Source organism: Somniosus microcephalus, chromosome 5, assembly GCF_052327205.1.
Source record: "Somniosus microcephalus isolate GS21.2 chromosome 5, FLI_Smic_1.0, whole genome shotgun sequence".
Taxonomy (NCBI): Eukaryota; Metazoa; Chordata; class Chondrichthyes; order Squaliformes; family Somniosidae; genus Somniosus; species Somniosus microcephalus.
Window position 1 is genome coordinate 274,866,440 of NC_140991.1, and position 137,926 is coordinate 275,004,365.

General features: G+C 47.5%; 1 protein-coding gene across 1 annotated transcript; it reads right to left on the reverse strand.

The window, feature by feature from the left end:
* Positions 1-2,791: 2,791 nt before the first annotated feature.
* Positions 2,792-120,171, reverse strand: tgfbr2b (transforming growth factor beta receptor 2b). Its single transcript, XM_085988985.1, has 7 exons — positions 119,772-120,171; positions 92,347-92,506; positions 87,055-87,254; positions 65,739-66,541; positions 23,545-23,686; positions 10,121-10,248; positions 2,792-7,361 (listed from the first exon to the last, which is right to left on the reverse strand). The coding sequence occupies exons 1-7, from the start codon at positions 119,836-119,838 to the stop codon at positions 7,155-7,157; spliced, it is 1,707 nt and encodes a 568-aa protein (XP_085845111.1). The 5' UTR covers positions 119,839-120,171; the 3' UTR covers positions 2,792-7,154.
* Positions 120,172-137,926: the final 17,755 nt, after the last annotated feature.

Genomic DNA, 137,926 nt, shown 5'->3' on the forward strand with positions numbered 1-137,926 from the left:
GAAGATTTTTACTTACCGTCAATTGACAGTCACATTCTATTTTTTACAACAGGGAATTTGCATGGATTTTCAAGGGAGTCTGTAATTTCTGAATGGGAAACAACCTAAGCTAAATTATGTGTGAGGCATTGTTGTGTTAAAATATTATTGTTGGAAGGGGCTGCAGAAATTATAAGGTACATAGGAGATGAAGTCCTTCTGCCTAATGGCCCATGTGCAGCTGGCTCCATGATAAGCAGAGAAAACCGAAGTGCAGATCAGTAACCCAAAGTCTCCGCCCACTTTGTACTTGATATTTAAATTTAATGTAAATGAGAATGATGTCACAATGCCTCCTATATCTTTTTTTGGGGATGCCTGAGAAGAGGATCGCCCAGAGGTTAAAGTTCAGAGGATCGGAGAAAGGGGCTGCCAACAACCCCTTCAAACCTCCACAAGGATGAGTTTCAATGTTTTATTGGCCAGTGAGGAAAGTGCTGCTTTTTTGACAGGAGCCAGCAGAGAAGGCCTAGAACCCAGTGGGCATTTGCACTGCTGCAGCTCTTTCAGGCTCGCTCAACTTCCGACAACAAACATTTTTAAAAACACTAGTTCTAGAAGCAGTATCTTTAGCTGCTAAAAAGGTCATGGAATGTCCAGGTCAAGGGTTGCTGCAGGTTGAATAAACTTGTCAATAGTCCTGACAGTCTGTGACTGGACAAGTAAATTCATTTGCCTGTAGTAGAGAACGGGTTTTAGAAGAAATAGGCACACCACCTGAATTAACCAAAAATCTTTGAGGTAACTGAAGTATCAAATTAAGTAGGTGGATTGAAAGCTTGGTAATAGAATGCAAGTGACGAGTCCACCACCACCTCCAAGTTCCCCTGCAAGTTGCACACCATCCTGACTTGGAAATATATCACCGTTTCTTCATCATCACTGGGTCAAAATCCTGGAACTTCCTCCCTAAGAGCACTGTGGGAGTACCTTCACCACACAGACTGCAGCGGTTCAAGAAGGCGGCTCACCACCACCTTCTCAGGGGCAACTAGGGATGGGCAATAAATGCTGGCCTTGCCAGCAACGCCCACATCCCATGAATGAAATAAGAATTGGAAAAAGTTGTGATGGGTGTGGGAGGAGTGTGCAATGTTAGGTGGACAACCATCAAAAGGATATTGATGCATTGAAGAAGTTTCTGAGAACAATCCCAGTATCTCAAGTTTCTCCTCATTACTCTAGTTTCCCATCCCTGGCACCAACCTGGTAAATCTACACTGTACAGTTTATGTGGCTTTAATGTCCTTTCTATAATGGCGTGGCTAAAACTGCACACCATTAACTGTGGCCTAACTCTTGTCATATACACACCTTTACCGAAGGTCAATCCTAACTAATAAAGACAGGAACGACCCACCACTTAAAGCAGGTGGGATTGCTGGAGTATTCTAACTTCTCGCTCCTTTTTTTAGTATAATGAATATTCTTTCAGATGGCGAAGTGTAGAAAAACCATTCCCACAGTGACTATTGAGAAATCTGCTGACCAGGCCAAGCCATTGGGCTAGATTTTCGTAGAGCCATCAGGCGGGGTTTCAGGCGTGTGGGGGGAAATCCCGAATGTGGGGGTCCCGACACCATCCCGCCCAAAACCCCGCCCCACGTACGTTTCAGGGGCGGCGGGTACCCGCCCCGCACTGGGACCTGCCGAAACCAGGCAGGAAGGGATTAGTGCCAATTAACTGCCTGTTAACAGGCAGTTTTTAGCCTAATCCCTATTTTGAGGGGTTTCGTGTGGGATTCCAGACGGCTCCAAACCACGCCAGGTTAGAGCAGGCGGGCCGTCGGGTTGAAGGACTTGGAGGGGTCGCGATGTCGGTGTTCAGGTGAGTGATGGGTGCATGAGTGCAAAGGTAAGTGTGTTTGGTGTGTCTAAAGTGTGTAAAGAACTTTTACTTACCTGTACTTACCTTAACAGCCTTTCTTCCTGTAGCCGTCGGGAGCGCATCACTCAGCCGGAACTGAAAGCTGAACAGCTGCGATATGTCAAAAGTGACAGCCTTCAGCTTTGAGTGCCGGTGAGAGTTCTGAGTCTGTGCAGAAGGACTCATGTTAGAAGACTGTCAGTGTTTGACAGCTTCAAACAGCTGTGAAACACTGATATTTCATCTGTCAAGAACTCTTGACAGATGAAATTGCAGTCTGTGACGTCACTTGTTGCTGGGTGGCCCTTAATTGGCCTGCTGAGCCCGCTGGGCGGGCTCAACAAGGTCAATCAAGGGAAAATCGCACGGATTGGCCGGACGTCGAAGTAGGCGGGTCAAAAACCCGAAAGTGGAAGTCCCGCCTTCTTCCCGACAGCTTCGGGAAAATCTACCCCATTGTCTCAGTTAAGGAGAGAGGGAGATAGAAACAGATGAACATAGGAATTGCTAGACGAAGATATACCAGGGTCCATCTAGTTTGTCTTCTACCATCCCGGTAGTCCCATGGTGCAATGATAATGGAGTTGTTGATTAATTATAGCAATCAATCTTTATCAATTAGTCTAAAACTCAAGAGGAAAACCCCAGTGGTGGAGAGCTTTGAGAAGCATAGGTCCAAAGTCACCTGTTCCTCCCAAGGATGCTACACTTACCACATGCCATGTCTGAAATTATTCACTGTATCCCAAAATGTTATTTTCTGAAAGAAATCAAACTAATTTGCATTTGAATGAATAATTACTAACTGCTACCACCATCTCCCTGGTGATGCCAGGTGGCAGCAAGCAACATTAGAAAGGGATGAAAAGCAACCTACACAAAGGGGAATTTAGACTTTTTCTTTATTTATACACAGAGGTGAAAATAATACTTTTTATAATTTCTTTATTAAATATATACAATACACTTTACATTGCAAAGATAGTTATTTTTGTATGTGTGTATTAACACACACGTACATATAAGATTGAATATTGCTTTAAACGGAGTAAAATATGTTAAATCATTCAGATAAAGGTTTCTATTTCCCTGCTGTGCATCAGTTTACATTCATTTCTATTTAATGGACTGAAGTCCCAAGTCATCGATTCTGTAACAATTTGTTACATAATAGTTTGTATTTATTACAACATCCAAAAACTATTAAAAGTTATTTTTGTAAATAAATACAGTAAGATGTGGTTTTATTCTGAACAGAGTTCCTATTTGAGAAAAGGAGATTAAAAATGATTGACTTCAGGTTGGCCCAAGATTGATGAGGCAAAGTTACTGGGTCAAGAGTTTCACGTTGGCTCATGCACAAAACCGAGGCTTAAAAGTGGAAAGACACAGATTTTGTTAGATTAATGAAGTTGCTGGATCAAAGTAGCAGCCAATGTGTGCACTCCAAAAAAAAATCACTGTGCATGTTCATTCAATCCATTTCTGCCTCACTTGTGAGGTGCTTGGATTGTTAAACAATGGATTCATGAGACACCTGCACCAATGAAAACTTTAGTACAGAATCCTATATGGACAACTTTAGAGATTTAAAAAAATTGTATAATACATCAGGCAATGTATGGAGAGCGTGCCCGTTAGGGGTCACAGGTCACCAATGGCTTTTGTCCTGAGATTGCCTGAAAGTCCCTTTAATATCATCTCTATATAAAGCTCTTTCAAAAGAACTGTCAGATACATTAATCCTATGATAAATCACCGTACATCTTTTTTACATAAATGTCAAACACTTGTATTAAAACAATTACATAGGCACTTAATATAAGTTGAGTACTTCAGCATTTACAAAAAAATAGAAAAGGAGGATTATATAGAGTAACAATTTCATAAAAATACATTCAAGCAGCTTATAGTCCTGAAGCTTGATGGAGTAATCTCCAAGGCCCACAAAACCAAATATAAAGGCGCCAGTTTATATAATCAGTTTTATGTGTGTGTGTGCAGCTTAAATTTTGCAATATTTAAAAAATTAATCACAGTCTGTAGAAGAACTCACAATACACTGTTTCAGTTCCAAGCAACGTTAACATGATACAAGGGTGTGCAAATCCCTGGACAATGGGTTAGGCAACCTGGTTTCATCAAATTCTGAATTGAGCCTTAGGAACATAGGAATAGGTCATTCAGCCCTTCGAGCCTGTTGTGCCATTCCGTTAGATCATGGCTGATCTGTATTTTAACTCCATTTACCCGCCTTGGTTCCATAACCCTGGATACCCTTACCTAACAAAAATCTATCAATCTCAGTTTTGAAATTTTCAATTGACCGAGCCTCAACAGCTTTTTGGGGGGGAGAGTTCCCGATTTCCACTACCCTTTGTGTGAAGAAATGCTTCCTGATATCATCCCATAACAGCCTAGCTCTAATTTTAAGGTTGTGCCCCCAGAAATAGTTTCTCTCTATCTACCTGATCAAATCCTTCAATGATCTTAAACAGCTCAATTCGATCACCCCAGAAGTTTCTATACTCAAGGGAATATAAGCCTAGTCTATGCAACCTGTCCTCATAAATTTAACCCTTTTAGCCATGGTTTCATTCCCTAACCCTAAGCTATGATGTAGTTTTGGCACCACATGGCAAGGTCTGAGAATGTCGTTCCTACTTTTGATTCGGTGTTCGAGTAACACAATGTTTTCTTCTGTGCCTTAAGTTTTAGCAAGTACATGTTGTTTGTACACCATTACCGACTGAGAGGAAAATGTTGGAAAAGCTTTAAGCTTGTTCCGTTATTTTGTGGGGATAAATCAGGGGCACCCCCCGAAACCTTGGAGCGAATCACACTTCCTCCTTGAGACTCATGTATTGTTAGTTGAGGTGGCTTTCTCCTTTTAAATGCACCGAGTTGCACCACTAACTAATGCCTTGACTGGACTGGTTATGACAACTGTTAACAATGCTGTAGTGATCCCTTGACCAATTCACATCAGAGCACCGTTGCAGTAAGTAGAGAGGGGACTAGCACACGGTCACCGAGTGGCTTTGACTTAGAATTGACTGGGGGACGTACTTTAGTGAGTTGGGACAAAGTCAGACACCTTCAACAGAAAAAAATAAAATTGGTGCTCTAGTTTGCTCACCTCAGCCATTTACATGTGGATTCCAAGTCACACGCACCGTTTGGTCCAACAGAATTACTGCACTGAGAGATTTGGGCTCTGCAACTTTTTTTTATACCAGCTGAAAAAAATGTTTGCTGTCTTGGAGATGCGATTGACTATAGTTAATACAGCAAATCATTACTTAAACCACGTCCTAACTTACTCACCACAGATCGGGACTAACACAGACCTTGGTACAGACCAGAAAGAAGTCAGATGAACCATCGCACCTCATAGAGGCCACTAAAACCAAGCCTAGTGTCCTCAGAAACTCTCAATCATTTGAAGTCAGGGTGCATCCGCTATGCTGAGTATCACTTTTAAAAACCTGTGATTCTGTATGGCCACTGCCCAGTCAATAGAAGCCTCACCAGACTAGATGCAAAAGGCTGTATGTACGTGAGTGTATGATATTACACAATTTTTAGCTTTCTCCTCTGCCCCCCCCTTCCTGAATGCTCTGGTGTAGTTCCATGGCCACCAGCAGTCCTCCTGCACTTCCCATTATTGGCGACCTTCATCTGTGAGCCAATATAAAAAGGAGTATTGTTGGGGTTATTTGGGCAGTTAATGGGATCATGAAGCTGTCAGATTGTCGTAAAAACCCAACTGGTTCACTAATGCCCTTTAAGGAAGGAAACCTGCCGTCCTTACCCGGTCTGGCCCTATACGTGACTCCAGTCCCACACTAATGCGGTTGACTCTTAACTGCCCTCCGAAGTGGCCCAGGGAGACTAGGGATGGACAATAAATGCCGGCCTTGCCCATAGCTCAAGAGTGATTACAAAAAAATATTGAATCAAGCCTAGTCCTGTCCAATAGTGGAATTCCGACTGCCTTTCCCCTCCCTAGCACAAGGACGCCGAGGTCATTTGGAGCACAGCAACTGCTGCCGGTCTGAGGTCACCTGCCTCAGGGAATCAAGCCTGCCCACTGCCGGATTGTAGGTCTTAGGTGCTATAATTACCCACTATGCCACTGGGGGGGCTGATTTATTGCTGCATATTCTTGTTGAAAGTCGGCATAACTTAGATGCTGATTAGCGATAAAGCAGGCTGAATGCTGATGATTTTATTGGATATGATTATGATAATGTGGATTTCAGACAGACAAAGCATTAAGTCCACCATCTCCTGCCTGAGCTCTGCCCGATGACCGCTTCACAGACGCCAGATCAGTTGTCCTACCTACAAAAGCTGTCAGGGTACGTGTGCACACAGGGCAGGAGTAGGCCAACCAAAGGATTGCTGTCATCACGATCAACTGAACACTCATTCTCCTGTCACTTATGTAAATCAATCATCCCTGGTACACTTCAGGCCAGCATATCAGCAGAACCCACTTTTCCAACAGGATGAATAGATTTGGTTTTTCTGCACATTGGTACAGTTTCACGCTCCAGTGAGAGGACAATGGTGTCCGTTGGATCAACAACAGGCAGCGACCACCAGCTTTAATGCGGCAGATCTGGGCCAGGTTCCTCAAGCCCCCTGCCCTCCTCCCCAATCTTTACCTCTCGCTTGAACCCATGCATCTGGTAGCCTTCAATTTTTCAACATTTTGTTCTCATTTCACAAGGGCAGCGGGATGTGCTGAGGGCACACCAGGTGGGTTTGCTCCTATATCATACCAAACAAATTAACAAATGAGTAAAAATGTAAATTTTGGGGGAGTGGGGAATCTTAGAGTTGTATGCAGCGACAAGCCGCTTAATCATTAAACAAGCACACTTGTCCATATGACTGTTTCTTTTCTATATTCAAAGAAGGGTATTGAAAGTTCCTTGACGTATATACCTATATATATATATATTAATAAAGTGCAAGGATGAGGGTTACATGATGGAATCTTTGGTTTCCTGAGCAGTTGCTGTTCAGAATTTGCAATCCTATGACAAAAATGAAACATCCCAGTCTTCCTTCGAGTTCCCAGAATTCCACTCTCTATGAAGAATGGCCCATCCCTCGGTAAGTGAAGAGAGAGTTTCTTCTGCGGGAGTGAAGCGGGACTTCCGTCAAACTGCCCCCTCCTGCCAACAAGTTGACTGCTTCTTCCTATTTGTTTGTTTTATTGTCCACTTGCTATTCTTTACACCATGGTGACTGCCCGCAGGTTTTGTTTGGTCTCGCTGACGGAGCAATCTTCCGGAATCTTCTCCTCGGAGCAGCTCCGGCCAGAGAGTTTGTCCATCTGTTCCAGATCATTGAAGCGTTCCACTACGCACTGTGCGGTGAGACGTGCTTCCGGATCATGGTCCCAGCATTCCACAATGATTTCACATAACTGCTGTACAAGCTGGAAAACAGAGGGAGAGAACAATGTTTACATGAAGTTCAGATTAAAAATATGCTGACTCCAGTAAAGGAACATGTGGGTGTAGTGTCAATACAAAATCAATGGTGACTTGCTTCAAACAACTTATCAAATCTGCCTGCAATGGTATATTTTGCATTCCTCTAGGCGATCACGCAAGGCACGGTGTTACGTTGAAGCATCTAACAGCTGATTTAGGTATAGACCCCCACAACAATGTCATCTGTACCCTATTGTACATATGAGTACAAAGCACCAGCCATTATGGAGGTCAGAGCAGTGACTGAATCAGCCTCAGCGATATGGTAAGTAATGTGTTCCATTTTGGAAAAAGGGCCCGATTCACCTCAAACAACTAGAGGGGGTAAAACTGACAGGTACTTCCTGTTGCAGGCACTTCCTGCCAACCAGGAACATACTCCAGTGCTAAATTATATCACATCTTACAACCTTTGTTTATTAGTTTCATATTCCAATGGGTGCACGCTGATCGTGCCTTATTAACCAGTGTTGCAAACGGTCTAAAATTGTTGTATCTTTTTTGCCAAGTATATTCAAATTAGGACTAAATTTCTCATTAAGACTACTCAAATTTGACGTAAATTAAAATTATTTCCAGGTGATGGCGAGGGGGTCTGGCTGGATACTGGGGGACGGGGGAAGGCTCCATTACAAAAAAAATATTTGACTGCCAACCCTCCCCTCCCTGGTGCCCTCTGTTCCCCTCCCATATTACAACAGTGACTCCACTTCAAAAAGTACTTCATTGGCTGTAAAGCACTTTGAGACATCTGGTGGTCATGAAAGGCGCTATATAAATGCAAGTCTTTCTTTTTCTTTTTTTCCCAAATCAGCCAGTCTTAAACATTTGGAATTGCTGTTGGAAACTGGAGCTAATAGGGGGCGATTTTCATCTCATTATTGCCTCATTGGCGCTCAAAAACAGGGCGGGTGCGGCCTGAAAATAAGCGACTATATATTCATATATATGCAAGTGTGGGCAAATGCCCAGCCATTTGGAACGATAGTTAAAGGAATCATCAGCTGCTCCCAGGTAACCCTGTTTGTGCCTTTGGTGTCACGTTTCTTGCAGTACATTATGTTTTTTTCCTCCCCAACCTTAAAAGGATTTGAATGTGCTTGTAATTGTTACTGTAGGCTCCAAACTTATGTTGTCGGCTGCTCCACAGAGTTGCTTTTCTCTGCGACACACAGAATTTTTTTTACCTCCCCTTTAAGCTGCCACACCGCCTGATTTCCTGCCGAAAATCAACAAGCGGCCTACTGGGAGTGCGTAAATGGACTACCACATGGCGCACTACAACAGTGACTGCACTTCAAAAACAACTTCATTGGCTGTGACGTTTTTGGGGAGGTCCTGAGGATATGAAAGACGCTATGTAAATGTAAGCGCGTTCCTTCAAATAAGCTCACCTCACGTTATCTGGTGAGATCAGCTCATTTTTGCACCTGGACAGTGCACGCAGTGGGTGGGGTTCCCATCATCAGCTCCATAATGAAGCGACAGTAATAATAGAGCTGGAGAGCGATAACAGGAATAGATAGAACATACATACCTGCACTACATAAGCAAATGGCCAGAACAGCAAGCGACCCTGGTCTTTCCCAGATTGTTAAATGGGGTTTAGCTCCACTTTAGAAGGCCTTATCTCATCATACCAGCTATTCTTGGGGAGGTGTAATAACATACAATCTCTGTAATAATCCAGGACAAAGCAATGGGTTCTAGCCTCTAACATCCAAATAGCTTGCACCACCTATAGGATAAGCATGCTGCTTGTAAAATGAACTATATGTCAAGAGTGCCTACTGTTGTTCATATTGTAATGTTCAAATATGTAGAGCAAAAAAGAACTTGCATTTACATAATGGCTTTCACATCCTAAAGATCTTCTAAAGCACTTCCCAACCTTCTGACTCAGAGGCGAGAGTGCCATCACTGGATAAAAAGGAAAGGACTTGCATTCATATAGCGCCTTTCATGACTTTGGGACATTCCAAAGCACTTTACAGCCAAGGAAGTACTTTTGAAGTGTACTCACTTTTGTAATGTAGTCAATGTGGCAGCCAATGCGTGCACCGCAAGGTCCCACAAACAGCAATGAGATGAATGACCGGATAATTCGTTTTAGTGATGTTGGTTGCGGGATAAATATTGACCAGGACACTGGGGATAACTCCCCTGCTCTTCTTCGAATAGTGCCACGGGGTCTTTTACGCCCACCTGAGAGGGCAAATGGGGACTTGGTTTAACGGGTCATTCGAAAGATGGCATCTCCGACAATGCAGCACTCCCTCAGTACTGCGCTGAAGCATCAGCCGAGATTTTGTGCTCAAGTCTCTGGAGTGTGACTTGAGCCCACATCCTTCTGACTCCGAGGAGAGAGTGCTACAACTGAGCCACTGCTGACACCAGTACTGAGGGTGTGTGGCTGGTTGGATGGATTTTTGCTAGGTCTGCGGAAGGACCAAGCCTGATGGGGTTGAGTGGGCTCTTGGTGCTGCCTGCTTTACTGAAATCCTTTGTAATTGCTGGGTGCTATTACTACAAAAGCAAATCCCTGAGAGAGTCTATCTCTGGTGTCTGTACCAAGGCTGAGGGAGGAAGTCCTGGTTCATGAACCGGAGCACAGATGCACTTCTTCATAGGCAAAAATAATAAGTGACAGTCAACTCCTGAATGACGCAAAATTATTTAATGGTAACAATAGTTACAGTACCTGGTGATTAAGCCAGCTGTTGGGGATCTCAGGCCTTCCCCGATCTCTCAGAACAACATCCTTCATGCTTTCTACACAGGGATGCTCCCGGACCTTGGAACCAAAGGCAGGCTCATAGTCTTTCACTTCTGTGGAGAGAGGTTAATAACAAATTAGGGTAGATATGGATAAACTATTTCCTCTGATGGGGAATCAAGAACAAGGGCACATCATTTTAAATTTAGAGCTAGGCCATTCAATAGAGGAATCAGGAAAGGGTGGTAGCAATTTGGAACTCTCTCCCCTAAAAGGCTGTGAATACTGGGGACAATTGGAGCTTACAAGACTGAGATAGAAAGGTATCAACAGATATAGAGCATAGGCGGGAAAATTAAGTGGAGGTGCAGATCAGCCATCATCTAATTGAATGGTAGAGCAGGCCCGTGGGGCTGAATGGCCTACTCCGGTTCTCAATGCTCTTATATTTCTAGGGCCAGGAGCTGAAAGGAGTCACAGTGAATCACGGTATGGGCACACATATACATCTTGTTGAAATCACTTCCCCGCTGGCAATTCCAGTAGTTATGCTACTTTATAAATACGTTCTTTTTAAAACACATTTACAATTTCAGTAGAAATAGCGCTCATAGGAAATCATCCCGCTAGGTTTACAATATTTTTTCAATTAGCGACTGGTGGAAATCGTCCTGCTAGGGTTGCAATACCGTTGCAGTTAGTGACGCTATGTTTATGATACCCAAGAAGCTGAGGAAACCTTCTCTGCAATTCCCAGCTAGAGGAAACAGCTGGTGCAAATTTGCCCAGGCTGCAGTAACTTCCAGTACATTCCCTCACAGCTAGCCCAGTTTCCACACCACTTTCCAAAGACACTGCTGTCATCCCATATGAATACATAGGAAACATTTGTTGTGTGATTTTTGAGATATAACTCATCAGTAACTTGGCAGTCTCATACAGCATGACTACAAGATTGGATAATATGAGAAATGGAAATATCTTTGAGGTATTATACTACTGGGGGGGGGGGTGGGGGGTGTTACACTGGACACAGCAATAGTATTCTCCTCTTGCGAGGTTGCTCTTAAAGTACGGTCAAAGAGCAAGTACTATAGAAGGTCAGTACTTGAGAGCTTATTAAAGGTGCAGGGTGTCAGTGCTGGAGAGTAGAGCACCATTTCATTTTTGACAATCAGTGCTGACAATGTAGAGCACTCCCAGGTCAGGTGGAGAATAAAGTTCCTCTACTCCATCCGAACGACATCTTAAGCCCAGTCTCAAAGGATACTTCCCAAAGCACAAGTGTGACACTTTCTTTCTCCCATAGAATCATACAGCACAAAAGGAATCCACTTGGCCCATCGTGCCTGTGCTGTCTCTTTGACAGAGCTATCCAATTCGTCCCACTCCCTTGCTCTTTCCCCACAGCCCTGCAAATGTTTCCTTTTCAATTATATATCAAATTCCCAAACATCCTTTGACCTAGGATAGTTAATTTAGTAAAGGTTTGCCCTGAACCGTGGGCAGATTTAGTGATTCGCATTTGCAGGAAACTGGATTGAGACTGCTGAAACCCAAAGCAAGAGACTTATCTCATGAGTCTAGGCTGGATTGCAACCCAGTTCCCATGGAAGGGCCGTGTGCTAACACCCTGCATCACTCAATTCCTCTGGGAGGGTAGTTGCTAAGAGCTTGTCCTTCTGCAGAGAGAGTTTTATTAGCATGATATCTTCTCATTAATCATCCATTCCATAGCAGCAGAGAGAGAGGGTTGATACGAAACACAAGGTTCCCATGCAGTGTCTGGTCCACAGTGTTAGTCAGTGACAGATGTTTATAGACCAACTATGAGCTGGTATCTTGGTGTTTGCTAAATAGTTGGGCCAAAAAAAACCTCCAGAAAAACATGTTAGTCGCAGTCCCGGTGGAGGCTCCAAATCTTCTAGAAGAACAGAAGTGAGTTTGGTTGATGATGAGTGTTAACACAATGTGGTGGCCTCCCATCTCTAGTTGGGTAGAAAATCAATTCATCCTGTGCACCAACTTATAATAAAAACTTCATTTTACAGTTCAACCAAAAGCAGTTGAGCACGTGAAGATCACAGCTCTCCTTTTCTGTGGGAAAGCAAAATGACAGAACCTAGAAGTCTTCCCCAATCCCCTCCCTCCCTCCCTCCCATCTCCCCCATTTACGAAATGCTGTCTTGTGAGCAAATAAAACTTGCAGTTTGCTTCCTGAACACCAATGTCACACATTTGTTGTACATCGGTATGATACCAGGCCAAATAACCGAGCAATTGAAATTAAACCTATTTCGCTGTTGGCTAGTTCATCGGTGAGATTGGATTGCAGAGCTTCTGCATCTGGTGAACATCTGTTTTGGAGTGGATAGATAGCAAACTCCACAAGGAGTAGACTTTGTAGTTATTTTAGCTTTGCCACAAAAATGCTTTTAACCAGCTGTCAGTAGGGAACAGACTATTCCTCCATGGTTTTAAGAGTATACTAAAGTGCCTAATGAAGCCACATTTTGCAACACCAGATATAGGTTTTGTTCTGCCTACTTTTCCTTGTGCACAAGGTGGCAAAACAAACATGGCACTACCGGAGGCAACTGTCACAAGGGCAGATCTCCCACCACATGTGAACTTGATGGACACCGGGAGATTTGGCGACGTTCTTCTGGAATTTCAACAGACAAGTCATAGGTTAACCACACGCTCCAGCAACCTTGGTTCAGCAAGCGAGTTAATGATGCCATTTGAACTTCTGCAGTACAAGGGACAGAGGTCCAAGTATCCACACATGGTCAGGAGAAGCATGATGTTTAGCTGTACAGTTGTTGAAGTGCAGCAGTTGCAGCTCCCCAAGGTCTTGCTTAAGCAATCTACCACACAGGACATGATGCTCTCCAAAACTCTGCTACCTGTATCCTAATCCACACCAAATCCTGCTCACCCATCATCCCTGTGCTTGCTGACCTACATTCGTTCCCGTTCTCAAACGCCTAGATTTTAAAATTCTCATCCTCATGTTCAAATCCCTTGATGGACTGCCCCATCCCATCTCTGTAGCCTCACCAGCCCTACAAACCTCAGAACTACGTTCCTACAACTCTGGCCTCTTGTGCATCCCCCACTCTTTTTTTAAAATTTGTTCATGAGATGTAGGCGTTGCTGGCAAGGCCAGCATTTATTTCCCATCCCTAATTGCCTTTGAGAAGGTGGTGAGAAGCCGCCTTCTTGAACCACTGCAGTCAGTGTGGTGAAAGTACTCCCACAGTGCTGTTAGTTAGGGAGTTCCAGGATTTTGACCCAGCGACGATGAAGGAACGGTGATATATTTCCAAGTCAGGATGGTGTGTGACTTGGAGGGAAACTTGGAGGTGATGGTGTTCCCATGCTCCTGCTGCCCTTGTCCTTCTAGGTGGAAGAGGTCATGGGCTTGGGAGGTGCTGTCAAAGAAGCCTTGGCGAGTTGCTGCAGTGCATCTTATAGATGGTACACACTGCAGCTACGGTACGCCAGTGGTGGAGGGAGTGAATGTTCGCCCCACCACTGGCGGCTGTGCCTTCAGCCATCTCTGCGCCAAGCTCTGGAATTCACTTCCTAAACCTCTCTGCTTTTCTCCCATCCTATAAGACCCTCCTTAAAACCTACCTCTTTGACCAAACTTTTGGTCACCTGCGCTAATATCTCCTTCTTTGGCTCCGTGTCCATTTTTGTCTGATTAAGCTCCGGTGAAGTGCCTTGGGGCGTTTTACTACGTTAAACGCACTAGATAAATACAGGTAGTTATTGTCTAATTGCCAGACCTTATCTTTCTGACATTGCAGAGAATGGGCTGTGGAGTGGAGTAGACCAACTTCATTCAGCCCACTGTCCTGCATTGTTTTGAACGGTGCAAGAGTCCAGGAACAAGAGGCTGTTTTCTTTCTGCAAACACCACACAGCAAGATCCAAAGGCTCTTCTATTTGATGACACATCTGGGCAGGATTTTCATTGGGCCGTGGAGGCGGGATTGGAGGCGTGTGGGGGGTTAAAATCTCGAAATCGGGGGGCACGAACCCATCCCGCCCCCATGTCCATTTCACAGGAGCCGGGTTCCCGACCCACACTGGGAGCCGCCTCCCCGAGGCGGGAAGGGGATTAGTGCCAATTAACTGCCTGTTAACAGGCAGTTTTTAGCCTAATCCCTATTTTTATTCATGAAGTGTGGGATTCCCAACAGCTCCAAACCACGCCAAGTTAGCAAGGCGGACCGTCGGGCTGAAGGGCTCGAGATGTCAGTGTTCAGGTGAGTAATGGGTGCATGAGTGCAGAGGTAAGTGTGTTTGGTGTGTGTAAAGTGTTTAAAGAAGTTTTACTTACCTTTAAAGCCTTCCTTCCTTCAGGTCTCGGGAGTCCCTCATCTCACCGGCACAGAAAGCAGGATGGCCGCGAGCTGTCAAAAGTTGCAGCATTCGGCTTTCTGTTCTGGAGAGATCTCTAAATCAGCCTGAGAGGAGGGAAATAACTTGGAGTACAGATCGTCAGTGTTTGACAGCTTCAAAGAGCTGTCAAACGCTGATATTGCATCTGTCAAAAGCTTTTGACAGATGAGATGTCAATCTGTGATGTCACCTGTTGCCGGGTGGCCCTTAAATGGCCTGCTGAGCCCGCTGGATGGGCTCAACAAGGTCAATCAAGTGAAAATCACATGAGTTGGCCACAACTCGATGGAGGCGGGACTACAACCCCGAAAGTTGTAGTCCCGCCTCCTACACGCCTCCAGTATCAAAATCCAGCCCACAGTCTTTGTTGTGAAAAATTTGGTTGGTTAGCACCTCCCATTAGTGCCTCTGGGAGGCGCTAATGGAGCACTAGTAACTTTGCGCCCGAGCGCGGCGATTTTAGCGCCACTCGCGAAATTGACCAGTCGTTTTGCAGCGGCGCTAAACACTACCGCCACGATCTCCTGCGCCTGCAGATCGTGACGTCAGTCGAGCGTGCAATGCCCCGGTAGCGCCCAGGACTGGAAATTGAGTGGCGCCCCCTGCCTTAGCGCCTGCCGCTAGGAACGACAGGTAGAGGGGAACATTTTCAAGTCAGGAAGGGGCTGGGGGAGCACTATTTAAAGGTAGGCACTTCCTGGTATACGCAGGTTGAGAGGGAGAGTCCATTATAAAAGATGTAATAGCAGAGCACTTGGAAAACAGTGACAGGATCGGACAAAGTCAACACGGATTTACAAAAGGTAAATTTTTTGAGGGTGTAACTGGTAGAATAGATAAGGGAGAACCAGTGGATGTGGTGTATTTGGACTTTCAGAAGGCTTTCGATAAGGTCCCGCATAAGAGATTAGCGTGTAAAGTTAAAGCACATGGGATTGGGGGTAAGGTACTGACTTGGATAAAGTATTGGTTAGCAGACAGGAAGCAAAGAGTTGGAATAAACGGGTCTTTTTCCGAGTGGCAGGCAGTGACAAGTGGGGTACCGCAGGGATCACTGCTGGGACCCCAGCTATTCCAAATGGCCCAGAACTTTGGGTCCCCTGCATGCACTGCGCATGCACGGGAAACCGGCACTTCCGTTCCCCTGAAAAAAGGGGTTCAGAGTTTTCCCGGGAGAGTAAGTCTCCGGAAGTTACACATATAAAAAGCAGTCATAAGGCTTGCTTTTACAAGGTAAGTGGTGAATTAATTAAAATTAAAACATTTTTTCCACAGGTTTATTATTTTTAAATACTTTAAAGAAAGGTAAGTTTATTTTTAGCCCCGTTAGAAAATAAAATTATTTTTTTCAAAAATTTAAATTGTTTAAAATAGTTATTTCATGTAATTTATAGTTTATTTAAAAAATGTGATTTAAAAAAAAATTTCTTTGCAGATTTAGTGATGTTTTGGGGCCCATAGTATTTATAAGTTGACAGCTCTTCCTGTCAAACTTATGAACGAAGCATTCCTTGCTCCGATTGGCTCCCCATGGCCCACGTGATCCCAGGGGACGCATCGAACTAACTGCGCCCCTGGGATACGCAAGCACTGTGCGCCGGCAGTTGGAGCAGGCCCAGGATCGGAATTCCACGGGGACCCACAGCACAACGGCCGGCGCGCAAGGTAAGTGCAGGTCGGGGGCTTACACCCACAGGAAGCCCCCGACCCGAATTTCTGGGCCAATATATATTAATGATGATCTAGACGAGAGAACTAGATGTAATATCTCCAAATTTGCAGACGACACAAAGCTGGGTGGGCGTGTGTGCGGTGAGGAGGTTGCCGAGAAACTCCAGTGTGATTTGGACAGATTGGGCAGATGCATGGCAGATGCAGTATAATGTGGATAAATGCGAGGTTATCCACTTTGGTGGCAAAAACAGGAAGGCAGATTATTATCTGAACGGCAATGGATTGGGAAGTGCAACGAGACCTGGGTGTCCTTGTGCACCAGTCGCTGAAAGTAAGCATGCAGGTGCAGCAGGCGGTTAAGAAGGCAAATGGTATGTTGGCCTTCATAGCGAGAGGATTCGAATACAGGAGCAAGGATGTCTTGCTGCAGTTGTACAGGGCCTTGGTGAGACCACACCTTGAGTATTGTGTGTAGTTTTGGTCACTTTATCTGAGGAAGGATGTTCTTGCCATGGAGGGAGTGCAGCGAAGATTCACCAGACTGATACCTGGGATGGCAGGAATGACGTAGGAGGAGAGATTGGGTCGATTGGGCTTATATTCGCTGGAGTTTATTGCGGAGGAATTTCTTCACCCAGAGAGTGGTGAACCTGTGGAATTCACTACCACAAGAGGCAGTTGAGGCCAATTCATTAAATATATTCAAGAAGGAGTTAGATATATTTCTTAAGGCTAAAGGGATGTGGGAAGAAAACAGGGACAGGGTACTGAATTTGGATGATCAGCCATGATCTCATTAAATGGCGGAGCAGGCTCAAGGGGCCGAATGGCCTACTCCTGCTCCTATCTTCTATGTTTCTATGAGAGAGACGTCTAGAGAGATTTAATGCTGTCCTAAGGCATTTTGGCCCTTAGCACCACTTTTGAGGTTCCTAAGCGCCGAGCTCTTTCCCTGGGCCTATCTATTAGTGCTTCCAACACAATTGCTTTAGAGGTCTCTCCAGACCAAGATTCAAGGCTGCAATGAGCCGGGTGTGGCTGGCCAGCAAGATGGCCTCTCCCCTTTAAGAACTGGATGGCGCCAGTGTGTCTGGCTTCCATGGTAACTGACAGCGCCCGAGCTTCGCCAGTGCTCTGAGGTAGTGCCTCGCTCCCCGGTGTTTGCGCCTTATGAAAGGTGTGTAGCGCCTGATTTAGTGCTCAAATCACCTCCAGGAGCGAGAGGCGAATTTTGCAGTCGGAAGCGATAATTAGCGCTGGGCGCTAAACTTTGTACCCGGCCGATATTAGCGCCCCAAAATGGGCGATACCCAATTCTTCCCCCTTTGAAAATGAGAAAAACTATGGACCTAGTTTCCACAGTCCACCCTGTGAGCTAGTTCACAACTGAAGGGATTGCAGAACTCTTGCATCTGTTGTCATGGGTCGATCGTATTTTGTCTGCATGGAAGTCTGTCTTAAGCTATCGCTGATCTTAATTTCTTAAGAGATCTCAAAGCCCTGGTAATCTCTCTCCAATGTTGCAGAGGATGGACTCACGACTCAAACAGGCCCTTGTCATAGGAACAGGAGTCGGACATTCAGCCCCTTGAGCCTGTTCCACCATTCAATTAGCTCATGGCTGATCTGCATCTTAACTGGTTTATCTTAACATCCACTGGTCTGCCCACATTGTATTGGATTGAGGAGCAAGGCATAGGCTTTCTCTGCAGCCAGTCAAATAGCTGTGGCATTCCACCAGTAGATTCAGATTTGGAATTTTTTTTGTGGGTTCGGTTTTATCCTCACCTTGATGAGCACATCAGTACTGGGAACATACGTTTGACAGACTCGGCATCAAGCAGTCCAAGTCAGGTATATGATGAGTTAGATAAAAAGAGTAATGATCCCTCTACTCCAACAATGCTCCTTAACTCTAACCTGAGTACAGCAGATCCTAATGTCCCAAAGTTGACATCTCTATTTCTCAGACGAACCACTCTTATGCCTACTCTGAGAATCAGCAGTTCAATAGCAGTATGTGCCGAGTTCCCAGTACTGGAACGGAACTCACTTAAGACCATTAATGTCCATCAGATGAGATAAGGCTAATTGTGCTAACTGTTCGGGCTGGATTTGAATTCATGTCCCAGAGGAGGAAGGACAGAGTTCTAATGTATTAGCTCACCGAGTCCCATAATGACAATCATAATTTTTAAACAGTGCCTTTTTAAAATCAGTAGACGCTTTAAACACGTCCTCCTTCTTGTGTATATGTAAGCATTGAAAGACGGGAAAAAAAAGACAGGTTTTTAGAAACAGGACATCACAGCCCAGACCATTAACAGCAGTAAGTGCAGAGAAGATCTGTCAGTCATAGTAGACCCCATTTTTAATGCAAGGCTGAAACTACCAGCTTGCTGCTGAGGAATCCAAGGGGTGTCAATACAGGAAACTTGCATTTCAAATTTTATTTTTAAGAGCAACTTTACAGTCACGTGGGACTGGTCAAAAAATGGTCTTTTTGTTTCTTGTGAAACAGCACAGCATGCTCAGCTAATCTTAACATTTCTACAAGCAACGCAAAGAAACAACGACAACAACTTGCATTTATATAGCGCCGGTAACATGTCCCAAGCTGCTTCACAGGAGCGTTATCAATCAAAATTTGACACTCAGCCAAAGAGATAGGTTTTAAAGAACGTCTTAAAGGAGGAGAGTGAAGCAGAGAGGTTTAGGGAGGAAATTGCAGAGCTTAGGGCCTAGGCAGCTGAAGGCACGGCCGCCAATGGTGAAGTGGTGAAAATCAGGGATGCGCAAGAGGCTAGAATTGAAGTAAGGCAGAGATCACGGAGGGTTGTAGGACTGCAGGCGGTTACAGAAGTAGAGAGGAGCGAGCCCATGGAAGAATTTGAACCCAAGGATGCGAATTTTTAAAATCGAGGTGTTGCTGGACCGGGAGCCAATGTAGGTCACCGAGCACAGGGTAAGTGAAAGAACTTTGTGACCAAAGTATAGCTGCAATTGCGAATCTTCAGCACTTAAAGCTGCGCAGCCAATTATTCTGTGATGCGTCATTCCTTGTCCCATTGCCAACTCCACCCGTTAATTGTTGGCACCAATGACGGCAGTTGTACATTTTTTTTATTTTTTTATAAAGTACGTGCCAAAAACATTTAACTAACAATTAAATTGCCTCACGCTCAAATGAATCGGTATTTGGGAAGCACAAAGAGCCAATGAAAGCGATCACAGAGAGAGACTTAAGTCTCAACACGTTTCAGTTCGCGTTTATTTGCAACTGGAGCTCGGCCGATGCAAGCAAGGCTGGAGCGGGGAGAAAAACCACAGCAGGAAAGGAAGTTTTCTTGTCCCAGTGCCAGAACTACAGGAAACAACCATTTTTGTGTTTTTTTGTTGTTGTGGGTGCAGCAACCCAGATTCAATTTTAATAACGTTTACCCTAGCTTTGCTTTTGTAACAGATCAGAATGTCCCATGTCTCTTCGAGGCCCTGGACACAGGCTTCAGCTAGAGTGCAGTGTAATCCAATAGTGGAAGTGGAGCACTCTTGGAACGTGAGCCCAGGCACATGTTTTGTTAGCTGATAACTACTCAGCAACCCGATTATAATGGAAATATTTGTTTTAAAAGGGAAAATGTCCTGAGGCAGATTCAGTCAATAAAGGTTGCTTAACAGGAACAAATGGATTAAGGGGAGATTTTAACTCTCGGGAGGTGGGTGGCCCCTGTTAAAGAGGTTAAAGATGTCAGAATAAAAAACAACCACAACTCCGTACCAGGCAGCGAGCTTCTGTCCAGTCACGGCTGGTCACTGAAGGGCTTCACAGAACAATGATGTCAGTCCTCACTCTCTGCAATGTCAATGACTATTTACAAGACGGTGCCAACTTACGACAAATCCACTGGTGACATTTGTTTTTCCAGATAGCTTTCATGAAATAGCAGCCTTCTTTCTAAATTTCATGACACAACAACAGCAGGTTTCTTTACTAGGTGCTGTTAAAGTTAGGTAACTCTAGTCAACACTGCGGTACATAGAATTTACAGCACAAAAATAGGCCATTCGGCCCAACTGGCCTGTGTCGGTGTTTATGCTCCACATGAGCCTCCTCCCTCCCCCCCCCCACTTCATCTAATCCTATCAGCATATCCTTCTATTCCTCGCTCCCTCATGAACTTATCTAGCATCCCCTTTTAGGCATCTATGTTATTCGCCTCAGTTACTCCATGTGGTAAAGAAGTTGCTCCTGACAGTGCAGCGCAATTAACGCTAAAACATTTTTGTTTCTGTTTAACGTCACAAACACTTTCCCCCCCAACAAACAGCATTCAATAAAAACAGAAAGTGTTTGGATATGTGCAGCACTCGGTGTCTGAGAGAGAAAGAAAGGTAAGATAATGGTTTGGTGAATCATTTCACCAGGGTTTTCTCGAGTGGTCCCACTCCAAACATTAACTGTGCTTCCTCTCTTCTGGTCACCACTGAGCTGCCTGCACATTTCCAACATTTGTGTTTTTCTAGACGGCACTTTATGCTTCATTTAGTGACAGACTGTAGAATCATATTGGCCGACTGTTGCACTAGAACTCTGGGCTTCACAGATATACCTGACGTTGGAAAGTTTGAGTTTTAGATTAACACTTACTGAGCCATGACCCTCAATACTTTTAATCAATATAATAAGGTGACACATGTAAACAGGCTGGACAACTGCAGAATACACGAATACAGAAGCAAAATACTGCAGATGCTGGAAATCTGAAATAAAAACAGAAAGTGCTGGAAATACTCAGCGGGTCAGGCAGCATCTGTGGAGAGAGAAAGAGAGTTTCAGGTCAATGACCTTTCATCAGAACTGGAAATAGTTAGAAATGTACCAGGTTTTAAGCAAATACAGAGGCAGGGAAAAGGGGGGGGGGGGGGAAAAGAGGAGGAAAGAACAAAAGGGAAGGTCTGTGATAGGGTGGAAAGCAGGAGTGATTAAATGATAAAAGGGATGATGGTGCAAGGCAAAAGGGGGTGGTAATGGGGTCCCCCAGACCTGTTGAGTATTTCCAGCATTTTCTGTTTTTATAACTGCAGAATGCATCCTGGGTGACAATGAAGATATCTTTCATGTCTCATCATAAATTTTCTGTTGGTGATCATGGTTTGTCTGTTATGGTGATCAGATGCTATTTATACTGATATTTATACCCCTTCTTTGGCAGCACCTCCCCAACCCGTGACCCCCACCACAAGAACAAGGGCAGCAGGCGCATGGAAACACCATCACCTCCAAGTTCCCGTCCAAGTCACACACCATACCAACTTGGACATATATCTGTCGTTTTTTCATGGTCGCTGGGTCAAAATCCATAAACTCCCAAACAAACAGCATTATGGGAGCACCTTCAGCACATGGACTGCAGCGGTTCAAGGTGGCAGCCCACCAAGGGCAACTCGGGACGGGTAGTAAATGCCGGCCTTGCTAGTGACGCCCATATCCAGAGAATGAATTTTAAAAATATATGCATTTCACCATGGAGTGGTGCAGCAGAGGGCTAAGTTTCTCTTGCCCCCATGCCACTTCTTACAAAGCATGTTCTGAATCTCAACTGAACTTTCAAGTGGGCACCAACTAAAGGTCACACATTTCTCCAGTAGTAGGACTTCAGACAATACTGAGAGGAAATTGCACCAACACTACATGACCATGCACTGGTAGTTGGTGCCTATGTTCGCTACAGCTAATCCAAGGACAAATCATTGTGTATCCTGAATACAAATATGACAATCATTGCTGTATTGTCCTGGCTTCTGTCTTTGTGTTGAATTTCCTTAATGCACATTTATACATATTGTAAAGAGACATGCAACACTTTGCCACAGAATGAAAGGAAATGGGTTTGTGTTCGATTTCCTCCCACAGTGAGCTCCAGTTCTTGGCCATGCTATTCTGATGAGACACTGAGCAAGGAGCCTCGAGATACTCGATCACAAGGAGTTGCCCATGGAGCCACTCTATCACACATATCTTGGTACTTTGCTCAAGAACGGAATCAACAGAGAGCTAGGAAAAGACCACCTGCCTATCTTCTGGGTCAGGCAATGATGCTGGGTACTGGAGAGAGGGGAAGGGAAAGGGAGAGGAGTTTACTTAACGTGATGGAAGGGGAGACAACGGATTGACTTTTGTTATGTGCATTTTGTGCTCATTATGATTAGTGGTATTAGTTCTGCAGATTGGAACACATTCTATTTCAGACACACGGTGCCAATATCATGGATTCCCAGACCAAGTACAACACAGTTGTATGTCGAGTTGTATGTACTCTTACTCAACAACATACCTCATTCCCAAACACCAAAAACCACCTCCCCCTCCATTGCAACAATGTGACATTTTTGCCATTTCCCACAGCAGCCATCTTGTGTCCTTCGAGTGAGATTGCAAATTTAGTAGCATATTGGGGGCCAATTTTGTTGCCACTTTGCCCAATCGCAACGGCACGGAGTCTGCTCAAACTTATGTCACATAGGATCTTTAGAGCTAGCAGATAGAAGAGACTTTAATTCTGACTGTACTGGCTGGATTCAGGTCCTAGAGGTGAAAGGTCAGTCTTACAGGAAACTGAAGACATCAATAGGTTCAAGAAAATATGGATCTATGAATGCAAGGTTCAGAGTACATATGAGGAGCAAATCCCTGTGTTCACACACCATGAAGCAACTGAATCTTCGTACAAAGGAGTGGAGCCCAGCATGACTAGCAATCGACTGAAAATTAAAAAGGAAGAGAGAGTGGAAAAACTTTTTTTTAAATGCAACAAGTGGTTAGGATTTGGAATGCACTGCCTGATAGGGTGGTGGATCCTGATTCAATAGTAGCCTTCAAAAGGGAATTGGATAAATACTTGAAGGAGAAAAACTTGCAGGAGTATGGGGAAAGAGTGGAGGAGTGGGACTAACTGGATTGTTCTCGAGCCAGTGCAGACTCGATGGGCCGAATGGCCTCCTTCTGTGCTGTACTATTCTATGTTGGTTGATCGATAAATATTGGGCAAAACTCCTCTGCTCTTCTTTGCAATAGTACCAAAGTGGTTTTACATCCACCTGAGGGGGCAGACGGGGCCTCGATTTAACGTCTGATTCAGAGGCGAGAATGCTACCAAATGAGCTATGGCTGACACCTATGATCATTTTTGTTCAGTTCATCACTCCCCTCCTTGTTGAAATTTCCAGATACTGTACATGAACAGGACAAAATGTGGATCTTATTGTTAAACAATGTTAAAGTTTGTAGTTTTAAAATATAAAACTTTGATGTTACTCACCGCCAACAGCCGTACATCGCGATGCTATCTCCCACAGAACTAGTGCCATCGAATACACATCGGACTGTTTAAATGCCTCAATGTCCTCCAAGTTAATTCGTGACTCTAGCACCTCAGGCGCCATATACCTGGCTGTGCCGACCTACAAAGTACAAACAAAAAGGGTAAAACAAGTTAGGTGTTGTACAGCAAACAGCATCAGACGCGACTTGCAATCAAACCCAACATAACTGATGTAAAGCAGATCAAGAAGTCCTCAATTAACTTATTTGCAATTTAAAAAAAACCCACAATAACAACAGAAAATGCTGGAAAAACTCAGGTGGTCAGGCAACATCCGTGGAGAGAAATTTGAGTTGACGTTTCGGGTCGAACCCTTCTTCAAAACTGGAAAGAAAAGAAAACAGATCAAAGGCAGGGCTGCGATCGGACAAAAGAAGTGAAAGAAACAAAAGAAGTAAAAGAGCTAGACGACCACAGTTGTTTACCTTTAACTTCATCCACATTCTTTTCTCCCTGGTTTCTCCCCCCCCCCAGGCAGTGAAACTTTTGGCAGTCAGGCATCTCGAAAGACGGCTATTGAGAAGGTTGTGCAAAACCTGTGCAAGAGCATTCCATAGATGACTCTCCCACTTTCCATTCCTGTGGGTTGGGTATGGGTCCAAGGGAAGGATGACATCCAACCCCAGCAATGGTGTTTTTGAGACTGGAACTTCAGCAATGTTGGGTGTGGGGATTTGAACCTGCATCTAATTGCCCTGCAAGTACAAGCATTGGTGTTCCAACACCCTACTGACACTTTCATTTCAAAGGCCAGTTCTACTGCTTAATGGCTGCTTTAATCTCATTGCAACTGCTCCTAAGAGCACCAACCAAAGGTTTCAAAATGCACTGTGGCATTGAGCTTGTGTTAGGATTCTCCTGTTGAGCATTAAGCTCGGACTGACTCTAGAAACGGTCTCACTTCTATGGGTTGGGTCACTTTTCTGGGTCATGAACCTGGAACTTTCCTGTTTGCATCAAAGAATCCTCTGGTCTGGGTTAAGTCTGTGTGTTCTAGTTGTAATTACTAACAGACTACAAGATTAAAGTTCAACAGGTCTTTACTGGTTGGAGGTCAGGACTACGCTAAATACAATATTACTACACAGTGCTTATATACCGGTGGTCACCACCGGTATTACGTATACAGCAGCCAGAGAAAGTAGTACATCTCTTAAGGTGGAACAGGCTTAAGTTCTCTTAAGGTGGAACAGGTTACATACACCACAATCCTCCCTTTTTAGCTTAACAGTCATATCCCCATTTAACATAACATAATAACATATATAACTTCAGGTATAAACAGTTCAAAGGTTCAGTCTCTCAGGAGGCCTTCTGATTCGGTTTGGATAACGCCTTTCAGTGGTCTCTGATTCCTGTTGCTGAGGTGACTCCTCTAGTTGGTCTCCCATGCATTGGGTGTTATCATCATCAGGTACATTCCCTGCCGAGGTAGATGCTTCAGGTTCATTAACGTCTTCCACAGTTGTCTCTGTCGCAACCATGGGTTCGACCCTTGCTCTCGATTCTACCAGTTGATCCGCATGACGCCTTATCACATTGTTACCAATATCTACTGTGTACATCAGAGGTCCTTGTCTGGCCCGAATTGTTCCAGACTGCCATTTTTCGTTTCCATAGCCCCTTGCCAACACTGGTTGTCCTACGTCGAAACTTCGAGTGGTCTTGTTATTAATATGCCGGAACTGTTTGTTTTCCACTTCCCTCCGCACATTTGGTTTTAACAAGTCCAACCTGGACCGCAACCTCCTGTTATAAAACATCATGGCAGGACTTTGGTTAGTCACTGCATGAGCGGCGTTTCGATATGCCATTAGGAAATTCTCCACCTTGTGCTGTAGCGGAATCTGATCATCGTTCATGGCCTTTATTGCCTTTTTGAATGTTTGGACAAATCTCTCGGCCAACCCGTTTGTCGCCGGATGATATGGGGCAGAGGTATAATGTTTCACCCCATTCTTCTTTAAGAATTTTTGGAATTCTTCCGACACGAACTGTGGTCCGTTGTCTGAACAGATCTGTTCTGGCAGTCCGTTCCTTGCGAATATTGTTCTTAACACCGCAATTGTCTTTTCTGAAGTAGTGGTATTCATCTTGATCACTTCTGGCCATTTGGAATGTGCGCCCACCACAATTAGGAACATGGAGTCCATGAATGGACCAGCAAAGTCAATATGTACGCATTGCCATGGGGCTGAAGGCCATTCCCATGGGTGTAGTGGTGCGATCGGAGGTGCATTTTGCACTTTTTGGCACCCAGCGCAGCTTTTCGTCAACTCCTCTATCTGTTGGTCAATACCCGGCCACCATACATAAGCCCTAGCAAGACTTTTCATCTTAACTCCCCCCAGATGACCTTCATGCAGTTCTTTTAGAACTCTTTCCCTTAACTTGGGAGGAATAATCACTCTTGTCCCGTACATCAAAGTACCATGGCAGACGGACAGCTGGTCTCGCCTTGCCGAGAATGCCGGTAACAGAGGATCACCACGTGTTGGCCATCCTTTCACTGTCACCTCGTAGACTCTGGACAGTGTCAGGTCGTTCCTGGTTTCTCTTTCAATACTTGCATTGGTGACTGGTAAACACTCGATGATGGTCGAATGAAATAACTCAACAGGGTCAACTTTCGTCGTTTCTTCTTCTTCAGGTAGTGGCAGGCGCGACAGCCCATCAGCATTGCCATGCTGCTTCGTACCTTTGAATTCTATTTGATATTGATGTGCCCCTAGGAAAAGGGACCATCTCTGGAGACGCTGTGCTGTCATCACTGAAACACCCTTCTTAGGGTTAAAAGTGGATACCAACGGCTGATGGTCTGTCAGAAGTGTGAATTTTTGGCCCTGCAGGTAATGATTAAACTTCTTTACTCCCCATACAAGGCTGAGAGCCTCCCTATCGATCTGCGCATAGTTGCGCTCAGCGGAGGTCAATGATCTGGATGCAAACGCGACTGGCCTTTCCGTGCCACTTGGCAACTTGTGAGAGAGTACTGCCCCAATACCATATGGAGAAGCATCACAAGCCAACCGAATAGGCAGTGTCGGGTTGAAGTGAGCCAACACTTCCTGAGGTGATCAATTCTTTGCTTTTGCGAAATGCCTTCTTACAGTTTTCGCTCCATTCCCATGGTACCCCCTTCTGTAAAAGAGCGTTTAGTGGGTGAAGTACCGTGGATAGATTTGGTAGAAATTTATGGTAATAGTTAATCAATCCTAGAAACGACCTCAACTGAGAGACATTATCCGGAGCGGGAGCCTTTACAACTGCCTCTATCTTGTCAGGAGACTTATGAAGCCCCTCCCGGTCAATGACATGACCACGGTAAGAGATCCGCTTCTGGAAGAACTCACATTTCTGCCGATTAAGTCTAAGTCCATACTCTTTCAGTCTGTTGAGCACCAGTTCCAAGTTTGCGAGGTGTTCTTCATCACCATCACCTGTAATCAGAATATCGTCCAGGTAACATTGTGTGCCTGGAATTCCCTGTAATACCTGCTCCATGGCCCTCTGCCAAATTGCTGGAGCCGATGCCACTCCAAAAACCAGCCTATTGTACCGGTACAAACCTCGATGCGTGTTGATCGTGAGGTATTGGCGTGACTCTTCTTCAACCTCCATCTGCAAGTACACCTGCGCCAGGTCTATCTTGGTGAAGTGTTTCCCGCCAGACAACGAAGCAAAAATATCCTCAATCCGCGGAAGCGGATACTGCACCGTGTGAAGCACCGGATTAACGGTGATTTTGAAATCTCCACAGATGCGAACCTTCCCTGGTTCTCCTGGCTTGTTGCTCGAAGGACGTTTCATAACGGGAACAATGGGCGTAGCCCACTCACTCCAATCTACCTTAGACAGTACACCTGAACGTTCTAGCGCTTCCAGTTCCGCTTCTACAGTAGGTCGTATTGCATAGGGTACCGGTCTGGCTTTAAAAAATTTTGGGTGTGCATGTTCATCAATCTTGATGTTTGCCGTAATTCCTCTCAGTGTTCCCAGTCCCTGCTGGAACACCTCCTTAGCATCATCCAATATTTTGGACAATCGTTTAGGTTTGACATCCGTTTCCCCGGAATCTACCGTTCGTGCCTTCAAGGAGTGCCAGTCCATATTCATTTTCCTAATCCACTCCCGTCCCAGTAGTGGTGGACCTCCTTCAGGTAGCACATATAAGTCCATTACTTGGCTTTCTTCGCCCTTGTGGACCACTTTTACCTCTATCTTTCCGATGGGGTACACTCTTTGCCCCGTGTATGTTTTCAATATAATCTCCGTATCCCGTAGGGGAATATGTTGGAATAACCTTTTGTAATCTTTCTTATTCATGACCGTCAATGCCGATCCAGTGTCCAATTCCATCTTTACTTGGACTCCTGCTATCTGAAGGGTGACCCAAATTGTCTGGAGATCTGCATCCTTACCAACATTGTGTACTCTTAAGCTACCCAGTTCATTACTGCTAGCGTCTGAATCTGACTTCTGTTCGGTCGAACTGTTCTTTGTCACCTTGTGTACCTTTATGTATTTTCCTTGCGGTGACTTTTTGTTGCTGGTCTTCTTTCCTGACCGGCATACTTTAGCTATGTGGCCAAGCCTGCCACACGTTCTGCATTCTTGGTTTTTAAACCAACACTGGTTCTGATCGTGCGTTGTCTTTCCACAATGATAACATTTTACAGTACTCAAACTCAATTTATTTGTACTGAGTTCCGGTGACCGTAGCTGCATTACTGCCGTGCCTCTCGCTGCGGCTTCGTGTGCTGCTGCCATAGTGACCGCTTTCTCAAGCGTCAGCTCATTCTCCTCGAGCAGTCGCTTTTGTGTATCTTCTTTTAATAAACCACACACAAATTTATCGCGTAGCGCCTCTGTCAGTCTCGTTCCAAACTGACAGTACTTTGCTAGCTTACGCAATTCCATTAAATATTCAGCATTGCTTTCATCATTCGGCTGCCTTCTGCTGTAAAATTTAAATCGTTCCGCTAGCATCAGCGGCGTGGGGTTTAGATGATTTTTCAGGACAGTAACAATCTCCTCGAACGTCTTATCCGCCGGTTCATCTGGTGATAAAAGGTGTTTCAATTGCCCGTATGTCTTCGCACCCATTAAGTTTAATAATGTTAGTGCTTTCTCTTCATCTGGGATTTTATTTGCTTTACAATAATTTTGTATGCGTTCTACATACATGGCCCAATCTTCGATGTCGCTATCAAAGGTATTAATGTTCCCATGTTTAGGCATCGTTGCAATTTAATTTATTTAAATTTTTATCCAAGATGGCAGCTTCCCGCTCTTGTCTTCGTCCTCCGCCTACAAAATGGCGGTTTTCCCGCGCTTGGCGGTCTTCATCCGTCCCCCGACGCTGGCTCCGCTTCACCGCGGCTCTCGCGCCTTCAGTTGCCCCAGACGCTGCGCCTTTTTAGCCCGAATGCGGCCCGGCCCTTATCACCAGCCGTGATTGATGTCCCCGCGCTGCGCCTTTCGGCCCGAATGCGGCCCGGCCCTTATCTCCGGTCGCGATCGATCTCACCGCCCTTATTCCTCCGTCTTCCCTCCCCGTCTGTACAGCCAACGCGGCCGACTTTCTGGTCGCGTCGCTGCCCGGCTTACCCACCACTGAGGTAGAAAGAAGATAGCGGACAGCCGCTGATGGAGGCTTTGAGTTCAGGATGTCTTCTGCACTCTGGTTTCTCGATGTCTGCCGCGCGACGTGTCTTCCAGCAGGGTGATGAGGGTGGAAGCCTCTCTTTGACGTCTGTTCTGTGGACGAAGCCGCCGTGGATATAAACTGCCGCAGGGTAAGAATCGTCGTCGTCGCCACTGTTAAGTCTGTGTGTTCTAGTTGTAATTACTAACACAGACTACAAGATTAAAGTTCAACAGGTCTTTACTGGTTGGAGGTCAGGACTATACTAAATACAATATTACTACACAGTGCTTATATACCGGTGGTCACCACCGGTATTACATATACAGCAGCCAGAGAAAGTAGTACATCTCTTAAGGTGGAACAGGCTTAAGTTCTCTTAAGGTGGAACAGGTTACATACACCACAGTCTGGGCATCATTTGTGCAAATCTTAATCCTTCCACCTTATGGCACCAGAATGCAGGCCCTTTGATTTTTTTCAACCCATGATCAGTAACAACATACAGTGCCCATGCTTATATCTTTATATAATGGTGTTGGACAATCTGCAGCATCAATAGAATTACATGCAGAGAAAAAAAAAGGTAGCAAGTTCAAATAAATGGCCTTCAAGTCTTCATTCAGCTGATTCAAGGGCTCAGCTCTAATGAACGGTAAAGAGTGACTTGACTCTCAATGAGTAGATTATGGGATTGTCCAATAAGATTCCTGGGGGAAAAATTCAGTATCGCCCCGTTTGGGGCGCCATTATCGGCCGTGTGCAAAGTTTAGCGCCTGGCGCTAATTATCGCCTCCAACAGCAAACTTGACTTTTATCGCCCCTGGAGGTGATTGGAGCGCTAAATCAGGCGCTTCACATCTGTCTTAAGGTGCAAAGGCCGAGGAGCGAGGCGCTACCTCAGAGCGCTGGCAAAGCTCATGTGATGTCAGTCAGCAATGGAACAGACACACTGGCACCGGCCAATTCTTAAAGGGGAGCTCTGACGAATGGCCATCGATCTGAAACGTTAACTCTGTTTCTCTCTTCACAGATGCTGCTTGACCTGCTGAGTTTCTCCAGCATTTTCTGTTTTTATCTTAAAGGGGAGGGTTGATTTTGCTCTCCATCCACATCCTGCTCATTGCAGCCTTGAATCTCGGCCTGGAGAGACCTGTAAATCAAATCTGCTGGAAAGAACAATGGAGAGACCCAGGGAAAGAGCTCAGAATGCAGCCCCCACAGTCTCTTCTAAATAGATACAAGGAAGGGCAAATCAAAATGAACCTGCAAAGTGCTGCTCAGTATGCAAAACTCCTTCACACAGTGTAGCATCTCTCCAGAAGTCTCTCAGAATGCGTGCTGCAAAAATGTCACCAACAAAAAAAAAGGCAGGAAGCAGTCGCCTTTAAATAGCGCTCCCCCAGTCCCTTCCTGACTGCAAAACGCTCCCCTCAACCTGTCGTTGCTAGCGGCAGGCGGTAAGGCGGGGGCGCCACTCAATATCCAGTCCGGGGCGCTAGCGGGGCGTTGTACAATCGACTGACGTCACAATCTGCTGGCGCAGGAGATCGTGGTGGTAGTGTTTAGCGCCGCCACAAAATGTCTGGGAAATTTCGCGAGCGGTGCAAACATCGCTGCGCCTGGGCGCTAGTTGCTTTGCGCCCCATTAGCGCCCTCTTAAGGCACTAACGGGAGGCGCAAACAACTGAATTTTTCTCCCCTGTAGTCTTATTATTATTCCAACAGTGCACTTTGAAGCTCTCAGTTACATCGCAAAAGTAAAGTATCACTGATAATGGACCACAGGCTGAAGAAGAAATAATGCAATAATCAGCTTTCGATCTCCTTGACATTGGACCTGGTACCTCATGTGAAGTGCTCGCTCTGTGGGACAATTTTGACATCACTATGAAGCCAGGATATATTAAAAATTAAATTTCTTTCTCCCGTGAAGACTGTGGCCTTGAAACCAACAGTTCTCTGCAACAGTTCCCTGCAACAGTTCCCATACAGTTGGGCAAGGCCACTATATATGATGAATTGGAGAATGGCTCATATTCCTTTACATTTCAAAACCTATCTTCTTTAAACTCTATTCATTTAAAACCATGTCCTAGCTTCACTTCCAGTAGGTCAAGCAATCAGAAACTTAAGCAAAGCTCTGTGATAAAACCGTGAAAATAATGTTAGCCACAGGCACTTCTGAAGAGAGGGGAGACACACCTCATATGTATGAACAGGGAGTATTAAACAGCTCTTCAAACTTATTTAGTTCCCATCGTAGTCAGTTGTCCAAAAAAGATTCAAGTGACTATTATAAAGTTTAACTCATGACCACCCATTGAGTGGAAGGAATTCCTTTGTAAGGCAAGTCATAACTCCTTCATGACTTCTAGATTTTTGAGTCGTGCAAATCAGCTTTGAGAGTCACAACCTCACATGTAACTACCTCAGCTTAATGCCTTCTCCACATTAATAGCCACTTCACAACAGATGCCTTTTAGGTTGAAAAAGAACACACACAAAAATAAAGCAAAACACACCCAGGTGTGTAAGATGCTTCCATATAGCATTACCTCATCCCCAATTCAAGTCCTGGCAGCTATTAATCACCATTTAATGCAAACAATACCTTTTCTTTACCCAAAGTCTACAGTAAGTGACCTTGCACACCAACATTTTTGTAATAGTGTTGGGGCAAGTTGTTAAATCCAATTGAACCGACAGATTATTTCCTACAACAGAATTCTACCACAGATAAAAAAGGTCACACAACAAAAATCACAGAGATCACTAGTGTCCCTGTGCTCCATCTGAGGCAATGAATGGTAATGGGATAAACTGGAGTGCAGCTCATTGAACCAAAACCCGTCTTCTGGATGAGACGTTAAACCGAGGCTCCGTCTGCCCCCTCAGGTGGACGTCAAAGATCCCATGGCACTATTTTGAAGAGGAGCAGGGAAGTTCTCCCCAGTGTCCTGGTCAACATTTATCCTTCAACCACCATCACCAATAAACATATTATCTGGAAATTTATTTCATTGCTGTTTGTGGGACCTTGCAGTGTACATATTGGCTGCTGCGTTTCCTACATTACAATAGTGACCACACTTCAAAAGTACTTCACTGGCTGTAAAGTGCTTTGGGACATCCCGAGGATGTGAACGGCGCTATATAAATGCAAGCTCTTTTTCATTTTATTTTTGAACAACTGCAAAGCCCCCAGCTGTGGGAGTCCCTAATGCATGGGGACCCCATTCTGTCAGTAAACAAACACACACACACACAGATTGGGTGCCTTTCATGCCTAGTGTGATCGACACTTACTGCACATTCCCCACTACAAGCTTAGCTTAGCTCCTTTAATTCTGCCCTCTTGAGCATCCCTGATTATAATCGCTCAACCATTGGTGACCGTGCCTTCTGTTGCCAAGGCCCTAAGCTCTGGCATTCCCTGCTTAAACCTCTCCGCCTTGCTACCTCGCTTTCCTCCTTAAAACCTACCTCTTTGACCAAGCTTTTGGTCACCTGCCCTAATTTCTCTTTATGTGGCTTGGTGTCAAATTTTGTTTTAACGCTCCTGTGAAGCGCCTTGGGATGTTTTATTACATTAAAGGCGCTATATAAATACACGTTGCTGTTGTTGCTTTGGCTTCACACCAATGCTAAACTTGGAGTGTAAACTGGGTTTGAAGGCCCAAACTGACTTTGAAGCAAAGCAGAGTTAGACTATTTCCTTTAGGGAGGCTCGCTCTGCTTTGCTGTGGTATCAGGTTGGGCCCTGCCTCTGGATTCAGGCTCGATTTACACTATAACTACAATGTTGGTGTGAACTGAAACCTCTTCGCACCAATGCTACAGTAGCATGCTGAAAGCACCTTTAGTTGGCCGGATATAATGATATCCCTTTTCCCGGCCAGAATGGAGATGAGTGAGTTATTCCCCCATCAATCACTGGGACTGATTTTAACCACATAATTTGTATTATGTAACTATTCCCCACTCACTGCAGTTTACTGGTGAAATAACACGGCTTTCATTGGGAGACTTTGCTGTAGTTTCGGTCATGAGTTCTGTTTGCTGCAGTTCATAGAGACTCTTTTTAAATAGACTTTGTTTGCTACAGGTCCTGTTGTAAGTCCCACCCCACCTCCAACACATTGGCTGACACTTGCTACCATGATCATTTTTATCATCGCTGGGCATGCGTCACACTTAATGCAATTCCTACATTACAATGTGACCACACTTCAATAATACTTAATTGTCTGTAAAGTGCTTTGGAACGTCTGGAGGGTGTGAAAAGGTGCGTCACACGATATGTAATTCCATCCTCCCAGCAGTAGTGGCGCTGTGAATCCGATTGTCCCATTAACTCTACCCCATTTCTCAAACTGTTTGCTTTGCTACTTATCAATAAATATTAACATGAAATGAAAGTATTATATAAAAATAAGTATAAAATGGGGACTGAATTACATTTGCACGGTCTGTTTCAAGTATTCTCCATTCACTAACCCTGCTTCACCTAAATAAGACACTTCGGGGGGAAAAATTCGGTTGGTTAGCACCTCCCGTTACCGCCTCCGGGGGCGCTAACAGGGCGCTAGGAATTTACCGCCCGAGCGTGGCGAGTTTAGCACCGCCCGCGAAATTGACCAGTTGTTTTGCGTGGCGCTAAACACGCCCGCAGATTGTGACATCATTCGAGCGTGCAACGCCCCGGTACCCCCTGCCTTAGCACCTGCCGCTAGGAACGACAGGTAGAGGGGAACGTTTTCAAGTCGGGAAGGGGCTGAGGGAGCGCTATTTAAAGGCGGGTGCTTCCTGCCTTTTCTTGTCAGCAAAATTTTTGGTACACGCAGGTTGAGAGGAAGATACACATCTGGAAAGATTTAACGCTGTCCTAAGGAGCTTTGGCCTTCAGCACCACTTTTGAGGTTCCTAAGCGCCGAGCTCTTTCCCTGGGCCTATCCATTAGTGCTTCCACACAATTGCTTTCGAGGTCTCTCCAGGCCAAGATTCAAGGCAGCAATGATCAGGGTGTGGCTGGCCAGCAAGATGGCCCTCCCCCTTTAAGAACTGGACGACGCCAGTCTGTCCGGCTTCCATGGTAACCGACATCGCCTGAGCTTCGGTAGCGTTCTGAGGTAGTGCCTTGCTCCCCAACGTTTGCACCTTGAGAGGTGTGTAGTGCTTGAATTAGCGCTCAAATCACCTCCAGGGGCGATAGAGGCAAATTTTGCAGTTGAGGCAATAATTAGCGCTGGGCGCTAAACTTTGCACCCGGCCGATATTAGCACCCCAAAATGGGCGATACCCAATTTTTCCCCCTTGGTCTTGACTCGTTATGTGCAACACCACAGGAGATCGACTAATACGTATTACACATACAAACACAGGCATGCACACGCACACACAGACAAACACACACAGACACACAAACAATTCTTCTTCATTCAAAGTTGCTTAATTTAAATTTGAGTTTCAGCACAGAAAACAACTTTGAATTATCAGTAGACTATTTGGGGCCAAAATTCTGTGGGCCCTGGTAGTTATGCAAGGATCATTCTTGCCAGTGTCCTCCAATGCTGACCCCGCCAACTAGCCTGGGGTTGGAGGGGGAGGAGAAGGTCCACTGGAGACCCCAGTTAAGGCCCATTCACACCAATCTAAATTTTTCTTTAAAAGTTTGACAATCTTCAGGGTCTAGGCTGCTCCTCTCCACCGTTAGGACCCACTTGTGGCCTATTGAAGGCTGGCTCAGTACACCATCTGACTCAGAGTACTGGCCTCCAGAGAGACATCCCCTTTGACATGGCTGGCCTTGTCGGGGGCAGGCAGAGGGAATTCCCAGCTCAGGTCGGGACCTGGTGCATCTGGGTCCCAGCTCATCTCCGAGCTGTCCCGATGGACTCCCACCGGAGTTACAGCAGGAATCTGCCAGAGTGTGAAAGGCTTAGAGGGTGCAGAATTCTTAAAGTGCATCCAGGAGAGCTTTTTGAGCCAACATGTAGAAAGTCCTACAAGAGAGGGGGCGGTACTGGACCTAATTCTGGGGAATGTAGCCGGGCAAGTGGTGGAAGTGTCAGTAGGAGAGCATTTTGGCGACAGTGACCATAATTCGGTGAGATTTAAGGTGGTCATGGAAAAAGACAAAGGCGGCCCGGAAATAAGGGTTCTAAATTGGGGGAGGGCCGATTTTAATATGATAAGGCAGGATCTGGCCAAAGTGGACTGGGAGCAGCTACTTATAGGAAAATCCACATCAAAACAGTGGGAGACTTTCAGAAGGGAAATAGAGAGAGTACAACGCCAACATGTGTGGTAAACCACGTTCACTATCGTATCACTGTTAGTAGTTAGCACTGTTCACCACTGTTCGTTATAACTGTATCACTGACCACTATTGTATCACGGTACGAGGTCGCCTCTTGCCACACTGCTATACCTGGGATGACCACTGCCGACTCCGCCTTGGCTCCACCCACCAGGCCAGGTATAAAGGTGAGCGACTGGCTGGTATTCCTCCTGCTTGGATCGGATCACCCACGAGAGTGGGCTCTGTTATTTAGTCAATAAAAACCTTTAGTCACCTTCGTAACTCTTCGCCTTTTATTGGAGGAATTGATAGGTATATCAATTTTATTGACTAAATTTAATGATGTCCGACAACGAGTCACAACCGGCGGAGGAGCCACCAGCGCAGCTCCCAGGAGCACAGCCACACCAGCCAGCTTGGCTGCGAGCCCTCAGACCGCCGTACCTGGACCTGAACCCACGAGCAGCAAACTCAGCCGCAGACTTTAAACACTGGCTGGTCTGCTTCGAATCATACCTGAGAGAATCCAGCGTCCCTCAGGCATCCAAACTAAGTGTCCTGCAGGCACAACTGAGCCCGAGAGTATACACTCTCATCGAGGACATGACTACCTACGAGACCGCCATCAACCTGCTGAAACAGAAGTACCGGACCCCGGTAAACTACATGTACGCTAGGCACCTCCTAAGATCACGGCCGCAACAGCCAGGAGAATCAGTAGCCGAATTCTCACAGGCGCTATATGCACTCGCCAGGAACTGTGACTTTAAATCGGTGTCGGCAGCCGAAAATACTGAAGATAATATCCGTGACGCATTCCTGAAAGGCCTACGGTCCGAGTACTCACGGCAAAGACTGCTGGAAGCTAAAGACCTCAGCATGGAAAAAGCTGAAGCCCTCGCTATCTCCCTGGAAGTGGCCCACCAAGATCAGGAAGCATTCACCAGGTACTGCTCGCGACCCTGGGACTCGGGCCCGACCCCTACCACAGCACCCTTCCCAGCGCCGCCCCCGGGACCTACCTCTGCGTCGGCGTCCCGGACCCGACCGGCCCCGCCACCCCCGGCACCGGCCCCGACATCGGGCATCCGCGATCGGGCCGCCGGCTGTTTTTTTTGTGGCCAGGAGAAGCACCCGAGGTTGCGCTGCCCAGCCAAGAACTCCATATGTAAAACCTGCCTGAAGAAAGGCCACTTCTCCAAGGCCTGCAGGAGCGGATCCTCAGAGGCCAGCAGTGCCGCATGCAAACTATGGGGGCGGCCATCTTCGTTTAGGGCAACTGAGGCCAGCATCCCCACACATGAGTCATGGGGCGGCCATCTTTGTTTAGGGCAACTGAGGCCAGCATCCCCACACATGAGTCATGGGGCGGCCATCTTTGATTAAGGCAACCGACCCCAATAGTGCCTCATGGGGCCCTACCTCGTGGGAGACGCCATTTTACTCACCACGCCCGACCGCCTCGCCCGCAGATGACAACGACTCGCTCAGCTACACACTAGCTTCCGTCACCCTGGACCAAGCCCGCCCGCACCATCTGTCCAAGTCAATGATGGACATCAAAGTGAACGGCCACGCCACGACCTGCCTGTTCGACAGCGGAAGCACGGAGAGCTTCATCCACCCAGACACGGTGAGCCACTACTCCCTCTCTGTCCTACCAACGCGCAGCCGAATCTCGATGGCATCGAGGTCCCACGCCACGGACATCAGCGGCTACTGTGTCGTGACCCTGTCGGTTAAGGGCACGGAGTATAAAAACTTTAAACTCCTCGTCCTCCCCCATCTCTGCGCTGCCGTCCTACTAGGGCTGGACTTCCAATCCCACCTCCAAAGCGTAACCCTAGCATACGGTGGACCCCTCCCCCCACTCACAGTCAACAACCAGCAAACGTTAAACCGCCCACCGCGTAACACCTGCAGCCTCTCCACCCTCAAGGTCCCGCCACCCTCTCTGTTTGCTAACCTTACCCCTGACTGCAAACCCGTCGCTACCAAGAGCAGGCGGTATAGCGCCGGGGACAGAGCCTTCATTAGCTCTGAGGTGCGGCGCCTCCTGAAAGAGGGCATTATCGAGGGGAGCAGCAGCCCCTGGCGTGCCCAGGTCGTAGTCGTAAAGACCGGCGATAAAAACCGCCTGGTCATCGACTACAGCCAGACCATAAACAGATATACCCAGCTGGACGCATACCCCCTCCCCCGCATATCTGACATGGTCAATCAGATTGCACAGTATAAAGTATTCTCGACCATCGACCTGAAGTCGGCCTACCACCAACTCCCTATCCACCCTGAGGACCGCCAGTATACCGCCTTCGAGGCGAATGGGCGCCTATACCACTTCCTTAGGGTCCCCTTCGGTGTCACTAATGGGGTCTCGGTCTTCCAAAGGGAGATGGACCAGATGGTTGACCAGAACGAACTGCAGGCTACATTCCCCTACCTAGATAACGTCACTATCTGCGGCCGCGACCGGCAGGAACATGACGCGAATCTGGAGAAATTCCTCCGTACGGCCCAACGGCTGAACCTCACCTACAATAAGGAGAAATGCGTGTTTAACACCACGCGCCTTGCCATCCTCGGCTGCGTAGTGGAGAACGGAATCATCGGCCCCGACCCAGAAAGAATGCGCCCCCTCATGGAGCTACACCTCCCCCACTGCCCTAAAGCACTTCGGAGAACCCTGGGGCTTTTCGCCTACTATGCCCAATGGGTACCCAATTACGCGGACAAAGCCAGACCCCTCCTGAAAGCCACTTCCTTCCCCCTCACGGAGGAGGCGTGCGCGGCCTTCTCCCTCATTAAGGGAGACATAGCCAAGGCCACAATGCACGCAGTGGACGAGTCCATCCCCTTTCAGGTGGAGAGCGACGCATCCGACTTCGCCTTAGCCGCCACCCTAAACCAGGAGGGGAGGCCAGTGGCCTTCTTCTCAAGGACCCTACAGGGCCCCGAGATCCGACATTCGTCGGTCGAGAAAGAGGCCCAGGCGATCGTGGAGGCAGTACGGCGCTGGAGGCACTACCTGGCAGGCAAACGATTTACCCTCCTCACCGACCAGCGTTCGATGGCTTTCATGTTTAATAACAAGCTGAAGGGCAAAATCAAGAATGACAAGATTTTGAGATGGAGAATCGAGCTCTCCACCTACGATTATGAGATCTTGTACCGGCCAGGCAAGCTGAACGAATCCCCTGATGCCCTTTCACGAATGACATGCGCCAGCGCGCATATCGATAGGCTTCAGACCCTCCACGACCAGCTCTGCCACCCCGGAGTCACCAGACTCTACCATTTCATTAAGGCCCGCAACCTGACCTACTCCATCGAGGAGGTCAGGACCATGACCAGGAACTGCCAGACCTGTGCGGAGTGCAAACCGCACTTCTATAGGCCGGACCGAGCAAGCCTGATCAAGGCCACCCGCCCCTTCGAGCGCCTGAGCATCGACTTTAAGGGGCCCCTCCCGTCCTCTGACCGTAATGTGTACTTCCTCAACATCGTTGATGAGTACTCCCGTTTCCCCTTTGCCTTCCCCTGCCCCGACATGACCAGTAGCACGGTCATTAAGTGCCGGAATGCCCTCTTCGCCTTGTTCGGGTTCCCGAACTATATACACAGCAACCGGGGCTCCTCCTTCATGAGCGAGGAACTCCGGCAATTCCTCCTAGAGGTATTGCAGCAAGCAGGACCACCAGCTACAACCCCAGAGGTAACGGTCAGGTGGAAAGAGAGAACGCGACGGTATGGAAGGCCGTCCTCTTAGCCTTAAAGTCTAAGGGCCTCCCAACCTCCCGCTGGCAAGAAGTCCTCCTGACAGCGCTGCACTCCATCCGGTCATTACTTTGCACGGCCACTAACACCACCCCCCATGAACGAATGTTCGTTTTCCCCAGGAAGTCGACTACGGGAACCACTCTACCAACCTGGCTGACCGCCCCGGGGCCGGTCTGGCTGCGGAAACACGTGAGGACCCATAAAACGGACCCCCTGGTCGAGAGGGTGAACCTCCTGCACGCCAACCCCCAGTACGCCTACGTGGCGTACCCAGACGGGCGGGAGGACACTGTTTCCCTACGAGACCTCGCACCCTCAGCCGATCCGGAAACACCGCCACCACCCCCCCCAACCTCAGTCCAGGTAGACGGCATGCCGGAACCCCACGAGCCCTCGCCGACCACGCAAACACCAGCATCAACACCGGATAAGGCACCAGCACCGGATAAGGCAACACCACCGCTGCGGCGATCGGAGAGGCTTACGAAGCCTCCGGACAGACTGACCTACCAGAATTGGTAGTACACTTCACCCCGCCGGACTTAATTCTAAACAAGGGGTGAATGTGGTAAACCACGTTCACTATCGTATCACTGTTAGTAGTTAGCACTGTTCACCACTGTTCGTTATAACTGTATCACTGACCACTATTGTATCACGGTACGAGGTCGCCTCTTGCCACACTGCTATACCTGGGATGACCACTGCCGACTCCGCCTTGGCTCCACCCACCAGGCCAGGTATAAAGGTGAGCGACTGGCTGGTATTCCTCCTGCTTGGATCGGATCACCCACGAGAGTGGGCTCTGTTATTTAGTCAATAAAAACCTTTAGTCACCTTCGTAACTCTTCGCCTTTTATTGGAGGAATTGATAGGTATATCAACATGTTCCTGTAAAGGTCAAGGGTGGGACCAACAAGCAAAGGGAACCTTGGATGACGAGGGATATACAAAAATGCATTAGAAATAAAAGGGGGGCTTTTGGCAGTTACAAAAGACTAAAGACGGAAGAAGCCCTAGAGGAGTATAAAAAGTGCAGGGGCATACTTAAAAAAGAAATTAGGAGGGCGAGGAGGGGCCATGAAATAACACTGGCGAGCAAAATAAAGGAAAATCCTAAGATGTTTTATAAGTATATTAAGGGCAAGAGGATAACCAGGGAAAGGGTAGGGCCCATTAGGGACCAAAGTGGCAATCTGTGTGTAGAGCCAGATGATGTAGGCGGGGTTTTAAATGAATTTTTTGCATCTGTGTTCACTATGGAGAGAGACGATGCAGACATAGAAATCGGGCAAGGGGACTGTGACATACTTGAACATATTAGCATCGAGAGGGAGGAGGTGCTAGCGGTTTTAGCAGGCCAAAAAGTGGATAAATCCCCAGGCCCGGACGAGATGTATCCCAGGCTGCTGTGGGAGGCAAAGGAGGAGATTGCAGGGGCTCTGACACAAATTTTCAGAACCTCTCTGGCCACAGGGGATGTACCAGAGGACTGGAGAACAGCTAACGTAGTACCATTATTCAAGAAGGGTAGCAGGGATAAACCAGGGAATTACAGGCCAGTGAGCCTAACATCTGTGGTAGGGAAATTATTGGAAAAAATTCTGAGGGACAAAATTAGTCTCCACTTGGAGAGGCAAGGATTAATCGGGGATAGTCAGCATGGCTTTGTCAAGGGTAAATCATGTCTGACAAATCTGATTGAATTTTTCGAGGGGGTGACTAGGGGGGTGGATGAGGGAAATGCTGTGGATGTGGTTTACATGGACTTCAGTAAAGCTTTTGACAAAGTCCCGCATAGGAGACTGGTCAAGAAGGTAAGAGCCCATGGGATCCAGGGTGCCTTGGCGCGTTGGATCCTAAACTGGCTGAGTGGCAGGAGGCAGAGGGTGATGGTCGAAGGTTGCTTTTGTGACTGGAAGCCTGTGTCCAGTGGGGTACCTCAGGGATCGGTGCTGGGTCCCTTGTTGTTTGTGATCTACATAAATGACTTGGATGAGAATGTAAAAGGTATGATCAGTAAGTTCGCAGATGACACGAAAATTAGTGGGGTGGTAAATTGCGAGGAGGAAAGCCTCAGGCTACAGGACGATATAAACGGGTTGGTCAGATGGGCGGAAAAGTGGCAAATGGAATTTAACCCTGAAAAGTGCGAGGTGATGCATTTTGGACGGACAAATAAGGTAAGGGAATACACAATGAGTGGTAGGACCGTAGGAAGTACAGAGGGTCCTTGGTGTACATGTACATAGATCCCTGAAGGCAGCGGAACAGGTAGATAAGGTGGTTAAAAAGGCATATGGGATACTTGCCTTCATTAGCCGAGGCATGGAATATAAGAGCAGGGAGGTTATGATGGAGCTGTACAAAACGCTGGTGAGGCCACAGCTGGAGTACTGTGTGCAGTTCTGATCGCCTCACTATAGGAAGGATGTGATTGCTTTGGAGAGGGTGCAGAGAAGATTCACCAGGATGTTACCTGGGATGGAGCGCCTCAGCTATGAAGAGAGGCTGGACAGGCTGGGGTTGTTTTCCTTGGAGCAAAGAAGGCTGAGGGGGGACCTGATTGAGGTGTACAAAATGATGAGGGGCATAGATAGGGTAGATAAAGAGGAACTTTTCCCCTTAGTAGGGGGGTCAATAACAAGGGGGCATAGATTCAGGGTAAGGGGCAGGAGATTTAGAGGGGATTTGAGGAGGAACTTTTTCACCCAGAGGGTGGTTGGAATGTGGAACTCAATGCCTGAAAGGGTGGTAGAGGCAGGAACCCTCACAACATTCAAGAAGCATTTGGATGAGCACTTGAAATGCCATTGCATACAAGGCTATGGACCAAATGCTGGAAAATGGGATTAGACTGGACAGGGATGGATGGGCGGCGCGGACACGATGGGCCGAAGGGCCTCTTTCTGTGCTGTAAAACTCTATGACTCTAAATAGTCAAAGAAATCTGGCCCTTATATATAAGAACTATGTGTAGCACACACTCTCTGTGGGAGTCATGGGAGTCTGTAGCACTGTTCAGAATGACTCAGAGGGTGTTATCAATGAAGTGTCACAGGAAGTAAGTGTGACACAGCAACTGTGCTCGACTCAGTTTTACTGATATATATATATATTTCTGTCTTACTTTTCCCATCATACACTTCTGACAGATTCATTGTTCGCAGTGCTACTGGAGACCCGCTGGTAATGACAGTACAGGTAGGCGAACAATGGAACAGCAGGAATATACACTTCAACAATATTAACTATAGTTTTTAAATTTGATATGTATATATACACCCATACTATAGATCGTTTTACAGTTTTACACTTGCAATTATATAGCACCTATAACGCAGTAAAATGTCCCAAGGTGCTTCACAGGAGCGTTATCAAACAAAATTGGATACCGAGCCACATAAGGAGATATTCGAACAGATGACCAAAGGCTTGGGCAAACAGGTAGGTTTTAAGGAGCGTCTTAAAGAAGGAGAGAGGTGGAGAGGTTTAGGGGGGGAATTCTAGAGTTTAAAATCAAGACAGCGGAAGGCAGGGCTGTCATAATTCGCTATACCGGAATCCCGCCCCAACCGCGGTTTTGCCATACGCGGATTTCAAGTATACATGGTTTTCTCTCTGCGACAACTTTTGCCAAACGCGGCAGTGAATTTTGCGCATACACGGTTTTAAATTTAGGATTAAGGTAAATAACATGATTTTATTGCTTTTATATTCTTTTTTGTGTTATTTGAACAATTATACTGTGGCGGAGCCACTAAAGGACTCCGATCAAATGTATATAATTCCCTTTAACAATATGTTAACTACAGCCGGAGTCTGTATCTTTGTATATACTGTTTGCATGTACAGAGCGCGGTCCCTTTAAGAGCGCGGGCAAACGCGATGACGTTCATCACGTGATCCCCCACCGGCGGGAAAAACGTGATGCATCAGCCACGGGACTGCCCAAGCAGTCCTCGTGGAGCCTCCAAACTGACTAGACCTGTATTCATAGTTTTCTTGCATCTGTTTGTTAAACTCAATTAGTTTTACATTAAACATCGTTTGTTTGATCGCCTGAGTCGACCTCAGTCTCTTGATAGGAACTAGACATTCCTACAATACTGTATTTGCCAACCGCAGTTTTACTAACCACGGGGACGTATCCCCCACAGTTGGGGAGGGATTCCTGTATATACATAATGAAATACATATTCTATGCTTTTTAAATTAATTTTCAGGATACAAGTGTCACTAGCAAGGCCGGCATTTATTGCCCATCCCTAGTTGTCCTCGAGAAGGTGGTGGGCTGCCTTGTACTATGTATATCTCCCATTATTCTGTACCTTCCTGCACTATATATGCTATTCCTTTTGTAGCATGTAGTAAGACGACTCTCAGGTATCCTGGCTAAGGTCGTGAAATATGCTACATAAATGCAAGTCATTCCTTCTTTTACCGCAGCCAGTTTGAATTCAAAGCAACTTGCCCTTTTGCGGGGTTAGAAATTGCTCCGTTTTCATGCACCCGGGTGTTAAACTAGTAACTGACTCCAAAATTACATGATGTCAAAATGGGATCCCAGAACCCTGGGTAGTGGTGTTGGGGGGGGGGATGGGGAAGTCTTCACGGTGGAGGCCATCAGACTTCCATCCGTCTGTCATTAGATTTCTGTATTTGATTTACCAGCGTATTATTTCCTCTACTGTGTGTGTTAAATATACAAAACAATTATAGGACCAGTTTCTTTTGTGCAGATGACACATCTTTCAAAAATTAAGGTGTGGGGCCTTCGTGGGTGTGTCTATAACTTGCAGAGCATTCTTCAAAAAAAAAAGCTCGATAGGTTTGATGCAATTGAGCGGCACACTCGCCCAATTCAGAGAGCAGTTAAGAGTTAACCACATTGGTGTGGGACTGGAGTCACATAAGCCCAGACCAGATAAGGACGGGAGGGTTCCATCCCTCGAGGGACATGATGAACCATTGTTTTTTTGTTTTGTTTTTTTAAAAACAGTCCAACAGCTAAAACTGAAACCAAATTCTCAAACTGCCATGATGGGATTTGCACTCCTTTGTCTGATTCTTAGTCCAGACCTCTGGATTACTTAGCTAGTAACTGTACACTGCTGTTCTGTTTTTAAATGGCCTACTCCTGTTCCAAAGTTGCTAAAATGGCTGCTGTACATTAGTTGAAGTTTAATTTTATAATGGATAACATAACCTGACTTTTAATGGACAGGGCCTCGTGATGTGGTTCTGTACCGTTGAATCCCCTTAATGAGTACACACTTGCGCTGTACAAAACGTCCCCCTACATGTCCTACAACTTTGGCTAGAGGCGAATGCAGCGGTTTGGATCGTGTCAGGGGCTAGAGAGAGGCTGCGATCGGCAGAAGGGAAACTGAAGGGCACAAGGGTGTGCGCGCTCTGGCCCACAAGGAGTGCTATAAAAGGCACTTGCCTTCTGAAGCCGGCAGCTCCTGCCTTCATTTCGCTGCTGGGTTTCCCGAGCCCTGGGAAGGCACGCATCAGTTAAAGTGAAATGTCCTGCATCTCCGAGACGGGACACTCGCATGCCATGCTAACCGCTGCCGGTTTGGGGGGGGGGGGGGGGGGTTCGCGTTTTTAAGGGTTTAACCCCCGCCCCCCATGGGAGGGGGGGCCCAATATTGAGGCCTTAGTTTCCAAATATATCACTCAATGTTAAATGGATTCGATATGGTAGATACAGAGAAACAATTTCCTCTAGTGGGGGAATCAGGAACATGGGGGCAGGAGCTTAAAATTAGAACCTGGCCATTTAGGAGGGAAATCAGGAAGCACCTTTACACACAAAGGGTAGTGGAAATCAGGAACTCTTTCCCCTAAAAGGCTGTGAATGCTGGGACAATTGGAGCTTTCACAACTGAGATGTATAGATTTTTGTTGAGTAAGGATATCAAGGAATATGGAGCAAAGGCAGGAAAATGGAGTTGAGGCACAGATCAGTCATGATCTAATTTAATGGTGGAGCAGGCCCAAGGGGCTGAATGGCCTACAGCTGTTCCCATCTTCCTAGAATTCATCTAGCGATATCCTCAGCTTTGCAAACTTTGAGTCAACATTGCACAGTCCAATATCAAAATGATCATCCCGATCAGTCAACATCTTATTTTCCCTTCCACTTTTAGTCATTTTTTTCGTTCCCTCTTTAGTTCCCTGTCACCGCACACCTTTCTCCTAACTGAAAGGAGCTGGCAACTTCAGTTTAAGGTGGACCTAATTGGCGGCAGCATCGGAGGAGGCGGCAGTACTTAAACTGAGCGGGAGGCTGAGAACAGCATGGACCTAATTGGTGGCAGCAGTGAGGAGGTGGTACCTCCGACAATTTCAACAAGAAGAAGAAACAAGGAGTGACGTCACAAGACAGCAGGTAGATGATTGATGGGTGAGTATTAATGTTTCTTCTCTCTAAGCTAGGACAGTGGTTTAAACTAGGAGTGGGAAACTATAATGCATTTTATTAAATTTATAACTTAACGAGTTAAACTAATTAATATAACTATAAATAGTCGTTGAATAAAGGTTTTAACTAATTAAATAAATAAATCAAGGTTAGACTAAGGTATGCCAGAGCAGGTTGCGTGTCCGGACTGCAGTATGTGGGAGTTTGTGGACAGCGAGACTGTCCCGAGCGAACACGTCTGCAGGAGATGTCATAGAGTCATAGAGTTTTACAGCACAGAAAGAGGCCCTTCGGCCCATCGTGTCTGCACCGCCCATCCATCCCTGTCCTGTCTAATCCCATTTTCCAGCATTTGGTCCATAGCCTTGTATGCAATGGCATTTCAAGTGCTCATCCAAATGCTTCTTGAATGTTGTGAGGGTTCCTGCCTCTACCACCCTTTCAGGCAGTGAGTTCCAGATTCCAACCACCCTCTGGGTGAAAAAGTTCCTCCTCAAATCCCCTCTAAATCTCCTGCCCCTTACCCTGAATCTATGCCCCCTTGTTATTGACCCCCCTACTAAGGGGAAAAGTTCCTCTTTATCTACCCTATCTATGCCCCTCATCATTTTGTACACCTCAATCAGGTCCCCCCTCAGCCTTCTTTGCTCCAAGGAAAACAACCCCAGCCTGTTTAGTCTTTCTTCATAGCTGAGGCGCTCCATCCCAGGTAACATCCTGGTGAATCTTCTCTGCACCCTCTCCAAAGCAATCACATCCTTCCTATAGTGAGGCGACCAGAACTGCACACAGTACTCCAGCTGTGGCCTCACCAGCGTTTTGTACAGCTCCATCATAACCTCCCTGCTCTTATATTCTATGCCTCGGCTAATGAAGGCAAGTATCCCATATGCCTTTTTAACCACCTTATCTACCTGTTCCGCTGCCTTCAGAGATCTATGTACATGTACACCAAGGTCCCTCTGACCCTCTGTACTTCCTAGGGTCCTACCACTCATTGTGTATTCCCTTGCCTTATTTGTCCGTCCAAAATGCATCACCTCGCACTTTTCAGGGTTAAATTCCATTTGCCACTTTTCCGCCCATCTGACCAACCCGTTTATATCGTCCTGTAGCCTGAGGCTTTCCTCCTCGCAATTTACCACCCCACCAATTTTCGTGTCATCTGCGAACTTACTGATCATACCTTTTACATTCTCATCCAAATCATTTATGTAGATCACAAACAACAAGGGACCCAGCACCGATCCCTGAGGTACCCCACTGGACACAGGCTTCCAGTCACAAAAGCATCCTTCGACCATCACCCTCTGCCTCCTGCCACTCAGCCAGTTTAGGATCCAACGCGCCAAGGCACCCTGGATCCCATGGGCTCTTACCTTCTTGACCAGTCTCCTATGCGGGACTTTGTCAAAAGCTTTACTGAAGTCCATGTAAACCACATCCACAGCATTTCCCTCATCCACCCCCCTAGTCACCCCCTCGAAAAATTCAATCAGATTTGTCAGACATGATTTACCCTTGACAAAGCCATGCTGACTATCCCCGATTAATCCTTGCCTCTCCAAGTGGAGACTAATTTTGTCCCTCAGAATTTTTTCCAATAATTTCCTTACCACAGATGTTAGGCTCACTGGCCTGTAATTCCCTGGTTTATCCCTGCTACCCTTCTTGTATAGTGGTACTACATTAGCTGTTCTCCAGTCCTCTGGTACAACCCCTGTGGCCAGAGAGGTTCTGAAAATTTGTGTCAGAGCCCCTGCAATCTCCTCCTTTGCCTCCCACAGCAGCCTGGGATACATCTCGTCCGGGCCTGGGGATTTATCCACTTTTTGGCCTGCTAAAACCGCTAGCACCTCCTCCCTCTCGATGCTAATATGTTCAAGTATGTCACAGTCCCCTTGCCCGATTTCTATGTCTGCATCGTCTCTCTCCATAGTGAACACAGATGCAAAAAATTCATTTAAAACCCCGCCTACATCATCTGGCTCTACACACAGATTGCCACTTTGGTCCCTAATGGGCCCTACCCTTTCCCTGGTTATCCTCTTGCCCTTAATATACTTATAAAACATCTTAGGATTTTCCTTTATTTTGCTCACCAGTGTTATTTCATGGCCCCTCCTCGCCCTCCTAATTTCTTTTTTAAGTATGCCCCTGCACTTTTTATACTCCTCTAGGGCTTCTTCCATCTTTAGTCTTTTGTAACTGCCAAAAGCCCCCCTTTTATTTCTAATGCATTTTTGTATATCCCTTGTCAGCCAAGGTTCCCTTTGCTTGTTGGTCCCACCCTTGACCTTTACAGGAACATGTTGGCGTTGTACTCTCTCTATTTCCCTTCTGAAAGTCTCCCACTGTCTTGATGTGGATTTTCCAATAAGTAGCTGCTCCCAGTCCACTTTGGCCAGATCCTGCCTTAATCATATTAAAATCGGCCTTCCCCCAATTTAGAACCCTTATTTCCGGGCCGTCTTTTTGTCTTTTTCCATGACCACCTTAAATCTCACCGAATTATGGTCACTATCGCCAAAATGCTCTCCTACTGACACTTCCACCACTTGCCCGGCTACATTCCCCAGAATTAGGTCCAGTATCGCCCCCTCTCTTGTAGGACTTTCTACATGTTGGCTCAAAAAGCTCTCCTGGGTGCACTAAGAATTCTGCACCCTCTAAGCCTTTCACACTCTGACTATCCCAATTTATATTGGGGAAGTTGAAATCCCCCACTATTATTACCCTATTATTTTCGCACTTTTCTGAGATTTGCCTACATATCTGTTCCTCTATCTCCCGCTGACTGTTTGGGGGCCTATAGTACACTCCCAGCAAAGTGCTTGCCCCCTTTTTGTTTTTAAGTTCTACCCATATGGCCTCATTAGAGGAACCCGCTAATATATCATCCCTCCTTACTGCAGTAATTGACTCCTTAATTAATATTGCAACACCCCCTCCCCTTTTACACCCCCCTCTGTCTCGCCTGAAGATTCTATACCCCGGAATATTGAGCTGCCAGTCCTGACCCTCCCTCAACCATGTCTCCATGATTCATTGAGCTGGAGACACTCCGAGACATAAGGGAAGAGGAGCAGTATCTGAACAGTTTGCTCCAGACTTCGGTTACACCTCGTAGAGAGGTGCAGGATCAGAATGGGGTTGGTGTGACCGACAGTGTGCAGAGTAAGGAGAACCCAGGTATGAAAGGAAACGAGGATCTGCAGAAACTGATCCTAGCCAACAGGTATAATGTATTTGCTACCTGTGAGGATAAGGATAAAGACTGTCAGGTCGGAAGGACAACCAGAATGTGGACCATGGCACTTTGGAGCAGGAGGCTGTCCTAAGGGGGGGGGGGGGGGGGGGGGGAAGGAGGAGGAGGAGGAGAAGTGTAATGTGATAGTTGTACGGGATTCTATAATTAGAAGGACAGATAGCATCCTTTGTAAGCATGATCGAGAGTCCCACATGGTATGCTGCCTACCTGGTGTCAGGGTAAGGGACATCTCGAACCGGCTTGAAAGGATATTGGAGAGGGAGGGGAGGATCCAGTCGTTGTGGTCCATGTTGGGACCAACAACATAGGGAAGTGTAGGCAAGAGGTCCTGTTTGGGGAGTACCAGGAACTAAATTAAAGAATAGGACCTCAAGGGTTATAATCTCTGGATTATTACCTGAGCCACGTGCAAATTGGCGTAGAGATAATCTGATTAGCAAAGTAAACATGTGGCTAAAGGGCTGGTGTGGGAAAGAGGGGAGTTCCATTTCATGGGGCACTGGCACCAGTATTGGGACAGGAAGGAACTGTACCGTTGGGACGGGCTCCACCTGAGGACCAAGGTCCTAGCGGAAAGAATAAATAGGGTGGTCACAAGGTCTTTAAACTAGTAAATGGGTGGGGGGGGGGGGGGGAGGGCTATGGGGAAATGACAATACAAATAATAGTTCAAAAACAAACAAAAGGGAAGAGAGTAGAGTAACAGTCAGAAATTGTGCTTTAGGCACTACATGTAGAGGGAAAACTAAAAGATGTAAAGTGATTAAACCAGGTGAGAGAAATAAGAAACAAGTGAGAAAAACATTAGAGCTGAAGGACAGGCTAGGGTGTGTGGCCTAAATAAGCGTTCTTTATACAAACGCACGGAGCATAAGGAATAAATTGAATGAACTGCAGGCACAAATTCAAATTTGGAGGGTATGACATGGTAGCCATTACTGAGACATGGCTGCACTGGGAACGAAATATACCAGGTTATAAGGTTTACAGGACAGATAGGGAAAGTGGCAGAGGGGGAGGAGTAACCTTAGTGATTAAGGATGAAATCACTTCAATGATAAGAGAGGAATAAGAGAGGCTTTAAAGAGGGGTAAGCAGCTAGTGGAGACCTTTTGGGTTGAATTAAGAAATAGGAAAGGATCCAAGACTGTAGTGGGAGTTGTGTATAGGCCCCCTGGTAGCAGCTCTGGAATGCTAGATTGTATAAATGCAGAGATTAGACAAGCATGTAGCAAAGGCAGAGTGGTTTTAATGGGGGATTTTAACTTTCATATAAATTGGGACAAGCAGACTAGCACCTGTCACAAAGGTAGTGAATTCCTTGTGTCCGGGATAGTTTTCTACAACAATATGTCCTAGAGGCATCAAGGGGGCAAGCCATATTAGATTTAGTAATGAGTAAGGAACCAGATTTAGTTAACAGCCTAACTGTGCATGAACATTTATCCAATAGCGATCAAACGTAGCGTTTGAAAAGGGAGAAACGCGAAACAGCTACTAAGATTTTAGATTTAGGGAAGGCCGACTTCAACGGGATGAGGCAGAGACTGTCCAAAGTAAATTTGCAAATCTGTTAATGGGTAAAACGACAGATCATTGGGAGATGTTTAAAAAAGAATTTAACGGGAATAAGAACCAGTTCATACCCCTGAGGGGCAAGAGCGCTACTTGCCAAAAAGACCCACCATGGACAACTAAAGAGGTCGGGGACAGCATAAAACTAAAGGAAAGGGCGTACAAAAATACAAAAAATAGCACAGATCCTGGTGAATGGGAAAGATACAAAGAGCAGCAAAGGATCACAAAACAGATAGTAAGAGCTACACAAAGGGAATATGAAAAGAAACTTGCAAGGGATACTTGCAAAATCAATATGAAGAATTAAAAACTGAAAGTGGCGATATTGTCAATGACAATGGGGAAATGGCGGAATAATTACTTTGCGTCAGTATTTACAGTAGAAGAAGAGCATGCCGGAGATCCCAAAGAAACTAATATTGAATCGGGGACAGGGATTCAATAAAATTAACGTAAATAAAATAGCAGTAATGAAGAAATTAATGGCACTGAAGAGTGACAAATCCCCAGGGCCAGATGGTTTCCATCCAGAATTTTAAAAGGAATTAGGTGAGCACATTGCAGATGCCCTAACTATACTCTTCCAAAGTTCTCTAGTTTCAGGAACTGTCCTTTTAGATTGGAAAATTGCACATGTCACTCCACTTTTTAAGAATGGTGAGAGAGGGAAACCAGGGAATTATAGACCAGTTAGCCTAACATCTGTTGTGGGGAAATTAGGGTTGTATTCCTTAGAATTTAGAAGGTTAAGTGTTGATCTGATCGAAGTTTTCAGGATATTAAAGGGGAACAGAAAGGGTAGATAGAGAGAAACTATTTCAGCTGGTTGGGGATTCTAGGACTAGGGGGCATAGTCTAAAAATTAGAACCAGACCTTTCAGGAGTGAAATTAGGAAACATTTCTACACACAAAGGGTGGTAGAAGTTTGGAACTCTCTTCCGCAAACGACAATTGATGCTCGATCAATTGTTAATTTTAAATCGGAGATTGATAGCTTTCTGTTAACCAAAGGTATTAAGGGATATTGGTCAAAGGCAGGTACATGGAGTTAGGTCGCAGATCAGCCACGATCTCATTGAATGGCAGAACAGGCTCGAGGGGCTGAATGGCCTACTCCTGTTCCTATGTTCAGTTACATGGAGAGACTAGAGTAGCTGGGATTACTCTCCTTAGAGCAGAGATGGTTAAGGGGAGATTTAATAGAGTTGTTCAAAATTATGAGGGGTGTTGATAGGGAGAAACTGTTTCCACTGGCAGGAGAGTCTGTAATTAGAGGACACAGATTTAAGATAAATTGGCAAAAGAAACAGCAGGGAGAGGAGAATTTATTTTTAACTCAGCGAGTTACGATGATCAGGAATGCACTGCCTGAAAGGGCAGTGGAATCAGATTTAATAGCAACTTTCAAAAAGGGAATTGGATATATACCTGAAAAGGAAAACAAATGCAGGGCTATTGGGGAAAGAGCGGGGAAGTGGGACTAATTGGATAGATCTTTCAAAGAGCCGGCACAGGCACAATGGCCTCCTTCTGTGCATATGATGCTATGACCTCTTTCAATGTTACTTCGATTACTGAAGAGGTAAAACACATAATTAAAAAAAATATACACTATAACTAAAAATTGTGCATGTTTAACTACCATAGTCTGTAACAACTCTCAAAACACAGCTAACAAACCATTTGAAAGACCTCCTGCTTATTTACTTTTGGGCGGATGATTTAATTTTGAGCTTGTGGCAAGCTCCACGAGAATGACACCAGCGGCTCACTGTGCAGACGGCCAGCCTATTAAATGGAATTGATCTGCTGGCTGAATGCCCTTTTGCTTTCCTTTATTAGCGTGATACAGTAACATCAATTAGGTGTCAAATAACACATTCTCTGAATGACAAAGTCAGCTTATTAGCAAAGTCAATCTGACATGTTGCATGTATGGACTTTCAAAAGGCTTTTGACAAAGTACCACATAATGGACTTGTTAAAATTAAAGCTCATGCGATTAAAGGGAAAGGTGTGGCAGTGTGGATATGAAATTGGCTAAGGGACAGAAAGCAGAGAGGAGTAGTGAACATTTGTTTTTCAGACTGGAGGGAAGTATAGAGTGGTGTCCCCCAGGGGTCAGTATTCGGACCACTGTTCTTTTTGCTATATATTAATGACCTGGACTTGGGTATACAGGGCATAATTTCAAAGTGTGCAGATGACACGAAACTCAGAAATGTAGTAAATAGTGAGGAGGGTAGTAACAGACTTCAGGAGGACACAGACAGGCTGGTGAAATGAGCAGACACATAGCAGATGAAATTTAATGCAGAGAAGTGTGAAATTAAAACAGAAAATGCAGGAAACACTCAGCAGGTCAGGCAGCATCTGTGAAAAGAGAAACAGAGTTAACGTTTCAGGTTGATGACCTTTCGTCCGAACTAGAAAAAGTTAGAGATAGAACAGGTTTTAAGCAAGTGTAGGGGCAGGGAAAGGGGGGAGGGGAGGAAAGAGCAAAAGGGAAGGTCTGTGATAGGATGGAAGGCAGGTGAGATTAACAGACAAAAGGGATGATGGTGCAAGGCAAAAGGAGATGGTAATGGGACAAGTTAAGAAACAAAAGATGGGTTCAGAAGAGGTGTAAATGGGAACAGTTGTTGTCCGAAAAAATGGGAGCAGAGGTTACGATCTGAAATTGTTGAACTCCATGTTAAGTCCGAAAGGCTGTAAAGTGCCTAATTGAAAGATGAGGTGCTGTTCCTCGAGCTTACGTTAAGCTTAATTGGAACAATGTAGGAGGCCAAGGACAGAGAGGTCAGAGTGGGAGTGGAGTGGAGAATTAAAAGTACAATAGCAAAATACTGCGGAAGCTGGAAATCTGAAATAACAACAGAAAATGCTGGAAACACTTAGCAGGCCAGGCTGCATCCGTCACGGATGCTGCCTGACTTGCTGAGAATTAAAGTGACAGTGTGAAATTATACATTTTGGTAAGAAGAATGAGGAGAGGCAATATAAACTAAATGATACAATTTTGTAGGGAATGCAGGAACAGAGAGACCTGGGGGTGTATGTACACAAATGTTTGAAGGTGGCAGGACAAGTTGAGAAGGCTGTTAAAAAAAAAATCATATGGGATCTTTGGCTTTATTAACAGAGGCACAGAGTACAAAAGCAAGGCAGTTATGCTAAACCTTTATAAAACACTGGAGTATTGTGTTCAATTCTGGGTACCCCACTATAGGAAATAATGTCAAGGCCTTAGACAGGGTGCAGAAGAGATTCACTAGAATGTGACCAGGGATGAGGAACTTAAGTTATGTGGAGAGACTGGAGAAGTTGGGGCTGTTCTCCTTACAGCAGAGAAGATTTGATAGAGGTGTTCAAAATCTTGAACGGTTTTGGTAGAGTAAATAAGGAGAAACGGTTTCCAGTGGCAGAAGGGTCGGTAACCAGACGACACAGATCTAAGGTGATTGGCAAGAGAAGTAGAGGTGACATGGGGAAACTTTTTAAAAAAAAAAAATTTTTTTACACACCGTGTTGTTGTGATCTGGAATGCACTGCCTGAAAGGATAGTGAAAGCAGATTCAATGGTAACTTTCAAAAAGAGAATTGGATAAATACTTGAAGGGAAAGCATTTACAGGGCTGTGGGGAAAAGAGCAGGATAATGGGACTAGTTGGATAGCTCTACCAAAGAGCCGGCACAAGCTCGATGGGCCAAATGGCCTCCTTCTGTGCAGTATCATTCTATGATTCTACCATTACTCACTGCTAGTTATATTAGTAATTCTATTTAGTAATGAAGCTATATTAGCAACATTGAGTAACACTTTTGAGTAATGCTTTTAGTTTTGTACACCTCCGTTGCATTCCTGCAAATTCTGCATGTGGATATCCCTTTAAACTATTTCCTATTGAATAATGCAGCGATGAGCAGGGGTTTGCCTCGGACTGTTTCCAGGTATGGACTCCGTGCCGAGCAGGCCCGGAATTGGGCCTCAGGCTTCATTAACCTTTTATACGCAAATGTCAGGCCACTTCCCTCGCTGGCAGTGACCTGAAGGCAAGTCCCGGGAGGGAGTAGTAGTGGATTCGGGGAGGGGGAAAATTGTTGCTCCGACACCTCCCATCTCCACTGGAAGGATTTTCTTTTAATTTAATTTATTTATCTTTAAAACTTACCTGTCATTGGAGGCTGCGGGCAGGGCTGCTGAAGAATCCTAAGCAGGGGCAGGCCCGACACCCGCTTTGCTGATCAGAAACAGGTGATAGGCCCCTAATTAACACATGCAGGGGGCTTGATGCCTGTTTTAGGGGGCTACTGGGGATGCCTAAAAAAATGGGCTCGCGAATGTAACAGTAGCAGATTGGGCACAGGCCATACCATTGCTAAATTGGTCAGCGTTACACCCATTTTATGCCCGGAAAGCTGGCGCAACGCATACCAATTTCTACGCCGAGGTGTCGCGAGCACCAAGATATACTGATAGCAGAGCCTGGGCGGCGGCAAATGTGAACTTCCAGTCTGGCTCAGACTGAGCAGAGGTGAGACAACCTCCCACAGCGATCTGAAAATGAAATGTCAATCGAAATCATTCCCACGCTGCTGCCATGCAGCTCCTGGTAGCTGGATTCAGAGATGCCACTACAGCAGCCCTGGGAACAAATCCCATGATCCCAGCAGGAGGCTGGGAATAAAGCAGATCCCCACAAAAATAAATAAGACATTCCTTTAACACTGGGAAGCACTATTTGTTTCTCCCATCTCTTGTGGCGTTTTCATTTGTAGTCATCTGAATATACGATCAATACAAGATAGAGACGTGCAGAAATGTCTCCTACCTTTCTCCGTCTCAATCTTTATCTATTTTCTCCATGCTATTTGTTGTGTATGTACCTTTAAGAGAACTGTTTTACAGCTCCTGTATACTGTAGTACCGGCAGTGACCACACCTGTATATAAAGCCGGAGCAGGTTTCTGTACTTCAGTCGTGAGACTACTCTACTCTAGTAAACACCTGTTGATTGTTAAGTTACAGCCTCCGTGTAGTTCTTGGGGAAACATCCTATTTAAAGAATCACGGATCTAACACTATTAGGGTGAGGGCTCCTCGAAACTGTCCCCTCTTCCTCCTAAGCTGCAGGAACACCATCCTACATACTCTTTTCCCTCTCTGCATCCTCATTATATTGAACTCAAATTTCAACAGTCTGGTACTCCTGCTCATTGTATTCCCAGAGCCTATAACCACAGGACTCTTTAGCTCCTTGGGCCCTTTTCTTCCAGCCATGATCTTCAGGCTTTTAAAACTCAAGTTTGGCACAACTCAATCACTACTTCCCCGATCTACCTCAGCTTCCCTTTCAACGCTGGACCATGGGTCTGTCCCCTTCACCTTGGCTTCTCAATAAAGAAAACTCATTAGGGCCGAGTATGCGATTTAATCGTTGCTGGAGCTGTGCAGGAGTACCACTGACTCACCTGCTCAGCGTACTGCAAAAAAAAAACACAGGCACTAGCCACTTCCAAGAGGTTAACTGTAATGTATGTATCTTTAAGGGGGAGAACTACTTTTACAGCTCCTGTATCCTGTAGTACCGGCAGTGACCACACCTGTATATAAACCCCGAGTAGTGATCTGTACAGTCAGTTGCAGTTTGAACCCTCATTCAGTAAACACCTGTTGATCGTTCCCTGCAGTCTTTTGTCTGATTATTGAAGGACAAACATTAAGATACACGGATCTAACATTGGCGACGACGCAGATTCAAACCTACCTGCAACTCTGCATCACCTCCCAGGGATTCGCTCCTGGAGAACAGTGGAAGGAGGTCGAGTCCAGAAGCACGGGCGTCGATCACGGGCAACCGCCCAGTCATCCAGCGGAGATTTGAGCATCGCAGGGGAGGCTGTCGAGAGCCAGGCTTGGCTTTCCAGTCACGGTGGTCCAGCGAAACGGGCTGGCAACAGGTACTGCGCAGACCCTTCCCGGACAGCGGCGGCTAGAGCCGACCGAGCGGCACAGAAAAAGGCCGAGCAGCGTCGACGGGGGAGAGAGGGAGGGCAGAGCGCACAGGGCGCAGCCGGTGTTCAGGACCGAGCAGCGTCAACAGGGAGAGAGATGAGAGAGAGCAGAGCGCAGCCGGTGTTCAAGGGCCGAGCAGCATCAACGGGGGAGAGAGGCGCGCAGGAAAACGCGAGGCGCTGCCATTGCAATGAGGACCGCAGAGAGCGGCATTGGCAGCAGCGCAGGAGCAGCGCACGAAACCCACAGGGCGTCGCCATTTGCCACGAGGACCGCCGAGAGCGGCGTTGGTAGCAGCGCGGGAGATGCCATTTTAAGCCGCAGCGGGGAAGAAAGGAAAGTGCGGGAGACGCCATTTTAAGCCGCAGCGGGGAAGAAAGGAAAGCGCGGGAGATGCCATTTTAAGCCAGTCTAACCACACCCAAAAATGCCGAAGAGTGGCAGTATCACAGCGTTCGGCAATGAAGTCGAAGATTGGACGACATATGTCGAACGCCTATAAGTATACTGCAAGGTGAATGAAGTGCCAGATGACAAGAAAGCGCTGGTATTGTTGAATTCAATGGGTGCAAAAACGTATGGCTTACTATGAAACCTAGTAACCCCAGAGAAGCCAGTAGAAAAGGATTTTGAAAACATAGTGTCAATCCTACAGGACCACTTAAACCCCACACCGCTGCTGATAGCAGAAAGATTTAAGTTTCACAAAAGGAACCAGCATAAAGATGAAAGTAATGCTGAGTATTTAACGGAACTGCGCAAGCTATCGAAACACTGCCAGTTTGGAACGGGACTAGCAGATACTTTAAGGGACAAGTTTGTGTGTGGGCTTCAAAGTGAAGGTACCCAGAAACGGCTTCTATCAGAAAAGGATCTTACACTGGACAAGGCTTTCAGCATTGCAGTATCACACGAAGCAGCAGCACGGGGCGCTGCAGAGATACAACGGAGACCGCAAGAATACGGCACAAATGAAGTGACATACGGAACAGTGAAGTGCTATCGCTGCGGCAGAACAACACACGACCATAATGATTGCTGGTTCAAGGACAAAGTGTGCAGACAGTGTGGAAAAGTAGGACACATAGCAAGAGTCTGCAGGTCGGGAAAGAAAACCAGCAGCAAGAAATCTCCACAGGAGAAGTACAAGAAGATGCATAAGGTGACGGAGAGTAGTTCAGACGAACAGAAGAGTGATACAGACTCCGGAAGCAAGGAGCTGGGTTGTCTGAAACTACATAATGTGATCAAAACGGAGGATCACCAAACTATCTGGGTCACGCTCAAGATAGCAGGAGTCCAAGTGAAAATGGAATTGGACACAGGATCAGCCCTAACAGTCATAAACCGAAGGGACTACAAGCGGCTATTCTCACATATACCCTTGAGAGATACAAAGATTGTCTTGAAGACGTACACGGGGCAAAAAGTCTACCCCAAAGGAAAAATAAGGGTGAACGTTATATATAACGGCAAGGAAACACCAAAAATGGACCTATATGTATTGCCAGATGGAGGACCACCACTACTAGGACGTGAATGGATCCGGAAGATACAGCTAGATTGGCATTCCATACAAGCACTGACTGAAGATGCCAAAAAGGATGACGACGTCACACCTGGACGACTGTCAAAAATGCTAACTGACGCACAAGAAGTGTTCCAGCAGGGACTCGGAACACTAAAAGGCATAACAGCGACGATCAAAATAGAGGAAAATGCAAGCCCAAAGTTTTTTTTAAGGCCAGACCGGTACCTTATGCGATCCGCCCAGCCGTCGAAGCAGAGCTGGAAGGTTTGGAACGTTCAGGAGTACTGTCCAAAGTGGACTGGAGCGAGTGGGCTACACCCATCGTTCCTGTAATGAAGAGGTCGTTGAGTAATACGCCTGAGGAACCAAAGAAGGTTCGCATCTGTGGGGACTTTAAGGTGACAGTGAACCCAATCCTTCACACTGTACAATATCCGCTTCTGCGGATTGAAGATATTTTCGCCTCGCTATCTGGAGGGAAACGCTTCACTAAGATTGATCTGGCCCAGGCGTACCTGCAAATGGAGGTAGAAGAAGCCTCGAAACAGTACCTCACGATCAACACTCAAAGGTCTCTACCAATACAACCGGTTGGTGTTTGGGATAGCATCAGCTCCGGCTATTTGGCAAAGGGCAATGGAACAAGTCCTGCAAAAGATTCCAGGGACCCAGTGTTATTTGGACGACATCCTGGTTACGGTCGAAAATGACAGTGATCACCTCGCCAACCTGGAGCAGGTGCTCACTAGATTGAAGGAATATGGGCTCCGAGCTAATCGCCACAAATGCGAGTTTTTCCAGAAGCAGATCTCGTATTGTGGCCACGTTATTGATAAAGAGGGGTTACATAAGTCCCCTGAAAAGATTGAGGCAGTAGTCAAGGCTCCAGCACCGGAAAATGTATCACAACTGAGGTCGTTCCTCGGGCTGGTGAACTACTACCATAAGTTCTTGCCAAATTTGTCTACCATACTACACCCACTGAACACCCTACTGCAAACGGGGGTACCTTGGAAGTGGAGTGACGAATGTAAACGAGCTTTCCAGAAGAGCAAAGCATTGATCACATCAAAAGAGGTGTTGGCTCATTTCAACCCAGCACTACCAATTCGGTTGGCGTGTGATGCATCACCCTATGGCATTGGAGCGGTGCTGTTGCACAAATTCCCGGACAGCTCGGAGAGGCCAGTAGCCTTTGCGTCTCGGTCACTAACCTCAGCCGAGCGTAACTACGCCCAGATTGACAGGGAGGCCCTCAGCCTAGTGTGGGGAGTGAAAAAGTTCAATCACTATCTGCACGGGCAGAAGTTCACCTTGCTGACTGACCACCAACCACTTGTCTCCATCTTTAATCCAAAGAAGGGCGTTCTGGTGATGACTGCACAACGGCTACAAAGATGGTCCCTTTTTCTAGGGGCGCACCAATATGAAATCGATTATAAGGGCACAAAACAGCATGGAAACGCTGATGGGCTATCACGCCTGCCACTGCCTACTGCGGAGGAAGCACCAGCAGTGGATCCTGTCGAAATATTTCATTCGACTATAATTGAATGCTTGCCAGTAACTAACGCTGGTATAGAGAAGGAGACCCGAAATGACCCGACACTGTCTCGGGTATATGATTTGACGGTGAAGGGATGGCCAGCACATGGCGACTCACTGTTGCCAGCATTCTCATCCAGAAGAGAACAGCTGTCAGTATGCCAGGGGACCTTGATCTGTGGATCCCGAGTGGTAATTCCACCCAAGTTAAGGGAGAGAGTGCTCAATGAGCTTCACGAAGGTCATCTGGGAGGGGTGAAAATGAAAAGCCTTGCTAGGGCTTATGTGTGGTGGCCGGGGATCGATCAGCAAATCGAGGACCTGACAAAGAGCTGCTCAGGATGCCAGAAGGTCCAAAATGCACCACATGCCCCTCTACACCCATGGGAGTGGCCCTCATCTCCATGGCAACGGGTGCATATTGATTTTGCTGGTCCATTCATGGACTCAATGTTTTTAATAGCCGTGGATGCGCACTCGAAATGGCCTGAGGTGATCAAAATGTCCTCCACCACCATGGAGAAAACTATTGCAGTCCTACGGACCATTTTTGCCAGGAACGGCTTGCCAGAGCAGATTTGCTCTGATAATGGACCACAGTTTGTGTCCGAAGAGTTTCGAAGATTTATGAAAAGGAATGGGGTAAGGCATTACACATCTGCCCCGTATCATCCAGCCACAAATGGATTGGCTGAGAGATTCGTACAAACCTTTAAAAAAGCAGTAAAGGCCATGTGCTATGATGACATTCCACTGCAGCATAAGGTGGACAATTTCCTGTTAGCCTACAGAAATGCGACACATGCAGTCACCAACCAGGCCCCGGCCATTAATGTTCTTTAACCGAAGGTTGAGATCTCGTCTGGATTTGCTCAGGCCAAATGTACGAAGAGATGTTGAGAATAAGCAATTCCAGCACATCAATGAGACGCCGACAAGGAGCTTCAATGTAGGGCAACCAGTCTTGGCCCGTGACTACCGAACAGAGAAATGGCAACCAGGAACGATATGCACACGGCAGGGGCCGCTAATGTACACAGTGGACGTTGGGGAGAGCATAGTGAGACGCCATGCTGACCAGATCCTAGAGTCACAGGAACGAGTCAACCCCATGCCTCGCCCATACGTACCTGGTGATGAACCTGACGTACAGGTAGCATCTACCCCAGAAACAGTAGCATCGGAAGCTGATGAACCAACCGACGACAGGGGGCCAGAATCGCCTCCGCACCAAGAGCAAGACACTCGGGAAAGGCGCTATCCAGAAAGGATCAGGAAGCCTCCCCAAAGACTGAATTTATAAATAGACTATTTTCAGTTAATGTTGCGTGTTAATTGTAATTAGTTTGATATTTAATTGTTAAATGAGTGTTATGGTACTGTTAATCTAAAAGGGGAGGAATTGTAATGTATGTACCTTTCAGGGGGAGAACTACTTTTTACAGCTCCTGTATCCTGTAGTACCGGCAGTGACCACACCTGTATATAAACCCTGAGTAGTGATCTGTACAGTCAGTTGCAGTTTGAACCCTCATTCAGTAAACACCTGTTGATCGTTCCCTGCAGTCTTTTGTCTGATTATTGAAGGACAAACATTAAGATACACGGATCTAACATTAACCACTTCTCATTGTCTTATCCTCAAGGTCGCTCAGCAGCTACTAAAATGGTGGATTATGTGTTGGAAGAACTCTTCTGTTGTGCAGTATAAAGTATGGAAATCATTTGTACATTGTAATACTAAAGCAAGTGGCACTTGGAAGTGACAGTCTCAGGAGCGCACTGGAACTGGGAGGATATGCCACGGCTAGCTATGTGACAAGGTAACCATCTCCCCCAAGGAGGATGACTGGATAACTCAGGAGTGGCAAAGGGCACGAATGGGTCAAGATTAACCTCCACCAGTGTGGAGGCTTAACACTAACATACTGCAGTAGGTTTTCAGTGTTAGAATCCTAGTACCATACAGCACAGAAGGAGCCCATTGTGCCTGTGCCGGCTCTTTTGAAAGAGCTATCCAATTAATCCCACTCCCCTGTTCTTTCCCCATGGCCCTGAATTTTTTTTCCTTTTCAAGTATTTATCCAATTCCCTTTTGAAAGTTACCATTGTTTTTGCTTCCACCACCCTTTCAGACAGTGCAATTCAGATCATAACCATTTGCTGCATAAAAAAATTCTCATCTCCCCTTTGGTTCTTTTGCCAATGACAATCTGTGCCCTCTGGTTACCGACCCTCCTACCACTGGAAACAGTTTTTCCTTATTTACTCTGTCAAAACCCTTCCTAATTTTGAACACCTCTATTAAATCTCCCCTTAACCTTCTCTGCTCCAAGGAGCACAATCCCCAGCTTCTCCAGTCTCTTTACGTAACTGAAGTCTAGCATCCCCGGTTCCATTCTAGTAAACCTCTGTTAATAGATAAAGAATCTGTGGGAAGGTTATTTTTATTTCTCTCAGTATTTCTCCATCACTGTTAACTAAAAACTTGAATGTTGTGTAGTCAATCTGTGACTGTCTGATTAAGGTTTGCTTTTTCCTGAGTGTGTGGTGATGATTTCATGCTTGGAGGGAGCAAGTATCAGAGATAGGGTTACAATTATATAGCCTCAATACCACAACCTGCACTCTCTGCGGGTGTGTGAGATCACCCCCTGTATTACTCCAGAGATAGAGTCATAGAGTCATAGAGTAATACAGCACGGATAGAGGCCCTTCGGCCCATCGTGTCCGCGCCGGCCATCAAGCCCTGTCTAATCTAATCCCATATTCCAGCATTTGGCCCGTAGCCTTGTATGCTATGGCATTTCAAGTGCACATCCAAATGCTTCTTAAATGTTGTGAGGGTTTCTGCCTCCACAACCCTTTCAGGCAGTGAGTTCCAGACTCCAACCACCCTTTGGGTGAAAAAGTTCTTTCTCAAATCCCCTCTAAACCTCCCGCCCTTTACCTTGAATCTATGCCCCCTAGTTATCGACCCCTCTACTAAGGGAAAAAGCTCCTCAGCATCCATCCTATCTATGCCCCTCATAATTTTGTACACCTCAATCATGTCCCCCCTCAGCCTCCTCAGCTCCAAGGAAAACAAACCCAACCTGCCCAGTCTCTCTTCATAGCTGAAGCGCTCCAGCCCTGGTAACATCCTGGTGAACCTCCTCTGCACCCTCTCTAACGCGATCACATCCTTCCTGTAGTGTGGCGACCAGAACTGCACACAATATTCCAGCTGTGGCCTAACCAGTGTTTTATACAGCTCCATCATAACCTCCTTGCTCTTATATTCAATGCCTCGGCTAATGAAGGCAAGTATCCCATATGCCTTTTTTACCACCTTATCCACCTGTTCCGCCGCCTTCAGGGATCTGTGTACTTGCACACCCAGATCCCTCTGACCCTCCGTCTTGCCTAGGGTCTTTCCATTCATTGTGTATTCCTTTGCCTTGTTAGTCCCCCCAAAGTGCATCACCTCGCACTTTTCCGGGTTAAATTCCATTTGCCACTGTTCCGCCCATCTGACCAACCCATCTATATCGTCCTGCAGACTGAGGCTACCCTCCTCGCTATTTACCACCCTACCAATTTTTGTATCATCCGCGAACTTACTGATCATACCCTTTACATTCATATCCAAGTCATTAATGTAGACCACAAACAGCAAGGGACCCAGCACCGATCCCTGTGGTACCCCACTGGCCACAGGCTTCCAGTCACAAAAACAACCTTCGTCCATCACCCTCTGCCTTCTGCCACTAAGCCAGTTTTGTATCCAATGTGCCAAGGCACCCTGGATTCCATGGGCTCTTACCTTCTTGACCAGTCTCCTGTGCGGGACTTTATCGAAGGCCTTACTGAAATCCATGTATACCACATCCACTGCGTTACCCTCATCCACACACCTAGTCACCCCCTCAAAAAATTCAATCAAATTAGTCAGACATGATCTTCCCTTGACAAAGCCATGTTGACTATCCCTGATTAATCCTTGCCTCTCCAAGTGGAGACAAATTTTGTCCCTCAGGATTTTTTCCAATAATTTTCCTACCACTGATGTTAGGCTCACTGGCCTGTAGTTCCCCGGTTTTTCCCTACTACCCTTCTTAAATAATGGTACTACATTAGCGGTTCTCCAGTCCTCTGGCACATCCCCTGTGGCCAGAGAGGTCCTGAATATATGTGTTAGAGCCCCCGCAATCTCCTCCTTTGCCTCACACAGCAGCCTGGGATACATTTCATCCGGGCCTGGGGATTTATCCATTTTTAGGCCAGCTAAAACCGCCAATACCTCCCCCCGCTCGATGTTAATATGTTCGAGCATATCACAGTCCCCCCGCCCTATTTCTATGTCTACATCGTCCTTCTCCATAGTGAAAACAGACGCAAAAAATTCATTCAGAACCCCTCCTACATCTTCTGGCTCCACACAGATTGCCACTTTTGTCCCTAATGGGCCCTATTTTTTCCCTAGTTATCCTCTTACCCTTAATATACTTATAAAACATCTTCGGATTTTCCTTTATTTTGCTTGCCAGTGTTATTTCATGGCCCCTCCTTGATCTCCTAATTTCTTTTTTAAGTATCCCCCTGCACTTTTTGTACTCCTCTAGGGCTTCCTCCGTCTTTAGCCTTTTGTATCTACCAAAAGCCCTCCTTTTTTTCCTAATCCATTCCCGTATATCCCCTGACATCCAAGGTTCCCTGTGGTTTTTGGAACCACCCTTGACCTTTACGGGAACATGTTGCCATTGTATGATCTCAATCTCCCTTCTGAAAGCCTCCCATTGCTCCGATGCGGATTTTCCTACAAGTAGCTGATCCCAGTCCATTTTGGCCAGATCCTGCCTTATCCTATTAAAATCGGCCTTCCCCCAATTTAGAACCTTTATTTCCGGCCCATCCCTGTCCTTTTCCATGGCCACCTTAAATCTTACCATATTATGGTCACTATCACCAAAGTGCTCACCTACTAGCACTTTTTCCACTTGGCCGGCCACATTCCCTAGAATTAGGTCCAGTACCGCCCCCTCTCTTGTAGGACTTTCTACATGCTGGCTCAAAAAGCTCTCCTGGATGCACTTTAAGAATTCTACACCCTCTGAGCCTTTCACACTCTGACTATCCCAGTTAATATTGGGGAAGTTGAAATCCCCCATTATTATTACCCTATTATTTGCACATTTCTCTGAGATTTGCCTACATATCTGTTCCTCTATCTCCCCCTGACTGTTTGGAGGCCTATAGTACACTCCCAGCAAAGTGCTTGCCCCCTTTTTGTTTTTAAGCTCCACCCATATGGCCTCATTGGAGGACCCTGCTAATATATCATCCCTCCTTACTGCAGTAATTGACTCCTTAATTAATATTGCGACACCCCCTCCTCTTATACCTCCCCCTCTGTCTCGCCTGAAGATTCTGTACCCCGGAATATTGAGCTGCCAGTCTTGCCCTTCCCTCAACCATGTCTCCGTGATAGCAACAATATCATACTCCCATGTGTTTATCAACACCTTCAGTTCATCCACCTTATTCGCAAGACTCCTTGCATTAAAATAGATGCCATCCAGCCTTGCCCTTATATATTTGCCCTGTCTACCAAGCTGACTTGTTTTTTTCTCTATAATTGGCAGCACATCCCCCCCCTATTTCAGCTCCCCTCTGTATCCCATCCCCCTGCCAAGTTAGTTTAAACCCCCCCCAACAGATAGGCTGAGCTCTACACTATAGGACATAGTGCAACTCTTTGGAAGCTGCCTGTTGTTGCATTATTAACTACAGTCAACAACTTGCAGTTATATAGCACCTTTAACGTAGTAAAACATCCCAAGGCACTTTGCAAGAGTGTAATCAAACATAATTCGACACCGAATCACATAAGGAGATATTAGGACAGGTGACCAAAAGCTTGGTCAAAGAGGTAGGTTTTAATAATTGAGGAGAGAGGTGCGAGAGGTTAAGGGAGGGAATTCTAGAGCTCAGGGCAATCACCATTATTAGTTCTCAATCCAAGGAATTGAAGATTGGCACTCACCTGCCCGCTGTTTGCTAAATCATCCACGGAGAGAGATGATTCCAGCCTTAAGGATAATCCAAAGTCACACAGGCAACACGTCAGGTCATTTTTCACCAGAATGTTGGAGCTTTTGAGGTCCCTGTGGGCAATGGGAATCTTTGGCCTGCCACATGGCGTGTAATCACTGTGCAAGTGTGCAATCCCTCTGGCCAGCGATTCTCCCAGCAGGCACAAGTCCTCCCAGTTCACGATGTGTCTTAGAAGGTAATCTTGCAGGTTGCCCTGGGGGTGGTAGGCAGTGATCAGCCAGTACTGCTTGCCCATTTCGGTCTCCCGCTCCTCCGCTGTCAGGAACTGCAGCACATTCTCGTGCTTCAGGTTGATGTCGGAGAAGATCTCCTTCTCGTTCTTCCACGACACATACTCATCAAAGTGGAAGATCTTCGCTGCCACGGTCTCAAACTGCTCGGAGGTGCTCTGCCTCAGCTTGGCCTTGTACACCTCGGCGAAGCGACCCTTGCCCACCACCGCGTCGAGCTCTAGGGGCAGCAGCTCGGTGTTGTGGTTGATGTTGTTGGCGCAGGTGGAGCTGATGTCAGACTGATCATCGTCGAGGCGAATGGCGCAGCCTTCACTGCGGTCATTTGGAGGCCGGTGCTGATGGCCCGGCTTCCTGCCCTTCTGACCCTTCGCCCACTCTATGTTCAGCTTCCTCCGTCTCTGAACCCGGTACCAATAGAAGGCGAGGATCACCACGGTAGCGATGATGAGCAGCGGGACAAGAGTGATGAGGACAACCTCCATGATCCCCAGTTCAGGATCTAAAGGAGAGAGGTAACATCAGAGCTAGAGCAAAGTACAATGTCAACACAGTCAACCAGTCAGACAGAGCTTGCAAGGCAAATCTCTTGGCCAAAAGAAAAAGCAGGGACATGCCCAAAAAAAGTTAACTTACTCGTGTGTCAAACTAGCTATCATTTACTTCAGTTTAAACTCCCCTAAAAACAACACAACCAGAAAATAAAACAAATTTAAAGTATCCCACATTTTATTAATCTATTTGCATATGGAACATGGGGTTGCCAAAATTGACCACCACCAGTACTTATAGAGTGGAAGAGCTCAGCAGATTGTTGGGGCTTTTCAGGTCCCTGTGGGCAATTGGGATTTATGGCCCAGTTGTAGACATGCTAGATAATCCCAGGACTTCTAGGAATGGTGGAGACAGAGAGACTGCACTTTTAGGTTGAGTTCGATGATCCACCGAGTGGACAGGCGCTTGTATGCTCTTTGATTTTTCAAATATTTAAATAATTTTAAGGAGTGTCAGCTGTGGCTCAGTCTATAGTTTTTAGCTGGTTTCTGAAGCCTTTAATTCTTATGGATCCCTCTTTCACATCCATTTCCTCAGATCACACGCCATTTTCAGCAGTGACTCAGTGGTAGCACTCTCGCTTCCGAGTCAGAAAATCGTGGGTTCAAGTCCCACTCCAAAGACTTGAGAACATAATCTAGGCTAACACTTCCAGTGCAGTACCGAGAGAGTGTTGCACTGCCGGAGGTGCCGACTTTCGGATGGGACGTTAAACTAAGGCCCAGCCTGCCCTCTCAGGTGGGCGTAAAAGATCCCATGACACCATTTCGAAGAAGAGCAGGGGAGTTCTCCCTGGTGTCCTGGCCAATACTTATCCTCAACCAACATCAGTAAAACATATTATCTGGTCATTATCACATTGCTGTTTGTGGGACCTTGCTGTGGACAAATTGGCTGCTGTGTTTCCCTTAATTACAACACAGTGACTGTGCTTCAAAAAGTGCTTCATTGGCTGTTAAGGGCTTGGGATGTCCTGCGGCCATGAAAGGTGCTATATAAATGCAAGTTCTTCCTTTAACAGTATGCGAACAGAAGTCGTAGCAATTGCACCAAGCATCTCTCATCAATGTTTCATCTACTGTGGAACGAAGCAGCTCACAATCAGAACCAAACCTCGCCTCAACCAACGTTAAGTGGGATCATCTTCGGAGGGATTAAAAGGAGAGCACATGTGTAAAACATGGAGATTCGGTCTGGCTCACAAGGAAGTTTCATCATTACATTTCCCGGGTCCCGCTAACAGATACAGGGCAGTGGGAGTCATCTCCTGTAATAAGTAGATGCTGGGATCGCTTAAGGGAGCGACGAACACTAAAAAGAGCCCGAGCAATAAAATTTGTAAGAGGAAGCCGTCACTGAGTACGCCTCGTTGTCATGTCCTCATTGGAGCCGAACTCCCACTATCCCCAGCGGTTAAAGTATTTCACGTTTTCCACTCGGTTCACACTTTGCTGGTGAACCGTTATACTTTGGCATTTTTTTTTTTCAGACTTTAGGGATTAACATGGATGAATATTGCCAGAGGGTTTACTACAGCAGTGGAAAATAACAGCGTCTGTTGCAAGTTACTTACTGCTGGCAGTGATCCCACACTGGCTGCCAACAGGAATCAGGCCTAATTTATTACATCTTTGGGATTAGGAGACACTCGACTCACCTGCTGTGAATCAGACACCTCATAATCCCCCCCCAAACTACTCTACTACTTTAAAAATATGGAGACTTATAACAAGACAACTGGCTGGGCCCAGGAGTTTGCCAGCTCTGATTGGACATATTACTGGAGGTTTCATCACATGACCTCCCACCTCCAACTGACCCAACCAGTCAAACAGACTTTCCTTCCCTTCCCCCCATCTTCAATATATTACAGCGAATAAACAAAAGTGTTCAAAGAAAATGAAAAAAAAAAAATCACAATTTTTCCTGGGGTGTTCATAGAAGTGCGCAGGAGATTAATCCTTAATTCCTGGGGACTCCAGGGCAATCCTGGAAGGTTAGCAACCCTAACCAGGGAAATAATTTCTTGAAAACGAAGAATATCCCACATATATATTACAACTAACCATGGGAGGATGTTTCCCCTGGCTGGGGGGGGGGGTCTAGAACGAGGGGGTCACGGTCTCAGGATAGGACATTTAGGACTGAGATGCGGAGAAATTTCTTCACTCAGAGGGTGGCGAACCTGTGGAATTCTCTACCACAGAAGGCTGTGGAGGCCAAGTCACTAAATATATTTAAGAAGGAGATAGATGGATTTCTAGACACAAAAGGCATCAAGGGGTATGGGGAGAGAGTGGGAATATGGTATTGAGATAAAGGATCAGCCATGGTCATATTGAATGGCCGACTCCTGCTCCTATTTTTCTATGTTTCTATGTGAGACCTTAAGAGAGCTGTTAGCACCTCTGAGGGGCGATTCACCAATCTGTTGGTGTGTGGCACTTGAAGTGATGGGGTTACAGGAAGTCACAGGTGCACAGTCCCTGATCGAATGGTAACTAATTTTAAGAGACAGGAAAATGAGGGCCACAAGCCCTCCCAGAACGCCGACCCCTGGGAACGCTGCGTCACCTCGACGGAAAAAAACCTCTCGCGCAAGTCACCTCTTTCAGGAGGGAGAGAAATGTCGGACGGAAATTGGAGGAAGAAAGAAAATGACAACTTGCATTTCTATAGCGCCTTTAACATACTAAAATGTCCCAAGGCGCTTCACAGGAGTTACTATCAAACAAAATTTGACACCCAGCCAAAGAAGGAGACATTAGGGCTTGGTCAAAGAGGTAGGTTTAAAGGAGTATCTTATAGGAGGAGAGCGAAGTAGAGAGGTGGAGAAGTTTAGGGAGGGAATTCCAGAGCTTAGAGCCTAGACAGCTGAAGGCACGGCTACCAATGGTGGGGCAAAGGGAGTGGGGGACGCGCAAGTGGCCAGAATTGAAGTACGCAGAGTTCTCGGAGAGCTATAGGGTTAGAGGACTTTACAGAGATTGGAAGCGGAGAGGCCATGGAAGGATTTGAACACAAGAATAAGAATTTTAGAATTGAGGCGTTGGGGAACCAGGAGCCAATGTAGGCCAGCAAGCACAGGGGTGATGGGTGAATGGGGCTTGGAGAGTTAGGATTCAGGCAGCAGAGTTTTGGAGAAGTATCATGTTGAGCGGTAGATTGCTTAAGCAAGTCCTTGGGGAGAGGAGAGTTTTGGATGAGCTCAAGTTTATGGAGGGACAAGAATAGTGTCTAACCCCAAAGTGTCCAACTTTGGCTAGATTCAGGTACCTGCTGAATGAACTAACGTGGTTCAACATCAAACCATGCGTTCCATTTAAGCAATGATCCACCAGGGGAATTCCTAGCTGAACTAGCTAAAACATCAGGTCACTCCGAATTCAGCACAGCAAGCTGCCACAATTTTAATGGGGTTTCATGAGGTATTTTTCTTTTCTGCCCATGCTCAAATGTGCAAGGTGATGACAGAAGACTGAGTGGAGAGCCATCGGGGCACCTATAGGTGATGACAGAAGACTGAGTGGAGAGCCATCGTGGCACCTATAGGTGATGCCAGAAAACCGAGTGGAGAGCCATCGGGGCACCTATAGGTGATGACAGAAGACTGAGTGGAGAGCCATCGTGGCACCTATAGGTGATGCCAGATAACCGAGTGGAGAGCCATCGGGGCACCTATAGGTGATGCCATGATGAAAGACGTGCGCCATTTCTCTCCCCGAGACAAACCACAAAGGTTTGCCGGGCATATATTTCACGTGTGTTGCGCTGTTTGAAGCAGAAAAACCCGTGCTGGCAACAGAATGGCCGGTTTTCACTCAAGAAAGAAATGAAAGACTTGCATTTTTATAGCACCTTTTCACAACCTCATGACATTCCAAAGCATTTTACAGCCAAACAAAGTACCTTTTGAAGTACTTTTTTAAGCCACGTTTCCGTTATTGCCACAACATCATATTGCCACACGGCTAATTGTGCTTGTAGCTCACCAACCTTATTCACCACACTGTGTGTTTACATACATGCATTCTAAACCCATTTTTGAATTTTTCGTAGTCTTTCTTAGTGTGCTCCTATCTAATATGGTACTACTTCCTCCTCCAGCACTACCTTCCCCTCCAGTACCATCCAACACACTCACTCTTCCATGCACCCCATTCCTCCCCTCCACTCCTACATGCTGGTGCCCATCCCCCTGCCAAGCTAGTTTAAACCCTCCCCAACAGCACTAGCAAACCTCTCTGCGAGAATATTGGTCCCAGCTCTGTTGAGGTGTAACCCGTCCGGCTTGTACAGGTCCCACCTTCCCCAGAAATGGTCCCAATGCCTCAGGAATCTAAAGCCCTCCCGCCTGCACCATCTCTCCAGCCAAGCATTCAGCTGTTCTATCCTCCTATTCCTGTGCTCACTAGCACATGGCACTGGGAGTAATCTGGAGCTTACTAACTTTGGAGGTCCTGCTTTTTAATCTATTTCCCAGCTCCCTATATTCTGCCTGACAAAATCCCACAAACAGCAATGTGATAATGACCAGATAGTCTGTTTTTTAGTGATGTTGGTTGATGGATAAATAATGGCCAGGACATCAAGGAGAAATCTCCTGCTCTTTGAAATAGTGCAATGGGATGTTTTACATCCCCGAGAGCGCAGACGGGGCCTCGGTTTAATGTCTCATCCGAAAGATGGCACCTCTGACATTGCAGCACTCCCTCAGCACTGCACTGAAGCGTCAGCCTAGAAAATGTGCTCAAGTCTCTGGAGTGGGACTTGAACCCACAACTTTCTGACTCAGGAGGCGAGAGTGCTCCCCACTGAGCCACAGCAAGGCTGTGCAACCAACTGTCCAAACGATGGTGGGAAATAGCCTTGGAACTCAACCTGAGCCCATCCATTGGCAACTCCAATATCTGGGCACAGCAAGATATATAACAAGAAATCGTGTTTGAGCAGCTGTATAAATAACGCACACCTCTCACCAAAAAAAACTGCACTTGTAGGATCATTGCACAACTGTCCGCTTCTTTGCAGGATGCATTCCAACTCTTACCTCACCCCCCTGCCCCCCGTTCACTATTTTTGCCGAGTTTGGTAACAGGTAAAAGGTGTGGGAAAATAGCCCAGAAATTCCAAGTGAGCCTGGTTACTGTCAACACAGTCAGTAGAAGGCAGTGATACAACAGACAGAGAATCAATTTAAAGCACAAAGCAGACTGACTGCAGAATAAGCTGTCTGAAACAAATATAAGCAACCTTTTTTAGCCAGCACCTGACTGGAGTGGACGATAAACACTTAATTTCCAGAAGGAAGAGGATGAATGCTTCTCGTAAATACATTCCAGCACGGAGAGCTGAGGAATTCACACAGAGCACTGTGGACGTCCAAGGAGTCATTAATTGTTTCTGTCAGACATTCAGAAAGTCTGTAAAATATTTACAGTTGTTTCATGTGGAATTCGGGCCAAATATTGGCGAGACTGTCTCAACTAGATAGGACCCAAGAGAGAGAGAGAGAGAGAGAGAGAGAAGGGGGGGGGGGTGGCGGGAGAGAAGGGGGGGGGAAAGAGGGAGAGAAGGGGGAGGAGGGAGAGAAGGGGGGGAGGAGGGAGAGAAGGGGGGGGAGGAGGGAGAGAAGGGGGGGGAGGAGGGAGAGAAGGGGGGGGAGGAGGGAGAGAAGGGGGGGAGGAGGGAGAGAAGGGGGGGAGGAGGGAGAGAAGGGGGGGGAGGAGGGAGAGAAGGGGGGAGGAGGGAGAGAAGGGGGGGAGGAGGGAGAGAAGGGGGGGAGGAGGGAGAGAAGGGGGGGAGGAGGGAGAGAAGGGGGGGGGAGGAGGGAGAGAAGGGGGGGGAGGAGGGAGAGAAGGGGGGGGAGGAGGGAGAGAAGGGGGGGGAGGAGGGAGAGAAGGGGGGGGAGGAGGGAGAGAAGGGGGGGAGGAGGGAGAGAAGGGGGGGAGGAGGGAGAGAAGGGGGGGGGAGGAGGGAGAGAAGGGGGGGAGAGAAGGGGGGGGAAAGAGGGAGAGAAGGGGGGGGAGGGAGAGAAGGGGGGGAGGGAGAGAAGGGGGGGGGGAGGAGGGAGAGAAGGGGGGGGAGGAGGGAGAGAAGGGGGGGAGGAGGGAGAGAAGGGGGGGAGGAGGGAGAGAAGGGGGGGAGGAGGGAGAGAAGGGGGGGAGGGAGAGAAGGGGGGGGAGGAGGGAGAGAAGGGGGGGAGGAGGGAGAGAAGGGGGGGGAGGAGGGAGAGAAGGGGGGGAGGAGGGAGAGAAGGGGGGGAGGAGGGAGAGAAGGGGGGGAGGAGGGAGAGAAGGGGGGGGAGGAGGGAGAGAAGGGGGGGAGGAGGGAGAGAAGGGGGGGAGGAGGGAGAGAAGGGGGGGGAGGAGGGAGAGAATGGGGGGGAGGAGGGAGAGAAGGGGGGGGAGGAGGGAGAGAAGGGGGGGGAGGAGGGAGAGAAGGGGGGGGAGGAGGGAGAGAAGGGGGGGGAGGAGGGAGAGAAGGGGGGGAGGAGGGAGAGAAGGGGGGGAGGAGGGAGAGAAGGGGGGGAGGAGGGAGAGAAGGGGGGGAGGAGGGGGAGAAGGGGGGAGGAGGGAGAGAAGGGGGGGAGGAGGGAGAGAAGGGGGGGAGGAGGGAGAGAAGGGGGGAGGAGGGAGAGAAGGGGGGGAGGAGGGAGAGAAGGGGGGGAGGAGGGAGAGAAGGGGGGGAGGAGGGAGAGAAGGGGGGGAGGAGGGAGAGAAGGGGGGGAGGAAGGAGAGAAGGCGGGGAGGGAGAGAAGGGGGGGAGGGAGAGAAGGGGGGGGGGAGGAGGGAGAGAAGGGGGGGGAGGAGGGAGAGAAGGGGGGGAGGAGGGAGAGAAGGGGGGGAGGAGGGAGAGAAGGGGGGGAGGAGGGAGAGAAGGGGGGGAGGGAGAGAAGGGGGGGGAGGAGGGAGAGAAGGGGGGGAGGAGGGAGAGAAGGGGGGGGAGGAGGGAGAGAAGGGGGGGAGGAGGGAGAGAAGGGGGGGAGGAGGGAGAGAAGGGGGGGAGGAGGGAGAGAAGGGGGGGAGGAGGGAGAGAAGGGGGGGAGGAGGGAGAGAAGGGGGGGAGGAGGGAGAGAAGGGGGGGGAGGAGGGAGAGAATGGGGGGGAGGAGGGAGAGAAGGGGGGGGAGGAGGGAGAGAAGGGGGGGGAGGAGGGAGAGAAGGGGGGGAGGAGGGAGAGAAGGGGGGGAGGAGGGAGAGAAGGGGGGGAGGAGGGAGAGAAGGGGGGGAGGAGGGGGAGAAGGGGGGAGGAGGGAGAGAAGGGGGGGAGGAGGGAGAGAAGGGGGGGAGGAGGGAGAGAAGGGGGGAGGAGGGAGAGAAGGGGGGGAGGAGGGAGAGAAGGGGGGGAGGAGGGAGAGAAGGGGGGGAGGAGGGAGAGAAGGGGGGGAGGAGGGAGAGAAGGGGGGGAGGAGGGAGAGAAGGGGGGGAGGAGGGAGAGAAGGGGGGGAGGAAGGAGAGAAGGCGGGGAGGGAGAGAAGGCGGGGAGGGAGAGAAGGCGGGGAGGAGGGAGAGAAGGGGGGGAGGAAGGAGAGAAGGGGGGGAGGAAGGAGAGAAGGGGGGGAGGAAGGAGAGAAGGGGGGGAGGAAGGAGAGAAGGGGGGGAGGAAGGAGAGAAGGGGGGAGGAAGGAGAGAAGGGGGGAGGAAGGAGAGAAGGGGGGGAGGAAGGAGAGAAGGGGGGGAGGAAGGAGAGAAGGGGGGGAGGAAGGAGAGAAGGGGGGGAGGAAGGAGAGAAGGGGGGGAGGAAGGAGAGAAGGGGGGGAGGAAGGAGAGAAGGGGGGGAGGAAGGAGAGAAGGGGGGGAGGAAGGAGAGAAGGGGGGGAGGAAGGAGAGAAGGGGGGGAGGAAGGAGAGAAGGGGGGAGGAAGGAGAGAAGGGGGGGAGGAAGGAGAGAAGGGGGGGAGGAAGGAGAGAAGGGGGGGAGGAAGGAGAGAAGGGGGGGAGGAAGGAGAGAAGGGGGGGAGGAAGGAGAGAAGGGGGGAGGAAGGAGGGAGAGAAGGGGGGAGGAAGGAGAGAAGGGGGGAGGAAGGAGAGAAGGGGGAGGAAGGAGAGAAGGGGGGGAGGAAGGAGAGAAGGGGGGAGGAAGGAGAGAAGGGGGGAGGAAGGAGAGAAGGGGGGGAGGAAGGAGAGAAGGGGGGGAGGAAGGAGAGAAGGGGGGGAGGAAGGAGAGAAGGGGGGGAGGAAGGAGAGAAGGCGGGGAGGGAGAGAAGGCGGGGAGGGAGAGAAGGCGGGGAGGGAGAGAAGGCGGGGAGGGAGAGAAGGCGGGGAGGGAGAGAAGGCGGGGAGGGAGAGAAGGCGGGGAGGGAGAGAAGGCGGGGAGGGAGAGAAGGGGGGGAGGAGGCAGAGAAGGGGGGGAGGAAGGAGAGAAGGGGGGGAGGAAGGAGAGAAGGGGGGGAGGAAGGAGAGAAGGGGGGGAGGAAGGAGAGAAGGGGGGGAGGAAGGAGAGAAGGGGGGGAGGAAGGAGAGAAGGGGGGGAGGAAGGAGAGAAGGGGGGAGGAAGGAGAGAAGGGGGGGAGGAAGGAGAGAAGGGGGGGAGGAAGGAGAGAAGGGGGGGAGGAAGGAGAGAAGGGGGGGAGGAAGGAGAGAAGGGGGGGAGGAAGGAGAGAAGGGGGGGAGGAAGGAGAGAAGGGGGGGAGGAAGGAGAGAAGGGGGGGAGGGGAGGAAGGAGAGAAGGGGGGGAGGAAGGAGAGAAGGGGGGGAGGAAGGAGAGAAGGGGGGGAGGAAGGAGAGAAGGGGGGGAGGAAGGAGAGAAGGGGGGGAGGAAGGAGAGAAGGGGGGGAGGAAGGAGAGAAGGGGGGGAGGAAGGAGAGAGAGGGGGGGAGGAAGGAGAGAAGGGGGGGAGGAAGGAGAGAAGGGGGGGGGAAGGAGAGAAGGGGGGAGGAAGGAGAGAAGGGGGGGAGGAAGGAGAGAAGGGGGGGAGGAAGGAGAGAAGGGGGGAGGAAGGAGAGAAGGGGGGAGGAAGGAGAGAAGGGGGGGAGGAAGGAGAGAAGGGGGGGAGGAAGGAGAGAAGGGGGAGGAAGGAGGGAGAGAAGGGGGGAGGAGGGAGAGAAGGGGGGGGAGGAGGGAGAGAAGGGGGGGAGGAGGGAGAGAAGGGGGGGAGGAGGGAGAGAAGGGGGGGAGGAGGGAGAGAAGGGGGGGAGGAGGGAGAGAAGGGGGGGAGGAGGGAGAGAAGGGGGGGAGGAGGGAGAGAAGGGGGGGGGAGGAGGGAGAGAAGGGGGGGAGGAGGGAGAGAAGGGGGGGAGGAGGGAGAGAAGGGGGGGAGGAGGGAGAGAAGGGGGGGGGAAAGAGGGAGAGAAGGGGGGAGGAGGGAGAGAAGGGGGGGAGGAGGGAGAGAAGGGGGGGAGGAGGGAGAGAAGGGGGGGAGGAGGGAGAGAAGGGGGGGAGGAGGGAGAGAAGGGGGGGAGGAGGGAGAGAAGGGGGGGAGGAGGGAGAGAAGGGGGGGAGGAGGGAGAGAAGGGGGGGAGGAGGGAGAGAAGGGGGGGGGAAAGAGGGAGAGAAGGGGGAGGAGGAGAGAAGGGGGGGAGGAGGGAGAGAAGGGGGGGAGGAGGGAGAGAACGGAGAGAAGGGGGGGGAGGAGGGAGAGAAGGGGGGGGAGGAGGGAGAGAAGGGGGGGGGAGGAGGGAGAGAAGGGGGGGGGAGGAGGGAGAGAAGGGGGGGGAGGAGGGAGAGAAGGGGGGGGAGGGAGAGAAGGGGGGGGGAGGGAGAGAAGGGGGGGGGAGGAGGGAGAGAAGGGGGGGAGGAGGGAGAGAAGGGGGGAGGAGGGAGAGAAGGGGGGGAGGAGGGAGAGAAGGGGGGGGAGGAGGGAGAGAAGGGGGGGAGGAGGGAGAGAAGGGGGGGAGGAGGGAGAGAAGGGGGGGAGGAGGGAGAGAAGGGGGGGAGGAGGGAGAGAAGGGGGGGGAGGAGGGAGAGAAGGGGGGGGAGGAGGGAGAGAAGGGGGGGGAGGAGGGAGAGAAGGGGGGGAGGAGGGAGAGAAGGGGGGGAGGAGGGAGAGAAGGGGGGGAGGAGGGAGAGAAGGGGGGGGAGGAGGGAGAGAAGGGGGGGAGAGAAGGGGGGGGAAAGAGGGAGAGAAGGGGGGGGGGAGGGAGAGAAGGGGGGGGGAGGAGGGAGAGAAGGGGGGGGAGGAGGGAGAGAAGGGGGGGAGGAGGGAGAGAAGGGGGGAGGAGGGAGAGAAGGGGGGAGGAGGGAGAGAAGGGGGGGAGGAGGGAGAGAAGGGGGGGAGGGAGAGAAGGGGGGGGAGGAGGGAGAGAAGGGGGGGGAGGAGGGAGAGAAGGGGGGGGAGGAGGGAGAGAAGGGGGGGGAGGAGGGAGAGAAGGGGGGGGAGGAGGGAGAGAAGGGGGGGGAGGAGGGAGAGAAGGGGGGGGAGGAGGGAGAGAAGGGGGGGGAGGAGGGAGAGAAGGGGGGGGAGGAGGGAGAGAAGGGGGGGAGGAGGGAGAGAAGGGGGGGGAGGAGGGAGAGAAGGGGGGGGAGGAGGGAGAGAAGGGGGGGGAGGAGGGAGAGAAGGGGGGGGAGGAGGGAGAGAAGGGGGGGGAGGAGGGAGAGAAGGGGGGGAGGAGGGAGAGAAGGGGGGGAGGAGGGAGAGAAGGGGGGGAGGAGGGAGAGAAGGGGGGAGGAGGGAGAGAAGGGGGGGAGGAGGGAGAGAAGGGGGGGGAGGAGGGAGAGAAGGGGGGAGGAGGGAGAGAAGGGGGGAGGAGGGAGAGAAGGGGGGAGGAGGGAGAGAAGGGGGGAGGAGGGAGAGAAGGGGGGAGGAGGGAGAGAAGGGGGGAGGAGGGAGAGAAGGGGGGGAGGAGGGAGAGAAGGGGGGGAGGAGGGAGAGAAGGGGGGGAGGAGGGAGAGAAGGGGGGGGAGGAGGGAGAGAAGGGGGGGGAGGAGGGAGAGAAGGGGGGGGAGGAGGGAGAGAAGGGGGGGGAGGAGGGAGAGAAGGGGGGGAGGAGGGAGAGAAGGGGGGGAGGAGGGAGAGAAGGGGGGGAGGAGGGAGAGAAGGGGGGGAGGAGGGAGAGAAGGGGGGGAGGAGGGAGAGAAGGGGGGGAGGAGGGAGAGAAGGCGGGGAGGGAGAGAAGGCGGGGAGGAGGGAGAGAAGGGGGGGAGGGAGAGAAGGCGGGGAGGGAGAGAAGGCGGGGAGGGAGAGAAGGCGGGGAGGGAGAGAAGGGGGGGAGGGAGAGAAGGGGGGGAGGGAGAGAAGGGGGGAGGAAGGAGAGAAGGGGGGAGGAAGGAGAGAAGGGGGGGAGGAAGGAGAGAAGGGGGGGAGGAAGGAGAGAAGGGGGGGAGGAAGGAGAGAAGGGGGGGAGGAAGGAGAGAAGGGGGGGAGGAAGGAGAGAAGGGGGGGAGGAAGGAGAGAAGGGGGGGAGGAAGGAGAGAAGGGGGGGAGGAAGGAGAGAAGGGGGGAGGAAGGAGAGAAGGGGGGGAGGAAGGAGAGAAGGGGGGGAGGAAGGAGAGAAGGGGGGGAGGAAGGAGAGAAGGCGGGGAGGAAGGAGAGAAGGCGGGGAGGGAGAGAAGGCGGGGAGGGAGAGAAGGCGGGGAGGGAGAGAAGGCGGGGAGGGAGAGAAGGCGGGGAGGGAGAGAAGGCGGGGAGGGAGAGAAGGCGGGGAGGAGGGAGAGAAGGGGGGGAGGAGGGAGAGAAGGGGGGGAGGAAGGAGAGAAGGGGGGGAGGAAGGAGAGAAGGGGGGGAGGAAGGAGAGAAGGGGGGGAGGAAGGAGAGAAGGGGGGGAGGAAGGAGAGAAGCGGGGGAGGAAGGAGAGAAGGGGGGGAAGGAGAGAAGGGGGGAGGAAGGAGAGAAGGGGGGGAGGAAGGAGAGAAGGGGGGGGAGGAAGGAGAGAAGGGGGGGAGGAAGGAGAGAAGGGGGGGAGGAAGGAGAGAAGGGGGGAGGAAGGAGAGAAGGGGGGAGGAAGGAGAGAAGGGGGGGAGGAAGGAGAGAAGGGGGGAGGAAGGAGAGAAGGGGGGGAGGAAGGAGAGAAGGGGGGGAGGAAGGAGAGAAGGGGGGGAGGAAGGAGAGAAGGGGGGAGGAAGGAGGGAGAGAAGGGGGGAGGAAGGAGGGAGAGAAGGGGGGAGGAGGGAGAGAAGGGGGGAGGAGGGAGAGAAGGGGGGGGAGGAGGGAGAGAAGGGGGGGGAGGAGGGAGAGAAGGGGGGGAGGAGGGAGAGAAGGGGGGAGGAGGGAGAGAAGGGGGGAGGAGGGAGAGAAGGGGGGGAGGAGGGAGAGAAGGGGGGGAGGAGGGAGAGAAGGGGGGGAGGAGGGAGAGAAGGGGGGGAGGAGGGAGAGAAGGGGGGGAGGAGGGAGAGAAGGGGGGGAGGAGGGAGAGAAGGGGGGGAGGAGGGAGAGAAGGGGGGGAGGAGGGAGAGAAGGGGGGGAGGAGGGAGAGAAGGGGGGGGAGGAGGGAGAGAAGGGGGGGAGGAGGGAGAGAAGGGGGGGAGGAGGGAGAGAAGGGGGGGAGGAGGGAGAGAAGGGGGGGAGGAGGGAGAGAAGGGGGGGAGGAGGGAGAGAAGGGGGGGAGGAGGGAGAGAAGGGGGGGAGGAGGGAGAGAAGGGGGGGAGGAGGGAGAGAAGGGGGGGAGGAGGGAGAGAAGGGGGGGAGGAGGGAGAGAAGGGGGGGAGGAGGGAGAGAAGGGGGGGAGGAGGGAGAGAAGGGGGGGAGGAGGGAGAGAAGGGGGGGGAGGAGGGAGAGAAGGGGGGAGGAGGGAGAGGAGGAGGGAGAGAAGGGGGGGGGGGGGAGAGTGTAATGGTATCAGCAAATAGTGATGGTATTTGCCTGTTTGATTATGATGCCTTACCAACATGTTTGCATGTATTGATTACTTATGCCTGACCAGCAGAGGGCATGCGAGAGAGACAAGCAGTTTAGTTTTAGTTTCGCTTTTAGATGGATCACTAGCATGGTGTCTCCTGTAATGCTGTTATAAAGAGTTGAACAGACTTTAGATTAAAAGACATTCTCTTTCATAAATGTCTCGTCATTGAACCCACATACAAATCGATACATGGTGTCAGAAGTGATTGAAAAAGAGATGAAGAGGAAAAATCTGACGTTAAATCAGCTCTCCACATATTAGCAAGCTAAAAGAGAACATCGTTACTTACCATTGGAGAATAGCTAACGAAGTAAAAAATGGAAGGTTTACACCCACCGGCGAAGCTTCAGTTGACAGGTAATGTGGCTGAAAATTGGAGGAGATTCAAACAACATTTGGAGTTGTATTTATCAGCAATCGGAGCTGACGAGAAAAGTGATAAAATGAAAGCATCAGTGTTCTTACATGTCGTGGGTGATGAAGCGCTGGAGGTGTATAATAACTTCACATTCGCTGCTGATGGAGACAAAATGAAGCTAGATAAGATAATGGAACAGTTTGAGGCCTACTGCATACCTAAATGTAACGTGACGTTTGAGAGGCACAGATTTTTCACGTGTACAGAAAACAGGTGAGACTATTGATCAGTATGTGACTGAACTGAGAAACCGAAGCAAAACATGTGAATTTGGGGAACTGACAGACTTGCTGATAAAAGACAGACTGGTGTGTGGTATTCCAGATAATGGTCTAAGGGAAAGACTGCTAAGAGAGCAAGATCTAGACCTGGGAAAAGCCATAGCACTGTGTAGGGCTACAGAGATTGTGAAGTCGCAGGCAAAGGAGCTGTTCAGTGACACTCACTGCATCCATGTTGCAGCTACTAAGAACGGACACAAACCGTTTAACAAAAAGAGCGCCAATGTGAAAAAAGAGGCATGGCCAGCGAACAAAAATGAAAGGGACAATCGAAAGTCATGTAGTCGATGCGGTACACAGCATCCACCAAAAAAGTGTCCAGCATATGGTAAAACATGCAATAGTTGCAACAAAAACAACCATTATGCCCGTTGCTGTAAGAACCAAGCGCAAAAAAGCAAGGTCCATACAGTAGATGAAAGCGAGATAGAGGAGTTCTATGTAGCTGTTGTGTCTGAAAACAAAGAAGAAAAAAGAGACTGGATGTTGACACTAAAAGTGAATGACATACACATTCCATTTAAATTGGATACTGGAGCACAAGTTAACGTGATATCAGAGACTGATTTTATGAAAATTAGACCCAGACCAAAGATACATGGAATAAAAGTGAAAGTGACAGGATACTCAGGTACTGATATACCAGTGAAAGGAAGATGCATTGTCAAAGTAACACACAAGGACAGAGAGCACACGCTAGCATTAATCGTGGTGCCAAAGGATGTGCAAGCCATACTAGGTTTAAAAGCCTGTGAGAGACTGAACCTGGTAAAGAGAGTCCTCATTGTGGAAAGCGAAGGAGAGACAGTCTATGATGAACTCATGAAAGAGTACAACGACCTATTTAAGGGTCTAGGCTGCATTCCAGGAGAACACACGATCAGAGTAGATAAAAGTATGCCAACAGTCATACATCCATGCAGAAAAGTTCCGTTTGCTCTTCAAAAGCAACTGAAGGCAGAGTTGGACAGAATGGAAAACCTGAACGTGATTCAGAAGATAGATGAGCCAACTAAGTGGGTGAGTTCCCTCGTCGTTGTGGACAAAAAGAATGGAAAGCTCAGAATTTGCCTGGATCCAAGAGATCTAAACAGAGCAATAAAGAGAGAGCACTTCAAGCTTCCTACACGTGAGGAAATCATGGCACAGTTTGCAAATGCAAAGGATTTCAGCAAGTTAGATGCATCATCAGGATTTTGGCAGATGAAATTGGACGAGGCAAGTTCAAGACTGCACGTTCAACAGTCCATTTGGCAGATACAGATTCCTAAGGTTACCATTTGGCATTGCCTCAGCTCCTGAAGTGTATCACAAAACTATCCATATGATCTATGAGCACCTGGAGGGAGTTGATACATCAATGGATGACATCATAGTATGGGGAACCACGAGAACTGAGCATGACGAGAGACTGAAAAAAGTGCTGGAAGCAACAAGGAAAACAAACCTGAAGCTGAATAGAGAGAAATGCCAGCTCGGGGTGACAGAACTGACATTCGTGGGAGATATCCTTAGCAGTGAGGGCATCAGACCAGATCCCAGAAAGTTGTCCGCCATTGAGAATATGCCAAAGCCACAATGCAAAAAGGACGTGCAGAGGTTTAATGGAATGATCAACTACATGGGTAAATTCATATCCAACCTCTCAGAAAAGATGGCGCCACTGAGAAGACTAACTGAAAAGAACATAGAATGGGAATGGAATCATGAGCATGAGAAGTCATGGAGCGATCTAAAGAAACTGCTCACAGAGGAACCAGTTCTGAGGTTTTATGACCCAGCGAGACCCATCAAGATATCATCAGATGCATCACAGAGTGGGCTCGGTGCCGTTCTTCTGCAAAAATATATGACTACTGGCAACCTATTGCATATGCATCGCGCTCAATGACAGACGCGGAGACGCGATATGCTCAAATAGAAAAGGAGCTGCTCAGCATCACATACGCCTGTGAAAGATTTCACCAGTTTGTGGCAGGACAAGCAATCAGTGTAGAGACTGACCATAAGCCCTTGATTGCATTGTTCCAAAAGCCACTAAATAGCTGTCCGCTTAGAATACAAAGAATGATGATCAGGCTGCAACGCTATACACTGAATGTTGCGTACACACCGGGTAAACTGATGTATACAGCAGGCACGTTGTCCAGAGCTGTTGACCCAAGTGAGCCCGCAAACACCACAATGGATGAAAAAGTGAACGCCTACGTGGACATGGTCACAAGTGGACTGCCCATAGCAGATGCAAAAATGGAGCTCATAAAGACTGAGACAAACAAAGATGAAACAATGAGACGACTGAGGAAAAGCATCTTGGATGAATGGCCCAACATGAAGCAACACTGCTCACCTGACATGGCAGAGTACTGGAACTGCAGGGTGGAACTATCAGTGGTCGAAGACATCATCTACAAAGGAAGTAAAATAGTTATCCCAAAGAGTCTGAGAAAAGAGATGTTAAAAAGGATCCATGGAGGACATCTGGGAATCGAAAAGTGTAAGAAAAGAGCACGAGAGGTGATGTACTGGCCACGAGTCAACCAAGATGTGACAAATGAGGTGTCAAACTACACAATATGCTTGAAATATCGAGCAAGCAATCCGGTAGAACCACTAAAGCCACACCCAGTGCCAGACAGACTTTACCAGAAGGTAGGCGCTGACCTATTCGTATGTCAAGGGAAGGACTATCTTGTAGTCACAGACTATTACTCCCTGTATCCAGAGGTTAGTAGACTGTACACCACCACTGCAGATGCTGTGATAAGATGTATGAAAGCCATATTCTCCAGACATGGTGTGGCAAGCGAGGTCTTCACAGACAACGGACCCCAGTTTTACAATGCAAGTTTCCGACACTTTGCCAAAGAGTGGGACTTTGTTCACACAACGTCAAGTCCTCACTTTCCACAGTCCAATGGACTAGTGGAAAAATCGGTCCAGACAGTGAAAAGACTGATGTACAAGACAAAAGACAGTGGAACTGACTTCTACCAGAGCATGCTTGTATACCGCACAGCGCCGCTCGAGTGTGGTAAGTCACCAGCCCAACTCCTTATGGGACGTCGGCTAAGGTCAAATCTACCCATCCCGGAGAACCTCCTGAAAACGAAAGAGGGGGAGAAAATGAGGAAGTTCAAAGAACAACAGAAAGAAAAGCAAAAGTACTACTATGACAGAGGAACACAAAACCTACCTGAACTCCACACTGGTGACCAAGTAAGATTCAAAGACAAAACAAACATATGGACTCAGAAGGGAACTGTCCTGAGTGAAGTTCAACCAAGATCATACACCATTCAGACAGATGAGGGTGGTGTTCTGAAAAGAAATCGTCGGGATCTTCTCATGGAACCAGCCACAGCAAGTCAAAAGACTGATACTGTTGAACAACCGGATCACACAGCTGAGAAATCATCATCTGAGGCAACAACTCAGATTCAAGGACAATCAATCAGAAAATCCTCAAGGCACGTGAAGCCTCCTGAGAGACTCATTGAGCAAATTTAAGGACTATTGTTATAGAAGGAAGTAATGTTATCTTATTCTTTCTTCAAGTTCTAGTGTATTTACATATTTCATGTGAACACACAAAGCAAGGTTAAAAAACCTTGATAATGATAATGTTAATGTAAGTTCATTAAGTGTTACAGTTAAAATGCAGATTAATACAAAGAAAACATGTTGTTAGTTAAAAGTAAAATACTTTTGTTTTAAGAAAGGGAGATGTAATGATATCAGCAAACAGTGATGGTATTTGCCTGTTTGATTATGCTGCCTTACCAGCATGTTTGCATGTATTGATTACTTATGCCTGACCAGCAGAGGGCATGTGACAGAGACAAGCAGTTTAGTTTTAGTTTCGCTTTTAGATGGATCACTAGCATGGTGTCTCCTGTAATGCTGTTATAAAGAGTTGAACAGACTTTAGATTAAAAGACATTCTCTTTCATAAATGTCTCGTCATTGAACCCACATACAAATCGATACAGGGAGGAGGGGGAGGAGGGAGGGACAGAGGGAGAGAAGGGGGGAGGGAGGGACGGAGGGAGAAGGGGGGAGAGAAGGGGGGAGGGAGAGAAGGGGGGGAGGGAGGGAGAGAAGCGGGGGGAGGGAGAGCTGTTGCTGGTGCTGCTGTTGGTCCTGGTTCTGCTGGTGCTCGAGCTCCTCTAATGCCCAGATGGGAATGAAATAAATGGCTCCCATGCTTCTGGTATATGCCTCCATTGAGGAAGCGCTGAGTGAAGGCGGCAAGAGGGGTTTCCCAGGAGGCCACACTGGAGATGGGTGTGAGGCTCCAACGTTCCACAGGTGTGGTTAAGCCTTCTTAAAGTTGCCCCAGGCCTGAGACCACTAAGTCCTGCCACCTGCAAATGATGACTGATCAAATCTCCTCTTTAATGGTTGACCTGCAGTTGATAGTCAGCAATCCAATCGTGCTCCCGCCAGGTTTCACATTCGTGTTTCCCACCAGGCGTGTTTTACGTGGGAAAAGGGTTAAATTTGCAAGGGCCTGTTAAAATAGGATTATAGAGGCCATTTAATGGTTATTAAGGGCCTTATAGACCAGTCCCGCCTATTGGATGCGGGACGGAGTCGGGACCATCAGACACGACCGAGTTAAAATTGCTCGGAGTCAGGAACCAGGCGGGGGGGGGCTTCCCGCCCACCAGTTTTTGCGATTTTAATCCCCTGCACGCCTCCAAGCCCGACTCCAGGACTCAATGAAAATCGAGCCCAAAGAGTTTGAAAGGGAGAGAGAGAGGGAGTGTGTGTGTGTGTGAGAGAGTGAGAGTGAGAGTGAGAGTGAGAGTGAGAGAGAGTGAGAGTGAGAGTGAGAGTGAGAGTGAGAGTGAGAGTGAGAGTGAGAGTGAGTGAGAGTGAGTGTTGAAAGAGAGGGAGTAAGAGAGAGGCTGCATGAGGGTGAGAGGCTGAAAGAGGGGGAGAGGAGAGAGAAAGAAGAGAGAAACAGAGGAAAGTGAGAGAAAGATTGAGAGAGACAGACAAAAAGGGAGGGAGAGGGGGATTGCTGAATTGTTTAAAAAGAGAACTCTCAAAATCACCTTAAAATGAGATGTGGTGCAATCGTTTACATCCAGCAGTTTAAAATCCCCAGCGAGCACAGACCAGGGATGATGGGCTACTGTGAAAGGAAAAGGCTTGAACTGGGAACATGAGCTCAGGCTTGGGTATAGCGTACAACAAATCAGGACCGTATATCAATGTTTAAGTAAAAGAGCTCAAGCAAGAACCAACTTTGAGACGTTCAACTTGGACAGTCAGTCAGTCCACAATAAATGAGTGCAAGCGTTATCTGCTTGTAAACATGGCTCGGGGAGTAGCAGGCTTTGATGTGCTAGTAAATTTAAACACAGACAGGAAACCGCATGTCTGAGATCAGACACACGATTCGCTTCCAACCACAGATACAGTACACGACGCAAGCAGCAGACAATCTGTTTTCAGTTAATGTAAAGAGGGAGAGGACATCTGGAATCTTCAAATGCTGATTAAATAGCGACTTGAACCTCATTTTTCAGGGCTGTTAAAGAATCCAGCCTTTGATGAGTTAAGTTTACACAAGGCAGGCTCCTTCTACTTTCTTAGTGGCTTACACTTAACACAAGGGCTTCAGAGGGTTCCAGACATCAAAGGGCCTTCAGACGAGCCACCCAAGTCTGTCGTCTCCATTGTCTGATTTGTCACGCTGCTTGTCCGACATCCAGTATTAGATGAGCAGAAATTTGCTTCAATCAAATATTGGGAAGACCCGAAGACAATGGGCCGTATTTTGCAATCCCCACGGGTGCGTACGAGGTGTGTACATGCGCCCCTGGGGCCGCGCAAGTTCCGGGTTTAAGCAGGCGAAGCGCATGCACTGAAACCCGGCACTTGCGATCTGTCAAGAATTCTCGACCGATCCTCCGCATCCGCGGGAAGATGGGCCTCTGCGGGTGGAGAGTTGCGCCATTTGCACAACATCCGCCTGCTGAATGCCTGTCAAATTCTTACGCCTGGTAAAAGCAGGCGTAAGGCCCGCTTTTACCAGCATAAGAGTTTAAAAAAATAGAAAAATAAAATTTTATCACTCATTTATAAATTAAAAATACTCTTCTAAAAGGTAAGTTTATTTTTAGCCCTGTAAAAACATTTAAAAACAATTCCAAAAAATTTAATTGTTTAAAATATTTAATTAAATGGCATTTTAATTAATTTTAAATATGTAATTTAAAAAATTTTCATGTGTTGGTGTATTTTTTTTATTTTTATTTATTTTTTTTTTTTTTTTTTTTTTTTTTTTTAAGAGCAGCATTTCCTTTCGAATGGAAAGACATGGGATGGAGGGAAAAATTCAGCATTGGGAATTCCTGAGATACAGTCTTCCTCAGATTGGCTTTAGAAGTGCCACATGCCAAACAAGATTAGCTGGATCAATCACCAAGGCATGAGGTTCACCAACTCAGACGACTGAAGTAAGTGCAAGCAGAATTATGGTTCATCAGTAACACTGCACAGACTTAAAAGGTTCAAATACAAGATTTAAATATCAGATGGGTTTGAACCATTAAACAATTGGTTTGACTTTTCAGGCACTCTTTCTGAATCTGGACATTTTAAGTGAGTGCTCGTCACCTTGAATTCCTATTGCAAATTCTAAAACACCTCCAAGCTGCAACAAATCAGAAGGAGAACCAGGGGACAGGATGATAAAACACACGATCAGTGGGTGCACTGCAGGACAGCTCATGATCAAATAACATCTGTAAATAAGGAGACTTGCACTTGTATCGTGCCCTTTGTATCCCCAGGATGTCTTAAAGCTCTTCATAGTCAACAAGTTGTAGTTTCTTCGCACTCTTCCCTTGGAGAATAATATGAAGTAGTGGAAGGATTGGCTGGCTAATTAACAGTCTGATAGTGTGTACACTTGAGTGTAGCCAGTCATCACAGCAACAAACAAGTTTCATCGTCTGACCCCACTTACCAACTTCATTGGTGAATATCAGCTGGTCATTGCATTCCTCTAGTGTCGAGCATGAGCACATGTAGAACACAGAGCCCGGAACCTTCTTTTCTTTCATCTTGCATTCTGTATTGTTGTAGTCGTCTAGCAGGTATCCATACAGAGGGATTGCTGGATGGTGGCACAGTGTTTCTTCAGTTACAATGGTGTCTTGCTTTCTCCTAAAGTTTAAGAAAAAGCAGAAGTGCTAAAATTAAAGGCGTGAGAAAAACAGAGAGAGACTTTGTGAAGACCTAATATGGAATGTACCAGAAGAGGCAAGAGACTCGATACAAGTTCTAGTACAGATCTCGCATGTCAAAAATAGGTCGAACTCCAATGAGCTCTACAGACCTGGGCCCACCTTCTTCCCTCTCATGTTTAAAATGATAAAATTCAATAGGGTAGATCCAGAGAATCGATTTCCTCTGTTGGAGGTATCCAGAACAAGAGGGCACAATCTTAAAATTAGAGCTAGGCCATTGAGGAGTGAAAGCTGGAAGTACTTTTTCCAAACAAAGGAAATCTAGAACTCCCTTCCCCAAAAGGCCGTGGATTCTGGGGTATATTGAAATTTTCAAGACAGAGAACGATAGATTTTTGTTAGGTAATGATATCAAGTGATAGGGAGCAAAGGCTGGTAAATGAAGTTGAGGTGCAGCTCAGCCAGAGAATTTCACATTTCCACTACCCTTTGTGTGAAAAAGTAAGAAATGTGGCAACCAATATGTTCATAGCAGGCTCCTACAAATAGCAATGAGATAAATGGCCAGATCATCTGTTTTAGGTGTTGGTTGAGGGATAAATGATGGTCAGGACACTGGGAAAAATTCCCCTGCTCTTCCTCAACAGATCATAATCATAATCAACTTTATTGTCATTGTTAGTGCACAAGTGCAGTACAACGAAATGTAGGCTTGCGGCTCCCGAGAGTGTACATTTAGATTAAGACATTTAAACATTCAATATTCATTTGGCTTGTAATACATTAACATAAACATAATAAAGTGCATTGGCAGATGTGCAGGCTTTAGAGTTTATTTGTGGAGTTCAGTAGGATGACAGCCCTGGGAAAGAAGCTGTTCCTAAATCTGGTCGTTCAGGTGCGAATGCATCTGTAGCGTCTCCCAGATGGCAGGAGGGCGAACAGACTGTGGCTGGGGTGGGTAGGGTCTTTGATGATGGTCCGTGACCTCCGTAAACAGCGTTTCTGGTATATGTGCTCTATGGTCGGTAGCCGGGTGCCGGTAATGCGTTGGGCAGTTTTGACTACCCGCTGCAGGGCTTTCCGGTCATAGTAGCTACAGCTGCCATACCATACTGTGATACAGTTCGTCAGGATGCTCTCTATTGTGCAGCAGTAAAAGTTAGAGAGGATCAGGGGTGACAGGTTACATCCCTTCAGCCTCCTTAGGAAATATAGGCGCTGCTGGGCCTTCTTCACCAGAGAGGAGGTATTGAGGGACCAGGAGAGGTCTTCCGTGATGTGGACTCCGAGGAACTTAAAGCTGTCCACCCTTTCCACCACAGCCCCATGGATGTGGATGGGGGTGTAACTTCCGCCTTTAGACTTCCTGAAGTCCACAATGATTTCTTTGGTTTTCTTGATGTTAAGGGCCAGGTTGTTATTGGCCAAAAAAAAAAAAAATGGCGGCGCGCACGGACGCAGCAGCTTTGTCTCTCCCGAGACAGAGCGTTTTCACCCTCTTTCTGAGTCTCTTCTGGACTCTGCTGATATGGGAATTGAGGGCAGACCTACTGTACAGCCGGCAGACGCTCCTCGACATCGGGGCCGACTGCGTGCGGCTCACACTCGGCGCCATCGATCTGCCTCCCGACATCGCCCGACCCCCGGGACCACCGTGGCGTCCTTCCCCAGCCGGAAGTCGGCGCAGACCGCGCAGAGAACGCAAGCAGAAGTGGGGTAAGAGGGCCGGAATCCAAAATAGGCTGAAGAGGGCCCCACACAAACCCTCCCTCCCAAGTATTTTCCTGGCCAACGTCAGGTCACTAGAAAATAAAATGGATGAGATCAAACTTGATCTCTCCTCACAGAAAAAGGACAAAGGAATGCTGCGCCATGATCTTCACAGAGACCTGGTTGAACAACGGCATCCCTGACACCACCATCCAACTAGAAGGACGCACGGTCTTCCGCGCCGACAGAACTCTGGTAAGAGCAAGGGAGGCGGTTTGTGCATTTACACTAACAATGCCTGGTGCACTAACACGGACATAATCGATAGATCCTGCTCGGCTGATTTGGAATTCCTCATGGTAAGGTGCAGACCCTTCTACCTGCCTCGGGAATTCACGGCTGTTATCATCACTGCGGTCTACATCCCACCACACGCTAATGCCAAACTAGCACTGAAGGACCTCTACAGGGCCATCAGCGAACAACAAACTGTGCACCCAGACGGAGCTTTTATCGTCGCGGGGGACTTCAATCACATAAACCTAAAAACTGTACTACCAAAATTCCACCAGAATGTTTCCTGCCCCACAAGAGGGGAGAACACACTGGATCAAGTCTACACGAGCATTGTAGACGCTTATAAGGCCATTCCCTGCCCCCACCTTGGGAAGTCTGACCACCTCTCCCTGTTTCTAGCCCCGGCATACAAACCGCTCATCAAAAGAGTGAGAACATCAGTGAGATCAGTGAAAGTATGGCCAGAGGGGGCAGTCTCGGAGCTTCAGGATTGCTTCGAACGCACTGATTGGGGCATGTTTGCCCACAATGACATCGAGGAATACACATCCACAGTGCTATTCTACATTAACAGTTGCGTCGAGGTCGTCACGACCCATAAAAATATCAAGACATACCCCAACCAGAAACCCTGGATGAACGGAGAGGTCCGCTCGCTGTTGAAAGCACGCGATGCAGCATTTAAATCTGGCGACGCGGCGGCTTACAGTGCAGCTAGGACCAACCTAAAAAAGGGTATCAGGACTGCCAAAAGGAAACAGACACTGCGGATAGAGGATCATTTCCACAACAACTCGGACCCCCGGCGCATGTGGCAAGGCATCCAGTCCATCACTGACTACAAGAGCAAAAACACCAGCCCCCCGGTTAGCGATGCCTCCCTTCCGGAGGAGCTTAACAACTTCTACGCTCGCTTCGACAAGGACAACAGGGAGCCGGCTACCAAAGCCTTGCCACCCCCGGAAGACCAGGTGCTCACTCTGTCGACCTCCGACGCAAGGGGTGTTCTACGCGGAGTGAACACACGAAAGGCTGCTGGACCGGATAGCATCCCTGGACAGGTACTCAAGGAATGTGCTGATCAGCTGGCTGATGTCTTCACCGCCATCTTCAATCTGTCATTGGCCCAGGCAGTAGTCCCTACATGCTTCAAGACCGCTACCATTATTCCTGTGCCAAAACAAACGGCTGTGACGTGCCTGAACGACTATCGACCTGTCGCACTCACACCCATCATAATGAAGTGTTGAGAGAGACTGGTCCTGGCTCACATCAAAGCCAGTGTTCCCGCCTCTCTTGACCAACACCAGTTTGCCTATCGTGCAAACAGATCAACGGAGGATGCAATCACAACTGCTCTACACTCTGCACTAAATCACTTAGATGGTAGAGACCTACATCAGAATGCTATTCATAGACTACAGCTCAGCATTCAACACTATCGTCCCCAACAAGCTGGCCACCAAACTCCACACTCTTGGCCTGAACACTTCCCTCTGCAACTGGACCCTGGACTTCCTAACAAACAGACCCCAGTCTGTCAAATTAGGTAACCACACCGCCCCCCCCCCCCGACCCTGAACACGGGGCCCCCACAAGGATGTGTGCTGAGCCCCCTCCTCTACTCCCTCTTCACCCACGACTGTGTGGCTGTTCATGGTTCCAACACCATCATCAAGTTTGCGGATGATACCACAGTAGTAGGCCAGATCACCAACAACGATGAGTCAGCCTACAGGGAGGAGGTCCAGCATCTCGTGAAGTGGTGCGCCGACAACAACCTGGCCCTTAATATCAAGAAAACCAAAGAAATAATTGTGGACTTCAGGAAGTCTAAAGGCGGAAGTCACACCCCCATTCACATCAATGGGGCTGTGGTGGAAAGGGTGGACAGCTTTAAGTTCCTCGGAGTCCACATCACGGAAGACCTCTCCTGGTCCCTCAATACCTCCTCTCTGGTGAAGAAGGCCCAGCAGTGCCTATATTTCCTAAGGAGGCTGAAGGGATGTAACCTGTCACCCCTGATCCTCTCTAACTTTTACCGCTGCACAATAGAGAGCATCCTGACGAACTGTATCACAGTATGGTATGGCAGCTGTAGCTACTATGACCGAAAAGCCCTGCAGCGGGTAGTCAAAACTGCCCAACGCATTACCGGCACCCGGCTACCGACCATAGAGCACATATACCAGGAACGCTGTTTACGGAGGTCACGGACCATCATCAAAGACCCTACCCACCCCAGCCACAGTCTGTTCGCCCTCCTGCCATCTGGGAGACGCTACAGATGCATTCGCACGCGTACGACCAGATTTAGGAACAGCTTCTTTCCCAGGGCTGTCATCCTACTGAACTCCACAAATAAACTCTAAAGCCTGCACATCTGCCAATGCACTTTATTATGGTTATGTTTATGTTAATGTATTACAAGCCAAATGTATGTTGAATGTTTAAATGTCTTAATCTAAACGTACACTCTCGGGAGCCGCAAGCCTACTGTGCACTAACAATGACAATAAAATTGATTATGATTACTTCACGAGATGCTGGACCTCCTCCCTGTAGGCTGACGCATCGTTGTTGGTGATCTGGCCTACCACCGTGGTATCATCCGCAAACTTGATGGTGTTGGAACCATGAACAGCCACACAGTCGTGGGTGAAGAGGGAGTAGAGGAGGGGGCTCAGCACACATCCTTGTGGGGCCCCCGTGTTCAGGGTCGGGGGGGGGGGGGGGGGTGTGGTTACCTAATTTGACAGACTGGGGTCTGTTTGTTAGGAAGTCCAGGGTCCAGTTGCAGAGGGAAGTGTTCAGGCCAAGAGTGTGGAGTTTGGTGGCCAGCTTGTTGGGGACGACAGCGTTGAATGCTGAGCTGTAGTCTATGAACAGCATTCTGATGTCAGAACACTGGGAAAAATTTCTCCTGCTCTTCCTCAAATAGTGCTGTGCGATCTTTTATGTCCCCCTGACCAGTAGCGTATTAAAAAAAAATACCTTAGCGATGGAGACCCCGACTACAGTGAAATCAGAATGAATTGTGAAGAGGAGGGGGTCATTACCAGATCGAGACGCACACTTCTTTCTTCTTCTCACAAATGGAGGTCTTGTTGCAATTACTGCGGCAGACACCACTGTTGGTGCAATCGGTGGGTTTGATGTCACAGAACCGGCAGAGATTTCTCACCTGGAGCTTCAGAATTTTGAACATTTCATCTTTTGCTGCAAGAGAACAATAAGGTTTAAACTTCCTGATCAAATCAGTCCACTTCTTTTCTCAACAAAGAATAAAAATACACATTATTGCAAAAAATACTTTGTGAAGAGCCAAATTCAGCTCCGGTATCCGCCAGGAATAGAATCATAGAATGATACAGCACAGGAGGTCGTCATTCGGCTCATCGTGCCTGTGCCGGCTCTTGAAAGAGCGATCCAGATAGTCCCGCTCCCCTGCTCTTTCCCCAGAGCCCTGCAAATTTGTCCTTTTTAAGTAAAAATCCAATTCCCTTTAGAAAGTTACTATTGAATCTGCTTCCATCACCCTTTCAGGTAGTGCATTACAACTCATAACAAATCGCAGTGTGAAAAAATTCTCATCTCTTAGCTGGTTCTTTTGCTAATTACCTTAAATGTGTCCCCTGTGGTTACCGATTATCCTCTCAGTGGTAACAGCGAGTTTCCACTTTGGGTGTAATCATCGATTTGCGCCCGTTTGAGAAGTGTTTTCCACCCCACCCCACCCGCGCTCATACTCATTTGCATATCGCCAAACTCATGATTGGCCTAGCCCAGAGCAATCGAGCAGCGAATCAAAACGTAATTTTAAAAAATTTGCTTTAAAAAATGTTCCTCGATATATTTAAGAATGGTAACTTGGTGCAGTTTGATTAGTACAGCTGAAAATGGGTTTATCAGGAAAAAAAAGCATTTTTATTCAGTGGCAATCCACTGCCTGTGAGTAACTTGATTTTAAATTACTGAAATAGACTTAAAAAAATATACAGAACCATTTGCTAGTTATATTGGGGTACAGTAGTCAGTTTCTTGGTAAATTTAAAAAAAATGCTTTTAAAACATGCCTATTAGTGTCCTTGCGCCCAAAAGAACCAGCTTAAATTTTTAGAACCACCTCGAAGGCCTCCAAACGAGCACAATTAGCGGAAACTTCCAATGGTGATTAATTCACCCGGGGCATGGCCAATTTTGTGGGTGGGGCCTGCTTCCAGCGCAATGTTTCTTAAACCAGCGCAAAAGATCTCGGAAACTTGATTTGCACTGAAAGTAATTTGCGCTTAAACTTCCTGCGATCTTTTGCGTGGGTTACACTGATTTTGGCCGAATTGCACCGAAAAAACCAGCACAACCAAGCAGAAACTCTATCCTTTGTGTATGTGAAGCAGGCCCAGTATTTGCTAAAATTATAAATTAATTTTCAAACCTAGCTGCCTTAAAATATCTTCGATCCTATTCTACTAAGCATCGCCCATGCATAGGGCTGCTGTGGCCATTAGCCTCTACATGATGAGTCAGCTGCGATTCAGTGGGCAACACTCTCGCTTCAGTGTCAGAAGGTCATAGGTTCAAGCCCCACTCCAGAGACTTGAGCACATAATCTGCGCTGTCGGAGGTGCTGTCTTTCAGATGAAACGTTAAACTGAGGCCCTGACTGCCCTCTCAGGTGGACATAAAAGCTCTCATGGCACTATTTCGAAGAAGAGTAGGGGGCTTCTCCCTGGTGTCCTGGCCAAGATTTATCCCTCAATCAACATCACCAGCAAAACAGATTATCTGGTCATTATCACATTGCTGTTTGTGGGACCTTGTTGTGTGCAAATTGACTGCTGCATTTCCTAAATTACAGCAGTGCCTACACTTAAAAAGTACTTCATTGGCTGTAAAGCACTTTGGGATGTAAAAGGTGCTATATAAATGCAAGTCTTTCTTTCTCTCGGATTCCCAAATATATTGTGCTCAGAAATTAAACCCAGCAAAGGGATAGGTGGGTCTAACAGACAAATTTGTTGTTTTCTCCCATATGTGTCCTGATCCTTTCTGGAATATGGTTTTTATAGGTATTTGCATCCATCTGGTTATTTTTCCCGTGTCAAATGGCAGGCTATTGCACCATACAGGCATCATAGCCCCTCGTTCATTCTGTCCTCGTCCAACATCCACAGCCCACGTGCGTTATCCAGAAAGGGGTCAGGAGCAGGCCACTGGCTAATTTTTTCACGTCCCTTCAGCTCGAAGGTGGTCAGGTGAACCTTAGCTGCCCTTCAGTTCCCTCGGCTGAGATTGGGCCGCTCATCCAGGACAAAGCATCCCACTCGATTGGCAGCCCACCCATCACCTTAAACATCCACTCCCTTCACCACCGGCGCACCGTGGCTGCAGTGTATCCTAACTACAGGATGCACTGCAGCAACTCACCAAGGCTTCTTTGACAGCACCTTCCAAATATGCCTGACCTCCATCACCTAGAAGGACAAGGGCAGCAGACGCACGGGAACACCATCCCTGCCAAGTCACACACCATCCCGACTTGGACACACGTCGGCCATTCCTTCATCGTTGCTGCGACAAAATCCTGGAACTCCAGTGGTTTAAGAAGGTGGTCCACCATCAGCTTCTCAAAGACAATGAATGATGGCCAATAAATGGCAGCCTTGCCAGCAACGTCCATATCCCAAGAATTTTTTTTTTTTTTTTTTTTTTTTTTTTTTTTTTAAGTTTAGCAATCAAACCGGGAACCTTCCCACTCTGTATGGCTCAGCATCGTGTAGTGCGTCGACCCACTCAGGTATTGGGGTGCGGTATATTTTGAATTTTTTTTTACCTTGGGGTGAGGCGGGGGAGTTGCAGAGTGGTGGTTAAAGCTCACAAATAGGAGCCTTGTAGACTTTCCTTGGAATATTCATTCCTTTAAAAAGTATACCTCACCTATAGGTTAGGCTGCCATTGGGGAGGCCAGGCACTATTGCACACTGCCGCAACAGAGCTCAGTTTGTGAATGCCACGTGATCACTCAGATTGCATTGAAGTCCACCTCAAGAACTCCTATTCCACAGAAAGAGAAAGAACTTGCATTTAGGTAGCGCCTTTCACGTCCTCAGAACATCCCAAAGCGCTTCACAAGCCAATGAAGTGTTATGTAGGCAAACATGGACAGGCAATTTGCGCACAGCAAGGTGCCACAAACAGCAATGAGAGAAAATGGTCAGAATTGAACATACAGGCTTATAATTGCCCCAATCCCTGTGCCTGAATGATGAAACCTGCGGCTCTCCCAATATTCGGCCTCATTTCCAGCATGCGGGCGAACTGCCAACAGTAGCAGGCAGCTCACCAGTGAAGCATGATAGAAATTCGGGCCACTGCTGGCGTTGCAGCAGCCCTCAGATAAGTGAGGAAAGGAGGGAGGTGGAAATGATATGGGGTGAAGGGAGGGGCGGTGGAGTGGCGGCACTCCTGCTCCGCTAAGCTTCAAGTAAGTATATTTTAAACGCTTAAGTTGATGGTTGTGGCCTGCAGAGGTTCCTTTAAGGGCCATCTGTTAGGCTGCCTGTAGACCTGGTTTTCTTGAGTGCAGCTGGCGCCGGGCAAACCAATCTTGTCCTCATTTACATATGCAAAAAAACCCATCACCTGTTTAAGGCGTGAGCACTGCATATTTTAGCCTTTACAAATATGGCTGGCGGTGCCCTTCCGGCTTGTAATGAGCGTCCACTTCCTGCCCTCCAGTAAGGATGCTTAGGGGACCCTCCAGCATCTGAAAAATGGGTGTGGCCCATTTGAATTTGTAGACCACAATGCCTGTGTTACCAAAGTATTCACAAGCGCTTATGATGCTATGACGTGACTTGGGACATGGAGTTGGCCACTATTCAAATCTCCTGAATACAGCAGCATTTTTTTTTTAGTAGGCTAACACTACTTCATTTCCAGCTAGCGTTGGGGAGATAACTTTTACAACTAAAGCCGAGGACTGAATTATATATTTCCACGTATGCATCAGTATAAATGGTGACACTTTGCATAATTCCAGGGACTGTGAGATGAAAACACAATTTTATCCAACACCAGACAGCACAGTTTGAACCACCCAGTCTGAGAAAGATTATTTAACCACATTTCTGCCATTCTATCTGCACCAGCACATTGAAACCGGGTCAGTGCATCAGGGGGACGTGATCTGGTTATGCAAGAACTGTTGCTAAGGAGGACAGTAAAACCCAGTTCGCAGATCTGTGTACAAGTGAAGTTTTACCAAAAGCAGAAGGGAGGGTAAAATGAAGCGAATGTCACACCAGCTGCTACCCATCCCTCACCAACAACTGCCATATGTTCAATGGCACAAGTGTGACAATGCCTAATTTGGATCATATATGTATATCACCATATATAATTATATAGGTATATTGACCTTGGAAGCTATTGACTTATATATTGAAAAGATCCCATGATGGCCTGACACCAGAACCCTTGAGCAAAGCGGTCAAGGTTGTGTTACACAGGGCCGGGTCATGTTGAACTAATTTTACATTCTGTGCTTTTACATGTGCCTTGCGAACTGCACCAGTGTTTAAAGTTTAATCATTCTACGATGAGTACACAAAATATAGCACTGCGTATCTGCCAGTGCTATTGTGCATCACGAGGCCACAAGTCCCGAGTGATACACTCAACATTTCCAGGCCCTCCCACAGCCTGGTGTCCAGCACTATTTGAGAGATGGTATTCGGTAGTCCATACTCAACTTCCATGGTCCAGTGTCAACTTGCATCGACCAAAACAGAAGAGATTTTGTGATATAAAATGACACCAACTGTTGCCATAATCATGCTTCAGTGAAGCTTAGAATGGTCAGGCTTCTAACCAACCCAGTGACCAGTCAGCCAAGCGTGTAGTGTGTCTGAGCACTGGGAGCGAGTTTATGTGGATTGTGAATGTTAATCAGTCCTCTTCCTGCTCACTCACTGAATGCGCAAGATCTTCCCAGTTCAAAAGCTATGTCAAGAGTGACTCAGTCTCAGGGAATTTGTCCTTTAACCAGACAATTACTGACTCTGTCACTAAAACTGTAACACTACAAAACATAGTCTTGCTTCAGAGAAAACCCAGATCTAGTTTGACAAAACAGTCTAAATAAGAGTCACAAACCATGGGGTTATTTGAACAGACTTACAATAGTTGTTAAGTTGTAGGTGTTACAATTGCAGATTTGATGTTAGGATCTTATGTGGGTTTATATTAATTGATCTTTATTTCCTCCATTTCAAATTCTGATATAAGTTGAAGTTCAAACTTTTGGCAATATTTTTTCTGATGGACCACAGCACCTGGCACATTGCAAATCATGTGACTCCTCAGCAACCACATCAAGCATTCTGGCTTCAATAGATCTCTATACAGCTCCCTACAGAGATAGTGTGAAAGAGAGAAAGAAATAAAAGAAAAGGAGAAAAGAAAGGAACATGCATTGCTATAATGCCTTTCATGACCTCAGAATGGCTGTAATTCTGAAGTATATTCACTGTTGTAAATGTAAGAAAAGTGGCAGCCAATTTGCACATAGCAAGGTCCCACAAATAGCAATGTGATAATGACCAGTTTTTTTTTTTTAAAAGTGATGTTGATTGAGGGATAAATATTAGCCAGGACACTGGGGAGAACTCACTGCTCTTCTTTGAAATAGTGCCATGGAATCTTTTACGTCCACCTGAGAGGGCAGACGGTTTAACATCTCATCCGAAAAACAGCACCTCCGACAGTGCAGCGCTCCCTCAGTACTGCACTGGAGTGTCAGCCTAGATGATGTGGTCAAGTCTCTGGAGTGGGCCTTGAACCCACAACCTTCTGACTCAGAAGCAAAAGTGCTACTGCTGAGCCAAGGCTGATACCATTGTTCAATTCTGTTCCATCATTATGGTGAACATCAAGAGGGAGGAGGGCTGGGTGGTTGAGGAGAGAACAGTGCCCGACAAACACCCCCTCGTTTGGGTCCCCCCCGGGATATCAGGCTGTGTTGGCACTCCATGGAGCCGACAAACAAGTCAATTCTGTTTTGCTTGCATTCTTAGCGCCGCTCAAAAGATTACTGCAGCTGTCTCCTGTTTGAACAGAGTCAGCAATCAGCAAACAAGCCGGCACAAGTCCCAGAGGGGAGAAAAGAGCTCCAGTTAGCTTCAACACAGCAATGGAATGCTTTAAGCAGCTATATATATATCCTTTCGCTTTGGGATGGGCTCCCCTTAAAGCAACCAACATCCTTCGGTGGAAACAATGCCCTGACTCGGTGTGCTATGCGACACTAACTACAGATCCAAAGCATTGCTCATGCACGTTCTTGTTGGGATGTTAGCAAAGTAAAAAAAAAAGCTAGAATATAAAAACAAAAATTTAGATTTTTGACAAACAAATGCTAATTTCAACCAGCTTTTTGATCAGACCCTGATCTCAAGTGAGGCTCACTGATTTTCAGTTAAAAAAGCAACTGTTTCTGCAATTCTTAAATACAAAGTGGCAAGTTTATTCATTTTAATAATATCTCAGTTGTTTCCAAAAGATCTGTTCTTGGCATTGCTGCATTTCCCACATAGTTTCTGGAGTTTCTCCACACTACTGCCCCCTTCAGTAGGAAGGGGTAACTGCAAGCCTGAACCCCCTTGTCACTGCCCACTAGTAGAAATTCATTGATGGGGCATACATTTCCAAAGACTGGATACACAGTTCTCAGTTTATTCTTTCGGAGCAGCAACCTGCAGGCGAAAGATTTCATTGTCGACGGTTGGCAGAGGTTGCTGCCATCACATGATATTATGTGGAGCGAGAAGTCTCTCTCCTGCTCAAAATTAAGCCATCATAAGAGCGGTGCTCTAGGTGTCAGCCATGGCTCAGTTGGTAGCATTCTCACCTCTAGAGTGGGAGTCAGAATGTGGGTTCAAGTCCCACTCTAGAGACTGGAGCACAAAATCAGCGCTGGCACTCTAGTGTAGTACTGAGGGAGGGCTGCACTGTTGGAGGTGCCACCTTTCAGACAAGACGTTAAACTGAGGCCCCATCTGCCTTCTCAGGTAGGCTTTTTCTGCTTGGAGTCGGGTTGGTGTCGGGAACATTAGTCATCGGGTTCTAGCTGCCGGTTCCAGCGGCCTGCTGACACAATTCTACGTTAATTGGGCTCGTTAAGCCCGCCGTGTGCGTTACCCACCCTGATCACAAGGTGCGGGGTCTGCTAAGCTCCTCTGCTGACGCACTTGCAGCCGGTGTATTTAAGGGGGCCATTTCCCAATTAGATCTCACGGCGTTTCTGATGCTCCAATGTTAAGTCTCTGTTCTTTTATTCTGTTGGAATAAATTCATGTGGTATGAAGGTTTGACATTGTTGCCATATGTGTGCTCACAATTTGAAGTGGCACAGTGAAGGGTGAGGGTGCCTTTTATGTCCAGCAATGCAGGTGACTGTGGATATAGAGTTAACACCACACACTTGCAGCCTCAAGACAGAATGTGTCTCCCAAATCGTGAAATCAGCAACCTCTGACATTTGAAATTGAGCAGATGTGAGGGTGCAGCTTTCAGACTGCAGTTGCAGCTGTGAAGCATCCAGCTCATTGGTCCTCCCGACACACTTAACTGGCATGATATCCGAACATCGTGAAACCCGTTGAAAATGTTGGAAAATAGGAAAAGGCTGTCAAAATAGTAATTAACAAATACTTAACAAGGAGTTAAGTGCCTTAAATCCCTTACCCGCCGCTTGGTGTCGGGTCTGTCGTGAAATCGCAGACCCGACACTCTTGAAACTCACACGGAGGCGGGTTCGTGGTGGGTTTCCAACCCGCCGTCAAGCACTGCAACTTTAACAGCTGACCCACCTCCGAACCCACCCTCTGAGCACCGGCAAAATTGCGGCCAAAGATCCCATGGTACTATTTCAAAGGAGAGATGTGGAGTTCTCTCTGGTGTCCTGGCTAATTTTAATCCTTCAACCAATATCGCGAAAACATTATTTGATCATTATCATATTGCTGTTTGTGGGACCTTGCTGTGTGCAAATTGGCTGCCACATATCCTACTTTACAACAGTGACTACACTTCAAAAAAAGTACTTCATTGGTTGTAAAGCTCTTTGGGACGTCCTGAGGTCATGAAAGGTGCTATATAAATGCAAGTCTGTCTTTTTCTTTCTTCTCAAGTATTTTATGGACATGATCAAAGCCAAAGGTTAAAAACAAACAAATCTGATCTCTTCTATCAGCTATTTATAACAGATTATAATTTCAGCAAAATAGAAAACAGTGCTAATTATTTGAAGCTAAAGTTGCTGTTATCACAGGACGGTCTAATGAGGGAGTTACTCTGTAGTTCTAATTTCCAATTACAGTAAGAAATTAAGAGCCTTGTATATACATCTATTAATCAATATATTAAACCTTCTATGTCTGCTCTCACTTCCTGTCAACTTCTTCCATTATATAAATTCCTATGTCCACATTTATAATGGAAGCTGCCCATGTTAACTCGTTACATTGTAATGACACCCTCCCACCAGCAGAAGCGCTGCAGCACCACCACTGACAAGAGGGTGTAGTTACAGCATAACAAGTTTACATGGGCAATTTCCATTCTAAGTAGGGACATAGGAAGTTATAGCAAGTTATTAAAATAATGTATGACATTAAAATGGGGACTAAATTACAACCGGCACCCTGGTCCAATTATCCATCGCCATCTAACCCTGCTTCAACTAATGACCATCTGTGAGAAGATGCCATGGGAGATTTTACGTCTGTGTGCACTTCCGGCAACTTTTCCTATGTCTACATTTGTATGTAGACGGGAAGTACACACACATGTAAGATTTGTAATACATTACTAGTCCTTCATCACCGCTGGGTCAAAATCACTCCCACCGTGTACCTTCACCGCGTACTCCCACCGTGTACCTTCACCGCGTACTCCCACCGTGTACCTTCACCGCGTACTCCCACCGTGTACCTTCACCGCGTACCTTCACGACCTGGACTACGGCAGTTCAAGAAGGTGGCCCAGCACCACCTTCTCAAGGGCAACTAGGGATGAGGAATAAATACTGGCCTTGCCAGTGATGCCCATATCCCGAGAATGAAATTTTAAAAAAGACACTCTCCCATGGCATCTGCTTATAGACACTTTTTAGTTGGCAATTGCATCCATCAATCTACTGCCCCATAAAAATTGGTTTGCCCCCCCGCCCCCCCACCATGCCCAAAAACCTACTGGGTCCTACTCTACAGCATGGAGTGGTTGACGTGCAACACATTACTAGCAAATGTAACCCCACTATTTAAGAAAGGAGGGAGAAATGAAACGGGGAACTACAGACCAGTTAACCTGACATCAGTAGTAGGGAAAATGCTAGAATCGATTATTATTAAGGATGTGGTAACAGGGCACTTAGAAAATAATAATAGGATTGGGCAGAGTCAACATGGATTTATGAAAGGGAAATTGTGTTCGACAAATCTGTTAGAGTTTTTTGAGGTTGTAACTGGCAGAATAGATAAGGGGGAACCAGTGGACGTGGTGAATTTGGATTTTCAGAAGGCCTTTGATAAGGCACCACACGAGGTTATTAAACAGAATTAGGGCTCATGGGATTGGGGGTAATATACTAGCATAGATTGAGGATTGGTTAATGGACAGAAAACAGAGAGTAGGAATAAACGGGTCATTTTCGGGTTGGCAGGCTGTAACTAGTGGGGTACTGCAAGGTTCAGTGCTTGGGCCTCAGCTATTCACAATCTACTTCAATGATTTGGATGAGGGGACCAAATGTAATATACCCAAGTTTGCTGATGATACAAAGCTAGGTGGGAATGTAAGTTGTGAGGAGGATGCAAAGAGGCTTCAAGGGGATATAGACAGGCTAAGTGAGTGGGCAAGAACATGGCAAATGGAATATAATGTGGAGAAATGTGAATTTATCTACTTTGATAGGAAAAATAGAAAAGCAGAGTATTTTTTAAAATGGCGAGATTGGGAAATTTTGGTGTTCAGAGGGACCTGGGTGTCCTTGTACATGAATCGCTGAAAGTTAACATGCAGGTACAGCAAGCAATTAGGAAATCAAATGGTATGTTGGCCTTTATTACAAGAGGATTTGAGTATAAGAGTAAAGACGTCTTACTGCAATTATATAGGGCCCTGGTGAGGCCACACCTGGGGTATTGTGTACAGTTTTGGTCTGCTTACTTAAGGAAGGATATACTTGCCATAGAGGGAGTGCAACGAAGGTTCACCAGACTGATTCCTGGGATGGGGGGATTGTCCTATGAGGAGAGATTGAGTAGACTAGGCTTATATTCTCCAGAGTTTAGAAGAATGAGCAATGATCTCATTGAAACATACAAAATTCTTACAGGACTTGACAGTGTAGATGCAGGGAGGATGTTTCCCCTGGCTGTGGAGTCTAGAACCAGGGGTCACAGTCTCAGAATAAGGGGTTGGCCATTTAGGACTGAGATGAGGAGACATTTCTTCACTCAGAGGATGGTGAATCTTTGGAATTCTCTATTCAGAGGGCTGTGGAGGCTCAGTCGTTGAGTATATTCAAGACAGAGATTGATAGATTTTTGAATATTAAGGGAATCAAGGGATATGGGGATAGTGCAGGAAAGTGGAGATGAGGTAGAAGATCAGCCATGATCTTATTGAATGGCGGAGCAGGCTCGAAGGACCAAATGGCTGACTCCTGCTCCTATTTCTTACGTTGTTATGTTCTTAACACGTAACCATCTGTCATAAGACTATAGGAAGGGAACAGAGTGGGCCATACAGACAGATTAAGAGCATCATTACTCAACATGCACTCACACAAGTGGAGCAAAGATAAGAGAGAAATCAGCAGCCACTAGACACATTAACCACTGTGAAGGAAACATGTCAGAGGAGATAAATTAATTACATAATCACCCCCTCCCCCCCGCTCAGGCTGTGTATATTATTGGGGAAAAAAAATCCTGTTCAATCTAAGTATTTAAAAGTAGAATTCATTTAAAACACCATTTCACTGCTTAAAGCAACTGTAGTGAACATTGCCTCCCCGTCTCCACTTGTTCAGGAGGCTACACTACAGTTTGCGGTTTGCCTTCTTGTGGCTCTGACCCACTTCTCTTGCGTTGGGCAGGTTGATTCGCTAATTTTAAACTGCTAAGTTATGAAACGCTTCAAAACGGCTTCTCATCAAATCCTGTGAGGAGAGATTGAGTAGACTAGGCTTATATTCTCCAGAGGTTAGAAGAATGAGAGGTGTTCTCATTGAAACATACAAAATTCTTACAGGGCTTGACAGGGTAGATACAGGAGGGATGTTTCCCCTGGCTGGGGAGTCTAGAACCAGGGGTCACAGTCTCAGAATAAGGGGTCGGCCATTTAGGACTGAGATGAGGAGAAATTTCTTCACTCAGAGGATGGTGAATCTTTGGAATTCTCTACCCCAGAGGGCTGTGGAGCCTCAGTCGTTGAGTATATTCAAGAGAGATTGATAGATTTTTGAATATTAAGGGAATCAAGGGATATGGGGATAGTGCAGGAAAGTGGAGATGAGGTAGAAGATCAGCCATGATCTTATTGATCAGGTTCTGCAAGAGATCCCATCAACTGTTCAAAAAACGAGGGAAGTCAAGCTAAGTTAAAAACGCAAAACCTATTACTACTGTCTCTCAGCATCTTCGTCTAACCCTTTCCTCATTTCTGGAGAGAGTCACTAAAACACTGCAGGAAGTCGGGTTGCCAATCCTCCAGGATGTGAAGATGAATCTCCAGGACACTGCTGCGAAAAACTCAGGAGAAAAAATCATAGGGACATTGAAAAACAGTGCGTGATTTTTTTTCATTTTCTTTGAACATGTATTTACAAAAACATATGAACACGGGATAAAGAGGCTGTTTGACCGACAGTCATGCATCCTCCAATCGGGTAATTAAGAGCCTAATAGCCTTCCAATTGGCACGGGAAGGCTGTGCACCGTGAGGATGGACAGGGCAAGTTGGCAGCTGGCCATGTGATGAAACCTTCAGGAATAGGTCCAACCAGCATCAGACACCATGGCACTAAGTGATTTACAGTGAAAGGCCGAGTGGACAATCGCCAGCATCTGCCTCTTTTGTCTTCTGACAAAACTCATCTCTTGGTAGCCACTTAAGTTATTAGTAACATTCCTTCCTTAACAACAGGGTTGGTTGCACCAGCTCACTCTGACGCCTAATTTGCATCATTTCAAACATGAACCGAGGTGCACTCAATCATCTGGAGGTAGTGACCGTTTGTAACTCGAGGCCCATTTAAAACAAAAAATGACATTTTTTATTTAGAGGCTGGGCACCAGTCATCTCCTGCTATATCATCCACGTTGGGTCAGCTTTCATATGTGCACCTGGACAGAGCATGTCGGCAGGCTTTTCAACTCAGGGGCATCACAGCCAAGCACAACCCCAGGCTCATCGGATATTGTGAGCTTCTTTCAACATTTAAACTAAAGGTTAGATTTGCAAAGACACACAAATGTGTTTGCCTGAAGCTAAAACGAGACAGAATTACCATTATAACTAAGAATAGTGCATTCTAATTTTATTATTGAAACAAAACTACTCATACTGCAACCATTTTCCCTAAAAGTGGGTTAATTTTTTTTTAAATTTCCCCATCCTTTTTCTGACCTTCCATCTTCTCTTCTGAAAGCACTGATTCCATGGGGACTGGTCAGCATCCAGCACCTCATTATTGTTCACGTCAGAGCCTGGTTAGTGATGGTAAGTGGGCTATTTGACTGCAGGGGCATCTCAGCAGAGCCCAATCCGGTTCTCACCAACATCCACACATATCCAGGCAGGACTCGTTGGAAAGCACCCAAGCAGCAAGAACTATACCTGATCTGCCACTCCCTATCCAAGGTCAACTGTAGTGTCCCTACCACTACCCCAGCTGAGATCAGCTTACTCAGCACAGATCAGTTCTGGGATCTTCCTGGTCTGTGTGGCTCAACCGATTAAATAGATTACCTTTAAAAAAAACATTTAATTAGAATCTAATAGCAAAATACTGCGGATGCTGGAAATCTGAAATAACAACAGAAAATGCTGGAAATACTCAGCAGGCCAGGAAGCATCCGTGGAGAGAGAAACAGAGTTAACGTTTCTCTCTCCACGGATGCTGCCTGGCCTGCTGAGTATTTTCTGTTGTTATTTAAACGTTAATTGGGCAGTTCACCCTTAACCAAGCTTCCCTCCCGGACAGGTAAAGTAACAGCTGCAATTATGAGCCCCTATTCTACCTACCTCCGTCCCATATACTGCCTGGGATGGTGACCAGACAGCAGGAGAGTGAGAATGAAAGTCACAACCCTCGCACCTGATCCATGTTGGAAATAATAGCCAGGGTAATTTAGTAGAATGATACCGGGGATGAGGGGCTTCAGTTATGTGGAGAGACTAGAGAAGCTGGGATTGATCTCCTTCGAGCAGAGAAGGTTATGGGGAGATTTAATAGAGGTGTTCAAAATTATGAGGGTTTTTAGATATTTTCTCCCGGTCTACTCTGTTTCCAGTGGCAGGAGGGTCAGTAACCAGAGGACACAGATTTAAACTAATTGGCAAAAGAACCAAAGGGGAGATGAGATGAATTTTTTTTTGTACGCAGTAAGTTATTATGATCTGGAATGCACTGTGGTGGAAACAGATTCAATAATAACTTTCAGAATGGAATTGGATAAATACTTGAAAAGAAACATTTTGCAGGGCTATGGGGAAAGAGCAGGGGAGTGAGACTAATTAGATAGCTCTTTCAAAGAGGCTCCTTCTGTGATGTATGATTCTATGACAGATTGGTGCAAGTTTTACTTTCCCTTTACTAAAAAGAGGTACAGTCCTCACCACCTATAGTGGGTAGCGATGGTGTTAACACAATTTGCACGCTATACGCTGGGGACGGTAAAGGCAATCCCTGCCTGTGGTGATCCCTGCGGGCTCCACTGGTCACCAGAAAAACAACTGATGTCGGAGGCAGTTTCCACTCAGCTGCCGTACTGACCTGGAAAAGCGCCAATCTGCCGGCAAAGAGAGAATCTTGGGAGAGTCACACAGAAGCACTGAGACTCACAAGGTGAGAAGGACTGGCCGAACTAGTCAGCACACTTAATACGATGTAATCGGCACCTTTGTAATTGACTCTTATAGCGATGGGAAACGGTTAGTGCTGTCTGCCAGTTATCAGTGGCTGCCCATGTTAAGCAAGGGCGGTGTAGGTGGTGGGGACTGTATTAATTACAGTAAAGTTCAAAAAACTATGCATTTTAACTTGGCAGTAAAATTCTTGATAATACAATTCGTCAAAGGCAGTTCTCAAATCTTAATTTTGACAAAAACAACTTGCATTTATATAGCGCCTTTAAAAGTTGTAAAACAAGATGCTTCACAGGGGTGTAATCAGACAAATTGACACCGAGCCAAAGGAGGAGACATTAGGAGAGGTTGGTCAAAGAGGTAAGTTTTAAGGAGAGTCTTAAAGGAGGAGAGAGAGGTAGAGAGGTTTAAGGAGGGAATTCCAGAGCTTAGGGTGAAGGCACTGCTGATAATGGTGGGGTGAAGAAAGTGGGGGTTGCGCAAACATAAGAAATAGAAGCAGGAGTAGGCCAATCGGCCCCTCGAGCCTGCTCCGCCATTCAATAAGATCATGGCTGATCTGATCCTAACCGCCAATCTACTATCACAGAACCATCTCCCGAATCTAACAGAATTAGACACACGAAATAGGAGCAGGATCAGGCTACACGGCCCCTGGGCCCGCTCCCCACAGGGCCATGACCGATCCGAACCTAGTCTCATGTCCAAATTCCTGCCCGCTCCCCGTAACCCTTAATTCCCTTTACTTCTAGGAAACTGTCTATTTCTGTTTTAAATTTATGTAATGATGTAGCTTCTACAGCTTTTTGGGGCAGCATATTCCATGGACCTACCACCCTCTGAGTGAAGTAGTTCCTCCTCATCTCAGTTTTGAAAGAGCAGCCCCTTATTCTAAGACTATGCCCCCTAGTTCTAGTTTCACCCATCATCGGGAACATCCTCCCCGCATCCACCCGATCCAACCCCTTCACAATCTTATATGTTTCAATAAGATCGCCTCTCATTCTTCTGAACTCCAATGAGTAGAGTCCCAATCTACTCAACCTCTCCTCATATGTCCATCCCCTCATCCCCGGGATTAACCGAGTGAACCTTCTTTGTACTGACTCGAGAGCAAGTATGTCCTTTCTTAAGTATGGACACCAAAACTGTACGCAGTATTCCAGGTGCGGTCTCACCAATACCTTGTACAACTGAAGCAATACCTATTTTTATATTCTATCCCCCTAGCAATGAAAGCCAACATTCCATTGGCCTTCTTAATCACTTGCTGCACCTGCATACTAACCTTTTGAGTTTCGTGCACCAGGACCCCCAGATCCCTTTGTACTTCAGTACTTTCCAGTTTCTTGCCATTAAGATAATAACTTGCTCTACGATTTTTCCTGCCAAAGTGCATAACCTCACACTTTCCAGTATTGTATTCCATCTGCCAAATCTCTGCCCACTTACTTAGCCTGTCTATGTCCCCTTGCAGGTTTTTTATGTCCTCCTCACTCACTACATTCCCTCCCATCTTAGTATCATCTGCAAACTTTGATACGTTACACTCGGTCCCCTCCTCCAAATTGTTAATATAGATTGTAAAGAGTTGGGGACCCAGCACTGACCCCTGCGGAACACCACTAGTTACTGATTGCCAGTCTGAGAATGAACCATTTATCCCAACTCTCTGCCTTCTGTTAGATAGCCAATCCTCTATCCATGCCAGAATATTACCCCCAATCCCGTGATTTTTTATCTTAAACAATAATCTTTTGTGTGGCACCTTGTCAAATGCCTTTTGGAAGTCTAAATACACTACGTCCACTGGTTCCCCTTTATCCACCCTATATGTTACTTCCTCAAAGAACTCCAGCAAATTTGTCAAACATGACTTCCTCTTCATAAAACCATGCTGACTTTGTCCTATTAAATTATGATTATCCAAATGTCCTGTTACTGTCTCCTTAATAATGGACTCCAAAATTTTACCTACCACAGATGTTAGGCTAACCGGTCTATAGTTTCCAGCCTTCTGTCTACTGCCCTTTTTAAATAAGGGTGTTACATTGGGCCAGAAATTCCAGGCCAGAAGCGTGAGTGCGCTCGGGGTACTCACGCTTCTGGCCGTTGGAAATGCCGGCGTTCAGCAGGAACAGCGCATGCGGGGAACGCCGGCATTTCCAGACCTCGAGCGCGTGCGACTGCACAGGCAGCGCTTGCGCAGTGAACTTCGTGGATTTCATTCATGAAATCCGTGAGGGTAAGTCCTCAGAACTTACACTGAAAAAAAGCAAGTGTAAAGTGGTTCATTGGCTGCGGAGGAAGATATATTTTATCGTGGAGCTTTTGAAATGCAATATTTTTGTTTGGGAAAGGGAGGGAAGTTATTTTAAGAAATTTTAAGTAAGTTTTAAAGTTAAAATTTTTTTTTTTTTTTTTTTTAAAAAAGGGTTTTCAGAACGGTAGGTAGAAGGAGCAATTGTGGCTGTGTGAATGGAATGTGAGAATGAGTTATGTATGTATGTCCACATATATTCCTTTACGTATATGTATGTATGTTTTATATTCCTTTACTATGAATGTATGTTTTTAATTATGATTTTCCAATAAGTTACTTTCTCTGAAAGTCATAATTAAATAATACATTCATACACATAAAGGAATATATACATAACACGCAAAGGAATATATACAGACATACATACTTTCAGAAGCTCCACGATAATAAATATCTTCCTCCGCAGCCTCTGGAGCAACTGTACCCATGCTTTTTTCATGTGTAAGTTGTAATGACTTGACCTCACTGAAAGCATTAATGAAAGCGGCGAATTATACTGCGCACGCGCTGCCTGTGCAGTCGCACGCGTTCTGCCTCTGAACCCCTTCGTTCAGAGGACAGGAAATGCCGGTTTTCCCCACATGCACTGTGCATGCTGAAAACCGGCATTTCATCCAGCCAGATGCGTAAGTACCCCGACCGTACTAGCGCATTTGGAAGGGAATTATTGGGCCAACATTTTACATGTCAATAAAATAAAAAATTTAACACTTGCACCACTTGCCCCCTCGCACCTGCGACTGAGGGTCCAAGGAGGGTGCATTGCGCAAGAGGTCATCATCGGACGTATCCTCACACTGTTCCCTTTGGGGAACTGTATGAAGTGGTGGAAGGATTTATGGCCGTGATTAACGCTCATTCCGTGACCGTAACCATCTTTGAACCAGCCATTAGGGTGGTTAGTCCTATGGCGGGAGGGTTTTACGGGCTCCCACAACCCATCTGAGGGGGGGGGGGGCGGCCACCCACACCCACGGACGCAAGTATCCCGCTGGATGTCCACCCAGAATTTAAAGTTGGAGCTCCGATTCCACTTGCCGGGACTGTCTGGAGTGGGGTTCAAAACCCTACTCCTTCTGGCCCAGCGGCGGGGATGCTTACTGCTACGCAAAAGGCCCACTCCGCACAAAAGGTGACACCCATACGTTTCCTGCGCCTTTTCCCTCCCCGTGACTGGAGCCCTATGCTGCCATTTCACGTTGCTAATCGGATTGGGCCTTTGTCATAGCGGTAGGATCCCTGCCGCTGGGCCAGATCAGGGTAGGGTTTCGAACCCCGCTCCAGACAGTCCCAGCAAGTGGAGTCGGAGCTCCGGCTCTAAATTCTGGGTTGACATCCAGTGGGATATTTGCGTCCGTGGGTGTGGGTGGCCCCCCCTCCTTGTATAGCTTGTGGGAGCCCGTAAAACCCTCCCGCCATAGGACTAACCGCCCTAATGGCTGGTTCAAAGATGGTTACGGTCACGGAATGAGCGTTAATCACGGCCATAAATCATTCCACCACTTCATACAGTTCCCCAAAGGGAACAGTGTGAAGACACGTATGACGACGACATTGCTAAATAAATAAATGGAATTAAAAAAATTATTTTAGGGCTTTTAAAAGTCTTTAAATTGCTTTAATTCTCTTTAAAACTACTTCAGATTACTCAAAATAATGTAAACATTTAAAAAAGTTTATAAAAGTTACCAAAATCTTCAAAAAACTTCCAAAAACCTATTTAAACTGCTGCTTTGCATGTAAAAAAGCAAAGCAGCTTGACAGAAACATTGGGGGCGTGTCCAGTGAAACTGAGACCTCAAGGGGCGTGTCTCACTTACACTGCACGCTCCTGGGTCCGCGCTGGCTGCGCTCCTGGGCGGCGTGATGTCATACGCTGCCCGGGATTCTTGCTTCAGTTTCTGGAAGTGCAGGCGTCCCTGGAGCTGATCGGCAGGAACGCGGGGTAAGTGCAAATACGGGGCTTGCACGCGCTGCAAGCCCCGTTCTGGAATTTCTGGCCCATAAGCAGTTTTCCAGTCTGCCGGGACCTTTGCTGAGTCCAGGGAGTTTTGGAAAATTACCAATGCATCCACAATCCCTACCGTCACTTCCCTCAAGACCCTAGGATGTAAGCCATCAGGTCCAGGTGATTTATCCGCCTTGAGTCCCATTATTTTACCGAGTACCACTTCCAAGAGGCCAGAGTTGGAGGAACGCAAAGATCTCAAGGGGTTGTAGGGCTGGAGGAGGTTACAGAGATAGGGAGGGGCGAGGCCAAAGAGGAATTGGAACACAAAGATAAGAATTTTTAAAAATGAGACGTTGATGGACCAGGAACCAATGTATGTTAATGGGCACAGGCATGATGGGTGAATGGGACTTGGGGCGAATTAGAATACAAGCAGCAAAGTTTTGGATAATCTCTAATTTATGGATGGTGGAAGATGGAAGGCCGGCCATGAGAGCATTGGAATTGTCGAATCTGGAGGGAATGAAAGTATGGATGAGGGTATAATTCAGCAATCATTTTTATAGATGTGTGATGGCACACAAGAACAATCTGTACAAATAACAGGCACAATGGAGATCCAGCAGAAAAATAACAAGCAGAAAAGGACAACAAGCACGAACAATAGATCTTGACAGTAAATAAATAGTTTTATTATTTTAAACTGGTATCTTTCATATACTAAACATTTCTCAATATTTTCCCCAGGAGCTTATTATGTTTCTATGGCAGTAAGAAGGAATGAGAAATAAAGAAATGTCCAGAGACAGAAAGGAAGAGCAAATTCCAAGGATTTGAAGCTTTGATTGAGGCCAAGTTTGGTGCTGACATAGCACTGAATATTTTTCACTGTTACTGTCATCACTATCATTTGAAATATTGTTTGAAAGGTTTGAGAACTCAGATAAACCTTTAGGGAATAATTTGTTGTTAATTGTAAACCCACTAAATATGTTAAAAGTCCAATAACGGATTTTGCAGTGTCAAACTTTTGTCTTCACTTTTCTTTGGACTTGTTCACAAACTCACCAGCCATAATGGTGTTGGTATCTGAAGATACAAATTCTGGTATTATACTCAACTGGGAAACCTCTGGAGAACCTTCCGCCCCCTTAAATTTTCTCCCTCCTCCCCTTAAGGTGCAGGCCCAATGCTGTGATATAGTTTCACGGATGCTATACCACCCTTGTACAAATCCTCAATCTACATGTACAACCCTAAACATGAGTGTCGGCAGGGTATTTGACTGCGGAGAGCCAGGCCAGTCCTTACTCAACGTGCACATCTTCCACCAGGAGTCACTGGACAATAATCAGGAGCAGGAACTCCAGCTAATTTCCCCTCCCTCCCTTCCTAGATGAGGGAACATAGGAGCGGGAGCAAGTCATTCATCTCTTTGAGCCTGCTCTGCCATTCAGTCAGATCATGGCTGATCTACACCACAACTCATTTTACCCACCTTTGGCTCATTGGTAGCACTCTCAAGTCTGAATCAGAAGGTTGTGGATTCAAATCTCACTCCAGGAACATGAGCACCAAATCTAGGCTGACAATCCAGTGTAGTACTAAGGGAATGCTACACTATTGAAGGTGCCATCTTTCGGATGAGATGTTAAAACGAGGCCCCATCTGCTCTCTCAAGCGGACGTATAAGATTCCAAGGCACTACTTCAAAGAGAAGGACAGTTCTCCCCCAGCATCCTGGCCAAATATTTAACCCTTAACCCAACATCACTAAAACAGATTATCTGATGATTGATAACATCGCTGTTTGTGGCATCTTGCTGTGCTTACAAATTGGCTGTCGTTTTTCCTACATTACAACAGTGACTACACTTCAAAAGTACTTCCTTGGCTGTAAAGCACTTTGGGATGTCCTGAGGTCGTAAATAGCGCTATATAAATGCAAGTCTTTCTTTTTAAAAATCTATTGATCTCAGTCTTGAAAATCTCAGTCTCGAAAGGGTGCTGAGGTCAACTGTATTGCCTCCAACAGAGATTGGCTAACTCGGAATGGACAGATGTCAGAACGGCTCAGTACCACAGTGAGCAGGCAGTGGATTTATCCTTGGAGCCAGAGTTCGAAACGCTGCACATATTATGAACAAGAAACTTCATCTGCGGATGTGTTCAAGTTTGTAGCAGATTTAAGAGGTTCAGATAACATAAGAAACTTCAAGGGGAAGAAAGAGCTTCATTGAAAAGTTCCACACCCTGAGGGCACGTCACAGCCTTTAACATGATCAGAGACACAGGTCATTTGATTTTTCAGTTCCGCTTTGGACTGCTCCAGTTTGCATCATATGGAAAGAAAGGAAAACCTTGCACCTCGGGACACTCCAAAAGCATTTTAAAGGTCAATGATGTACTTTTGAAGTGCAGTCACTGTTCGGAGCAGGCTCGAAGGGCCAAATGGCCTATACCTGCTCCTATTTCTTATGTAATGTAGGAAACGTGGCAGCCAATTTACGCACAGCAAGATCCCTCAAACAGCACGGTGATAAATGACCAGATAATCTGTTTTGTTAGTGATGTTGGTTGAAGGATAACTATTGACCAGGACACGGGGAACTCCCCTGCTTGTCTTCAAAATAGTGCCGCGAGATCTTTTACGTCCACCCGAGAGGGCAGTCGCTTTAACGTCTCATCTGAAAGTCGGTGCCTCCGACAGTGCTGCAGTCCCTCAGTGCTGCACTGGGAGCGTCAGCCTAGATTTTGTCCTTAAATCTCAGGAGTGAGATTTGAACCCACAACTTTCCGATTCAGAGGCTAACTGAGCCATGGCTGAGGAGACGGTCTTTCACCATTGGATGGAATGCAGAAACGAGTGAGGGCTTTACTTGGAGGCAATGTCCTGTGTAGATTATCAAGCTGCAATGTCTCAACTACTGAAAAAGTTAAGCACATAGCATCATGATCAAAAATAAATAAGGCCATTACATGTACGGATCGGAACAACGCTTTTTCATATTCACAATGTTCTAGTATCATTTATTTAAATGATTGTGAAACGTGCAAAAAAATGCACAGTCTGTTCCATACTGGAAGCCTTGCTAAAATATTCCTCATGAGAGCAGCAGCTGGTTTAGATTAGACACATGTTTGCTATTTATAACAGTGTAAGTACAGTGTTATCAAACAACCAGGACCTTTTATACAAGGGAATATATTACAGCTTTTGTTCAACAAGGACCCATTTATGGAGGGCCCTTCAAATCAAGCCTTCACCAGGCAGAACAAGACCCAGGCATTGAAACTTAAAAACAAAAAAAGGGAATGTTTTCTCCAATGTTTTCAGTAGTCACACGCAGTGTAATAAACAGGGTAGTGATCAGAAGGGAGCTTTCAACTGTAACTATCACCTCAAAAGATCTTTTGAGGCTGTTTTTTTTAAAGAAACATACTTAACAGCATTTGTAAAAGGAAGGAGAGATAGTTTTCTGAAGTTAAGAGTTGTTCTCTCCTCCAGTGTCTCTCCCAGAGTTTATAATTTTTTGAAAAAAAAGTTAAAATATGAAAAGAGAGCAAGATTTCCTCAATGAATTTGATTGATTTTCAAACTGTTTAGCCCAGATAAGTAAAGTCTCGACAAAATAAAACACACCAAAGCTTTGAGGCCAGTTCTTAAACTCTGTAAAACTGCTGAGAGTGGGGTGGGTATGTCTTTATACTGGCACTCTCTGAACTACATCGAATTACTTCGAATTTACAGCACAGAAACAGGCCATTTGGCCCAACAGGTCTATGCTGGTGTTGATGCTCCACACGAGCCTCCTCCCACCTTACTTCATCTCACCCTATCAGCATATCCTTCTATTTCTTTCACCCTCATGTATTTATCTAGCTTTCCCTTAAATGTATCTTTGCTATTCGCCTCAACTACTCCTTGTGGTAGCAAGCTCCATAGTCTAACCACTCTGAGAAAAGTAGTTACTCCTAAATTCCTTATTGGATTTATTAGTGACTATCTTATATTTATGTCTTCTAGTTTTGGATTCCCCCACAATTGGAAACATTTTCTCTTAAGTCTACTCTATCAAACCCTTATATAATTTTAATTTTAAAGACCTCGATCAGGTCACCCCACAGTCTTCTCTTTTGTAGAGAAAAGAGCCCCCAGCCCGTTTGGACTTTCCTGACAGGTACAGCCTCTCAGTTCTGGTATCATCCTTGTAAAATTTTTTTGCACCTTCAGTGACTCTATATCCTTTTTGTAATATGGAGACCAGAACTGTCCAAGTGTGGTACCGAATCTGAATGGTGTGTGTTTCAGATGATCCCTCTCTGGTCATGTTCCCCTGCAGTTTCCCTATCTTCATGACCTGCTGGAACCTTCTGCAATGCAACGCAATCTAAATGCAGATCTTCAAAAGCAGGATTTACTTTAAAAGATCTCAGCTTACTTCAAAACTATCTGCAATAAAAACGGTGCCCACATTTTATCATAAATGGTTTACATTATGCCAATTGCATAGGGATGCCTCTATTTACCAAACCACAGCCACACAGTATGGCTGCTGAGGTGTCAATGTTTCTGGAAAAAAAATTCACTTGTTAAAGCAATATTAAACAATATGCGTGGGCAGGTTATTACAGTGGCAGGTCACATCAGCACAAACAGCTGTATTGACAACACAAGATTCAAAGATAGAAGTGCATGGGCACATTGAACAAACAAACTCACATTTATATATCGCGTTTCACAGCCTCAGGATGTTCTAAAACGCTTTACACCAATGAAGTGATTTTTGAAATGCAGTCAATGTTGTAATGTAGGAAACGTGGCAGCCAATTTGTGCACAACAAGGAACCACAAGCAGCAATGTGACAACGACCAGTTTAGTGAGGTCGGTTGAGAGATAAATATTGGCCAGGACACTGGGGAGAACTCCCCTGCTCTTCATCCAAATAATGCCTGGCAATGTTTCATGCCCACCTGCGAGGGCAGACGGGGTCACGGTTTAATGTCTCATCTGAAAATCACCACTAGACCACTGAGCTGAAGTGTTTAATGTTCAGAAAGGGTGGCAGTGTGACATTGAACATTTCAGCTCAGTGGGGCACTTTGCAGGCAGCTTTACATTGGCAAAAGGATGCCACGGTGAAAGCAGGTTAAACATTAAAAATCACTTCAACACATGTGAACAGGTATTCACCGACACTGCACCTGCAATGAAATCATAATACATACGTGGTTCACTAATAAGCTTTCAGTTATCTATCACCCCCCCACCCACAGATACTGTCACCCGACCCATAGTTACTCAAAGTGCTGCTACCTGAAATGTTAATGGTTTCTCTCTCCACAGATGCTGCCTGACCTGCTGAGTATTTCCAACATTTTCTGTTTTTAGTGCTGCTATCTGTATAGTTTTATGCCTCGGTTCTACTGAATGTCCCCTTAAAACAGAAGCATGCTTTATTTTTACGACTAATAAATTATTTCTTTAAACAGTTGCGCAAATGAATTTTGAACCCAGCTACTCCCAATTACCTCCCAGTGTGACAGATGTGTTTGTGGGCCTATTGCATCTGCCATTGCCTCATGGGCTGCCTGGGAAATGGAGGGATTGGTGGGGGGGGGTTGGCTGTATTTAGCTGGAACATGCAGCTAGTAACACAGGCAGGCCATGTTTAGAATGGCCTTCCCAAGGCACCGGGAGAGTTATGTATATCCTACAGCTAACGACAGCGTGAGGCAATCCTCCATTATTTTTATTTACATGGATACTGCTTGTTATGACTTGCTGGTGACGGCTGTACGAGGTTGACTCAATGCCAAACAATTGGAAAGCAAGTAGTGCCAAATGAATTGCCATCTTTTCCTACTGGAAGAGGGTACGATAGTGTAGTGGTTATGTTACCGGTTCAAATCCCACCATGGCAGTGTGAGAATTTTAATTCAGTTTTAAAAATAAATCTGGAAATAAAAACCTGATGGTGGTTAAAGTGAGCATTAGGACAGGTGACCAAAAGCTTGGTCAAAGAGGTGTTTATTTTTTAGGAGAGAGGTAGAGGTATAGGGAGGGAATTCCAGGACTTAAGGGCCTAGACAGCTGAAGGCATGGCCAATGGTGGAGCGATGAAAACTGAGGTCAGAATTGGAGGAGCACAGAGATTTCAGAGGGTTGCGGGGCTGGAGGAGATTATAGAGCTGGGGGGGCGGCAAGGCCATGGAGGGGTTTGAAAACAAGGATGAGAATTTTAAAATCGAGGCGTTGCCGGACCGGGAACCAATGTAGGTTAGCGAGCACAGGGGTGATGGGTGAACGGGACTTGGTGCGAGTTATGACACGGGCAGCAGTGTTTCGGATGAACTCTAGTTTAGTTCAGATACAGAAAAGCTGCACATGGCTCAGGAGAAGCCAATTGACCATCCTTGGTCCATGACACACATATCTGAAGTGCAGGAGATACAAGGTACAAATACTATAAATGTTCTCTGATCACGCCAAGTGCCTCCACTGGCAAACGCATCTAAAGACAGTGACTACTGTGCAGTTTTAGTTTGACTAATCCCCTTCAATTCTCTTAAAACACAAAAAAAATAGCCTGCTGAAACAGATTCATTTTGATTCCATTGAAAGTGTTCCACTGCATTTTTTTTTTAAAAAAGCAAATATTATTTAATGAAACAAAAGCTTCCCCCCAATCTCCCACCTATTGAAATATCTCTTTTATTGTATTTCTATTTCTGTTAGATCTGTCGCATGCCTTTCTTTCCACCTTTAGATCCTTTCCGCTCACTTGCTGACCGAGTGATTATGCTTTGCGGGTGGCACAGGATACATAATCGAAAGTGCCTTGTCGCAAATGTCTTCTGAATCAAATAGCCCCATCAATGATCACCGTACTGCTCTCATACAACACTCACTCTCAGTGAAGCTGGCAGGCTAACAGACTGAAAGAACACTGCCTTCATTCTTTCTGTGGAAAAATGAAATGCAATCAAGCTGGATATTTGCAGGATGGGCACACACGCAAGAAAACCTTTTTGGTTTTGGAATAAATCATAAATATCAATAACTGAAGACAGGTCAACAAAAATGCTTGTGGTGCTGTTCAACTTAATAAACTCTCTGTTACATACACTTACACACACGCACACATCTCTTAGAGCCATTTTTCCCTGCTGCAATTTCAACCTTAAGATCACTAAACCCAGGCACTAGAGGAATGTAAACCCTTGCAGCAGTCACTTATATTAACCTTGTGAAATATTCTAGCAATCTGCCTTGCCCAATATAGCTCAGCTTTACAACCAGTCTCCCCGTAACATTTCTAAACATTAAGCACAGCCCACCTCTAGAATCAGCCACTCCCAGTAAACACAGCCCACCTCTGCAAATACATCACCCCCAGTAACACATCCCACAGTAAACACAGCCCACCTCTGCAAATACATCACCCCCAGTAACATATCCCACAGTAAACACAGCCCACCTCTGCAAATACATCACCCCCAGTAACACATCTCCCAGTTAAAACAGCCAACTTCTATAATCAGTCACTCCCAGTAAACACAGTCCCCCTTTGCAATACCCCTAATAAACAGTTCACTTATACAATACCACAATAGACAGAATCCGCCATTACAATACCCCAATGAACAGTCCCCTTTTACAATGCCTCCAATAAACACTGTCCCCTTTTACAATACCCCCAATAAACAGTCCCCTTTTACAATACCTCCAATAAACAGTCCCCTTTTACAATACCTCCAATAAACACAGTCCCCTTTTACAATACCTCCAATAAACAGTCACCTTTTACAATACCTCCAATAAACACAGCCCCCCTTTTACAATACCTCCAATAAACACAGCCCCCCTTTTACAATACCTCCAATAAACACAGCCCCCCTTTTACAATACCTCCAATAAACACAGCCCCCCTTTTACAATACCTCCAATAAACACAGCCCCCCTTTTACAATACCTCCAATAAACACAGCCCCCCTTTTACAATACCTCCAATAAACACAGCCCCCCTTTTACAATACCTCCAATAAACACAGCACCCCTTTTACAATACCTCCAATAAACACAGCCCCCCTTTTACAATACCTCCAATAAACACAGCCCCCCTTTTACAATACCCCAATAAACACAGCCCCCCTATTACAATACCCCAATAAACACAGTCCCCCTTTACAATACCCCAATAAACAGTCCCCTTTAACAATTGCCGCAATAAACAGTCCCCCTTTACAATAGCCCCAATAGACACAGTCCCCCTTTACAATACCCCAATAAACACAGTCCCCCTTTACAACACCCCCAATAAACACAGTCCCCCTTTACAACACCCCCAATAAACACAGTCCCCCTTTACAACACCCCCAATAAACACAGTCCCCCTTTACAACACCCCCAATAAACACAGTCCCCCTTTACAACACCCCCAATAAACACAGTCCCCCTTTACAACACCCCCAATAAACACAGTCCCCCTTTACAACACCCCCAATAAACACAGTCCCCCTTTACAACACCCCCAATAAACACAGTCCCCCTTTACAACACCCCAATAAACAGTCCCCTTTAACAATTGCCGCAATAAACAGTCCCCCTTTACAATAGCCCCAATAGATACAGTCCCCCTTTACAATATCCCAATAGACACAGTCCCCCTTTACAATATCCCAATAGACACAGTCCCCCTTTACAATAGCCCCGCCACTCAGCTGCCCACCTTTCCTGTGCCCAGCCCTATCCCCATTGGACAGCAGCTACCTGGTGCACATTCCCAGCCCGGGGCATGGGTAGCCCTAATGTGACAATCCAATAGAAACTGGTTCCTTTCCCCCACCTCTAAAATACAACTTAAAAGGTGCTACACCCTGCAGTGTTTACAGCCTGCGCCGAGCGCTGTCACCACCGACCCAGCCCAGCCCGGTGCCCTTGTCCTTTCCCATCCAATGTATACTGTCCTAAGCTCCGGGGTTTGAGCGCTGGGATCCGGCACTCCGCTGCCCCGAGTGCAGTGCGGTGCGCTGCACTAAACAAACTTACCGGAAGCCTGGACGAAGTCTGTAAAACTTGAGATTGTAAATAAAGCGAAGATCCAAAAGGAATCCATTAGCCCCACAGTTTAAAGGTCCCGACTAGGAATGGCCGAGGGGAGAATGAAAAAGTTTGTAAAGTTTTTTAGTGGAGGCTTGTCCCAACTTTGAGTTCTCTCTCTGTCTGTCTTGAGAGTAAAAATGCGCCTATGAGTCATTGGTTTATGTACTTAAGGGGAAACAGGAAACTTCAAATTCAGAAGGAGGGCTGGGCTTCCAGCGAGAGAGAAAAAAAACTCCACCAGCCAATCATCAGCCTGGTTTAGGTCTTCCCAGCTGGGCAATATGCAATTTCTAAGAGAGAGAGAGAGAGAGTAAAACCACACTGCACTATACCGAGTGTGCACACAGCTCAGCACAGGATAGAATCAGCAGCGCCTGATGTAGCAGAGCGGAAGCTGCCTTGCACACTGAGCATCTGTCTGATCTGGAAGATTAAAGGGCCAGCTACCCATTCCCCTCGACCCCCCACCCCACAAAAGCAGTGTTTGTCACACTTTTTTCTTCTATCCTTGTTCAGCAGAGTAACGTTTGAAAAGCAAGAATGTGAAGAGCGGGAAATGGGATTGGAATAGGTACTGAAGATGGGCTGAATGGCCTCCTCCTGCACTGTGAGCTCTGCAGGGGCCATTTTTCTGGCTCTTTGTGCCTGGACACTGAGCGTTCGGCAGGCGCAAAGGCCAGGGAAGAAAGGGGAGGAGACCTAAGTCTCTGCCCCATTAGTGCCTGCCCCTGGGAACCTAGGAACAGGAGCAGGCCATTCAGCTCCTCAAGCCTGCTCCGCCATTCAGATAGATCATGGTTGATCTGTACCTCAACTCCATTTACCCGCTTGGGACTTTCTTGTGGTGGTGGTGGGGGCGGGGAAGAGTTCCCAGGCTCCCGTCTCTATTTCCGTTTGGAACACTTGCTGGGGTACCCAGGGTCAGCTGGCACTGTGGCCTATTCCAAGCTACTGCTAACCAGAGGATCATAGGGAGTGGCGGGAGGAGGTCCCAGGGCAGGCTGAAGAATGGTAGGTAGGCCACATTTTAATTTTTGCACCCCTGCCCAGAAATTTGTATTTCAATCTCCAACAACCGATCTCCATCAGCAACCAGAAGGTCTCAATCACCCAGTAGAGGCAGCAGGTACTTCCGAATTCCCTATCCTAACCGCAGTTGCCAGGCAATGGCTCTGTGCCAGGGCTGACCCCGGCCCAATTAAATGGCCAGGGACAGGAAATAGGGACGATCCCAGGGCTGGACAGCTGCAGTGCACGTCGGGAATGCTGCTCCTGTTTAGTGCCTGGACAGAAGGGGCCCAGGAAATCAGTCTTAATGATGCTTAGTGTGTGTCATTTTCATTGAAATAATATAAGATGAGACTTGATGTAGTTTATATTATTGCCATTGTGCATTTGTATAATGACTTCATTTCTGACAGCGGGGTATCTTTATTACTGTAATATTAGTGTTCATTGCAGCCCCTCGATTTGTGAGCTGGTAACTTAAAATCCAGTTGACTTAGAACACTGGGTTACTGGCCACGGTCTCAGGCTGCCCCAGATGGTTTGCTAACTGGGTGTTTGATGCTGAGCTAAGCTTCAGAACCCATTTTTCTTTATCACAAAGTCAACTTACTTCTAGCTCCAGAATATTGTCCGCTTCCACCCTTACCTCAGCCCATCCACCAGGGAAACCCTCATCCATGCCTTTGTCACCTCCAGGGTCAATTACTCCAATGCTCTCCTTGCCAGCCTTCCAGCCTTTACTTTCCATAAACTGCAGCTTGTCCAAAACCCCGCTGCCTGTATTCTCTCCCACATTGATTCCTTCTCGCCCATCACTCCCATCCTTGAAATGTATTAGCTCCTCTTAATACCTCAAATTTAAAATGTTGCTCCTTGTTGTTAAATCCCTCCATGGCCTTGCCTTTCCCTATCTCCTTCACCCCTACACCTTCCCCTCCAAACTCTCTCTTCCTCTGACTCGTGTGCATTCACTCCACCGTTGGACGCCATGCCTTCAGCCTTCATGCTCTGGAATTCCCGCCCAAAACCCCTTTGCCGCTCCACCTCTTTCTCCTCCTTTAAGACCCTCCTTAAAACCCTCCTCTTCAACCAAGCTTGCGGAAATCCTGACCTTGCGGTACATTTCAAAGGTGGTATGACAGCATACTCTCAGAGTACGCCGTCATACCCACCCCAAAATCCAGGCCAATATCTGTTATGCAAAGTGCTCCTTCTGCACTCCTGTAAGAACTAGGGCCTGTTCTCAATGAGTGGGCCGAGCCTGTGATCTAACAAAGGCCCATCAAACAAATCTTAAATCCTAGTTGGGAACAAGTGACTCTTTTTCAGAACGCGATGGTTATCATATGCCTCTTTTACACTTAAAGTTATAAATTATATCAGAACAATAAAAAGAAAGAAATATTTGCATTTATATAGTGTCTTTCACGACCACCTGACATCTCAAAGCACTTTACAGTCAATGAAGTACTTTTGAAGTGGAGTCACCATTGTAATGTGGGAAACGTGGCAGCCAATTTGCGCACAGCAAGGTCCCACAAACAGCAATGTAATAGTGACCAGATAATCTGTTTTTGTTATGTTGGTTGAGGGATAAATATTGGCCAGTACACTGGGGATAACTCCCCTGCTCTTCTTCAAAATAGTGCCATGGGATCTTTTACGTCCACCTGAGAGAGCAGCCGGGGCTTCGGTTTAATGTCTCATCCAAAAAGACAGCACCTCTGACAATGCAGCATCAACCTAGCTTTATGTGCTCAAGTCCCATTGAGTGGGACGTGAACCCACAACCTTCTAACTTAGAAGACAAAGTGGGCTACCAACTGAGCCACAGCTGACAATTGATTAGTGCCCAATTCAGTACCCTGACTGTATCTTTTATTATCTGTATAAATTGTGACAGTTGCTCACTCACTACTTCTTAACTTTATACCTCAATAGAGTAAATCACATATTAAATGAGCATCTAATATTAAACGGGAAATGTCATTTAGGGAATTCTCAGGCAGGTGCAAGTGTTGATTCAGCCTACTCCTAAGATTCAGTTTAAATGCCATCACATTGACTGCTGGAGAAAGTTTGTACAGGAGACTATGGTCGATTCTTGCACTAGCAGGTGTGATCAGTGGCATAACATTTACCTCGGTGACAATGACCTTTTAAGATGTCACCAAATTTTAGGTGAATCCTACAATGGTTCATATCTTATTGAGTAACTTAATAGACCTAATTACTAGGTTAAGAATAACATGGTAAGATGAGCTAGTGAGTGAAAGTACTCATCGTTATAGTACTGACTACACCTTATTGACTGTAAAGTGCTTTGGGAAGTCTTCAGGTCATGAAATGTGCTATATAAATGCAGATTCTTTGTTCCTTTGTTTAAAGCCATAAAAAAAGACTTACATTTATATAGCACCTTTTACAACTCAAAGCACTTCACAACCAATGAAGTACTTTTGCAGTGTAGCCACTGTTGTAATGTAGGAAACACAAGGCCCCAAGTTTAACCTCTTGCCTATACTGATTCAGTGCTCAAGAGTGGGACTTGAACCTATAACCTTCTGACTCAGAGGTGAGAGTGCTACCACTGAATCAAGGCTGACTGCTTAATTAGATATTTCCTGAATATTATTAACTATTTCCTAATAAACTGCCTGGGCTTTGAGTCACAGCTTCTGTTCTCAAGTCTGCTTGAGATATGTGAAGACCTGATTTGGCATATTGTGCATAATGTTGATACCTGGGATAGGTCTTAGAGAATTATTGCAGACAAACATCATTCTAAGACTTAGGGTTCTAAGATACGAGAAGAGACTGCCAGAGTTGAACTTGATTTAATTGGAGAAAAGAAAATTGAGGGGGGAGATGATCCAGGTCTTTAGAATGCTGCGAGACTTAGGGATAGCGTAGAGATAAATAGACTATTCGACTGAAACTGTGTGCAGAGAACTAGAGGACATTGCTTTATATTTAACAAGTTGCAATTGAGTCTACAGTTTAGTATACACCTTTTGCTAATAACCATTGTCCACGCCACTCCACCATTAGTTCATACGAGGTTTGTTTTGTCTGAGGTATGAGTTGTGGTGAGGTGGGTGGAGTGGCCTCCTCTAACCCTCGACTTTGCGTATGTTCATTGTATTCCTGCGGCTGGCTCTTCTTTTCCAAAGATGGAGTACTCTGTTGTCATTAGGTGTCAACTGCGGCTCAGTTGGTAACACTCTCGCCTCTGAGTCAGAAGGTTTTAGGTTCAAGCCCCACTCCAGAGACTCACGGGGTCAGCAGGTGCAATCGGTGGTGGGAAAGTGTTTTTTTTTGACAGCGGGCCAACGGGGTTCACGCTGCTCGGGGATCACGTCTATTAAGCTGGGCGGGAGTTGAATAGCCATGGAATCATCTCATTACTTGACAGCTTGAAATGTGCTATAAAGGCTCCCAACTCACAGCTGTTTACTTTCCAAGCTCAGAAGCTGTTGCTTACTGCACTTGGAAGACAGATTGAGCTTTATGTAGGTTGCAAGTGTTTGGAGTAAACTCTCTATCCAGTGTCACCTCATTGGAACAACCTCTCTCACCTTTGACAGATTGCTTCTGTCATCTTAAGTTCACCTGCCATCTATTACATCATAAGAACATAAGAACTAGGAGCAGGAGTAGGCCATTCGGCCCTTTGAGCCTGCTCCACCATTCAATGAGATCATGGCTGATCTTCTGCCTCAATTCCATTCACCGGCCTTATTGCCATATCCCTTGATGCCTTTACTAGTCAGAAATCTATCGACTTCTGTTTTGAATATTCCCAATGACTGAGCCTCCACAGCCCTCTGGGGTAGAGAATTCCAAAGATTCACTGCCCTCTGTGTGAAGAAATTTCTTCTCATCTCAGTCCTGAATGGCCTACCCTTTATCCTGAGGTTGTGGCTCCCCAGCCAAGGGAAACATTCTCCCAGCATCCACCCTATCAAACCCTGTAATAATTTTGTATGCTTCAATGAGATCCCCTCTCATTCTTCTGAATTCAAGAGAATACAGGCCTAGTTTACTCAATCTCTTCTCAAACGACAGTCCCGCCATCCCAGGAATCAATCTCGTGAACCTTCGTTGCACTCCCTCTATGGCAAGTATATCCTTCCTTAGGTAAGGAGACCAAAATTGTACACAGTACTCCAGGTGTGATCTCACCAAGGCCCTATATAATTGGAGTAAGACTTCTTTACTCCTGTACTCAAATTCTCTTGTAATGAAGGCCAGCATACCATTTGCCTTCCTAATGGCTTGCTGGACCTGTACATTCACTTTCAGTGACTCATGTACAAGGACACCCAGATCCCTTTAAGCATCTGCATTCCCCGATCTTTCACCATTTAGGAAATACTCTGCCTTTCTGTTTTTTCTACCAAAGTGGATAACTTTACATTTATCCACATTATAATCCATCTGCCATGTTCTAACCCACTCACTGAACCTGTCGAGATCCCCTTGAAGCCTCTTCACATCCTCTTCGCAACTGACACTGCCACCTAGCTTTGTGTCATCAGCAAATTTGGAAATGTTACATTTAGTCCCCTCATCCAAATCATTGATATAGATTGTGAATAGCTGGGGCCCAAGCACCGATCCTTGCGGTACCCTACTAGTCACAGCCTGCCAGCCTGAAAAAGACCCGTTTATCCCTACTCTTTGTTTTCTGTCTGTTAACCAATTCTCAATCCATGCTAGTACATTACCCCCAATTCCATGTTCTATGTTTCTATGTCTAATTTTGTTCACCAACCTCTTGTGTGGGACCTTATCGGAGGCCTTCTGAAAATCCAAATACACCACATCTACCGGTTCCCGTTTGTCTACTCCACTAGTTACATCCTCAAAGAACTCCAATAGATTTGTCTTGCCAATGTTTGCAGCACCTCAATGCTGTAGAACACTGACAGCACAAATGTCAAAGTAAATTTGCGCATGGTCCCTTCAAGGAAAGCGGCTGATGACGCGTCATCAAATGACGCCATCAGATCCGCTTCCTTCAATTGGACCAGGAAATGCGCTGGACAAGTCCAATCAAGGGAAAATCATTCTACAGTGCGGGCTGGAGCCAGCAGCGGGGTCGGAACCCACCACCAACGTCGCCTGCCACGGACCCGCCGAGGTAGTAAAAATCGCGGCCTTAAGCACAGAATCTAGGCTGACACACCAGTGCAGTACTGAGGGAGTGCTGCACTGTCGAAGGTGCTGTCTTTTGGATGAGGCGATAAACCAAGGCCCCGTCTGCCCTCATGGGTGGAAGTAAAAGATTGTATTCGAAGAAGAGCAGGGGAGTTCTCCCCAGTGTCCTGACCAATATTTGTCCCTCAACCAACCTCACTAAGCCAGATGAACTGGTCATTATTTCATTCTTGTTTGTGGGACCTTATTGGCTGTCTTGTTTCCTACATCACGACAGTCACTGCACTTCAAAAGTATTTCATTGGTTGTAAAGCGTTTGGGACGTCCTGAGGTCGTGAATGTGAGTCCTTCTATATCCGTTATGCAGTGCCTGTTTTGATAGCTTTTAAAGCAATTGCTTAGTTGGCCAAAGGGTGATACTGTTTCTTTTCAGGCAACACTTGAATCTTATGTCACTGTTACATTACGCAAATTAAAACAATTAGCAGGGCAGCTGGATAACACTGCAAGTGTAAATATAGCAAAAAGCAACAGGAAACATGAATCCAGTCTCCTCTACCTGATGTGGGCTGTGTGACCAACATCTGGTTTTATTCTGTTGCCAACGCATGGCTTAGTCATGATATCATAGGTTAAAGCTTCTCATTACAAGTTGCAGCGAGTGTTTAAAGTTATTCAATCTACACAATGCAGGTTCACAAACTCTGGTTATGGACAAACACAGGTTCTTCCACCTTTGGACCTGATTGGATGTTCCAGTCTAAATGTTTCCCCGTTGTTTTATTTCAAATATATTTTAAACTCCCTCTTCCTAGGCTGTGCCAACATGAGTTGGTTATTGTTTACTCAGCAGGCTATCTGAAGTGCTGACTTGTTAAATAGACAGTCTAGGTTTTGTTGGCCTATTCTCTGCAATATTTCAAAACTATCATAAAATACGTTGGACCAATATATCATCTGTTTTAAAATGCTGTGAATCTATTTTTTTCCAAGTGATCTGGTTTATCCCTTTTGCTGGGGACTGAGTTGTCCTGTAGAACTTCATTTGTCATAAAAATGATCTCAGATGTAGGAACAGGAGTAGGCCCTTCAGCCCCTTGAGTCTGTTCTGCCATTCTATTAGATCATGGCTGATCTGTATCTTAACTCCATCTACCCGCCTTGGTTCCGTAAGCCTTAATAACCTTGTCTAACAAAAATCTATCATTATCGGTTTTGAAATTTTCAATTGACTCCCAGCCTCAACAGTTTTTTGTGGGAGTGTTTTCCAGATGCCCACCGCCCTTTGTGTGAAGAAATGCTTCCTAACAGCACCCCTGAATGGCCGAGCTCTAATTTTAAGGTTATGCCCCCTTGTTTTGGACTTCCCCCATCAAAGGAAATAGTTTCTCTCTATCTACTGTATCAACTCCTTTGATCATCTTAAACTGTTGTTTTTTCCTTTCTACTAATTAATATGTTATAATTTTGATTAAATTATTATTGCTTTGTAGCTGGGCAATCCCAATTTCACAGATTATTTAAGAAATTCATTCTTGGGATGTGGGCATCGCTGGCAAGGCCATCATTTATTGCCTATCCCTGGAGAAGGTGGTGGTGGGCCTTCTTTTCTTTGATGCAGTTAAGAGTCAACCACATTGTTGTGGGACTGGAGTCACATATAGGCCAGACCAGGTAAGGATGGCCGGTTTTGTTCCCAAAAGGACATTAGTAAACCAGTTGGGTTTTTACAAAAACACAACAACTTCATGGTCACTTTTACTTATACCAGCTTTTTATTTCCAAATTGCTATGGTGGGATTTGAACTCAGATTCTCTGGATTATTAATCCAGGCCCAGTCCAGTGACATAACCAACTATATTACCATCTCAATAGGTTGAGGTCCCAGCTTCCGTTCCTGGACTGTTCTGAGTTAGCTAATCTCAGCCAAGGTGACAGCAGGGGCACTATAAAAAGTAAATGACCAGGGTCACCGGTTCTGATCATTATCCAAATGGCCTCTGTGCTGGCGTTGGGTGTGAATAGGATCAGGCTCACCTGTGATGCCCTTGGAGTTCGAATAGTCTGCTGACATTCACTGTCAAGGCTCAAGCATTAATAATGGTCACCTAATGAGCTACCAGAGGTCAAGAAATGCTCGTGGACCAGAGGTCAACCAGTACTCGTAGAGCAGTGTCAATCAGTGCCTATGGAGCAGAGGTCAATCAGTGCTCATCGGCCACAGGGCAATCAGTTCTCGTGGACCAGAGGGCAATTAGGGTTCATGGACCAGAGGGCAATTAGGGTTCATGGACCAGAGTGCAACTGGGGTTCATGGATCAGAGGGAAATTAGGGTTCATGGACCAGAGGGCAACTGGGGTTCATGGACCAGAGGGCAATTAGGGTTCATGGACCAGAGGGCAATTAGGGTTCATGGACCAGAGGGCAATTAAGATTCATGGACCAGAGTGCAACTGGGGTTCACGGAGCAGAGGTCAATCAGTGCTCATGGACCATAGGGCAATTAGGGTTCATGGACCAGAGGGCAATTAGGGTTCATGGACCAGAGTGCAACTGGGGTTCATGGATCAGAGGGCAACCAGTGCTCATGGACCAGAGGGCAATTAGGGTTCATGGACCAGAGGGCAATTAGGGTTCATGGACCAGAGGGCAATTAGGATTCATGGACCAGATTGCAACTGGGGTTCATGGAGCAGAGGTCAATCAGTGCTCATAGACCATAGGGCAATTAGGGTTCATGGACCATAGGGCAATTAGGGTTCATGGACCAGAGGGCAACTGGGGTTCATGGACCAGAGGGCAATTAGGGTTCATGGACCAGAGGGCAATTAGGGTTCATGGACCAGAGGGCAATTAGGGTTCATGGAACAGAGGGCAATTAGGGTTCATGGACCAGAGGGCAACTGGGGTTCATGGACCAGAGGGCAACTAGGGTTCATGGACCAGAGGGCAATTAGGGTTCATGAACCAGAGGGCAACCAGGGTTCATGGACCAGAGGGCAACCAGTGCCCATGGAACAAAAACAGAAAATGCTGGAAACACGCAGCAGGCCAAGCAGCCTCTGTGGAGAGAGAAACAGAGTTAACGTTTCAGGTCTGTGACCCTTCGTCAGAACTGGAAAAAGTTAGAGATGTAACAGATTTTAACCAGGTGCAGGGGCAGGGAAAGGTGGGGAGGGGAGGAAAGAACAAAAGGAACGATCTGTGATAGGGTGGAAGGCAGGAGTGATTAAATGTTGCAAATGGGGATGGCAGAATCATCAACAGCTGCCGCCTGAAAAAATAGGGGCAGTGGTTATGGTCCGAAATTGTTGAACTTGATGTTGAGGCCAGAAGGCTGTAAAGTGCCTAATCGAAAGATGAGGTGCTGTTCCTCGAGCTTACATTGAGCTTCGTTGGAACAATGTAAGAGGCCGAGGATGGAGAGATCAGAGTGGGAGCGGAGCGGAGAATTAAAGTGACAGGGCCGGAAGCTCGGGGTCACCCTTATGGACTGAACGGAGGTGTTCCGCAAAGCGGTTACCCAATCTGCGTTTGGTCTCCCCAATGTAGAGGAGACCGCATCGTGAGCAGCAAATACAGTATACTAAATTGCAAGAAGTACAAGTAAATCACTGTTTCACCTGGAAGGGGTGTTTGGGGCCCTGGACAGTGGGAAGGAAGGAGGTAAAAGGGCGTGTGTTGCATCTCCTGCGCTTGGACGAGAAGGTGCCATGGGAAGGGGAGGGACTGTTGGGGGTGATTGAGGAGTGGACCAGGGTGTTGCGGAGCGAGCGATCCCTTCATTATGCTGAAAGGGGAGGGGAGGGGAGGGGAAGATGTGTTTGGTGACCCCAAGCTTTCGGCCGCCTGTCACTTTAATTCTCCGCTGCACTCCCACTCTGACCTCTCTGTTCTCGGCCTCTTACACTGTTCCAATGAAGCTCAATGTAAGCTCGAGGAACAGCACCTCATCTTTCAATTAGGCACTTTACAGCCTTCTGGACTCAACATCGAGTTCAACGATTTCAGACCATAACCTCTGCCCCTATTTTTTCAGGTGGCAGCTGTTGATGATTCTGCCATCCCCATTTGCAACATTTAATCACTCTTGCCTTCCACCCTACCACAGATCGTCCCTTTTGTTCTTTCCTCAGCACCCTGCCCCCCCATTTCCCTGCTTCTGCACTTGCTTAAAATCTGTTACATCTCTAAATTTTTCCAGTTCTGACGAAAGGTCACAGACCTGAAATGTTAACTCTGTTTCTCCCTCCACAGATGCTGCTTGGCCTGCTGAGTGTTTCCAGCATTTTCTGTTTGTGCCTGGAGGCTATTCATTCCCACAACAGAGTGGAAGTGAGGATGACAAGTAGGAAAAATATTGAAAGTTGGGAAGATGATCAAAGAAATGGAAGTGAATGTGCATGGGCCAAGGGAATGGCAAGTCTCCAGTGGGGACACCTGTCAGGTCAGGGACTGAGACTGTTGTAACCTTGATGTCCTGAGACAGAATACATAAAATAGTGAGGACAAGTTTGAACTGTTCTGCTATTCAGACAGGGGACTGCGGCCAGAGCTGTTTGCAGTACTTCCTACATAAACTGCACAATACTGAGGCCAGAGGCATTTGTGTCCCTAAAGACGAGTGTAACTCGTGCTCAAGGGAGAGTCTCAAGGAGTTAGTTATTTAATATATCCATTAAAAAAACAAAAAGTGCTGCAAAGGCACAGCAGGTCGATTGGCACTTGAACGAGAGAGTTAGGTTAATGTTCTGGGTGTGACTCTTCATGAAAACACACCCAGATGTTGAAGTATCATTCTCTTTCAGATTTTGACCAGATGTGCATTTCCAGCATTTTCTGCTTGACTTCAGATTTCCAGCATTGGCAAAATTCTCTTAATATCCTTTTACGCCCGTCAGATTAAAAGAAAAATCATGTTGTATTTGTTCACTTCATTATAAAACACTGAAGCAAAAACACTAGAGCAACATTTCTGGCAAGGAGATCTCTGGGAGTGTGTCAGCTCTTTCCCAAGATAATCACCTCCCATTTTTCTCTTTTCATGTTGTGAAGCAATGGTATTTTAAAATAAGTTAAAAATAACTGCCGTAACTCATTTGGGGAGAAAATGAAAAAATCCATTCCCACCTTATCTCTGTTCGGAAGAAATTTCTCATCGCCGCAAGGCCCCGAAACCTCTCTCAGAAACCTGTGCCTCCCGAAGTGAGCTGTCGCTCTGAAATTCCCTCCGTGCCATTCCACTCGACGTGGAGGGATTTCCTGTACAGGCTGTTCCTGCACTCACTCCATTTCCTCACCCCTGTCTTCCCTCCGGACAAGCCATGGCGTGCCATCTTGCCCTCTGGCAGAGGCGGGGGGAGGGGGGTGCCCAATGGAGGGCTCTCTATGCGGGCGTCCTACTGTGCACCATTGGGAATCTGGAGTGGGGATTTTTGTATGGAGCAGTATGCGTCCAATAGTTTTTTAAGTTATTTTGCGGACTCCCAGGCCGCCTGTAATTTTTGCAGCCTGGACGAGACCGGTTTCCACATTTTTGTTAATTGTGAGAAGCTGCAGCCCCTGTTTCACTATTTGAAGTGGCTGCTCCTCAACTTCCAGCTCCACTTCAGTCTCACGCTCCTGATCTTTGGACACCCGGTGCAGAGGGAAGGGGGGCAAGTCAGAGGACCTCCTCATGGGTCTGCTCCTGGGCCTGGCCAAGGTAGCTACAGGTCCAGGTTGGACATGGTCCAGTGGGTGGTCACTCTGGCTGGCTGCCTCTCTTCCGCGGTCTTGTCCGCACCCGGGTGGCCCTGGAGAAGGAGGTATCCAACGGTACGCTTGAGGCCTTCCGCGACTGGTGGGCACTGCGGGGACAGGAGTGCTTAGTGGACACCAATAATAACATTATTAATGTTTATAACTTTCTTTTGTTTTTTTATGAAATAAAGACTTGCATTTATATAGTGCCTTTCATGACCACCGGACGTCTCAAAGCGCTTTACAGCCAATGAAGTGGAGTCACTGCTGTAATGTGGGAAGCGCGGCAGCCAACTTGCACACAGCAAGGTCCCACAAACAGCTATGTGATAATGACCAGATAATCTGTTTTAGTTGTGTTGGTTGAGGGATAAGTATTGGCCAGGACATCAGGGATAACTCCCCTGCTCTTCTTCAAAATAGTGCCATGCAATCTTTTATGTCCACCTGAGAGAGCAGATAGGGCCTTGGTTTAACGTCTCATCCAAAAGACAGTGCAGCACTCCCTCAGCACTGCACTGGAGTGTCAGTCCAGCTTTATGTGCTTAAGTCCCTGGATTGGGACTTGAATCCACAACCTTCTGATTCAGAGGCAAGTGTGCTACTATCTGAACCACAGCTGACACAACTTTACAGTTTAGTTTCTTATTAGTTGTGACCCTCTAAAAAGGAGGCACTTTTGTTTGTTTTTTGCTCAATGACACTGGGGCAACCAAGTGTCTCCTTATTGGTTTATTTAGAAACGGTATACCAATCCCAGCACTTATACCCCTTAGGTTTAACTTCCCCTTTAAATGGGTCATGTTCTTAAGAAATCTCTATTTAAAGGTTCACAGTTGCAAAGGCTGCTGGGACATCAGCATGCAATACTATGGGACAAAGGGACTCACTTCAGTCTTTCATGCTGCCAGCTGCTGAGTTTTTAATGGAAGACAAACACCTTCTCTTGGGATGGAAGTACAATCTGAGGGAGATTTGTCTCTGGGCCATTGTCACATGCCTTCCAGTGGTCGGGTGAAGAACTGTTTTGTTTATTAGTTCAAATATTGGAGATGGGAAGAAAGGCCGTTTGACTGGGCGGGGCAGTTGGACGTGGGAGGTCATGTGATGAAACCTCCAGGACTATGTCGAAGCAGAGTTGGCAAACCCCACCTCTGTAACATTTGCATATTGATTTATCATTGGCCCGCAGGCATCTGTAAGGAATACCTATTATATTCACATGTGATCACAAGCTGAGTTGTCATTGGCCTGCAGGCATCTGTAAGGACTGCTATTGTTTGCGAGGACCCAGGGTCCTGACTCCATCTTGTCCACACGGTGCTGTACTGCTGTATTGATTGAGAAAGCTTACAGACCTGATGCTTCATTAAAAGAGTGTAAACTGTAATACTTCGTTGTCCTGCAATTTATTAGTTTTATATACAAAGTGTGCAAAACAAGACAACCTCCAGTGTCACTTATAGATTACAAGCTGGAGTGCCCGGCGGTGCCGAGGCTTTTTCGAGGGCATGTTGTTGTTGGAAGAGAGAGAGCGACTGGGGGGGAAGAGAGAGAGCGACTGGGGGGGAAGAGAGAGAGCGACTGGGGGGGAAGAGAGAGAGCGACTGGGGGCGAAGAGAGAGAGCGACTGGGGGGGAAGAGAGAGAGCGACTGGGGGGGGAAGAGAGAGAGCGACTTGGGGGAAGAGAGAGAGCGACTGGGGGGGAAGAGAGAGAGCGACTGGGGGGGGGAAGAGAGAGAGCGACTGGGGGGGAAGAGAGAGCGACGGGGGGAAAGGTGGCCCGATGGACCCGTGCGAAGGAAGGAAGAAGGTAAGCTCTCCCTCCCTGTCCCACCCCCTCACTCTTTCCCTCCCTGTCCCACACCCTCACTCTTTCCCTCCCTCACCCTCTCTCTCCCTCCCCGTCTCTCCCTGCTTTACTCTCCCTCCCTCCCCCTCTCCTCACGCTCACCCTCTCTCTCTCTCCCCACCCTCCCTCTCTCCCCTCCCCCCCTCTCTCCCCTCCCCCCACCCTCCCTCTCTCCCCTCCCCCCACCCTCCCTCTCTCCCTGACCCCACCCTCCCTCTCTCCCCTGACCCCACCCTCCCTCTCTCCCCTGACCCCACCCTCCCTCTCTCCCCTCCCCCCACCCACCCTCTCTCCCCTCCCCCCACCCTCTCTCCCCTCCCCCCACCCACCCTCTCCCCTCCCCCCACCCACCCTCTCTCCCCTCCCCCACCCACCCTCTCTCCCCTCCCCCCACCCACCCTCTCTCCCCTCCCCCCACCCACCCTCTCTCCCCTCCCCCACCCACCCTCTCTCCCCTCCCCCCACCCACCCTCTCTCCCCTCCCCCCACCCACCCTCTCTCCCCTCCCCCCACCCACCCTCTCTCCCCTCCCCCCACCCACCCTCTCTCCCCTCCCCCCACCCACCCTCTCTCCCCTCCCCCCACCCACCCTCTCTCCCCTCCCCCCACCCACCCTCTCTCCCCTCCCCCCACCCACCCTCTCTCCCCTCCCCCCACCCACCCTCTCTCCCCTCCCCCCACCCACCCTCTCTCCCCTCCCCCCCACCCACCCTCTCTCCCCTCCCCCCCACCCACCCTCTCTCCCCTCCCCCCACCCACCCTCTCCCCTCCCCCCACCCACCCTCTCTCCCCCTCCCCCCACCCACCCTCTCTCCCCTCCCCCCCACCCACCCTCTCTCCCCTCCCCCCCACCACCCCTCTCTCCCCCTCCCGCCACCCTCCCTCTCTCCCCCTCCCGCCACCCTCCCTCTCTCCCCTCCCGCCACCCTCCCTCTCTCCCCTCCCGCCACCCTCCCTCTCTCCTCCCGCCACCCTCCCTCTCTCCCCCCTCCGCCACCCTCCCTCTCTCCCCTCCCCCCACCCTCCCTCTCTCCCCTCCCCCCACCCTCCCTCTCTCCCCTCCCCCCACCCTCCCTCTCTCTCCCCTCCCCCCACCCTCCCCTCTCACCCCTCCCCCCCACCCTCCCTCTCTCTCCCCTCCCCCCACCCTCCCTCTCTCTCCCCTCCCCCCACCCTCCCACTCTCACCCTCCCCCCCCACCCTCCCTCTCTCTCCTCCCCCCCCACCCTCCCTCTCTCTCCTCCCCCCCCCACCCTCCCTCTCTCTCCTCCCCCCACCCTCCCTCTCTCTCCTCCCCCCCACCCTCCCTCTCTCTCCTCCCCCACCCTCCCTCCACTCCTCCCCCCACCCTCCCTCTCTCTCCTCCCCCCACCCTCCCTCTCTCTCCTCCCCCCACCCTCCCTCTCTCTCCTCCCCCCACCCTCCCTCTCACTCCCCCCCACCCTCCCTCTCTCTCCTCCCCCCACCCTCCCTCTCTCTCCTCCCCCCACCCTCCCTCTCTCTCTCCTCCCCCCACCCTCCCTCTCTCTCTCCTCCCACCCTCCCTCTCTCTCTCCTCCCACCCTCCCTCTCTCTCTCCTCCCCCCTCCCTCTCTCTCTCCTCCCCCCTCCCTCTCTCTCTCCTCCCCCCCACCCTCCCTCTCTCCTCCTCCCCCCCACCCTCCCTCTCTCTCTCTCCTCCCCCACCCTCCCTCTCTCCTCCCCCACCCTCCCTCTCTCTCCTCCCCCACCCTCCCTCTCTCTCCTCCCCCACCCTCCCCTCTCTCTCTCCTCCCCCCACCCTCCCCCTCTCTCTCTCCTCCCCCCACCCTCCCTCTCTCTCTCTCCCCCCCCACCCTCCCTCTCTCTCTCTCCTCCCCCACCCTCCCTCTCTCTCTCCTCCCCCCCACCCTCCCTCTCTCTCTCCTCCCCCCACCCTCCCTCTCTCTCTCCTCCCCCACCCTCCCTCTCTCTCTCCTCCCCCACCCTCCCTCTCTCTCTCCTCCCCCCACCCTCCCTCTCTCTCTCCTCCCCCCACCCTCCCTCTCTCTCTCCTCCCCCCACCCTCCCTCTCTCTCTCCTCCCCCCACCCTCCCTCTCTCTCTCCTCCCCCCACCCTCCCTCTCTCTCTCCTCCCCCCACCCTCCCTCTCTCTCTCCTCCCCCCACCCTCCCTCTCTCTCTCCTCCCCCACCCTCCCTCTCTCTCTCCTCCCCCCACCCTCCCTCTCTCTCTCCTCCCCCCACCCTCCCTCTCTCTCTCCTCCCCCCACCCTCCCTCTCTCTCTCCTCCCCCCCACCCTCCCTCTCTCTCTCCTCCCCCCACCCTCCCTCTCTCTCTCCTCCCCCCACCCTCCCTCTCTCTCTCCTCCCCCCACCCTCCCTCTCTCTCTCCTCCCCCCACCCTCCCTCTCTCTCTCCTCCCCCCACCCTCCCTCTCTCTCTCCTCCCCCCCACCCTCCCTCTCTCTCTCCTCCCCCCCACCCTCCCTCTCTCTCTCCTCCCCCCCACCCTCCCTCTCTCTCTCCTCCCCCCCACCCTCCCTCTCTCTCTCTCCCCCCCCACCCTCTCTCCTCTCCCCCCCACCCTCTCTCCCCTCCCCCACCCTCTCTCTCTCCCCTCCCCCACCCCCTCTCTCTCCCCTCCCCCACCCTCTCTCTCTCCCCTCCCCCACCCTCTCTCTCTCCCCTCCCCCCACCCTCTCTCCCCTCCCCCACCCTTTCTCTCTCCCCTCCCCCACCCTCTCTCTCTCCCCTCCCCCCAACCTCTCTCTCTCTCTCCCCTCCCCCCACCCTCTCTCTCTCTCTCCCCTCCCCCACCCTCTCTCTCTCCCCTCCCCCCAACCTCTCTCTCTCTCTCCCCTCCCCCCACCCTCTCTCTCTCTCTCCCCTCCCCCACCCTCTCTCTCTTCCCTCCCCCCACCCTCTCTCTCTTCCCTCTCCCTCCTTGCCCCTCTCCTCTCTCCCTCCCTGCCCCTCTCCCTCTCCTCCCTCCCTATTTCTCTGTCTCTCTGATGTCTGTTCCCCTCTGCCGCTCTCAGTTTTTCTGCCGTTTTTTGTCTGCGAGCTCGCCGGCCGCTCAGGCTCTGTATGGAAATCATCTTGGCGCCGGTGCCCGATTTGCTACTCCAGGGCCCGCCGTCCGCCCGCTCTCTGGGGCAAGGTAAGAGCCGGGCTCCGGCCCCACACCGCCAGGGATCCGCACCCGGGGAACCCACCCGCCCGCCCAACGTGAACAACAAAGACCCTCCTCACCTGTCACGGAGTTGAAGTCTCCGAAAGCGGCCACGGTGCCCCGGGCCTCTCCCCCCGTGCATTCAGGAGGCGCGGGGAAGAGAGAGAGAGAGAGAGAGACTGGGGGGGAGAGTGAGTTGCCGCCGCGCACCTGCTCCGCGGAGCTCCGTGCCGCCACCCCGCCGCACCAGCCTTTACTAAGATGGCGGCGGTAGTGATGCTCGGCTGAGGCCCGCCCCTCCAGTCTTCACAAAGATGGCGGCGATCGGGGGCCGCTCGTTGACTGGGGCTGGGAGGTGCCTAGCTCGGGCGTGGGTGTGGAGGAGAGGCCGTGGCTTTGAGGCCTACAAAAACGGTGAAAGGTAGGAAAATTATAGAGGTTAGAGAAAAGATGTACAAATTAATTAACTTTTTTAAAAAACAATTTGTGTTTTAAAAGCAACTTTTTTTTTGCTGGAAATGTATATTTGAAAAGAAAGACGCAGAAAGCGGGAAAAAGAATAGAAGCAAGATGGCGGCTACTCACCTCGGTTCAGAACGATAAGGCCCGCCCACACACGCACCGATTGGTCGACCGTCAGGACACCGAAGCGTAGGATTGGTCAATCGTCCCATCACTTGACTCTAGGAGTGCCCGCCCGCACGCGACAGGAACTCGCCCCCCGCCACGCAGCGATTGGTCGACCGTCGGGTCGCTCGACCGTACGATTGGTCGACCTCGACGTCACTCTGTGCTAATGAGCGGATAATGAGATGCTAATGGGCAGAATTTTGAACGTTTCTTGGATACCGCGGGCGCAATATTTGTCTCGCCGAAACGTAAATACGCTTACGACCGTTCTGGAATCGTAAGCTTTCTTTTGATGTAACGCACGTGTAGGTACGCTCTATAACTTTAGAGTGTATAGCCGGACAGACACACACTGAAGGACAGACAGACAGAAAGACATAAAGACAGACAGACAGACAGATGTATCCTTTTATATATATAGATGATGCAACCTGACTTCCAAGATGAAACTGCTACCTTGAAGTAAATCCTGGGCATCTTTCAAGTTTGATGGGTGTCTTTGCATCATTTTGGATCCATGTTTGGTACTGACAGCAACTGAGATATTAGCCA

Bases quoted from the DNA above. Each gene is read 5' to 3' on its own strand.
- tgfbr2b (XM_085988985.1), bottom strand. From the start codon at position 119,838: ATGGATTCCTTTTGGATCTTCGCTTTATTTACAATCTCAAGTTTTACA. The intron at 87,255-92,346 runs GTAATGACCCCC...CTTAAACTTTAG, and splicing joins GAAGTGTGCGTCTCGATCTG to GAGAAAGCAAGACACCATTG. The intron at 7,362-10,120 runs GTACTGTAACTA...TCTGTTTTCCAG, and splicing joins ACAGCTGGCTTAATCACCAG to CTTGTACAGCAGTTATGTGA.